General features: G+C 40.2%; 9 protein-coding genes and 1 long non-coding RNA gene across 20 annotated transcripts; 6 read left to right on the forward strand and 4 right to left on the reverse strand.

The window, feature by feature from the left end:
• Positions 1-4,690: 4,690 nt before the first annotated feature.
• Positions 4,691-12,179, reverse strand: eIF4B (eukaryotic translation initiation factor 4B). 2 transcript variants are annotated; one of them, XM_033383061.1, is made up of 5 exons: positions 11,817-11,933; positions 10,585-11,739; positions 8,973-9,027; positions 6,157-6,274; positions 4,691-4,809 (listed from the first exon to the last, which is right to left on the reverse strand). In XM_033383061.1, exons 1-5 carry the CDS (start codon positions 11,821-11,823, stop codon positions 4,756-4,758), a joined length of 1,389 nt encoding a protein of 462 aa, XP_033238952.1. In that variant the 5' UTR covers positions 11,824-11,933; the 3' UTR covers positions 4,691-4,755. The 2 variants fall into 2 exon arrangements, with proteins under 2 accessions (XP_033238952.1, XP_033238945.1); XM_033383054.1 differs by lacking the exon at positions 11,817-11,933 and adding an exon at positions 12,038-12,179 and having other exon boundaries at positions 4,692-4,809.
• Positions 12,180-12,270: 91 nt separating this feature from the next.
• LOC117184615 (uncharacterized) lies at positions 12,271-14,760 on the forward strand. Of its 2 annotated transcripts, none has more exons than XM_033383063.1 (4): positions 12,271-12,917; positions 12,980-13,379; positions 13,452-13,554; positions 13,642-14,208. In XM_033383063.1, the coding sequence occupies exons 2-4, from the start codon at positions 13,052-13,054 to the stop codon at positions 13,955-13,957; spliced, it is 747 nt and encodes a 248-aa protein (XP_033238954.1). In that variant the 5' UTR covers positions 12,271-12,917; positions 12,980-13,051; the 3' UTR covers positions 13,958-14,208. The 2 variants fall into 2 exon arrangements, with proteins under 2 accessions (XP_033238954.1, XP_033238956.1); XM_033383065.1 differs by lacking the exon at positions 13,642-14,208 and adding an exon at positions 14,679-14,760 and having other exon boundaries at positions 12,633-12,917; positions 13,452-13,509.
• LOC26534381 (uncharacterized) lies at positions 13,345-15,213 on the reverse strand. 2 transcript variants are annotated; one of them, XM_015182143.2, is made up of 4 exons: positions 14,974-15,213; positions 14,693-14,909; positions 14,501-14,628; positions 14,176-14,443 (listed from the first exon to the last, which is right to left on the reverse strand). In XM_015182143.2, exons 1-4 carry the CDS (start codon positions 15,002-15,004, stop codon positions 14,190-14,192), a joined length of 630 nt encoding a protein of 209 aa, XP_015037629.2. In that variant the 5' UTR covers positions 15,005-15,213; the 3' UTR covers positions 14,176-14,189. The 2 variants fall into 2 exon arrangements, with proteins under 2 accessions (XP_033238967.1, XP_015037629.2); XM_033383076.1 differs by lacking the exons at positions 14,176-14,443; positions 14,501-14,628 and adding an exon at positions 13,345-13,366.
• A 2,933-nt stretch (positions 15,214-18,146) lies between these two features.
• On the forward strand, positions 18,147-33,764 carry l(3)80Fj (lethal (3) 80Fj). Its single transcript, XM_033377170.1, has 4 exons — positions 18,147-18,300; positions 18,357-18,459; positions 23,161-24,128; positions 26,890-33,764. Exons 1-4 carry the CDS (start codon positions 18,286-18,288, stop codon positions 33,697-33,699), a joined length of 7,896 nt encoding a protein of 2,631 aa, XP_033233061.1. The 5' UTR covers positions 18,147-18,285; the 3' UTR covers positions 33,700-33,764.
• A 4,508-nt stretch (positions 33,765-38,272) lies between these two features.
• On the reverse strand, positions 38,273-71,304 carry side-VII (sidestep VII). 6 transcript variants are annotated; one of them, XM_001359073.4, is made up of 17 exons: positions 71,033-71,300; positions 70,594-70,745; positions 67,465-67,594; positions 61,066-61,274; positions 59,379-59,489; positions 57,926-58,132; positions 55,806-55,957; positions 54,874-55,018; positions 53,941-54,071; positions 52,414-52,573; positions 51,947-52,117; positions 50,836-50,958; positions 47,751-47,884; positions 46,377-46,551; positions 44,184-44,461; positions 41,009-41,206; positions 38,273-38,805 (listed from the first exon to the last, which is right to left on the reverse strand). In XM_001359073.4, exons 2-17 carry the CDS (start codon positions 70,670-70,672, stop codon positions 38,389-38,391), a joined length of 2,820 nt encoding a protein of 939 aa, XP_001359110.3. In that variant the 5' UTR covers positions 70,673-70,745; positions 71,033-71,300; the 3' UTR covers positions 38,273-38,388. The 6 variants fall into 6 exon arrangements, with proteins under 6 accessions (XP_001359110.3, XP_015037631.1, XP_033232775.1 ...); XM_015182145.2 differs by lacking the exon at positions 41,009-41,206 and having other exon boundaries at positions 71,033-71,302; XM_033376884.1 differs by lacking the exons at positions 38,273-38,805; positions 41,009-41,206; positions 44,184-44,461 and adding an exon at positions 44,939-45,045 and having other exon boundaries at positions 71,033-71,303.
• On the forward strand, positions 45,043-45,974 carry LOC117183331 (uncharacterized). The gene is made up of 3 exons (XR_004468488.1): positions 45,043-45,436; positions 45,499-45,738; positions 45,803-45,974. It is a non-coding gene; the product is annotated as an uncharacterized lncRNA (long non-coding RNA).
• Positions 71,305-74,679: 3,375 nt separating the features above from the next.
• On the forward strand, positions 74,680-76,131 carry Pnn (desmosome associated protein-like protein pinnin). Its single transcript, XM_001359074.4, has 3 exons — positions 74,680-74,918; positions 74,994-75,744; positions 75,809-76,131. Exons 1-2 carry the CDS (start codon positions 74,791-74,793, stop codon positions 75,733-75,735), a joined length of 870 nt encoding a protein of 289 aa, XP_001359111.2. The 5' UTR covers positions 74,680-74,790; the 3' UTR covers positions 75,736-75,744; positions 75,809-76,131.
• A 1,657-nt stretch (positions 76,132-77,788) lies between these two features.
• Positions 77,789-80,055, reverse strand: SpdS (Spermidine Synthase). Its single transcript, XM_001359075.4, has 2 exons — positions 79,780-80,055; positions 77,789-78,620 (listed from the first exon to the last, which is right to left on the reverse strand). The coding sequence occupies exons 1-2, from the start codon at positions 79,911-79,913 to the stop codon at positions 77,876-77,878; spliced, it is 879 nt and encodes a 292-aa protein (XP_001359112.3). The 5' UTR covers positions 79,914-80,055; the 3' UTR covers positions 77,789-77,875.
• Positions 80,056-81,199: 1,144 nt separating this feature from the next.
• Calr (calreticulin) lies at positions 81,200-83,001 on the forward strand. Its single transcript, XM_002137581.4, has 4 exons — positions 81,200-81,372; positions 81,444-81,548; positions 81,716-82,188; positions 82,416-83,001. The coding sequence occupies exons 1-4, from the start codon at positions 81,285-81,287 to the stop codon at positions 82,965-82,967; spliced, it is 1,218 nt and encodes a 405-aa protein (XP_002137617.4). The 5' UTR covers positions 81,200-81,284; the 3' UTR covers positions 82,968-83,001.
• A 4,746-nt stretch (positions 83,002-87,747) lies between these two features.
• ApepP (Aminopeptidase P) lies at positions 87,748-97,311 on the forward strand. 3 transcript variants are annotated; one of them, XM_002137583.3, is made up of 10 exons: positions 87,750-88,282; positions 89,689-89,892; positions 89,984-90,180; positions 90,244-90,333; positions 90,414-90,595; positions 91,276-91,425; positions 92,968-93,097; positions 94,785-94,962; positions 96,880-97,055; positions 97,119-97,311. In XM_002137583.3, the coding sequence occupies exons 1-10, from the start codon at positions 87,865-87,867 to the stop codon at positions 97,233-97,235; spliced, it is 1,842 nt and encodes a 613-aa protein (XP_002137619.3). In that variant the 5' UTR covers positions 87,750-87,864; the 3' UTR covers positions 97,236-97,311. The 3 variants fall into 3 exon arrangements, 2 of the variants coding, with proteins under 2 accessions (XP_015037633.2, XP_002137619.3); XM_015182147.2 differs by lacking the exons at positions 96,880-97,055; positions 97,119-97,311 and adding an exon at positions 95,011-95,036 and having other exon boundaries at positions 87,748-88,282; XR_004468487.1 differs by lacking the exons at positions 92,968-93,097; positions 97,119-97,311 and having other exon boundaries at positions 87,748-88,282; positions 96,880-96,932.
• The last annotated feature ends 11,622 nt before the right edge of the window (positions 97,312-108,933 follow it).

A 108,933-nucleotide genomic window follows, 5' to 3' on the forward strand; every position in this document is an offset into this window, starting at 1 on the left:
TAAGATTTCGGCTTTCGTACAGAAAATGTATGGGTCAGTAATTCCATATTTCCAGCTACATATACATATACATACATACAGATTAGTTTACTCCTATGTTGTAGAAGGGAGTCTACGGAGGGCGCTGGTGTCCCTACAACGGGGCGGCTCACGGGGTGACGGGGACGGCGTACAGCATGAGACGCTGGACTCGAAGGCGATGAGGTCGATGAGATGAGGTGGCAACGGTGCAGCCGAGGTTGGCCGATGTATCTGGCGACTGTATTCCCGTGGCTGAGCGGGCTGGACCGCGAGACGCGGGTATGTGGAGTAGCGTGTGGTGGTTCTTGCCACACACCCTGCACAGCCCGCCACTGAGGAAGTCCTTCCCGGAAAGCTGGTGCGCCAGGCAATGTGCGCAGTATTTGTTTCTCAAGACGGTTTGGAGCCTCTACTCAGGGTGCAGGCGCAGAAACACGTGGCAGGTCCGTAGCGGATGCATTCCTGAGCAGACTCGGCAACGGTAGATGGTTCTACCTTGAGGGTGCAGGTTCTCCCCGGTGCGGTTGGCGAGTTAGCGTGGGGCCATGTCTGGATGAGCTGGGGGAAGGAAGGTAGTCGAATAATTATTAGTAACGAAACTTGGAGCTTTGCAAGAAACAATCACGTTATTGTTGGACGAGACTAGGGGGTTCTGATGGAGGAAAACGACCTCCACAACAGGTATTTTGAGGACGCTGCGGGCAGTAAGGATATCTACCACACGGACTCTATCGTCAGCGCTGACGATTTGATTTGACTCTCCCGAGCCGCCATTCATTGGAGGGCAGATTGTCTTCTTTTATGTCGACCATATCGTCAATCTGGAGGTTTGGCGTCGACGTCGGCGTCTGCCACTTAGTGCGCTTGAGGAGCTCTTTGAGGTATTCCTCTTCCCAACTAACAAAACTGTTGGGTGAGGGCCTTCAGATGCTGCCATCGGTTGATGATTGATTTGAGGTCACCATTTATTTCGGGTTCGACCGTAGATGAGAAAGTAGCCGGGGGTAAGGGCCAGCAACTCAGTCGGATCTTCGGACATCGGCGAGAGCGGCGTGGAATTAAGGCATGCTTCGATCTTCGCGAGATTTCTCGGTCGTGAGATCCGTGAGAGGAGAGCGTGTGAAGTGTGAGCAAGTGCGGACGCGTTTCCTTGGTGCAGGGAAACGAAACCAGATGGGTAACTACAACAACACTGGTGTCCGTACATACCCAGGAGAATGACTAAGCATAGGAGTTGCCGCATCCACGAGCTCCAGAGGCCCTCGATGCAGAACGATGACCATGGCCAGGGGTGAGGGGTGAGAAATTTCCTCCCTGAGAGTGCCCTCTGCGCTCCCTCTATCTGTGCCTACTGTTTTCTTGTTGCATTTACAATTGGAGCTCTGCCGGCTCCACTCTCCCTGCAAATGCACTTGTCATGCCAGCTGATCCAGATATCTGTGTTAGGCAACAGTGTTAGGCAGCGGAGAAACCCTCAAGGTATCACAGCAGCAACCCGACCAACAGATGGCGCCAGCAGACAGGACAGCTCAAAACAACGGCGCCCACCGGCAAGATGTGACTAAGAAGACGACGACCAGCACGCAAAACACTGACCCAGCGCAGAAGTGGAACGAGGTCAGAGGGCAGACAGCCCGGCCGGACGCGGTACTGGTGAAGTGCACCGAGGGAAAGTCATATGCCTACATCCTGAAGGTGGTGAAGGCAGCGCCAACGATCCAGGCTCTGAAGAGCAAGGTCCAGGCAATGAGGTATTGGAAGTAATTACAGCAGCGATCGACCTGGACTTGACCCAAGCAATAAATCCGAGGATGCGGACAGCGTATGGCGCCACGGAGGTGGCTACACTAAACCTGCTGGCACAGATGCTCCTGAAGCTTGGCAAGGTGCGAATCGGCTGGGTGGTGTGCCGCATGCGACGACGGATCGCGCCAACACGCTGCTTCAAGTGTATGGCCTATGGCCAAACGGCAGCGAGGTGCAGAAGCCAGCGTACGGTGGCGACGGATACCTGCTTCAGGTGTGGTGGAGAGAGGCATGTACAAAACAAATGCACCAACCCCTCAAAGTGCCTACTGTGCGTGGGCAACAACGGAGACGCTCGCTCAACAGCCCACTCGGTCCTCAGACGCAGCTGTCCCGAGTAGCTAGATGGTTAAGCTACTTCAGCTGAACCTCAACTACTGCCAAGCTGCCCAGGACTTACTAACGCAAACGGTTCTGGAGTAGCAGATCGATGTAGCGCTGCTCAGTGAGCCCTATAAGGAAAGAAGCGAAGCGATTTGGCACCAAAGCACAGACGGCGGTGCGGCAATCTGGAGCTGCCCAAACCAGGCCAGCTCACACATAGAGCAGCTAGGGTGGGTTATGTGAGAGCCAAACATACAGGGGGATTGGGGGTGATGACACGGCTGGATCGGGATTTGATGGCCTTGGTTACCATAGTTGATACTTCTTCCGGAAAATGTAGGCAATGATCCATAGAGTTGATATTGCTAGGACTGGTGCTGCACGGTGGTGAGATGGTGTTGCAGCTCGTGATGATTGATGGCTGATAGTTGCTTGCGTAGATCATCAAGTTCTTGAAGATAGTGTGATGTCTGATTCTTCAGTTGCAACATTGGTGGCGAGGGTAATGTCTCCAGTGGGCTCACGTCACCAAACCGAGTGTAGGTCGATTTTACTTCGCGGATTGTGGTGCTGAAGGTGCTAATGATGCTTACTTCAGTATTGCGAGCAGTGCATTTAGGGGACATGGAGAGTAGACCAGTTCCTTCCAGTGTTAGTCCTAAGTGCGCTTGAGTCAGATGATCGCTTGATGATTTAAGGCTTGTTTGCGAACTGTATCACATTTATTGACTGTGACAATGCTAATGGAAGCATGAGCAACAGCACTAATAATGTTGATGTTAATGTAGGTATAAATGTTTTTGTTTGTTTTGTGGGTGGCTCATTAATCTCTTTGACGTCACTGATCACGTTGTGGGAACGTTTGATTGTCACACCGTCTGGAAATAGCGGCACTAGACGAGTGATCGGGCGCTTGTATACGCCAGATGCTGTCTTAACGGCAACCACTCGTACGTGGTTGTCCTGTCCGGAATATGTCTTAACGATGCGACCCATTGGCCACTTCAGTACTGGAAGGTTGTCTTCCTTTACCAAAGCGGTCTTCCATTTATGCCATTTTTTCCTTGATGATCAGTATTGATTTCAGGTGGCGTTGTCAATGGAGATACCGAAGCTGAATGCGCTGCAGGAGGAGCAGATATGGTCAATCGCTCCCGTCGCCTGTCGAGTGAGCACGCCCGATCGGCTCACACCGCAAAGTTTACTGGAAAGCACTCAGGCAAGCGCAGCGCGGAAACCTAGAACACCACGACGGCCAGCGCTTCCGGGTATCAATCACCGGGAACCTGGTCCACACTTCGCCGCGCCCCACCCCGTAGTTGGATGCGAGTGTGAAGGCACAACCTTCACAACTGGGCAGCGACACCATTCCCTGGAGGGACAACTTATCATTTTGACCCACAAGCAGACAAAGCCATGAATCTTTATTTACCATCCACTCTGTAGATACCGCCCCAATTAGAATAAGAAATAGATTAAGGAAGCCCAAAACGACGAGGCGTTTTACTTACTGTAGGGTAAAAAAACACGGACCAGTACCAAGAACCAACCAGAACATCACCAGCGGTGGACCTGCCGCAACACAGCACAGCACAGCGCAAAAGCACCAGAGAGGGAAACGGAGAGAGAGCCAACGATTGCTCCCACTCTCAAACCCACGCATCCGAAGCCAGAGATCCAACGGCCAACACAGAAGCAGCGCGACACGAACACCAAGAGAAATGGCAGAAAATAGAGGGAAACGGGGAGAGAGCCGACCGATAACACACCCATGCATCCGAAGACACTGAATGACCAGGCCCCGTTCGAAACACGCGTGTGCGCCCGGCCGCGCTGTAACGGCGGTCCTCACACACAAATTTTGCTCTGGGGAAGGACCGGGCCCTGGAGAGACTGAGAAGCTGTACCTCGGCCTGAGAAAACAATGCAGATGTGCATGCGAGCATGACGCGGTTACGCAAATCAAAATCGCAAGAGGCCCGAAATGAAAGAAATCAATAAAGGCAACTAGAACGGAGTGTAACGAGCAGATATATAGTCGACGGACGTAGAGGAATTGACCAACAACGCCAACAAACGTAGAGGAATTGATCAACAACGCCAACAATTTCATCGAGCATTTACATTAAATTTATTTCTTCGTCTAGCATTCCAGTATGATGTTAAATATTATGCTCATTCTAAAGTGGTTATTGGTACTTTGGAAACGGAATGCACGCATTGTCATGCATTCTAATTTAAAAATGATTTGGAAACATCATGCTTTTCAAAACTGAAAACTATATGTGGCATTTTCTAAATTGGGAAAACCATCCAGTTTGTTTGTGTTGGCTAAAGGCGGACTAACCAAGAATATTGTACACTCTATTGCGCTGAGAAATTAATCTTTATTTTTAAGTAATCTTCTAATTAATAAGTAAGTCCCCGCATACTTATAGTAGATAGTTATTTTTATTGAACTGAAAAAATGTTTCCTCGAAATAATATAGATGGCAAAACAACGTTTGCCGGGTCACCTAGTAAATAAATAAATATTAAGCTATATTTAATTTCTTTATTTGAATTCATTTAATCTTTTATAAGAAACATACATAAGTTATTTATTTATTCAGATCCCTCGTCGTCAAGTCCAGAATATTTGTTGGAAGATTGCAAAACCTACAATAAAAACATTTCATTAAACTCGTTACAGAGACATTAAATACAAACAATATATGATAGTTTATAAGGAAGTCGTTGAGTGGAAATCGTTTTAATAAAAATCAAACTTGACTACAAATGTACAATGATCTGCCTCAACTACGAACGACCACAAATAAAGCCTAAATATCATTATGATCGGGGATCGCGGGGTACGCTCTCCGGAATATATTGACATAAGTATGGGCATTTCCGCGGGTCACGAACGTACGTTTTTGATGTATAAAACAGATTTAAAACGAGGGGGAACGTTGTGAGTTACTGCTGCGACCGCAATTATACATTTATACCCGATACATAGTCAGTTTGGCTCTCCTCTGCCAGATTGAACGACACGACACAGAGTGCGTGTGAGACAGACAGAAAATCAGTTAGAGCGTGTCGTCAGGAGCTGCGTAGCCACTGCAAATTAATATGATCCAGATTCGACTATTTGGTAGATATGATGACTATTACTATTACTACTATTACTATGACTATATTACTCTACGGAGTTACCGTGTGGTGGCCTGCCCTATCAAAAAAGACAATCAGCTGGGCAAAGTTCAGCGAACTGGCGCCCTTTGCATCAGTGGGGCTCTTCGCACCACTCCATGGCGCTAAACGCCATGTTATGCCTCCAGAGCCTAGACCTGGCAGGAAAAGAGCGGGCAGAAATACCAGCAATACGTTTAGAGACACTGATCAATGGGTACCAGCAAAAAGGTCACTCATCTATACTAAATAACAACAACTCCCTTCAACACTCGAACTCGGCTACTGTGGCAAACTGTCGCGAATCTGTTCACTAGATGGCAACAATTTTCTATCAGCCTTATATGGGTCACGGGCCACCGGGACATCGAGGGCAACTGCATAGCGGACGAGCTGGCCAGATTCTTTAAGACCAGGAGGATGTCTGTATGCCATTGGCAACCTGTAAGCTTATTGCAGCAGAGACGAGGACGAGTTCCTGTCCAGCTCTCAGCAGAAGAAGGCTACAACACTTACGCTCTGCATTTCTAACCGTCATCTCGGAGATGTCTACACTATGTCCCAAAAAGGTCGCTAAAAGGTCCAAAAACAGGCAATTGCTTAGTTTCTAAATTGAAATGTGTGTAGATATCAAAAAGAATGACTATGATTCTGCATCTTCGGGTTTCACAGACTTGACTCGGCTTTTGATGCTGATCAAGAATATATTTTTTTGGGGTCGAAAACTCTTTTTTCTGGTAGATCTACACGAATTTATAATATCCCATTGTTGAGTGCCGGTGGTTGTTGGTTATTACCCTTCAAAAGTTGGAAAATAGGTAGTGAACTTACTGGTCCAGTCTGGTTAGGATTATACTTGGGCAGTTCTCGATCATTACGTGTGTTTTTGTTATCCTCTTTGTACTTTCCCTCGTCGTTTGTGCTTATTTTTCCTTTTACATTTTCAGATCTACAAAATAAATAATTTAAGAAAATGTTAGAAAAAGTTAAATAACACCATAATTAAGACTATGATGCAGCGGAACTGCATTGAACTGCTGCCAAAAGTAAATGTCATTTGCAGAGCATTTACTTTGCAAATTTGGTACCCTTCGAGCATTTTATTTCAAAATATCCTGATCATGGGTACGGGGAAAAAGGCCCAAAAAAAATTCGATTTAAAATTTCAACGTAAATTTCATTACCCTTGAATCGTAGTTTGAAGCTTTTGACCGAATCACTGTGGTAAGTCAAACCGATTTTCATCTAATCCTTACCTCTGGAACCATTCTATACCTAGCGGCCATCCCTCGCCTAATCAAGTCAATTCGCAATCAGATGCTCCAAGCTTTTTTACACATAAGAAAAATGACATCGTCAATATTTTCTCTCTACTAGCATCAACAAAACTACCATAAACTCTGGACCAATGGAAACTGGAATACCGCCGCCACAACCACCCATGACTTCGAGATTCCAACATCCGATTATGTTGCCATGCTGGCTCTGATGGTGTGGGTGTGATATTGCAAGTGATGTCCTCCCTGTTCCTCCCGGTTACCATGGTAGAAATGTGTTCGGTAAACTTTAACTTGGGGTCTAACATAACATCCAGATCATCCACCAGGGTAATTCTCTCAAGAGAACCACCAAATAGGGCATAGGGAGCCAACAAAGGGCTAGAACGATGAAATGTCATAACTTTGCATTTCGAAGCATTAGGGTGTAACAAGTTTGCACAACACCATGACTGAAAGTTAATGAGATCGGATTGCAAGCGAGAATGAAATGAAATGTCCTTTTACTGGACACAGAATTTAACATCATCCGCATACATAGTTACTCGAGAGTATGTTAATACTGAAGGCAAGTCATTAATAAAGAGTGTGAAGAGTAAGGGGCCTAGATTGCTGCCCTGGGGTACTCCCGAAGAAACATTTACTGGTAAAGAGAGGGAGTTATTGAAGAGGACTCTTTGAGACCTGGAACAAATATAGCTAGAAATCCATCTCAGGAGGTTGGGCGGAAACCCTAAAAGGTCAAGATTATGCGCTAAAAGGGAATGGTTTACAGAGTCGAATGCTTTACTAAAGTCGGTGTAAATAACATCCGTCTGTAAGTTACATTGAAAGCCTTTAATAATGATAGAGGTAAACTCTAACAAGTTCGTGGTGGTTGATCGCCGCCTTATAAATCCATGGTGAGTTGGAGATATAAGTGACTTGCAGAGATTTTGCAAGTGCGGAGTTAATACTTTCTCTATAATTTTTGCGTCAGACTTGCTACTTTTTTTATGTAGAGGAATTATAAACGATTCCTTCCAGATTGGGGGGAAGAAAGAGGAATCAATGGACAGGGTGAATAGTTTAAGCAAAGGTCCACACAGAGCCTCGGCGCAATACCTGAGTACACAAACTGGAACCCCGTCTGGACCCGGTGAAAACACCGGCTTAACTAGTCGAAGATCATGAAGTAGGGAATTTTTATTTTAAAAAAGAGTTGTTATTCTGTATTGCTTGAGTAAAAACTCTGTCCAAAAACTAGAATCTTTCGAACATTAAAACCATTAACGAACGTCTACTAAATTCAGTTTTTCACGTTTGGAATTTTTAAAATGAATAATTTTATTTTAAATAATTTATTATTAAGATCTGGGCATTGAAAAGGCCACCGCATTGGGCATTGAAAGTCAAGGATAATAAAGCCTAGAGGAGGAAGTCTGATGGTGTAGGGCTGCTCCACTTGGTAGATCGTTAGCGCATTCACATTCACAAAAATTCACGATTTACTTTTGAATACACATAAATTGGTGCTCCCGTTTTCACATTCCGCAAGATTTATTCGTTTTCAAAACGAAATCATTTTCGTTGACGAAATGAAAAACGACCCTTAATTGCAAACGGAAAAAATAGATGACTTATTGATGCATTAACATAAACTTGACACCTACATATATCAGGGTAATTTAACTTTTGATTTCTTTATGGATAATTTTATTTTAACCCAACCTAAAATTTGGCTCGGAAAAAATTGGTCATGGCAACAACAATTTTCGTTTTGGCGTAAACATGTTAAAACTGAAGAAACCTTAAAACGAAAACGAAGCGTTTTAGCTGAAAACGTAAACCGCAAAAGTAAATTGAAGTTCTCATTTTATGCAGTGGTTTGTTAAACGTCCAGATCTAAATCCCATTGTAAAGCGATAAGTTCTGCTTAAAAAAGATTGACAAAGCCTACACCAAAGGTACTGGATGAGCTTTGGAAGCGCGAGCAAATATGATCATTCTCTATCTAAAAATACATTATCGGACGTCAACAAATTTCATTGTGAGATCAGAAGAGATTGCACACAACACTCAACATCCAGCTCTAGTATCTAAGGTTTAGGACCTCAATAAGACGATGAACAGACAGATATCCATGGCATACCTTATGGTGTCGAAAACGCATCTGGCGGTAACATACATCTACACGAATCGAATATAATACATATATAATTAAAGTATGGTTTCTCGTTCTCTCTACCCGAAAATAGAATGAAGAGTGGTAGAAAAAAAACTCGTGATTCTCGGATCCAACACAATAAAGATAGCCCGATAATCTTTTCGTTCCATCCGTTTAAAGAAATGAGATGATAAAGATTTTTAACTACTAATATTTATATTCACCTGTCATGGTCACGAGATTTGTTAGATCTGTTAACATCATCACGACGTCTATCATCTATAAAAAATGGTTTTAAAATGTAAGAGGTTAAGTTTTTGTATATGTAGGTATTTTAAAAGAAATAAGTAAAAACCATTCCTTGAATTCCACTATTAACCTAAAAAAATATTTTCAAGAATACATAATCAAACAAAAAATTATAACCGATGATATTTCGATTACGTCAAACCTACCTACCTACGATCGTACGCTTTTGATGTACAAACCAAAAAGAAAACAGATAAGTTTTTTCCTTTTTGTTTCGATAGCATTTTCGATAGCATTTTGTTAGTAAAAAAAAGATGGGGTTCGTCGAGTTTAAGTTTGTATAATGTTAGCAATAAACGTGTGGTCGAAATAGAAGTCGACTTTGGCTTAATCTAGTAAAATACAAATACGGAATAATCTAAACGATTAATTTATTTTAAAAAATAATTAATTTGAGTTCCTATTGAGTATTTACACAATAAATGATTGTTTTTTTTTTTTAAATTGAACTAAGTACCGATCGTGGCTGTAGTCGCGATTATATAAATAAAAAAAAAAAAAAAAACCGAACAAGTGATCTTTTGCTTATTCTAATAGGTTTTCCGTTAAAAGTTAATAAAATTAAAGGCCAATTAGTTCAATCAGTTAGGTTTCATTTATTTAAAAAAAAAATTCGGGAATAAAGGATATGAAAACGGATTTACATTAGCTTTTAATTATTAAGTGTCGGTTGAATTTTCCAATTTGTAATTATTTAGATTTAGTCGTATGATTTTTGTTTATTAATCAGAACCGATGTGACAAAATAAAAAGGTATTAATGTACTTTGCACCGTTTATTAGACGATTTTTATGAATATTAGCTTTTTTTGTTGTGAACTAAAGGCAATAAAATATAGAAAACTAAAATAAATACCATACTATACTAAAGAATGGTAAAAAATAAAAGTTCACCTTTGACTTAACATATCTGAAGGTATTGTATGACAACTAATTCTACATATAATGAAACATTTATATTTTCAATTAATCAATGTGCGCTTGAATTTTAAACGAGGTGGATTTTTTCATTATAGGTCGGGTACCCGACCTTTATTTATACCCGATGCTGACCGAATCAGTATGGCTGGCCTACGCCAGAGAGCGCACACATTGCACGACGAAGAATATGTGAAAGAGGGACAGCTACTGCAAAATGATTTGCTCCTTCTGGCAATAATAATAATTCGATCTGATCTAGATTTGGCAATCTGGTAGATATTGTAGTTCTACACAGTTCTGCATTTTTTGTTAACTCTTATCTTTTGTGGATGCCACAGATTTTCGTCCTCTGTGGGGGCGGGGCAAAATTTTCAAATAAAATTGTAAAAATGTGATATCAGAGGAGTCTTAATACAAAATTTGTTTGCTCTAGCTCTTGTAGTTTTTGACATCTAGGCTCTCATTGGGACGGACAGACAGACATGGTTTTATTGAATCGATTGATTCTTATCAAGAATCATATAATTTATGGGATCAGAAACACTTTAAATTTAAGGTATGGTTTTGTACTTATTTTAACATATTATATATGTAGTTCCGTATTTACCTTGTGAGCACGCGTTACTTCTGTTATCGTCGCTGCTTTCCAGATTTTGGCGCCAATTGACAGCTGCATTGATACTTTCATTTTCATTTTTATCTATTTGAACTTCTGCCAATTTTTCATTTAAATGCTCGTCTTCCTGCCGAATCTTGTCTTGCCTCCGAGCTAATCGTTCTTCTATCTCTAATTCTCTCGAAGCTGTATCTACTGGCTTAGCTGAGCCAAAAACATTTAATGATGTTGTCAAGCCCGGCTTTGAAACATTTGTTTCAGTGATATCAGCATCTTCAAAATCTGGGTTTGTCTTTATATCTGGTAAAGGTAGCGTTCGAGGTTTCAAGTTCAACTTTGGCCTTTCTTCTTGTTTAGAGTCGTCATCTGTTACATAACGTTCAATATTTTTTCCACGACCATCTCGAAATCTGTCATTCATTTGATCAAAGTCTCTCCTCGGAGGCGAAGAATCATTAGATTGGGGTCTCACGCTTGTGCGCCAAGATCCAGGTGCGTTAGATTCTTCCCTTTCAGTTATAGGTTTCCTTTCTCGATTAAAGCCTCTGTCAAAATTCGCTGTATATCCACCAAAACTACTGCCATTATTTTGACTATCTCGCCTCCAATTCACAGAGTCTCTATTGTCACTGCTATTACCAAACCCTTCAAAACGACGATTCGTTTTTGGACGGTTTTGCTGGTCATTTTCATTCGATAGCTCTATACGAATGCGACGTCCTTTGATGGATGGGTCTGGCAAGCTAAGCACATGAATTAGATCGTCCCTGCTTTCCAATTCCACATAGCCGAAACCACGGGATCGTCCGTTTTCACCATCTTCCCGTGGTAGCCGCAATGATATTAAATTTATAGACCCAAAAAATTCATAAAGGTCGTCTTCGTTCGCATCAAAAGGCAAGTTATTGATGTAAGCTATAAAAGGAGGCCTGTGCGGAATGGAATTATCATCAAATATCCGATTTGCTCGAGGCGCAGTAGGAAGCTGATAAACTGAAGGTAATGTGCTACTCCCGTCGTCACTGTCATCGCCATCCAAGTTTCTAATTTTTTTCGAAACTTGCGTTGTTCCGGCTGGTGTGTCACCATTAGAAAGAAACGATTGCAGCGAAATGACTGTTCCCTTGTTCTTTTTACCCTTTTTTCCTACAGAATATAAGAAAACAATTTATTTGATTGCAAATTTAAATGAAATTTCAATACACAATACACCACTAACATACCACACATTGTTAAAATGTATTACAAGATATGTGTAATAAAATACTAAAAATATTTGCACACATATGCATGTGTTTAAATGTTTGTATTACGTGTCTAGCATAAAACCACGAGGATAGTAGACACACAACTTTCTACTAGTACTAAATAAAACAGGTCAAAACAAATCTAATAAATCATTAATCAGCGGATAGTAAAATAATGAAGCAATTGTATATCAAACCTGCGGACGCCATTTTCACAGAATATTCTAAACAAACTTAAATTTTGAGATGTTTTACGTATGCATAAATGAATATGACAATTTTCTTATATCATTATCGACCTTATATTAGCCGATTGTTATGTCAAGATAGCATTTATTGTTGGCGTTGTCTTGACATATAAAAAATGGAACACGGTACAAACAATATATAACAGAATCATATTAGTTTTGTAAAAAATTTTTGAGTACTGCACTTCTACCACGCAACATAAAATAAAGCTGGCTAACTTATAGCAAACATTTTTTAGATAACGTGGTGAATGAATGAATGAACAATAAATAAGCAGATTTTGTAAATTATCATGTTTAGTTTCGTCGATTTTTCTCATGATCCAATGCGATGGTGAATTCTAGTATCTTCAATGTTTCTTTGATTAAATCCATGTTATTCGATGTTTCAAACGAGGTCATTTGGTACCCACAATTGTATTTTTGAGTGTTCGGTCGTTTCGTCCCAAAGCAATGAATTTCCATCAATAATAGAAATTTAACTTTTCCACTAATAGGCTCTGCACACTGAGCCCATCCCGGGGGAATGGTGGGATTTTTTTACAGATGTGAAACTCCGATTCACACTACCACCATCCACCATCCGTCAAAAACAGCTGATGCCAATAACAAGTTCATTAAATTTGCGCGGAAGATTTATTAATTCTTGGTTATTATAATGGATGATGAAGATATAGCAATTATTTCGGCTGTGGTTGCACAGCAAAATATTTTCTTGCACCAACTAATAATGTTGAATAATGATGATGACTTTAACTTTGACGAAGATGAGATGCTTGACTGGGTAACTGCCATAAAAACACAAAAGCCATGAAGGTTATGGTCGTTTGTGAGTACTTCTACTAACTTCAACCAAAGTTTAAAGTACAAGGATATATTTTATGGTTTTAGAAGCGGTTCGGGACATTTTGGTAGAAAGATGTACCAGAAAACAACGAGGCGTTTTTCAAAGAGAGTTTCCGAATGGAGAGGCCCTGCTTTGATATTTTAGTGAATCGGCTTGAAGTGCTGCGAAAGAAGGACACCAACTGCCGAGCTGCAATTCCTTTGGAAAAGCGCATCGCCATTGCGCTATACACTTTGGGCTCGTCCTCTGTGTACCGAACAGTTGGCAGGCTTTTCGGTGTAGCTCCAAACAGTGTGTGTAATATCCTGCACGAGTTTTGCAGAGCACTTATCGACGAGTTTTCGAAGGAGTACATGTCGCCCAATTACCTAACTTCCGACAAAATTGATGAGTGCGTAAAGGGATTCGAGGCAATTGGGTTTCCTCAGTGCCTAGGTGCGATTGGTAGGAAATCAATAAGAACTTCAGCAATATGTTTACATATAAATTGGTTTTTAAACTTCCTTTTTATTCTAGATGGATGCCACATCGAAATAAAACCACCAGCAGCTGAGGCAGTAGACCACCATAACTATAAGGGCTGGTATTCCACAGTCTTGTTTGCCCTAGTGGATTATAGGCATGCAAATACCTTGCACAAAAATATGTATTTAGCAAGTTGGTTTAATGTCCTAAATTATTTAAATCCGATTCTTTTTAGATACAGATTTACATATATAAATATCGGCTCTGCAGGAAGGTGCAATGACTCGATGATATACCAGAAGTCAAGCCTTACAAAACATATCGAAGCATCGGCATTACTCCAAGAGAAAGCCAAGGAAATAAGCGGAGTAAACGTCCCTGTAATGTTTATCGGGGACTCGGCATATAGGTTTTCTAAAAAGCTGATGAAACCTTACCCGTTTTCCACAGTCGCCTCTTTGGAACAGCGCACGTTTAACTATAACCTTACCAAAGCTAGGCGAGTGGTGGAAAATGCATTTGGGCATTTAAAAGCCAGATTTCGAATAATCGGATAAGGACTTGGTAGCCACCACAAAAATAATAGCGCCATAATAATGAGCTGTTGTATTTTACACAATATATTGAATATGCACAACAGCGCGATTAATGAAAATTGGGAGCTTGCAACAAATGAGCAGCGCGAACAGCCCGATACCAGCAACAGTTCTGCTGACTTTAATCAGTCAGCAGAACAGATACGATCTGCAATCGCAAAATATTGTGTAGACCGTAATGAAAATTAAAAACTTATTTATTTTTATTTTTTAAAACTTCTAAAAAGTCGTTCTGGAATTTTGTTTGGTCTCTGATCAAGTCCTGCACCATCTTCTCCTGCCTAACGTGGTGGTCCTTTTGTTGTTCGAGACGCTCCTGGGCGATCTCTGCCAGCAACGAAATGTCGGTCTTTTTCTTTTTCTTTGGCGAAGGCCCAGACAAGGTGCTGGAGCTACAAGATCCGTCCAGGTCCATCTCAATAATATCCGAAAAGTACTCAACAGGATCTGCAATGAACATCTTAAATGAAATATATTTTTTTAGCAATAAATTATAAAACTTACTGTCGTTGTCCAATGTGCTCTGCTCCATGTTGTTTATCCGGTAGCACCCCAGAAATGAGTTTAATTTATCGTAATGTTGCCACCCAGAAGGAGCACCCCCGCTCGGTCCAATTTTACTTTTTTCAATCCTGCAAAGTATAAAAAAATAGTAGGTTTCACAATCTTTTATTTGGCAGAGTCAATAATATTTACCTGTATTTTTTGGTCATGTTCTCGAGCTTTGTGCTTATCTCGCCCCATCCAAGCTCAAGCCCAGCCTCCTTCATGGACTCGGCCATCTCCATGTACACATGTGAATTTTTGCGTGGTCCGCGCAAATCTTCAATTTTCTCCTGCCATATGTCAATCAGCAGGCACTCAAGCGCGGCACTCCATTTCACCCTGCCGCCTGCTGTTGTTCTCTTGTTTGCTGCATTGTGTAAAAATATTATATATTATAAACAATAAAAAACAAATATATCTATTCAACGTACCACTGGAGGAGTTTTCTGGCACAAAATCCATTTTATCAATAAGTTTTTCGAAAATTTGGTCTGCTGTCCTTCTGAGCTGTTCTGTTGTTGTTTTTGTTTTTTGTTAATTTTGTCACAACCATTGTTTACGTTTTCGCAGTGAATACCATTTTTCCATTGTGAATGACAATTATTCAGAGTTGCATTTGAAAACCATCGGCTAACTATCGCATAGAAACGTGCGGTTTAGGAACATCCAAAATGGACTAACTGGGAAATTTTCGGAACGGCAAAACCTTACGGACCATCCCCGAAATGGATGGTGGATGGAGGAGTAAACGGAGTTGAACTGCATGCCAGACTTGAGGGCATACATAAAGTCCCACAGGTGCAGGGAACTGGACACCATGATGGAGAAGGCAGACGAATTTGTCGGGAGAGCCGACAATCAAAGCCCCGGCAGCGAATCCCTTCAACAAGCCGGCCGAGACAACGGTGTGTCGACGGTGGACAAACGGCCCGGGAAACGGACCAGCGCGGGAGGAGGGGGTGTGCGATTCAACACATCGACACAAACGAATAGTAATATCAAAAACGGAAACGTAAAAAATGCGGCTCAGGTGTGGGCGTGCTCCGCGCTCCGACCACTCACATACTGTTGGAGATGAGGAAAAGTGGGCATATCGGTGTGTCAGTGCTGCAGGAAGACGGGAAACGCCCCCCTACCCATGCGGCGGAGGGCCGTGCCAGGATCGCAAGAGCCTAGTCAGTGGGTTGACCAGTGAAGAAGAGCAGCTATCCGCAATAGTGGAAGTCACGGGCATGGAGCTGCAAGCCACTGTAGGCTCGGGGACTACGAGCATTTTCGTGAACTGAGAGCTGGTGAACCGTCTGAAGGGTGAGGGTTAGCGGATGGGCATAGCTAGGAGGTCACACGTCATCGATGTAAAGGTAGCTTTGGGAGCAAGCCGATCCCAATGACTTTACTCGTGCTACCGGGCGTGATTGATGAATTGGTTGTGGGGTGGACTGTGGACAGTGGTGAACTGTACAGGGCACAGGGTAAGGAGGAGAGACTGGCCGTGGCGAACACGGCCCCAGAATTCAACACAAAGACGGAAATAACCCAGGCCGCGGCCCCGGCTGCGCCTGAGACTCTCGCGGACATACGCATTTGCAGGTCCTGGCTCGCCCATCTCCCAGTCCTCCCTAGTTGAGATTGATAACTGGAAAAGCGTCGAGAGGTGATCACTGGGGATACAATAAACTTTCTTCTCCGGTAATTGCGGGAGTATCGTAAGGATTTCCGAGTGCCGAACCCTGGACGCATTCCACAGTTTCGCTTCTCTCATTCTGAGGGCGGAAAGTGTTGCCGCCTTCTTTCCTACGAGATCTACTGGGAGGAGGTCAAGTATGGTATCCTGGACTTCCCCTGGAGTAGTGCGTAGCCCGTCAGTTATGCATATCCCTGCCATGCTTTGAACTCTACTAAGTCTGTTGAGACAAGTTCTTTTGCTTTCCTACATGTGTAAAAGGCCACTGTGGCTTTCTTTACTGTATCCTGTATGCTAAGTTTCCAATCGAGCTTTCTGTCGAGGATTACGCCAAGGGTACTTGGCATTATTGCTTAATGCTAGCGCTTCACCACAGAGTTTTGGGGGAGATAGTACGGGAACTTTGTTCTTCTTAGTAAAAGCACAACTTCCGTTTTAGACGGGTTGACCCAGTAACCACCCGCCTCCATCTCCCGGACCAGCTCGTTCACTGCCGCGTTCCAAAGGAGGGGCGAGAGGACTCCGCACTGCGTTGACGTCCCAAGTCAAACCCCAGGTACGTCAGTGCAGCCGTGATGGCGGTCGGAAGGATGTTATTAAAGGCACCTTCTATGTTGAGAAAGGCTACCATGGAGAATTCCTTAAAGTTAAGGGCCGTTTCGGTGGATTTTCCCTTCCGATAGGCATGCTGAGGTAGGCGATCAGAATGGGCGGAATACTCGCCGGGAGATGCAGCCCCAGGAGCCGTTCCATCGTCTTCAGAAGGAAAGACGATAGGATAATAGGTCTGAAAAGTTTTGGGGCAGTGTGCGAAGACTTTCCTGCCTTGGGAATAAAAACGACTTTGGTCTGAAGGAGGCGCAAAGTAGTTGGATCTGTTTTCATCGCAACCAGGGAAGTGGTGGACGTAGTCCACGATTGGTCGCTGTTCTTCAAGTAGCCCAGGGTGGGTGTTGTCTTCGAGAGAAGTCTGCGCAAGCGCGAGGCTTCTGAGTTACTCTCGATTTCGCTGCAGAGCTTACGCCAGGAGGCGCGTTTGGCTTTTCTAAGTTCTAGTTGTAAGCACCTTCACCGATTTGACCATTAACAGGAGGTGACACCTCGTTGTTTTCCAGCACATCCCCTAAAAAGTTCCGAAACTCTTCTAACTTATGTGAAACATATGTTTGTAATTTAAGTATTATTTTGACTTAGTATCAATTACCATCTTTTTGATAAAGCAAAATCTGAATTTTCCAAATTTGCCAACCCCAAATACTTTCCGATTTTCAAGCGCAATAACTATTTTATTTATCGTTATTCAATACATTTTGTGAACCCAACGTAAAATTTTGACGGAAATAAGTGGTTAGGTCTCGATTGACCACATCGATACATCGGAATATAATCTCAGCTACAGATAACAATGGATTTTCTGCCCTGAATACATACTTCTGCGCTTAACATACAACATTTTGATGTTGACAAAATATTGCGAAAACGGGAGCTCCGAAAAATTACAGCGGACCGTTTCGGTTGAAGGCGTAAAACACAAAAGCAAGTGAAAGCCGATTGTTCATGTCGACCAGGACATATACAATAAAGCTGTATCAATCTTTCTGCGGGCAGACGCTCTACCAAAGCAACAAAAGGCAATGAAGAATAGTTCCGCCTAGAAATATTTCAAATCGTAATTCGAATTGTAAGTTGTTTGAAAAATACAACAGACGCAATAGAAAATAGAGAGACTAGTAATTGGTGGGAATAAGTAAACATATGTATGTGTATCTGGAGATACAATCTGGTGATTGTTCGGAAAATGCTTGAAGTCCAGGAGGAGCAACAGAAATTACATGCAGGTTTTGACGGATTGTGGATGGTGGATGTTGCCAGTGTGAATCGGCTTTTCAAATCTGTCATTTTTTCCACCGTTCCCCTTACATTTTCTGCGTGAGAAAAATCTTGTGACCATTTATTATACTATCGTGTTAAAACATCGAAATTAGATTTAGTATCGATACATTGTTACAATAACGAGCCCTAAAAAATCATCATTAGATTGGTCCACGTTTTGGCTAAAATGGTGGATACACAGGTTATTATATTAAATATCATATTTTCCTTTTAAATCAAATTTTTTTTATGTTACAGTTGTCTAGTGCCTTGCGGGATTTGCCCAATAGGGTATTAAACGTTCACGTGGAGGAGCGGCCGCAATTGTTTCAAAATGTTTCTGCTGTTCTGAAAAATCCAGGTAAGTGTTGCAGGGTTAATATGTATATAAGTAAATTTTATGTAAGCACATAAACATATATAAAACACGATGAATCGATGCAGAAAAATATTGAAAACCAAAATCTACAAACGGAAGAAAAGCCTTACAGTTCCCCGTATCGTAAAAGCGGTGCATAAAGTGAGTTTATCCAACGATATTATCCGGCACTCCAACACCCAATTAGAATTATTTGTACATATACATCCATATGTATGTATTATTATTTGACATACTCTGCTCGTCACTAGAATGGGACAGTCACATTTTGTCTTGTAAATTATTCACCTTTATAAACCCTCACACAAGCTACGTACAAACAGTCTAGAAAAACAGAAAAACAAACAGTCAACATACAGCACCAATTTTTCAATATATCCGATTTTCGCAATCAATCCAGCAGAACATGTATGATTTTCTTTGGATCATTGTCCTGTTGTCCTGGCGGCTCCATGTAGCCGCCGATGCTTTCAAATTTTCTTCCAATATCTTATACTGGAAGCCATCCATATATCCTTCCACAAACACCAAATTGCCGACGCCATAGCGCCCGAAACCATTATACTACCGCTTCCATGCTTGACGGTGGGTATCAGATTCTTTACAGAAATCAATGGTTTCTTTAGGTGAACTTGGCTCATGAAACCATCCTTGTGCAAAAAATTGGCAATTGTTCTTGGGTGCATAATGAGTCCTGCACTTATTTTCGGGTATTTACTAACTTCCTTAAGGATGCTTCTCTCGTCGCGACTCGATAGCTTCTTTGGCCTTCCTGATCTCTTCTTATTTCCCGTGGAACTGTTGTTATTGTTGCGAAAGATGGTCTGGACGGTGGATCGACTTAATTTAACTACATCCTCGATTTCGCCATATGATTTTTTATCATGACGAAGACTAAAAATTAAATTTCGAACTAAAAACTGTATTTGCTTCCTTTTTTCCCCCAAAAAAGAGTAACAATAATACTTTTTTGGACCCAATACACCCACTTGATACGCAACGAAGCTAGGCGTCAAAATAGTCGGATATCACTTTTAATTAAAGGGAATTCCCACGCTGCATGTAAACTTTTTTTCTTGAACATTTAATGTTTTTTTCCTAGTTTAACTTTAGTATATATAATTTTTTAAAGACTTTTTTCTGAAATAAAGATATTTGTTAGTCTCCTAAATAATAGCACACCAACTTTTTTAATTTTCATTGCGAAAACCCGAAATATTGAAAAATTGGTGCTCTCAGGCGGGCGCTGCGTTTTTCACTTACTTTTGCGGTTTACCCTTTTCTCCAAAACGTTCCGTTTTAAGGTGCTCAAGTTTTCAAATATTTTTGTTATCAATATGTTTCATTTTTATTTTTTTTTTGGCAAACAAAAATATCTGACCTGGCTGCTTTTTTCAATTGCTTGTTTTGAAAACGACGGCAGTATATCATACGTCTGTGCCTAGAATTGAAGAAGGCCAAGTGCAATGTTTTCAGCCAGCGAAGTCAGCGAATGCACCAAACCTAATTTCCTCGATAATCACCTGGCCACTACACTCTCCACCACCAGATTATGTCCCGGAGTGATCGACACCGATCGTAAAAAGAAAAGAAGGATAGTGAATTAGCGGGTTTGAATATCCTTTTCGTGGTTTACTCCCATTTTCTTCCCTTTCTCGTTCTATTATCGAACGTAATAAACAGGACTTAGTTTTATCGTTACTGTTGCAGTCACAAACACCTGCGCTAATTTATGGCCGTACACCTCATCTCCGACGTTGAATTGTATGTTTCCACTCCTCAAATTGTACACCCTTGCGTTGGTTGCATGAGCCTTTGCATTGTTGACTTTTGCTGCATTCCTTGCCAACTGCAGAGCATTGGGGTAACTAACTCTAGAATCATTTGATAGAAAGTTAAGTTTCCTGAGCAATTCGTAATCATTGACAAGTAGGGAGAATATCCGGTGGTTGTGTGTAAACTGGATGGAATAGCACCGTTAATCTCATTCAGTTGTTGATCCCAGGTAGTGTGATCTTTCCCACACACGGATCGCAGCCAAAACCGATCGCTTTAAGCGCTCGCTTGCATTCGCTTCAGCCGAATAAAAACCGGTACAAATATGTTTAATTGAAAATCGAGTTAGAAAAGCTTCAAAGAACCCTGATCGAAATTGAGAACCATTGTCCGTTAAGATGGATTCCGGCACTCCAAACGTAATGAAAATAGAATTTCTCAAGTACTCGAAAATCTTTTCCGAAGTGAATCGTTTCAATGGGCAGAGGAAATGGAATTTTGTACAATGATCCGCGATTATTAATAATCCAATATTCCCTGCCTTTGAACGAGGGTACGGACCTGACAGATCCATGTAGAGTCGGTTAAACGGTCTCTCTGATTGAATTGGCTTCCCAATGGTGGTCGTACTAGTGCATTTGGACTTTTGGTCTGTTGAAAAATTATTCACATACTCTCGGATTTGAACCAACATCTCTTAAGTTTTTCCACGGTTTTACCCATTCCGGGAATGGGAACCCATAGTTTTTATGACTGGTGGTCAGATTCAGGATCTTCAATCGTTTATTTTTAAATCTGGGAGTTTTTCTTGGTTCTGCTGAATGCGTTCAATTAACTCTCAATTAATCGAACTCTAAATCGATGATCGCACCTATGTCTATAAACTCATCGACTGACGACTCATTTTTCCTTGACAGAGTGTCAAGTTCGAATTTCTTAATTCCCTTAATAACTGCTATACATTCTAGTTCCGTAACGGAATAGTTCCGTTGCGCTTTGGATAACTTAACCGACATGTATCCGATTGGCATTTCGAAGCCTTCTTCATTCTCTGAGCTAAGCCGCACCCATGGCCAAAAGAACAAGCATCGTACAATAAGATGAATTTCTTAGAAAAATCAGGAGTTCTGAGGATTGGAGCTGATGTTAATCTTCGTTTCAATTCTTCAAAAGCATTGGTTGCGGTTTCATTCCATATTAAGGAGGTATTCTGTTTCCCAAGCATCTCGGTCAATGGAAAGCTTACGGAGGCATAATTCTCGACGAAACGTCGATAGCATCCGGATAAACCGAAAAACCGCCGTAACTGCTTCACCGTTGTTGGAATTGGGAAGTCGTTGATTGCCTGAATCTTAAATTGATCGGTATTTATCTGACCATCATGAAACCGAGATATTTAATCTCTCTCATGCAGACCTTCGATTTTCGAACGTTGGTGGTGATATTCGCTTTTCTTAGGCAAAGTGCGATTTCTTGCAAAAGAATCAAGTGCGAATCAAAGTCATCCGATAGAACTAGCAAGTCGTCGAGATATACAAATACTCGATTCCGTAAACGTGAGGGTATGGCAGTGTCCATTAAGCGGCATAAGGTCTGAGGTGCATTTGTCAGACCAAATGGCATGACCTTATATTGGTACAGCGGACGATTAGGAACGGTAAACGCAGTATACGGTCGTGATGGCTCGTCCAATGGTATTTGCCAGAAAGCATGTTTCATATCATATTAGTTATATACCGCGCGGAGGTAAGCGGCTTAAGATCCCGTCAATATGTGGTAAGGGGTAAGCATCCTTCCTCGTGTATTTATTGATTTCGCGAGAGCCTACACATGTTATCTACCTCAGCAAAGGCCAGTGTCTTTGTTTGTTTAATCGCCTAATGCTAATCGCGCCTAATCGAAATAATGCTGTTTCGGCCTAACCCTTCTCATTCGTACGAAGGAAAAATTTCAATAACACCTTGCATTATTTTCTGCTCTCTACTAGAATGTTTGTGTAACTTGGGTGAGCTTTCTTCATCCTCCATGGGACCTACATCTGACTCAAGTTTAAATTTTCTAAAAAAATCAATTCCCAAGTAAACCTCTTGGGTTAAGTCTGGTATGATAAAGAAATCTATACTTTCCGTGAGTCTACGATGTGTAATAGTCACTGTGAAAATGCCCTCAACCGAGCATTTTGTTTGGCTGTTTTTACTCTAACCGACGCTCCAAAATCGAATAAGGCAATTGTCTTCAATCGTGATGGGTGTGTACATACGATTATCTCCTGTGCTGAATATACCCGATACTCAAAATGAGTATTGGGGTATATTAGATTTGTGGTAAAAGTGGATGTGTGTAACGTCCAGAAGGGATCGTTTCCGACCCCATAAAGTATATATATTCTTGATCAGCCCTGTCTGGCTGTCCGGTAATACTTCTCCACAAATCAAAACCTAGATGGACGCTGTTTATATGGACTCTTTCCAATCATTTGCAACTGTAAAGTTCTGGTCTGCTGTCATCTAGTTGTCTGGAAAAAGAAAAAAATGATCACAGAACGGATTTATTTTGAAAATTGAAATTGCGGATAAACGGTCAGAAACCTTTCGGACCGTCCTATTCAAAATGCTATTTTTTGTTACCCGGTACTCGAGGAATGTAGGGGTATATTCGGTTTCTTGTGAAAGTGGATGCTGAGTGAAAAACATTAACAAAAGAGAAGTGTAAAAACGGTCTTAGCTTGAGCGAAGAGCCAGTTGAGCGAAAACATATTTTATCGGGTCTTTTTTGTCTCATTCAATACATATGTCCATAAATGAGACTTTTTTTCGTATGTATGTATGTATGTTTGGTTCTGGGAAATATTTGGTTTTTAGATATTGTTATCAAACAACATTGTTAACTTTATTTTTATTTTTTTAGGGATTAATTCAACGATAATTCGAGGGATATGTAAAGTGATTGCTACAACAATAAACAAGTACAAGGATCTGCAATCACAACTCATCGTTCGGAGCCTCGTGGCTGATCTTGTCACTATTCATCATGATTTGACAGTAGAACATATGTTAAATGTCTTCAAAACACTTTTGTTTAAGGAATTTAACGCGGTTTCCCCACAAAAATCTTGTAAGCCGGCTGTTGTCGCATTGGGATGGATTGCTGTAATATTAAAGCTTGCAAATCGCCAATCAAATATTTATAAAACCGAAAAAGCAAGATTGATTGATTATCAAACATTGCTATATCAAATGACTTTATTGGGGCCACATCAACGCTTTGTCGATGCATCAACGAAAATAATATTTGATTTATGGTCGGATAGTAGCACTACTTATGATGAAACTCTGGCCACAATATTTCAAATGGAGTTAAATACAAATGCGACCATTATGATAATGGTTATGATCAAATTTGAAGCTAAGAGTAGCAAATCCATTATATTGAGATCACATACAGAAAAAATTGTTGAATATTTTGTCAAAAGCATGATTTCATGCAAATACAAACCCGACAAGTCGTTCATTCTGGCTTGTCGTCCATTGTTGGAATCACTTGCTGAATCCGAATTTGATTTTCATATATATCCTCCCTTAAAAAGGTCTATATTGCGAAGCCCTGAAAATACTCTAGAAAGTATTGGATTAATTTTTGACATGGTTAATATTGATTGTAGTCGGTACGCTTGCGAAATAGGAAAAGTTTTAATTAAGAACTTATACAGCAAGGGTGACAATACACGACGCGAATCGCTTGAATCGTTGAAACTTCTTTCGCAAAAATGCTCTGATGCCATTATTATTAAAGAATTATTGGAAGAAATTTTTTCTGTGTTAAACGGCGCTGATGGAAAAATAAATGTAGTCGAATACAGGCTCAATTTAATACAGGTAAATATATCTTTTCCTACTCTTATAATTATAAGAAAGCAATTTTGGGTTGTGGTTGGTCCTTTTAAAGAACGCACAATCGACAATAAAATCATTGAAGGAAGTAGGTCCATCAATAATTAAAATAATAACAAAAAATTGGTAAAAAGGTGTCTTGAGTGATTTCATAAAAAACCTCAGCTTAGGGAAGAAAACTTAGGAAAACTTACATTTTTTTAATAGCAAACAAAAATAATTATATATTTTTAACATAGAAAATGGCTATACCATTTTGGCTATAACTAATTTTCTGTGGGAAAAACAGTTCCAGGGAAAAAGTTTTAAGGAAAGTAACTATTAGTAATTATTGGAGTTGACCATATACTCCTGAAGCTTCTGCAGCCTATGGGGCATTGAACCTGACAAGTTTTGAAGAGTTTATATTTTACTATTGTCCCATTCAGCAACGATCGCTGCAAGGAAGCCCCACAGATCCACACAGACTCATTCATCAACAGTGTATTGTGGGTCTCAAAATAACCCATTGAGACCCGGGAAACATGAATTGGCGCATTATCCTGCTGAAATGTCCATTGCTGCAATTATAAAGCAGCCAAGTGCGGCAAAGGAAAGATTTGTGCTTTGAATCATTGTCCTGGTACAGCTTGTATTTTAGTTTGCTGGTGTTTTGTGGATCAACGAAGTGAAAATTCTACTCACTTTTTGTCCATTCCTTCTTTAAAATGTCCAAATAAAACTCTTTGGTCATAATTTCCGTGAAAATGCGAAGCTCTCCAACACCTTTGGAAGAAATACAGCCCGAAACCATCACTGAAAGGTTGCCAAATTTAACAGTGGGCACAATGTTCTTTGACTGGAGGGCTGTATTCGGCTTACGCCAAACTTTACCAGGCCCATCATTATAATACAGCATGATCTTGGTTAGTCACAAAAAATCACGTCGTTCCAGTACTCGAGAGGCTTGTCAACATTGAATATATCAAAGTTTAAGCGTTTCTCAATATTAGCACCGGTCAGCAAAGGCTTCTTCCTTGCCACGTGTGATGAGTATCTGTGGACATTTAAAACTTTTCGCACCGTCTCGGGGAAAACGGTCTTGTTTAGATTAATTTTTATATCATTGACCAACTCTCTGAGGCTTGTTTGTGGCTTATTTTCCACAGTTTTCAAGATTTTCGAACAATCCCGCCGAGAAAACTTCTTTGGTCTGCCGGTAAAGGTCTGCAATTCTAGACTATTTTCTTTATCCGTTCGTTTAATAATATTATAAACTGTTCTCAGCTTAATATTAAACATCTTGGCCAACTACTTCGCTGTCTTTCCTTTACCATAATTAAAATATACCAATTGTATGAAAGTACTGATTGAAAGAAGACGAAAGAAAAACAAACGGGACATCAAAATCAAAAAAAGACCAGACGCGTGCTTTTCTTAAATCTTCTTTGCAGTAACAAAGGAGCCGACTAAAATTATATGGCGAAAGCAATGTATGCTGTTGAATGTCAACGACATAGCCTTTCGAAGAGACTCTTCGCTGCCAGCTGAAATAATCATGACTCCATTAATTCGATTCAGAAATCTTGAATATGATCGTGCAGCGTGCAGCTTTAACCGACAATATAGCAAATAAGTTAAAAGTGAACACTGATGATATCCACCATTAAATCGGTATTTTGATAAATATGTCCATTTATCGCTACCCGAATCTAAAAAACTACTGCGGAAAAAACGCGTTTGGACCTATACAAACCTCCATGTCCCGAAGCAAATTCGAGGCAATTAAGCAGTACTTCTCACTGAGTGATGAAAGTGAGCGGATCAAAAAGGGGTAACCAGGCTATGATCCACTGTTCCTCACGCGCAGATTTGTCGACTGTCTCAATCAAAGGTTTGACTCCGTGCCAAAGCAAGCCCGCCTTTGAGTGGACGAACAAATGTGCAACACAAAAATTAAGCACCAATTGCGCCAGTATATGCCCAATAAGCCACACAAGTGGGGTATCAAGCTATTTGTCTTGTGCCATTATTTTGGCTATGCATACCACTTGGAGATCTATAGCGGCTATCCACTGTATCGGCGTCAATCACCAGTCAAAGCATTAGACCAAATTTTTTGAGGACCAAACAATTGACGTTTTAATGTGGCTTATTCAATTTTCCGACTTAAATCCAATCGAAAACTTGTTGGGAGATTTACGACACGAAATTAGCTTTTATTTACAAATAATCAATAATTATGGGAGGGCGTCCAAAAGTTGGGTTATGAGACACCTGCCAGACGCTTATAAATACGCTCAAATAAAAGCGGATTCATCGGATATTTAATATTAAATCCTATTTAGGAACAAAAAAAATATATAAAAATCAGTTAACAAACTTCTTTCATAACAATTCTTGAAGTGTAAATGGATCTATTTTCTATTATAACATTATCCTATAATATAATCAAGTTTATTTTTATTGAACACGAATACTTAAGGAATAATTGAGAACTAATATTAAGTTTAAAATATTGTTTTGTTATGTTATATGTGTACCCATTATTAAGATCAACTAAATCAGGAATACCCCTGATACAAATGTACCACATATCTTCGTGCCATGAACACCCTCTGTTCACCCGATCAACATTTTTGTTTCCTTAAAATTTGTGTGTCGTTTTTGTGTTTGTGTTGTGTTGTGTTTTTTCTATTCATAAATACCCATACTACGATATACTACTATAATACTTAAATATATATATTTGTATTCTTTATTTCAGGGCGCGGGCTTTTTAAGTTTTAACAACATAAGCCAGGACCAAAGTTTAACCGTTTTAGATGAGGCAGTGAACTTGTTTTGGAAGGCTTTGGAATGTGAGACACAGGAAAAAGTTATTTGCTGTACTTTAGACATGTTTGCCTTATGGACTCAAAAGCTACGAAATGAGCTTCCCAGTGTTATTATTAATATCTTTAAAACTGGAATTCATCAAAAGAACACAAATCAAATCATAAGGCAAAGTTATCTGGAATGGCTTCTTCTATCTATACAAAATACAACGGCTAACAATCATAGTTCCATTGTACCAGATCTAATCTCTTTGTATACCAAAGCCTTAGTTAATGCTTCCCAATTGTGTCACGCATCAGAAGCAGCCTGCATTGCCTGTATTCTTCTGATATTAGAGAAGCCAACCGAGAACTACAGCCACTTTTGGACAACGGTGTTTGATATGAACAAACAGTATTTCTACAATGAAAAGTTTATTGCAACAGCACCAACTGAGACGCTGTGTCATATTTCATTAATGGCAAGAACGCTGATTTTATCATATTCAGAAAAAATTAAATATCAGTTTGGCCCATTAATCCGGACGTTAGTTCATAACTTGTGTAGCAATTCACTTAAGGTGCGAAATTTTACAAAAATTCAGGTAATGAAAATTATTAGAGCCCCTAAAGGTGTCGACTTTGTTAAATTAGCGCTCAATGAGTTTAGTAAACGCATTAATACGGTGAACATTCAAAATGAAGGCGAGAATTGTATTGACCAGTTTGGAATCCCAACGCAAGCATACGTAGACACATTACAAGTTTTGACTGACTTACAGAATATTAGTTATGAAGACTCTGTCGAGGTTGCCATGCAACTACTTCTTATTTCCCACCATCCGGCTATCGTAATCAATAATCCTTTTTTTTGGGAAACCACCATATTAAATAATTTTCAGCTCAAACCAGAAAATTTAATTTCATGTAAGAAAAATAATATTGTTGTTGAATATATCGAGAATTTTATAGTTTGTGCGTCTTACGAAAATACCATATCAACATTGGTGCGCCTTAGTCCCGACCTTATTGTTCCCATCATTATATTTCATTTTAAAAAGTATCTTCTTGATTCGGACAATTATAGTATAACTAATGAGGAATTCTTAACATATATGACACCAGATGGTGAATTGTATGATAAAACTGTAATCCCACATGTAGACTCACAATATGCTACAACTCGTGTCAAACGAGAGAATAAAGTTTACAGCTATAAAGAACAGTTAGAAGAGATTGAGCTTCGTCGCGAAATTGATGAAAAACGACAAAAAGAGGGCAAATCAAAGACGACTAAGCTTACCCAAAAGCAAGAGGAACAAATTAAAAATCAAACAGAAAAAGAGCTACGTATCAAGTTACGAGTTAAAAATTTGAATGAAAGACTGCTTTGCAAAATATGCTTACTTAAAGCTTCAATTTGTGGAAATGGAAAATATGTTTCTTTATATTTTTACACATTTTTAAATGATATCTTAAAAGCCACGGGAAGCCCACTTAGCGCAGAAGCTCTGACTGAACTTTATATATCCTTGCACGCCATTTGTTTCAAAAATCACCCAAAACTTGCCCGGGATATTGCGATCGCGACAGTTAAACTTCAAAAACCTTCGTGTAATTTAAAAGATGAATATAATTCTATAGATTTACACAAAGCAATCGAAGAAATTATGTCTACTCTGGAAGACCATACCAATTCAAAACATTTGGACTCTTCATCATTTTCATATGCCTTTGAATTTCTTCGACGAGCATTATTATTTTTAAAATGCGACTCAAATAACAAACTCATCTCTATAGGCATACAAATGATCGGTATTCACGCGCAAGTTCGAGATGAAACTTCAGATTGTGAACCAAAGTTTTTGCCTAGGCTGGGTATGTTTGAAACATTATTAAATATATTTGAAAATAATAAAAATCAAGCCCAAACGGCCTGGGCAATTTTAGAAGTTGCGAAATCTTCCACCGGAGCTGCTAGCCCGGATAACCATATAATTATGGTATTTTTAGAAGCATTGCAATGTAATATAGACTCTGTAAGAAACATTGCATTGCGTGCATTAAAAATAATGATAGAAGCCATTGTTAATCATTTAAAAGTTCACAATGACCTTCAAAAAGAAGTTATTGTCAGGCTTTGGATAGCCAAATTCGATGTTGCTGGTGAAAATAGAGATCTGGCCGAAATTGTCTGGAATATGGCTAATCTACCTCTCCCAGAGTTTAGTGAAATAATATTTAATATCACACACTATGAACTATGTATCCAAAAGGCAGCTGCAGAGTCACTAATTCCACTTATAAAGACTGACGAAACGTTAGTTCAAAGTGGAATAAAGAAATTATTAGACATTTACAATGAAAAGCTTTCACTTATACCTCCTGTAGTGGATCAATTTGACCGTGAAATCGAGCCAGCAACAGACCAATGGAAAGCACGAAGAGGTGTTGCGTTTGCATTTTCCCAAATGGCCCCATACTTATCTGTTGAAGATATTAATTTCATTATGCATTTTATGGTATCCCAGGGTCTTGGAGATCGTGAGGATATCGTGCATAAGGAAATGTTAGCAGCTGCATTAAAGATCGTTGACATACATGGTAAAGAAACAATTGTAAGCTTATTACCTGTATTTGAAGAATTTCTTGATAAAGCACCGAAATCCCAGAGTTATGATAACATTCGTCAAGCTGTCGTAATTTTAATGGGATCTCTAGCTAGACATTTAGAAAAGGATGATAAACGAATTGATCCAATTGTTAAACGGTTGCTAACTGCACTGTCTACTCCGTCTCAACAAGTACAAGAAGCGGTATCAAATTGCTTACCTCATCTAATTCCTTCCGTAAGAGATGAAGCTCCAATTATGATTAAAAAACTTCTACATTCACTAGCAAAGTCAGATAAATATGGTGAGAGACGTGGTGCAGCGTATGGTATCGCAGGTATTGTGAAAGGACTTGGAATTTTATCGCTGAAGCAACTAGATATAATGTCTAAACTAACAGCTTATATTCAAGAAAAAAAAAATTACAGATCCCGAGAAGGAGCTTTGTTTGCTTTTGAAGTATTATGTACCACACTTGGTCGCTTGTTTGAACCATATATTGTCCATGTTCTACCACATTTGTTGCAATGCTTTGGCGACTCATCCCAATACGTCAGACAAGCGGCGGATGACACTGCTAAAGTAGTGATGGGAAAGCTTTCAGCTCATGGCGTTAAACTAGTACTGCCATCACTTTTAGATGCTCTTGACGAAGATTCCTGGAGAACAAAGACAGCCTCTGTAGAGTTGTTGGGTGCAATGGCATTTTGTGCTCCAAAACAGCTTTCATCTTGCCTACCTAGTATAGTCCCGAAGTTAATAGAAGTGCTCGGTGATTCCCACACAAAAGTACAAGAGTCCGGTGCGGAAGCTCTTAAAGTAATAGGATCGGTTATTAAAAATCCGGAAATTCAAGAAATTGTTCCTATTTTATTGAAAGCCTTGGAGGACCCGTCTAATAATACATCAGCATGCTTACAATGCTTACTAAAGACAAAATTTGTGCATTTCATTGACGCCCCCTCATTAGCACTTATTATGCCTGTGGTTCAAAGAGCTTTTATGGACCGATCCACAGAAACAAGAAAAATGGCAGCACAAATAATTGGAAATATGTATTCGCTTACAGATCAGAAAGATTTGGCCCCATACCTACCAAGTATAATTCCTGGCTTGAAGTCATCTTTGTTGGATCCAGTTCCGGAAGTGAGAGCTGTATCTGCTCGAGCTCTTGGGGCTATGGTTAAGGGGATGGGCGAAACCTCATTTGAAAATTTATTGCCATGGTTAATGCAAACTTTAACATCAGAGTCAAGTAGTGTGGATCGTAGTGGTGCAGCACAAGGACTCTCTGAAGTAGTTGGTGGGCTTGGAGTCGAAAAGATGCATAAACTTATGCCCGAAATAATTTCTACTGCAGAAAGAATTGATATTGCTCCACACGTAAAAGATGGCTATATAATGATGTTTATATATATGCCTGGCGCGTTTCCTGAGGAATTTACACCCTATATCGGACAAATAATCAATCCAATCCTAAAAGCGTTAGCTGATGAGAGTGAATATGTGCGTGAGACAGCTTTAAAAGCAGGTCAGCGAATTGTCAATTTGTATGCAGAAACAGCTGTGGCGCTTCTTCTCCCCGAGCTTGAAAAGGGACTATTTGATGATAACTGGCGAATAAGATATAGCTCAGTTCAATTGCTAGGCGATTTACTGTATCGCATATCTGGCGTATCTGGAAAAATGACTACTGAAACTGCTAGCGAAGATGACAATTTTGGAACTGAACATTCACACACAGCTATTATTCGTTTTTTGGGTGACGAGCGCCGAAATAGAGTATTGTCTGGACTTTATATGGGACGTAGTGATGTTTCTTTAATGGTTCGGCAAGCTGCGTTACATGTGTGGAAAATAGTTGTAACGAATACTCCGAGGACTCTTCGTGAGATTCTTCCTACATTGTTTGGTTTACTACTAGGATGTTTAGCAAGCACTAGTTATGACAAACGACAAGTAGCTGCTCGAACATTAGGGGACTTAGTAAGAAAACTTGGCGAAAGAGTACTACCTGAAATCATACCGATTCTTGAAAATGGATTAAACTCTGATCACCCGGATCAACGGCAGGGTGTATGCATTGGTTTATCGGAAATAATGGCATCCACATCAAAAGAAATGGTCCTTACATTTGTAAACAGCTTAGTCCCAACAGTACGTAAAGCTTTGTCCGATCCTCTACCAGAAGTTCGAGAAGCAGCAGCAAAAACATTTGAATCTTTACATAGCACAGTAGGATCTCGAGCTCTAGATGATATATTGCCTTTCATGCTTGAAGGTCTTTCCCATCCGGATCCTCTGATTGCGGAGAATACTTTAGATGGACTGCGACAAGTTATGTCTATTAAATCAAGAGTAGTATTACCTTACCTCGTTCCCCAATTAACTTCTCCTCCAGTTAATACCAAAGCTTTATCTATTCTGGTATCTGTAGCTGGTGATGCACTAACGAAATACTTGCCAAAAATATTATCAGCATTATTAGATGCCTTATCAGAATCGTATGGTTCTGCAAATGAACAACAGGAGTTAGATTATTGTCAAACTGTCATATTATCAGTAGTTGATGAAGTTGGTATAAGAACAATAATGGATACCTTGCTAATTTCAGCAAACTCGGATGATCTATGCACTCGAAAGTCCTCGGCAAGTTTGCTTTCTGCATTTTGCATTCACTCACCAGGTGACTACTCACAATACATTCCCCAACTCTTACGTTGCCTACTTGGGCTAATGGCTGATCACGATAAAGACATCTTAAAAAAATCATGGGAAGCTTTAAATGCTGTAATTAAGGGACTAAATTCGGCACAACAAATAGCTCACGTATCTGATGTTCGCCAAGCAGTTCGGTTTGCTGCGAGTGAATTAAAAGAGCCTGAGCTACCAGGATTTTGTTTACCCAAAGGCATAACTCCATTGCTGCCTGTTTTTCGAGAAGCAATTTTAAATGGCTTACCAGAAGAAAAGGAAAATGCTGCTCAAGGGCTGGGTGAAGTTATTTATCTCACTAGTGCACAATCCCTACAACCATCTGTAGTACATATAACCGGTCCATTGATTCGAATACTGGGGGATCGGTTTAATGCAGCGGTCAAAGCTGCCGTTTTAGAAACATTAGCCATTTTGCTTAACAAAGTCGGTGTTATATTAAAACAGTTTTTACCCCAGCTTCAGACCACTTTCCTTAAAGCATTGCATGATCAAAACAGAAACGTTAGGATGAAAGCTGGTAAAGCCCTATCGGAGCTAGTGGCAATCCACTCTAGAGCAGATCCTTTATTTAACGAAATTCACAATGGAATAAAAAATACCGATGATTCTGCTGTCAGGGAAACAATGTTGTATGCTCTTCGTAATATTGTGAGTTCTTCTGGAGACAAAATGTCCGAGTCAATAAGAAAACAAGTATTTGCCACCTTATTAACCATGGTTGGACATCAAGAAGATATTACTCGAAATGCTGTTTGCGGGTGCTTAGGAGCTTTGTTGAAGTATATGCCAGCTGCACAAATTGACGATATATTAAATAATTCAATACTTAACAACAATACAGACGATATGCTAATTAAACATGGGCACACAGTTATATTGTTTGTTGCTTTGAAGGAATGCCCTAATGAAGTTCTCACATCAAACTTAAATGAAAAAATAAAGAAGAATATATTGTGTAATATTGTATCAGAAAAAGTGCCAATTGCTAGTAATGCTATTAGAGCTGCCACCTATCTTTTGGAGCACACTCTTCTTAATAAAAGTGAGCTTCCTACTACCATTATAGTAGCACTAGCTAGAGCAATGAATCATTCTAGTAATGACGTGAAACAATTGGTTGCTAAAAGTTGTACACATCTTTCAAAGAATTTAACAGCAGAACAAATTGGGGCAGACGTTTTAAAATATTTGGTTCCTATGTTGGTAAATGGCACGAAAGAAAAGAATGGCTACGTGAAATCCAATTCAGAATTAGCCCTTATTTCCATTTTAAGACTAAGGACCGACGACTCAACGTATTCCAGAATATCAGAAGTCTTAGAATCGGGAGCTAAAGATTCATTAAGCGAAGTTGTAACAAAAGTTCTAAAACGGGCAGCAGCTCAGTCAGTAGTAAGGGAAGAAGACTTAGACGACACCTTACAAACCTAATTTCGACCTAAATCGTATACTTAGCACGATAAAATAGTAAACAAAATATATAGTCTCAAAATAGTTATAAATATTGCAATTTTTAAATACGTTTTGTAAACAGTAATAAAGATTTGTATATTATTTGGTTGCCTATTATTTAAATAATGAAATATGACCGTTTCTTCCAAAGTAACGAATATCGGTCGTAGGGGGTGGATCGACTTTGCGAATATATTAATAAATCAAGATGAAAGGTCACAGTAGACTTCGGTTTCTTGCTTATCGATTTCTAAGTTTTCAGTAAAACCACTCTACATACCGTGCAATACTACAAAGTAACCATTGTGAGCAATAGAGGTCCCGCTGCGGTGCCACGCTGACTAAGGCATATATATACTTTATATACCTTTGTTGTTCACAATGGTTAAAACAGCCAAAATTGCTTGTAAGAATTAATATCGTCGATGTTAAAAAACACATGGATGCCATTCTTTTTACTGTAATGTGTAAATCATAGAATTTGTATAGCCGATACTCAAAATGGTAAAAGTGGATGTGTGTAACGCCCAGAAGGAAGCGTTTCCAACCTCATAAAGTATATACATATATTCTTGATCAGCATCAATAGCCGAGTCGATTGAGCCCTGTCTGTCTGTCAGTCCCTATTAGCGCCTAGAGCTCAATGACTTACTCAAGATAAAAAAAAAATTTTTCGAAATTTTTTTTAAAATTTGAGGTTTGTTTGCGGCGCAAAAACAAAGGCAGCTGACCAAGTGTTTGCTTCAAAGTAAAAACAATTTGGAAATATGGAAAATAGTCGTACAGGTATGTAGATTCCACGTTGTATGTTGGTGTGTTTTGTGTTTCGAGTGTTTTTACAACTGAAATTTAGCAAATGTAGTTGTGTTCTGTGGAGTGTAACTTATTCGGCGCGCGCTCTTGCTAGCAACTATAATTGGTATGTTTTTCGTTAAAGTATTACGGTTATTAGATTACGGTGATAATAACATCTTTTGCCACTTTTTGCCCGTTTTCGAAAAAAAAGATGGCATATAGAAGCCAAGTATGAGTTTCGCCGTTTAACATTGCTAGAGGTTTGGGACAACAACGGGCGTGATGACTCTGCCGTAACAAAGTGGGTGTTGGAAAAATTTAACAAAAATCAAGTTAGCAACTCACACGTTGATGCGAACTGGACAGACAATGTTTGCCACCATCATCGACAGCCATCCGGACTTATTGGAGACGGTTCGGTCGCTAGAAAATTATGCTATGGCATTCGATTTGTTGGAAAACGGGTTCAATAATCGGCGATTGGTATTTCAGGCACACATCAATGAGATCTTGGCGCTCCAGGCTGTGGAACCTGGGTCAGTGGTCATGCTTCGGGAACTTTCGGACAGATTTAATTCTCATATGCGTGCGCTGCAGGGTTTGAGCAGATCGCAGGATCGCATCGTCGTACAGCTTCTCCGAAAACTGGATCCAGCGAGCCAAGAGAAGTGGGAGGAACGATTCAACGACCCCGCATTCGCAAACTTAATTCCGTCGTGGGAATCTATGGCCTCGTTCTTGGATCAGAGATGCAGATCATTGGAGACGATGGACTTTTCTATGGCAAGCTATGCGTCGAGCAGTCAGCTGGGCAGAAGTAGAAAGCATAATAATTTTAGGTCCACATTGGTTACAACGAAGCAAACCGTAGCACGCTGCGCGCTGTGCAACGATAGTGTTCACGAGGTCCGGTACTGTCAAAACTTTAAATCGTTGTCCCCCACAAATCGCCACAAAGAAATCAAGCGGCTCTCCTTGTGTATAAATTGTCTAAAAACAGGGCATCGATTAATTTAGTGCACCTCGAGCATCTGTCGTACCTGTGAGGGTAGGCACCATACCGTCCTGCATTTTGGTAGCCCTGAAGATACCGCAGCCCAAGGGAAATCAGCGCCGTATACTCCATCTCAGTCTGCACTGTCTGAGTCAACGCCGTCTCAGCATACCACTGAGTCCTCCACTTCAGCGTCTACCTCGACTTCCCTTATTGCCCTATATCACAGTAATGGCTTGATCGGCTTGAGGTTCTGGAAGGTAGAAAATTGCATCGAACCAATAGTAAAGTCTACCAAAGAAGAACTAGATTGTGAATCACACTTTTTCCAGCATTTCCGTTGATTACATAAAGGCGATTCTCTTGTTCGTCTGCCAGCTAAATATAATTTGGAGATCCTGGGAGAATCTTACAATCAAGCGTTTCGTAGATTCCCTTGAGAGAAAGTTTGATCGCCGCCCTGATGTTAAATACCTTGATTTGGGCCGTTATGTTTTGCCTAACCATTGCGTCATGAAGAAAGATAGTTCTACGACCAAGCTTCGCGTCGTTTTTGATGGATCCGCTTCAACTTCATCTGGATATTCCCTGAACGACGTTTTAATGGCCGATCCCGTAATCCAACCCAAACTGTTTCATATTCGCTTACGGGAGATATCTGTAAAATGAATCGGTGTGTAAGACTCTCGACCGAGGATAGCAACTTGCAGTGTATTCTGTGGAGAAACTCCAGGGAAGAGGACTTGCGTGTTTCAATTGGACACCGATACTTATGGGACGAAGCCTGCCTCCTATTTATCTGTGCGAGCGATGCATCAGTTGGCAATGGACGAGAAGATGGCGTTTCCAGTTGGAGCTGAAATCCTTCGCCGTGACTTCTACGTGGATGACTTGATATCTGGAGCCAGCTCTCAGGAAGAGGCTGTCCGAATTCGGGAGCAAACTGCTGGAATTTTGTCTATAGACCAGTTGAAATTGAGGAAATGGTGTTCGAACATCCCTGCTGTGCTGGATGCAGTTCCGGAAAAGGAGAAGGAAACATTTTTGAAGTTCGACGATGGCAGCCATGTGACTAAAACTTTAAGACTTGCTTATTTGCTGTTGCTGTTATTTTCGTTCTCGGCCCTACAATCTTCTTCGAATTCCTACAGGCGCTCTGTTTTGTCATCCATAGCGCGATTCTACGATCCTCTCGGACTAGCTGGTCCCGTAATTACTAAATCCAAAATCAGTTATGAAATATGCACCAGTTTTGGTCAGATTCATCGACTTGAATTTCCTCGGCTTTTACTCCTTCCAGACTCTACGCTGGAAATTCACAGATTTTACGAGCCTTCAAGATTTAATATATTTTTGTTGACAATATAATGGAAACGATTCAGGAAATTATCGAAAAAATGGAATGCCGTTATGTCCCCACAGCTTTAAACCCAGCCGACATTCTGTCTCGAGTGGCTCATCCGACTGAGCTGAATGAGTCACCTCTTTGGGTGGTCCAAATTGCAAATTGTACTTGCAGTTCCTTTCTTGGGCCCGCGAATAAAATATCATGTCGGTGGTCCCGCGGAGTTGCCTTTAACAGCACCAAATGAATCCGCAAGAGCAATTATTGTCGCAAGTTGCCGCTACTGCTGACTGCTGGAACTTTTTTATTCTATAAAACCTAGCACAATATTGCCAAATAATCTTACCGCAGTATGTCCTCCTTTAACCAGTGAAAAAGTGAAGCTTACAGTTATGGCGGCACCTCATGGTAGCCGAAAGTATGCGCGTTCATTTGTGGCTAGAAATTCACCTTTTATCGACATACATTAAATACTAGATCTAATACAATCTCGCCTATCGCGGTGATAGATTTTTGGTGAAAATGGATGTGTCCAGAGGGAAGCGTTTCCGAACCCATAAAATATATATATTCTTGATCAGCATCAATAGCCGAGTCGATTGAGCCATGTCTGTCTGTCCGTCCGTCCTATTAGCGCCTAGTGATCAGAGACTATAAGAGCTAGAGCAACGACATTTTGTATCCAGATTTTCTGTCACGCTAGCACGCCCTGGTTGTCGCTCAATGTTAGCGCCGTTTACCGAAGGAGAGCCATACTGACCCATACGGTTATAAATGTAGAGTTGCTGTCGCAGCAGCAACTCACAACGTTCCGCCTCGTTTTTAATAATACAGTGTTTCGATCCAGAAGCTAATATTATATCTTACTTAAAGAATAGAATTTAAAAATTTAAAATTATAAATTTAAAAATAAAAAACAATTTACTTTAGAATATGTTTTCTATTTCACCGCACAAAAACAATAAAATTACATATTCATTACTGTTCGTAATAATGCCTTAATAATGTACTTAAGAAAATTACGATTGCTGTTTGCTAGTATAATAAGTTTAGATTTATAAAGCAATAATGAACCACCTGTGTACTGCAAACGCTGAAGTTCGGCAGCGCTGCGGCGCACTTTCGTTGGAAGGGCACTATGCAGTTGCCGCTTCGGCTTTTGTTTTGATCTGCTATCATCAAAATTAGTTCTATGCTAATCTCTCACCGCATTGGTTGCATATCGATCTCGCGAATTAAGGTTTAACTGGCCGGGTAAACAAGCAAGCAATCTTCAGCTAAGCCGTCGGTATAAATAAACATTATTGCGTTCGACCCTAATCGTTTTATTCAATTTCGAAGTAAATAGTTGTCAAAAAAGCTTGGCATCTTAATAAATTACATTACATTCAACCGCAAAATAATTTAACTATGAAAAATACTGTTTCAATAATAAAGTATAAAAGTTTATTCTAAGAGTTTGAAATTCAGGATACAGAGAATATTAATAATGTAATCACAGGGGAGTGTCGACCACCCTGTGGAATTTCTATAGTCATACAGTGCTGTCGCGTTTAATCATTAATGGAGTTTGGACGGTAACCTCGTCATCGGAAAGATTTTGTTCAACTGAGTGAATTTCATCGCTGCCGAGTCCTATGCAGACTCTACCGCTTTGAGATTGGTTTATATGATGCAAGGGTATTGTTCTTCCTTGTGGCTGAGGTAAAACATTTGATGTCGAAGGAATAGAGCTATTCGAAGCTAAAGATGATGCAGTTGAATGTCCAAGCAATGATTGTGAATGGTTATGGCTATGCACTCTTGATTGTGGAAAAGAAAGTTGATGAAACGTTGATGTTGGTCTAATTCCGCTTATGTTGCAATTATACTTTGGCCAAGCATTGTGCAACGACTGGCGAGGTAGTGTACATTGGGAAATTGAGCTTGAATATACATGTGGAGTAACGTTCTGAAATAAAATAAAAAAATATGTTTTAGAATGTTTTTATTGTTTAGAGTTTTAAGATAAGAATATAATAAGTAATGAGTGCTTAATAATCTATAATAATTAGAGGATCAAGTAGGCCGAGAACGTGGAGGTCATTACAGCTCTACCTTATTCCACTAAAATAGCTAGGAGTTATTCGGAACAACACCAAAATGAATGCTTCGCCAATTATATTATATTATATAACTGCAAAAGCATTAAGATGAGATGGCATAGGAGCGTGAATCCGTACCACAAAAGAACAGTTTAACCACCACCCAGCGTCTTAACTGGGGACGATTTTATAAAACTAATAATATCGATTAAGCATACTCTTCAGAATATATATTTAGTATTTACCACCTTAGTTTTTAACTACATGATAATTTTGGATTCATTCAAGGACTGTTCGATTTGATTCATTTGGTTGACAATTCAAGCTTTAACTTAAGCCTAATTAAATCTAGCACTTCGGCATTATTTTCTACACGTATTCAAAAAAAGCAGTGTTTTTTAAGACTTTGAGTACATTTTTCTCAAAATCTTGAAATTCTAGCTTTTGGAGGTCAGATTCGTATTCAGCGATAAAAATTCCAAAAAATCCTTTAAATATGAAAAAAGTTTTTCTAAATTAAAATCACCGAAAACTTTGGGTGACTGTAATTTAATTATTTATTTGGCAGGGCGAAAATGATCTCCTTCAATATTAGCGAACAACTATATTTTCTTCACAATTCAAAACTCTTACTCTAGTTTTTGTCCGCATCCTTTGGCAACAAGTCTAGCCTTGTAACGTTCCACTCTTCCATTTGCATCGTGCATGATTGCGTACACCCAGCGACATCCAATTGCTTTTTGGCCAGACGGCAATTGCGCTCGCTCCCATGTCTCATTTCTCATCAGCGCGTTGTACTCTCTAGTATAGCTGTCCACCATTCACTGTTGTTATCACTCGCTTAATAAAACGCACATGGTGGTGGTGAATGAGGTGAATGAGTCACCTCTTTGGGTGGTCCTCCATTTCTTTGCGGCTCCTCAGATGACTGGCCACCCACCTTGCTACCTGATAAGCCAGCCCTTGAACTTCGCCGGAAGGCTCTTCTGGGTAAATCGCCCTACATATACATGGTTTCTGATTCCAAGTATGCGAATTCATTTGCTTCCTTGTAACGCGTTTTCGGATACATTCACAAGTTTTGTAACCGAATTCGGCGCCCCGGACTCACTGTCTCAGACATTGAACATGGAACCCAGGTATTGCTGCGACTAGTCCAGCGTACTCAGCTATGGGAGGACATTGAGCTCAATTGCATCATTGTCGCCATTAATGGATCACTTTGGACTTCTCAGGGTAGATGGTCAACTGAAAAACTCTTCGTTGGATCTCGATCCAATCTTGATCTTTCGACTGAAGCCCAGGATATTGGAGCATTTTATTGCAGATCTTCCAAAGGAGCGGCTCGACGGCTCTCATACCTTTGAGATCACAGGCGTGGACTTTTGTGGGCCGTTTTTCTACAAACCGGAGGAATTCTCTTTATATTGCCTCTATCATATTATATCCACCACTAATTCTCTTCCTCTTATTAAATTGCTAATCCTCACTCACCTTTCTAGTAATTAGTAATTGTAGTCGTATTCGTAAATGTATTTTGAATGCATGTTTAGTTTCTTAACATACGCATTTTGTTCGGCTACGCACCGCGCGTCATGCGGCAGCGCTTCTCGGTCGGTTGGGCGGGAGGAGGGCTGCGTTTTGCTACTTGACGGTGCAATAATTGCATCGCCTCTTGTAAGATGCAAACATTGCATGTCAACGTCCATATAAATCTGTCGTACTCTGCTTAGCAGCAGTCCCGAGCAGCTCTAACGCTCTCGGGCTATCCTACTCTCTCGTCGCGTCTAAGCTTGCTCCATAGGGCCCAAACATTTGGCCCGTCAGCCCTGGCTTTTTTCGGTCGTGAGCTAATCGTCGCAGTTATTAGATTAACATCCTCGCATCAATCGTTCGCCCAATTACCTACATATGTACATACGCGATAAGTCGCTTTACATATGCTAATAAATTGTGAATTACATGCGAACTCTCGACTTTCATTAAATACAGAACTCGCTTTTATTAAAAGCGCTTAATAGCTTAACAGAGATGATTTGTTCTACTTGCTTACAAAAAATATGTACTTACAATTGAGATTTCTCCAGCCATAGCCTGTACCGGGCTATGCACTCCACTGCGTAAAGTACAATAGCCCATGCCGTGGGAAGTGCGTAATGTCATTTCAGCAGCTGTTATATGTTGCGGCTCATTTAAAGAAATTCCTCTACTAGGACTGTGGTCAGTATGGATTGTTGAAATCTGTTGTCTGTTCCTTGTACTGTCGGGCTAGAATGATTGTGATGATTAAATATTTCCTTATGTTCCCGATATATTAAATAATTAATTTAAATATCTTTCCAGTCTGTAGTAATAGCACTATTAGCACTATGCGACAAAATGTAAACTTTTCATAACTAGTAGCTGGTCTTGAAAAAGGGCCTTTGCAACGGCAATACAATAGTAAGATGAGCAACGCTCATACATTTGTTAACCACTTTATATGTATACTCATTTTTGTTAAAGATATTATAAAGAATAATATAGAGTACATATACGATTATAATGATCAGATATACATAAGTAAATACATAATATATTTCAGACATGACTTGACAGTCGAATAATTGTCATTAGGGTATTCAGCGTGCAATGTGTAAATCAGCAAACAATTTTTAAATACGTTTGCATGCATTAAAAAGTAAAAATGTACGTGTGCGTACATTTCTGAACGATTTAATTCCGCTTTCATTACTGCTGTTGTCACTGTCGATCTCGCTATATAGGGCTCGGGCGTTGATGAGGGTTAAAGTCTCCTCTGGAAAAATACGATCTTCTTTGTTTTCATATTACGGGATCGGAGCCTATTTCAAACTATGGGAGGCAAATCGTTCGTTCTCTTTCGTAGTGACTAGACATATTGTTGTTTTGAGCTACGCCGGTGTTTTGCCGAATTCATCTTTTAATTAAACATAATTTAATTATATATTTCGTACGTCGGTTAGTAGTGTGTTTGTTTTGTTGTTTTTTGTAACTACGCTCTCAATTAACATATATCCCGCTCTCTTGTCGTAGCTCTTCGTGTTTATCGTTCTCTCCCTATTACTCAAACCTCGCTCACGAAACTTTTTGGGCAGTAGCTTTCTCTTTTATTAGCTCTCGTTTTAACCGCTGTCATATCAGTCTTACTAATCTGTGGTACTGTGGTAATCTAGTGGTACGGTTAAACGTTTATTTGAGAGTTAAGTGGTATATACATTATTAGCACGAAAAAAAGGGTTGCCAGATAATTGTTGCTTATTCAAACAATAGTATCGATTAAATTTTTAACAAACGCCATGGTCTGTGTCAAAAAATAATGTAAAAAGGATATAACTTATGATCCCTTGCTGGCTCTGCAATAGCGCAGTGCACTAAAAATCAGGCCCGAAAACCCTCGTGTGTGTGATGCTATCGCGCAACGAAATGGTTTGACCGACATGGTCAAATTCATGAGGCAGACGCGTAAGGGCTGCAAAGAGCTGACCGTTGTCAGAAAGACAGCTTCCTTTAAGTGTAGGTACACAATATTTAGAAAGCACCGTTCGTCTCGATGTGCAGGTGTTGTTCTCATTGCAGTGGACTTAAACTTCACGTCTGAACATTTAAAAGTCTAGGTTCAAAATGACCTGGAGTTCCTGTGTGTACAATTGACTTCATTACTTGCTTGTATATTCCAACTTCTTCGGATATCTCCTCGCTACCAGATAGGGATCATATGTTCCATAGTTCCAGACCATAGTTCTTGTTTGGTCTTCGGTAAACGACTCTAATAACTAGTGCCCATTCCACTACATGATTTTTTTGACTGCTTACTGGACCTGTTCCTAACCTTGGGTAGATTGATTGATCTTTGCTTTTTATCGGATCCGAACCAATAGTTGTTAGCCCGAGCCCTTTCGCTCACTATACCTGAAGACGCCTACCATCCTACTTTCGAAGTGTCGCTAGATATAGGACCAACTGTATTGGATCGGTCGAGTAGGCCACCTGAACGTGTTCGTTGCTTAATAATCTAATTAGGAATTTTGATTGGTCCGGTATGTACTTGTGCACTGATGTTATAAAAGGCACAAACATTTTTTACAATGCTCTTGGCACATTTTTTGATTCTTGTGTCCCGCTTTCTTGTGCGATTAGATCTGGAAAAACACCTTGGTTTACCAAAGAGTTATCCAGCCGAAAAAACTTAAAATAAAGACTTTATACCAAATTTCAGGATATTCGTTCTCCTACTTCTCACTCTCGCTATGTAATAAGCTCGGTCAAACTTTTCAGTTCTTAATGCAAAATGCTATAAGGATAGCAGGATACGTTTTTCTCAGGGCCTTAAACAGTTTTACTGCTTCGTAAAAAGTAAGCGTAGAACGTCCGCACACTCATCCGACCTACACCGACTTTAGTAAAGCATTCGACTCTGTAAACCATTCCTTTATCGCATAAACTTGACCCTTTACGGTTTCCGCCCAACCTCCTGAGATGGATTTCTAGCTATCTTTGTGCCAGTTATCAAAGAGTTATCTTCAAAAACTCCCTCTCTTCACCAGTAAAGGTTTCTTCGAGAGTACCACAGGCCCCTTACTCTTCACACTCTTTATTAATGACCTGCCTTCGGTATTAACATGCTCTCGAGTACTTATGTATGCGGTCGATGTTAAACTATGTATCCAGTATAAGGACATTTCATTTCATTCTCGCTTGCAATCCCATCTCAATAACTTTCATTCATGGTGTTGTGCTAACTTGTTACACCTTAATGCCTCGACAAAATTATGACATTTCATCGTTCTAGCACCTTGTTGGCTCCCTATACCCTATTTGGTGGTTCTCTTGAGAGAATTACCCTGGTGGATGATCTTGGTGTCTTATTAGACGCAAAGTTAAAGTTTACCGAACACATTTCAACCATGGTAAATAAGGCCATGGACGTGCTTGGGTTTATAAAGAGGTGGTCAAAGGAATTTGACGACCCCTATATAACAAAGACTCTCTATACCTCGCTAGTTCATCCGATCTTAGAATACGGCTCCTGTGTATGGTGCCCTCCGTACAAAGTACAAAAACTTCTTACTCTTTGCTCTGCGGGCCTTGACTGGGATGCGGGTGTGCGACTCCCATCGCTGTGCAACATGTTCGTTGAATGAACTGCCACATCTATATACTGTATGGTTAGTGATCGAACCGATTTCTCTAGATATAATTAATACTTAAATGACTCGACTCTTACCTGATCATCTGAATCAATAGTTTCCGGTACAACATCGGGATTTTTTTCATCATAATCCTCTAGATCCTTACTTGCAGAACTTTTATCGCTTGGTCCTGGAGATTCACCTCTTGATATATTCTCATTAGACAGTTCTTTCTGACGCCTTCTGGATGAAGCTGTGCATGGTATTCGTAGAGCGAGTATAATCGCTAGTATGGCGACCAGTACAGCTAAGGTTAATCCAATTGTTAGCGATACAACTGGCGAGAATAAAAGCTCCGCACGAAGATTATTAGCTTAAAGTTTAAAAAAGCATGAAATTGTTCGATTTGTTATTTAGAGTGTATTACTATTGGGTTGATAAAATTACTTATTTACTTATATATTTACTTGAATAATTACTTAATAAAATATTTAATAATATTAATCAAATATAATAAGTATATTCCCCTCAGGCTGATTTAATGGCATCAATTAGGGTCTCAGAGTCTTGAAATTGCCTTCCGCCCTAATATACTTTTCGAGACAATAACCCCCAACCGTTTCTATAATATTAAGGTCCGGGAAGTACGGCGGCCAGTCTAGCAATTCCACATTTTGTTGATTTATCCACTTTTTTACCACTCTAGCACTATGAATGGGGGCATTGTCGTGATGGTAAAGCCATGATTTCGATCCAAAAAAACTAGTTATGATTTTTATTTCATTCTCATTGTAGCCCAAAATTCTCTTTAGCTGTACATCGCATTTGACTGTTGCCACGCGGCCCACTCCGCTTCGTTTTTTTGTCAATCCCTAGGGCAGAATAATTCTACAACGAACACACAGTTTTTGACAGGGCGTATGGCCAGTCCCAGTCTCGGAGAAAATATGCCTTCACCTGCCCAAGACATACAATTTTATCCGTGATTTTGCATGGAATAGTTGAATATTTTTTAAATTGTTAATCCTTGAAATCGTAGTTATGAAGTCTAGTGTAATTTTGGCTAGGGTAAAGCGGGAGCGCAATAAAAGCTCGCTCTCTCGCTCCTAGCGAAATCTGCCCGCTTTGCCACCGAAGGTTAGCTACACATTTTTTCGTCCCGCCCAATAAATTTCAAACTACAGGCACCAAAAGTTTTCTGTTCTTCATTTTAGAAAAACTCTTCTGATTTTGAAACCTTCTACAGTTCTGCTACGTATATAGACGCACGCTCCAGTGACTCTCATGGAGGCGTCTGCAAAGGCATGTACTTGAATCGGTGACATGGGATCAGTATGCATAAATCGAGGTATGGTAATCTTCTCCAACTGACCCAAGGATTTTTTTAATTAGTTCCATGCTGTTCCCAAGTTCATTGGAATTGACTCATCCCAAAATAGCATGTTTAGCCAAAGCTCCTGCATTAAGACCTTTGCCTTAATTACTAAAGGACTAGACTAGGGGGGCAAACAGCTTTGATGTCACCGATAATATGTTCCATTTTGTCGCTCTGAGTCCGACATAGTCCTCATTCAGGAGCCCTGGGTCCTCGGAAACAGGGTCTCTGGTCGAGTACTCCTGACTATAAGCTATACGTAGCTGACACCGCAGGTAAAACCCGCACCTGCATTCTTGCAAAAAGAGATTTGCACTTATTTTTGCTCCCAAATTTCAGCAATGAAGACCAAACAGCAGTGTGCCTCGAAGGCCAGGGGTGCTCACAGGCGCTCAGGGCGCTAATAACAGACTGCGAGGCAAAGGACAACGGCCTAACCGTAGGATGCTACGCCAATGCACACCACTGCCAGTGGGGAAGCCCTGACACCAACGAAAGGGGTGAGTACCTTTTCAACTATTTACTGACCACTCAGATGGTCCTATTAAATAGGGGGAGTGATGCCACCTTCATTATTAAAAACCGCAAGGAGGTCCTGGACCTCGCACTTGCCTCTCATGAGTTACATGGCAACATCGTATCCTGGAGGGTCCTGGAAGAGCACTTCTTCTCGGACCACAGGTACGTGGATACCGTATTCTCTTTTTCACTACTTTCAACTTAATCTAAACTAACCTAAGATTATTAAAATTATATTATTTTTGGGTATATGAAATTAAAGAACTTTAATGTCTGTTTAAAAATTTGAAAGATCTTTTTGATAAACAATATTCGGGTAGTAAGCAAGCAAAATAGAGGACTGTAATATATCAAAGGTAAGCCAAGCTTAAGTAAAAAAAAAAATTTTGCTCACTCTGTTCTGATGTTAGCTGCTTTTCTGGCATTCGGAGCATAGCCGCATTAAGTATTTCAGGATCAGATCGGCCTTTTGTATTAAAGGAAAATATAGATAGCTTATACAGGGCACCTGGAGTAAGACCCGAAACCGTAAATCTTGGATTCGTTGATGTAATATTTGCTTTCATTTCCTGAAATAAACAAATTAACATAGCTCGTAAAAAATGTTTTGAATCAATTATTGCTATAAATATATTGAGTTAAATTACGCCAAATTAATTGATTAAAAATGTGGTCTGTTTCAAAATTTGGAAACGTTTGCATTTAAGAAGGACGTATCTAAATTTTTTCACATTTTTATGCGTAATTTCTGCATATCTAACATCTAAAACAAAGGTATTTTTACTACTTAACCAAGTGCCGACCAAAAAAGAATCGCCGACATTTATTCATCCTTCGGTGATATCAGCATATTGTACAACTGAAACTCGATACTCAAATAGGATAGGGGTATTGTGAAAGAAGTAAATGTCTAACATCCAGAAAGAAACGTTTATAACCTCAGTTGTAAGTTTGCCAGTTTATTTCAATATTTTACCCCGTCCTCTTCCGACCCACAAAGTACGAAAATCTGGGCATCTAACCAAAAACGCAGAATCATTAAAAATAGGCATATTTAGCAGATTTCTTAATGTGGATCAGGTCGGATCATAATTATGTTTTATTTCTATGTTTTGGGCCTGTGCTATTACGACGGTAATTATGAGGTAGATTTTAATGGTGTTGAAGTTCGCCGAAAAAAAGGTGTTGAGTGGGGATATGTGTGAGAGCTCGGATTGTGGTAATAAAGTACAATTGTAGGCTGGTTTTCCTCAATTGTACAACACTAAGAATTGATTTTTATATTTTTCTTTAACAAAAAGTTGCAGCATGACCAGTTTTTGTTGACCACTTTCCGAACTAACGAACGACCAGTTGATTTGAAAAGGTTTGTTGCGAAGACTTTTCTGGCATTTGGTACGCTTTAAAACACTCATAATGTCGATTGATTCTTCACCTCTGTATGTATATATTAAAAAAGCTTTTGAAGCTAATTTTCTTATGCCATTCGACACGTGCTTCTTTTTCACCGGTTTTTTAAATAAACACGATGTGATCGTGTGCAATTTTATTGATGGACGTCCTACTAATGTCTAAGGACTCACTGAAACTGGAGCCCGAGACTCCTATATTTTCTTATTTTGCAAAGTCAGATCTCATACGGCGGTTCTGGGTTTTTTTTGCAAGCGATCTTCTCTCCCCTCTCAGTTTATATAATATTAATACGAGTATGTATGACGGGTGAGTAATAAAGTTGAACATAAAATATTTTTAATCTAGTGTATCTTACATGTGTATTAGTGTCCGTCAGCTCCATAAGAAAATGTTGCGGTAGGCCGCCATTGAAACCATCACTACAAGTAACCGTTAATGATGACACAGATATATTGATTAGAGTACAATTGTGCACTTTTTCCGGTCGACCTTAAAATATATAAGAACAATTTTTTATAGACAATAAAATAATTACATTCAAAACAATTCTGGTATTGCGAGTGATAAAAAGGAAGGGTATATCAGAAGCTGATCATATTAGATAAAACTATAAAAAAGCCTCATGTATATCTTTATTTATATATATATAGTGACATATCCATAATTCTCCACCTCCCATACACATTATGTTTATGTCCAATTCATCCACCCCATCCACACTAGTACCCCATCCACACAAGTAACAGGACACCACTGAAGAATCAATAACTGATTCTTCCCACACTACAAGCTAGGGCCCTATTATATAAACAATGGACTCCATTGATTCATCAAGCCAGAATCACGCCACTCTCGGTGTCGGGTCAAGCAGCTTAAATATTGTAAATTATTGCCAGTGGTGCGGCCCAAAGGAAATGCATTTTGTTGTTGTCATTTCCAATGCCCCCACTGGAAAGATCATTTGCTACCGCATATGCACATGCAGCGGAATTCTTTCGTCTCTTTATATCGCAATCTCTCGCACTCGGCTTAACAGCGGCCCCGAGCAGCTCTAACGCTCTCGGGCTATCCTACGCTCTCGCTCGCGTCTAAGCTTGCTGCATAGGACCCGGCAATTTGGCCCGTCAGCCCTTGCATGGGCAGTCTTGAGCTAATCGTCGCAGCTATTAGATTAACATCCTCGCATCAATCGTTCACCCAATCATCCCCATATGTACCTACGCGTTAAGTTGGTTTACGGTTTACGATTTGCAAAACTAATTTAAGTGAACTGAAGTGAGCGGAGATAGTGAATCACCAAGGACAGTGAAACACTAAATACAAAATCAAAAAAACTTACAAGTGAACCAAAATAAAGTTAAAAACTACAACAAAACAAAACCAATCAACACCAACAAATACAACATGGCGTTACCACCACTGACATTGAGCGAAATCCACTTGAACCAGGCATTGCTGTCGATCCGACAAATCCGACAAATCCTGCCTTTGATGGTTCATCTGGACAGTTGAGTTCGTTCATCAACCGAATCGAATATGTATGCAGTTTATATCCAACTGAAGATCTTCGACAACAAAGGATCCTATTTGGAGTGACCGAGATCCAACTGACAGGAGAGGCACAACGCATATCGCAGATGATACAACCCAACACATGGCACGAACTGAAGACGGCGCTAATCAAGGAGTTCAAAAATCACACACCGTATGAAGAACTCTTGCGACAACTATACACCACCAGATTCAACGGCAGTCTTCGTATGTTTATAGAAGAATTAGAGATAAAAGCATTATTAATAAACAATAAGCTAAAATTAGAAAATATACCAGAAAATAATGTCATTTATACAAATTTTCTGAATAACACAATTAAAGATGTCATTACTCGAAAACTTCCTGACAGAATGTGCATGACCTTGCGCTCGAAGTTTTCTTTGCTTGAAAATATCCCAAGGACTCTAATCTTTGCTTTATAGGCAAGCGAACAGAGTATTCCCCTGAGGGTAAGCTAGTGTGATGGTTGACGAAGTGTTCCTCCTCTGTTGCCCTTGCGATTGGTTCAAAGAGGTTTGTGCACTTCCCAAAATTGACGAACCAAGTCATCGAGCCAAATGCTGTGATTGGTGTCATCCGAAGATTGGGTTTCGATAACCGACGAAGAGTTAGGGGCCGAGTGGCCGACACCAGATAGAATTCATCCGAGATGTGTCTTCTGCAGCAAAGGTAATCCAGGCGCCAGCTAAATTTGTCTTACACACAGCAACTCAAAGAAAAGTCCGGCTCCGATGAGCAGATCAATGCGCTGCGGCTTATGGCACAAAAGGCCAGCAAGCTGGATATTCAAAGGTATAGGCCAATTAGCAGTGCTAATTGAGACGCAAGGTTGACTATTCGTAATCTTCTGGGCAACGACGGCAGTGATGCTAGTGGTGAAATCTGAAATCCGCGATTTCAAAACGAGATCCACCGAGATACCTTCAGTTGAGAAGCTAGCATCTCCTATGCCAGAGACTGCAGTAAGGGACTAAGTTTTACGCAGTTGATGCTGATTAGCTAGACGAGCTGTTACGAAATGCAATTGCGAGCCCGAGTCCAACGACGACGGTGGCTAATAGAACAGGCTCAGACGAATGCTGGGATATATGAGCATGCGGCGAGGAGGGCGAGACGGCGAGACAATGCAACCATGGCGGTATGAATATCGAGTCTACCTATTCATAGTTGATTAAAACCAAAGCATAAATTCCTGTGGAATATAATTTTCAAATGAACCGTTAAACACCGGTCGGTACTTCTGGCACTGTGTCGTTTTTACTTTCTTCGGAATAGGACCATTTTTTTTTTAACAATACCAACATTTTTTATTTGCAACAGTATTTAACGGTAATGTGGCATTTGGGAAGGTACTCTTCTAGGGACGGGTTTCAAAAATGTTTTTTTTTTCAGTCAGATTTCCATATCACATGACTTCGGCATATCGTTTGCAAAAGCGCTATGAAGCCATTTGACCAATTATCCTAAAATCACATTTTATCATTACTTAATGGTACATTACAATACAGGCCTAAAATATCAAGATATATAATAATTTCAAACTTACATCCAAATAAATATATTAAAAAAATATTTTTTAATTAAAATTTTTCATTTAAAAAATAACAAAAATATTTGTCTCATTCTTAGTATAATTTTTTCTCAAACGTTGATTTTTTTAACTTTTTCAACTTGATCAGTTGTTACCGCATATGTACATCGAGCAAAACTCATTGAACATATCTGATAGCTTTAGTTTTTGGTTCATTATTCAACATTAAAAAGGTCAACTTTTTTCATAAGTCTATTTAATATTAATTTAATTTAACAGGAATAGGTTCTAAGTCACTAGAGTTTTATAAAGAGAATTATAGAATTGTTATTGATTATTAAAAAGTAAAATTTACCTGCAGCAATAATGTGAAATACGCAGGGTACTCGCTGCTTTCCGATTTTATTCGTAGCTATACATAAAAGGGTACCATAGTCCAGTTCAGTTATTGGAGTGTATGTTACAACGGAAGATGTGCCTAAAAAGATGTAATATATGATATCTAGCTGATTTCAAATAATTTTGAAATATTAAAATTCTCTCATTGTACTGAAATTTACTTTTACTTTTACTTTTACTTTTACTTTACTTTTATTTCTTTCAACTTAGTCTGCTTAAGGTTTCTCTCAACACTTTATCCTACGATGGTGCACAGTTCCCATATTATGTATTAAGGTTCTCCTTGGCTTGAGTGATGTTTTTTTTTTTTCAAAAAAAAAAAACCTTAATAGCGGTTGTTCTTTTGCATATCCTCATTAAATTGACCCAATAAGCTGTAATAATATTCACCATTGATTTTTTTAGCTTTTTGAAGAAGTCAATGTAGATAATACCGCGTGCATCCCAAAAAATGACTTAATTGGCTGGAAAGCCCAACTTACTCTTCTTTGGTGCAGAATCACATTGAGAAACCGAATTTTTTGACTGCTGTCCGCTCTCTGCTGTTTTGTGGTGGACCCATGTTTTATCCACGGTTAAGAAACGGCCTTATTGTGGTTAAGCAACGTCAAACACTCTTGTGAAATTGTCAAACGTGTCCGTTTGTGGTACACATCTTGAGGAAAGTTTTGTCATACCCAAGTGATCACTCAAAATGAAAACTTCTGAGTCCATTCGTATGCCACTGACTTCCATAATGTCTCGCACTTTCAAACTCCGAACAAATTGTGAATTTTTGCAGAGAGAGAGAATTTTTGGTGTAGAGACCAGACAAACCGAAATTGTGCAAACCATTTTTTATACCGGATACTCAAAATGAGGATTTCCGACCCTATAAAGTATATATATTCTTGGTCAGCATCAATAGTCCTCCGTCCGTCCATCCGTCTTGTTGCATAAGTTGCTTCAAAAGTAACAACATACAACATCCGACCATTCGTCTTGAATCGATCATCTTACTACGAGCCACTGAACAGGAGCAGTTCTTATAATTTATCGGCTGGCATGTGTGGTTAGGCAGAACTTACCCGATTGAATAATGTGATTTTTAGCAACGTCAATACTTTCCGCCGAATTATTAAATGTCCAACTAAATTCGACTTCATGTGGGTTTGCATCGACAACACACCTTATTTTAGCATCTTCGTGTTTTGCTATCCCGTAGATTTTCTTCTGGTTCTGCAAACATGTGGGAGAATCTAAAAAATGAAATAAGACAAAGTTCAACTTTAAAAGATTGTAAATAAATACTGTTAAGGCAAATCAGTTGCCTGCCTATATATGACGTAGACTATTTATATTATGATGCTCGGATTGGGATTCGGATTCGGAGGCGTTGGCTTCGGCGTTTATATTGCCGGCTATCGGCTGTGAAAACGATTTTACTTTTTCTATAAATGTTATACTTAATAATGTAGCTTTCTCGCACGGAAGTTAGCTTTTTTGTTTGACTAAAAATAAATATCTATAAAAACATCGTACGAGAAAAACTTACACAAAATATTCAAGGCAAACGGGGCACTTATTCCTTCTCCTTCTGCATTAAATCCAACGCATGAATAGTTACCAGCAGTTGATCTTGTCACACCTTGCAGAACCAAAGAGTGGTTACTAATTATTATCCCTTGAGAAATGTTATGAAACAATGGTTGATCCTATAAAAAAAAGAAAAAAAATGTATAATAGTTTTTCTTAATATGTGCGAAACCAAAAGCAAAAGTAATATACTAAATTCTGCTCATTAAGATCGGTAAAGACAGCTATTTCCCGACATATTTAATTCAATTATTTTCAATATGAATGCTGATACTCACAGCTTGTCAGACATTTTAAAATACACAGATGCTGCATCTAAAATGACTTGATCTTCTTAAAATGAAAGAAAGGTCAGAAAGTTCCGTCGTTTTGCTTTAATTTAACAAATTAAGGTATTTTATCACGATTTATATTTTCGAAACAACCAAGTCCGTCAGAAAATGAAACTTATTGTAGTATGCAACGTAATGAAGTGGTGGAGGGTGAAAAGCTTCTGCGCTTAATCTAGTCTTATTTCAGTCGAGAGGTGGCATGAGTAAGAGGAAGGAGACGCTGCTCTATTTGCTCGCTTTTTACATAACGTAAAAATGGATAAAACGAAGGGGGAACGTTGTGAGTTGCTGCGGCGACCGCAACTCTACATTCATACCCGATACATAGTCAGTATGGCTACATTGAGCGACAATGTGTGCATGCGGGAGAGACAGAAAACGTGTCTGAACATATCGTCGGGCGCTGCGTAGCCACTGCAAATTAATTTGTTCCTTTTGGCTATAAAAATGATCCGATCTGATCCAGATTCAGCAATCTCATAGATACAGTCATTCTCTATGATTGTGAGTATTTTTAGTTTTCTCGTATCTTCAAAATTGTGCATGCCACAGACTTTCGTCCTTTGTGGGGTCGGAAGTGGGCGGGGCAACATTTCTAGAAACGACGATAACGTCACATTTGGATCGTCGAATCCGGAGCACTTGTCGTTGCCAATCGATCAGTTGTTGAACTTCATGGAAGACACTTTCTATCCCAAGGAAAGCAAACTGTTGCTCTTCCCGTTCATGGGCACTTGAATGCATTGAGCTCTGAATGTATTTCAATGCCAAAATGTCGCTAGTCAATGACGACGAGGAATTTATTGACAGAGTCATCGAAGGTATACCAGATGGAGGCTTGCGTAGAGAAGCCCACAGGCAGTGCTTCGGTGCTCCGTATCAACTACGCCGTGGGGCTAGCCGTGGCCTAGGCTATACTCTTTGGGTATCGCGTATAAAAATACAATACTATTAGTATACTAAATAAAAAAAAAAAAATGGTTTGTAATCTCAAGACTAGTAAATTTTATCATACATTTTGAATAGTCTTATGCTTCCAACGCGTTGCAACGCCCCAAATATCTTCACGCCTGGGGCGGGTGCTGCTCTTGCCCCCACAAAGATCTTTTTTAAAAAGTCTCCAAACCCGTTTTCTCCCCTTTTTTAATACTTACGTTGTGACGCCATTCAATTCGAAAAACATTTGGATGAGCTATCACTAGACAATCAAAGTAAACATCTGAGCCCTCACGTAAAGTATTTGCATCTAAAGACGTTCCCAATCGAACATATGCCTCCGGAACATCTGAAAAAAATGTAATAAAATTATAAATCATAAGAAGCACAACGTGTTGATAAGTTCAGATTGGCAGTCTGAATGTGCAAACCACTGTCGCGAAGCCATAGTAAGAATAGGGTGTCCCAAAAATATTGTAATTCAGTTTAAAGATGTTCTTGCAGTTAAGAACACGGGCTTTATCCGTAATAAAAACTCAAAATGTTGGATTTAATAATTGTTGAGAAATGAGCCTCGTAGTTTTAGTTCGATGTTCATGTATATTACAATCGCCCTATTCATACGCTCATGATTGTATTGCACATCTTAAGTAACTATTTTTATGCGTATAACTGTGCTGCTATTGCTTGTGTCCAAAACATAGCTGTAATGTTCTCACGTATAGCTAAAGCCCGCAGCTGCATACGCATGCAACGATGTGTACCGTTTTGCATTGGACCGTTGCACTGCCTGATCTTTCAATTCCCTTTTGTCTCGACTTCTTTTGTGGAGTGGAAGTTAGTAGAAATCTCTAGATGAAACCAACCGCACGCATAGTTTATACCGCTGCATCAATAGTGCAGCCAATAGTGTGGGTAGGCTAGTTAAAATACCTCTTAGTAATTAGATCCGTTAAGTCCAGATAGTCGAAGACTGGAAAAATGAGTATAGAGATAACTCCTCCTCAATTTCTAAAGGAGTCTTTTAGGCTTCAATTTATAATGAAATCCCTGTCAAACCATGATCAAACACTGTCAAACACTGATCAATTGACTGGAGCGCCAAAAAAATTCGATGTATTTTGTTATAAATAAATAATTTGCACACTTACATTGAATGTCAAGCTTCCATCCATCTTCTAGAGGCTCCGATGGGACAGCATGGTTGTAAGCTTTGCACGATAAAAACTTCCCCGCATCGGCTTTACTTAGGCTGATGGAAAGAGTACTTGTTGTCTGGTTACCATCACTTGACGTCTAAAAAAAATCATAAATAGTCAGTATAAACAATTGGCGTACGTTAACTAGGTATCTTGATCTAGGTATATTTGATTTGTATTTTAAAAGTAACAAATAAGCATTATTGCGTTAGAAATAAATGTTAAGATAAAAGTCACTGACGGTTTTCTTTCGTAGTGATCAGAAGCGTTTTTGTTTTGCACTCCGCATTTTTTTCTTTTGTTTTGAATAAGCAGCCGGTGTTTTCGTAAATTCTACAATATGGAATTCTATTCTATTCCCCGTACACTATGCATTTTGATTTGTGTTAAAACATTATTTAACTTTTTATATTTGTGCTGTTGCTTGTAAGTAAGCATTGCATTGCATTACAGTCCGCTCTTGTCTTGCAGCTTTTGATGTGTTATCACTCTCTCCCTATCACTTAAACTTAAACTTCCCCGCTATGGGGATAAGATTATCTTTGCCTTAAGCCTAGCGTGTGGAATTGTCCCCACTGCCAGTATCTTCCTGAAGATGCTACTGCGCAGCTTCCCTTTAAGAAGGATGTGCGCCATCGAGGCTAGTGAACCTTCTCTTGGAATCTGTGCCGGCTTGATGGTTGTGTAACCAGGGAGATGAGATATTTTGAATATGTATGGAATCATTATATATTTCTATACTTTTTGAGTATCTTGCATAAAAAGTCGTGTTCATTCCAGATGGGCAAACTATTTTATCTTAAATGACATAAGTGCAAACACATAATAAACATAAGAAAACTGATTGTATATCTAGCATTGTATAGCAATTAATTTTTACTTACAGTTTCCGTTGTTTTTTCAAGTCGTATTCCATTTTGCCACCAAGTAATTACTGCAGGCGGTCTGGATCCAGCACTTTGACATAAAAGATCATATCGTCGTCCAGCAGAGAGAGGCTGATGAGCCCCTAACAATCGGATGTTTAAGGGCGAAACTACAAAGATATATAAATATAACTTTAGTTTTGTTTATTAGGTTACCGTTAATCTGGTCTAATGAGATCATGAGGTGGTTCAAAATGAGGCCTAGCTGGGGCCACCACACGGATCTGCGTATAGTGGCATCCCTTACGTACCGAAACAATCAGTCTTGGACAGCCAGCGGGTGTTCGCGAAGACGCAACACTGACGATGCGCTTGTGGTGCCGCCTCATATAAGGAGCTCACACACTCCCGTCCCTACAAGCTACCTACACACATCCCATCCCATCCCAACCCCCACACCCACCTCACACCGGGCCGGACTAAGTGTGTTACTCGACCCGTGCCGAGAGTCAGGCTGGCCGGTGGTCCCGTATAAAAACTAGCGCAGTCGCTAACGGAGGGCTCAGGGACTTTGTAGGGACTTCTCGTGGGAAGAAGATGTATAAAAAGCAAATAAATAACAAAATAAACAAAATAACTGCGGCACGTACCCAAACGACAACTTGGAGCCTGGTAACCAGGTAATACCTGTACGGTGGAACCCGAAGGGGTCCCATCCCGAATCTGGATGGTAAGGAAACTCCCGAGGCTGACAGCTTAGAGAGGCAGCTAAGCAATACTGCGGCTACCCGACCTACTGGTAAAGCGGAGGGGATGACTTGCCGTCGACATGCGCACAAGCCAAGTGCTACACCTAAGCCGAAAAGAGGAGGTCATGCGAGCACGAAGGCCAGCCCATCAGCCGACTGGCTGAAAAAGGTGGAGTGGGCCCCGGATGAGTTTCCAGAGTTTACCTCGGAGCAAAAGAAGGCTCCTCAAGCAAAATGGCAGCGCTCGCAGGAGACGCCTGTACCGGTTACAAAGCGCTCCAGAGTCATGCCTAACGTCTCCTTTGCGCTGATTGCCAAGGAGAAAACGCTGATCGGCGTCTTCGACAAAGGCAGCGTAGTGGGGAGAATACCTCATATGGATACCTCAATGAAAGTGGGTGGAAGGCCGATCGCTGCTTTGAGATCCTTGACTCCTTGAATCCTGAGATTCAAGACGGTGACATCATCTATGGGATCGTCCGCCCAGTAAAGGTATGTCAACAGAGGCACCCCGCAAGGTGGTGTTCTGTCTCATCTTCTGTGTAACATAGCAGTCAACAAGGTTCTATGTGACCTGGACGACGTTGCAATTATCTTCTCGGTAAAATACCCCCAAACACTGTGCGACTTAATATCCGCAAAGCTCGCGCAACTGTCGGAATGGACAGTATTTCGCGGCCTGGGAGTAAATCCGTCAAAAACGGAACTCGTATTATTCACGAATAAATACAAGCACCGCCCTCAACCCACCAATATTATATGGATGCAGGCTCTCCTTTAGCGACGGTGCCAGTTATTTAGGGTTGGTAATTGACAAGCAGCTTAACTGGAACCTGAATGTCAACGAGAGAGTGAAAAAGGCAACGACTGCACTCTACACATGTAAAAAAGCTATCGGGCTAAGATGGGGTATGAATCCAAGCATAGTCCAATGGATATATCTAGCTATACTTAGACCAAGACTACTATACGGAGTTACGGTGGGCCGGCCGGTCCTATCAAAAAGGGCGATCACCAAGCAACTGGGCAAAGTTCAGCGAACTCCCGCCCTATGCATCAGCGAAGCTCTTCGCACTACCCCAAATTATGCGCTAAATACCTTCCAATGCCTCCAGAGCGTTGACCTGGAAGGAAAGGAACGGGCAGAAGCGCAGCAATACGTCTAGAGACTCAAGTCAATAGGTGACCCAGTGCATAGGTCACTCAGCCATATTAAACAATAGCAATATCGTCCCTTCAAGAACGGAATATTAAACTTAATTCACTTAAAACAAAGTGGAGCCCCGATTCTATAAGGAAAAGTAAGGTTCGTACCGTATGAAGAAAAAATTCGACTTTTTCCATAGTGTACTTATCGCAATCGAAAAAATATATTTTGAAAAAACTTACAGTTCATATCAATTTGAACAACAGCTTCAACGATTGGTGCACGAGGATGGCTCACTGCTCTGCATGTAAGTCGAGAGTTAAGGTCTTTTCTTCCAAGCGATGTCAAAGATATTACACATTCGATCATTTTTCCTCCTTCTGAATGAAAAACATCGCAAGGCATTTCCACACCATCTCGATACCAACTAATTGTAGGAACTGGGTAGCCTAAAATATTAAAATTGTGTTAGCAAGTGCTTTTTTTATATTTCTCGAGTCTGTGTAATTTTAATATATTTTATTACTAAGGTGATTTTAATTATCAACAAATCTTATAACATTTCCAAATTTGTCGTACAAGAAATACAGGAGCTTACATAAATACGAACAGAGCATTAATTTGTTAGTTTTGGCTGAGATCAAATGCAATAACGAGCTTTCAACTTATGAGCATATAATTAGTTAAAATGTCGGAGTTAGATAATGAGTTTAAAAGGTAATCAAATATCAAATCAATCAAGTGAGTGTACAAGCTGTATTTAATAATTCGAGTTGAGTTTTCCAATTAAAATACTATTATCATTATTCTCGCTCGAAAATATCATGAATTATCTATTCCCCCTTATTACAATTTTCTATATTTTTATATTTTATAGATAGATTTATAGATCTATTTTTTTATAATAATCCTTGTTGTTTGAAATGAATTGCTTGTGGAATTTTATTTAGAAGCCATGCATAGATCGATGTGGGGCAATATACCATGACAAAATCATGGGATGGGAATTTGGGTGATCCTGGTTGGGTTGGAAATGGCTGTTGCCAAAAAGTCAGCACAGCTGAGAGTTAGCTCTGATAGACATGCGGATGCTAGTTTCTCTTTTCCTTGCTAAATTTTGCCGTCACCTCGTTCTTTTTGGTCCAATCGTCAAGAGCAAAGATATCATTGTGCGAACAAAATTAATAAGAGTCTGCATCGAAGCGAACACGTAACGGGCACACCTACTACTACTTCGCTGGAGCCAGCGAATGGACCCTTTCTATCGTAAGATCTACCAAAAGATCTACGGAATCCTAGGCGTCTGAACGTAAAACCCGATTCCCTATCTGGAGTTAGATGGGAGGCACGGGCAACCAGTTATACCAGTTGATAGTTATCCTATCAACACTTGTGACGAAAATGAGAATTTTTTCAGCCAATTAAGTTCAACTTTTACCGTGGCATCCAGATATTCTACAACATAGACTTCGCTAATTCCAAAGCAAAATCACATCTTGTCAATCAAATCAATGTCACTATTCATACAATTAGTTCACTAATTAGTAATTAGTAATAAGTCAATGAAAGGTTTGACGATTTTCGAATGGTGTATCTATACATTTGTGTATGATTCAATTCAAACTTTGATTTTTAAATTTAGTCATTCTAGGTCAGTAGAATCGGCGTCGTTTGTCTCTTAAGATTAGTTCTTACCTCCAACTACTTGACATTTTAAGATCACGATGTCGCCTTCACTATATGGGCCTACCACTGTAGATCGCTCAACGTTGTCATTATCTCGAATAATTACTTGCTTAGGCGGAGCTAATAAAAAAAGAGTAGAAAATATTAAAATATGATTAATGACACTTTGAAAAGGGTATCGAACAGCTAATATTTATAAATATAATGGCTATCGCTGTAGGCTGGAGTAGAGGGAGGGGACTCGCACGGCCTGGTATGTTTGGTCAACGTTCGTGTGAGAGGCGTTGTAGCGAACGCTTTTAGGTTCGTTACAATATTATAAGCAGTGTTACAGCGGTATAGTAAATCCATACTATTGTTCGTCATTTGTATTGCCCATTGTAACAGGTAGTCTTGTTTTAATAATTTTGGATTAAATATACCGAGCCTGGTTAATTGCATACCTAGTTCCATATCTTCGATATATTCTGTGAAATGTTGTATATTGAATATCAAAATTTCTATTTGTTGATTCCTGTCTTTTTCTTCATTTAGTTTGTTTATGACGTTTATTCCGCTATTTACTGCATCTATTACTAAATTTATAATATTACTAAATATATAATTATAATTTATAATGCGCTCTTTTTGGTGCATAGATATTCCTTTATTAAATCCTTCCCTAAGGTGTTAGTCATTTCTTTATACGTAATCTTGATGATTAGCTTGTGAAAGTAACGAATTGTTTCTACCTTATCTTCAGTGCCTTTTATTAACTCGATTTGCCCATTGTAATAGTTAATCGGTCTTTCCGTGATGGCAATGTGATTGAGATTGTCTTCCAAGGAGATTTTCATTAATCTTTACCCTTGATAAGGCATCCGCTACATGATTTTCTTTGCCTGGTAGATATTTTATTTTAAAGTCGAACTCATTCAGTTTTATTTTCCATCTTTGTAATTTCATATTTGGCTCCTTGAGGTTGTTCAACCAAATCAAGGGTTTATGATCGCTTTGTGTCTCGAATGTTCTACCGAACAGGTATGAACGGAAATACTTGGTTGCCCATACGATCGCCAATAATTCCTTTTCGATGGCTGAATAGTTTATTTCGTGTTCGTTTAGGGTTCTGCTAGCGTAGCAGATCGGTTTGTGTTCTTGTGACAAAACCGCTCCCAATGCTGTATTACTAGCGTCGGTTGTTGCCACTCGAGTGGCGTGATTCTGGCTTTATGAATCAATGGGGTCCATTGTTTAAAAAATTTGCGGCCCTAGCTTGGAGTGTGGGAAGAATCAGTTATTGATTCTTCAGTGGTGTCCTGTTACTTGTGTGGCTGGAGTACTTGTGTGGATGAGAGAATTATGGAATTATGAATATGTCACTATATATATCCATTGTGAAATATAAATCACTTAGTTTAATAAAACTATAATGGACTATATTTGAATATTCAACATCATACAAAACATGCAATCATCAGATCAGAGATATATATGGTATTGCTGCAATACCATTGACCAAATATCGCATTTTTCATCTTTGACCTCAATTCGGCACCTCTAAGTGTCATTGAATCGGGCTAAAACTTTAGATTTTACTGTTTTATACCAAATGTAATATTTTTAATTGATTTAGACATTGATTTTCGCTCAAACGTAATATTGTGTTTAATACAAAATACTACTTACTAAATATTTTAACAACAAGATTACTTACATATGACGTTTAGCCTTACACGGCTGTTTACTGTTTGTGCCTTCAAGAAATCTACCCGGCATCTAAATGTTCCTGAGTCGGATGGTTGGGTGTTTTGGATTGAAAGTTTTCCAGGCTCCTTGTCAAAAATAAAATAAGCTCTATCTCCAAAGACAGCATCATCAGACCATCTTTTTGGTGCTTTGGAAACACCTGCGCGTATGTCAATACTTAAAAATATTAAAGAGTTGAACTGTTAGAGATAAACATAATGCATTTTATATGTGGATAAATAAAAACAATGATTTCATTTTAAAAATATTTACGTACAAGTAAAATTTGGTACAGTTGTCGTATGATTTACAGTCAAGGAATCACTTTATCGATAATAGATAATTCTTTAATACTTTAATGAAGGCAAGGCAAGTACAAAGTTGTTACTGCCACTCTGCGGATCTCTAAAAACCATCTTACGATACCCAAACTCCCGATCTCGAGCCCGCACTCGTCACAACGAAACTCGTGAAGGAACTTCTGCTCCAACCTGCCTGAAACCGCAACGGTTGGAAGCAGTCCACCATGCACAGTTAACTCAAGCTTTTTGACGGACATCGGACAGAGGACAGTGAAGAAGCCCTTACAGCACTAATGAAAGCTCACTTCCCAGGATGCACTGAGGTCACTGATACTAGAGGTCACTCAGGGTAGAGTCGTGTCGCCCTTGTTGTGGAGCATGGTGGTCGATGACCACATCAAGATATTTGACAGCAAGGACCCAAAAAAAACATATTATGCAAATGACATAAGCGTACTTATTAAGGGTTTATGTCCATCTACCCTCATCTTCTTCACCAAGGTACCGATAAGGACCCACCGAAATCGACCAAACTAGGGTAATCCCAAAAACGCAAATCAAACAACCTCGGCACAGTACTGGACAGCAAGCTGGCATGGAAACCCAATGTAGTGGAAAGGGTGAAGACGGCCACTATTACGCTTTATGCATCCAAGAAGATGCTCAGCAGCACATGGGGCTTGTCACCAGCTCTATTACACTGGATTGACATCTTGGAGCTGCGACGATCTCTAATTAATGGGGCCTTAGTATGGTGCCACACTACGGAAAAGAAGACATACAATAAGCTTATAGACAAGATTCAGCGACAGGCTATGATCTGTATTACAGGGGCGCTGAGGTCAAGCTCAACAAAAGCACTCGAACTGTACTTGGAATAGACCCCCTGGACATTTACGCTCGTCTGATTGCGGGAAAGGCAGCACAGCGCCTAATCGCATCAGAAAACATGTCGCCACAATGATACGTGCATAGTTTAATCGGCAGGGACATGGAAAGATCTACTGAATGGTGGATGCCACAGATTTTCGCCCTTTGTGGAGGCGGAAGTGGGCGTGGCAAAGTTTTGAAATATTCTTGTAACAGTGACATATCACAGAAATCCGGATATAAAATGTCGTTGCTCTAGTTCTTATAGTCTTTAGCACTAGGCGCTGATAGGGACGGACAGACGGACGGACAGACAGACAGGGCTCAATCGACTCGGCTATTGATGCTGATCAGGAATATATATACTTTATAGGGTCGGAAACGATTCCTTCTGGACGTTACACACATCCACTTTTACGACAAATCTAATATACCCCAATAGTCATTTTGAGTATCGGGTATAAAACTGGGTATAGGCAGATACCGATGGCCCGCTGTAAAGGAACTTCGACAATATGTAGGCATGGCCTGTTGGTACCGCAGATTTGTCCCCAACTTCGCAGCCGTAGTCCAACCTGGGAGAAGGAAAAGAGCGGGTCATCGCATACGGCAGACGAAAACTACTCCGCCATCGACAAGGAATGCCTAAACAGAGACTCCAACAGGTCCACGACGGTCCAGAAATCTCCGGACTATAAGAACGGGCACCATTACCGCAATCTAGGACACGGTGCTAACGACTATAGTATAACGACTATGTATAGTAGAACAAGGGTACTCCGCGAGTGCCACGACGAACCGACAGCAGGCCATCACGGCGTCCAGAAGCCATCCTGAGGACAGCTTAAGCTGCCAGAACTACAAAGCTACACAACACAAGCCCGGGGGCAGGATGCTCACACGCAAGGCCGAAGAACCGTTCGCAACAATATGTGCCGATTTCGTAGATTTTGTAGCCTTGCAATACGGTTATTGGTTATTATTATCCCCTTCGACGGCCCCCAAATCAAGAGCTTTCCGTCACCAAATTGCGATTAGCAACGACCTGAAGGAATTCCACGAAAACGAGCTCGCCGAACCCACCGACCCGGCACAGAACGCTGACACCACGGAAGGCACGGCCAACAATGACCCAGATACGAAAGGAACAACGTAACACCAACATGAGACCCCGACCACACGCCCCCCGAACTCCGTTGACGAGGCCAAGAACGCGGAGCGGCGCCACAATAATAAGACGAGGGCGACGCCGGCGAAGCACGAGTCCGGTGGCGCAAAATCCCCGAGACCATACGGACGGCACCGCCCACGATCACGAATTGAACAAATCCGTTGACAAGGCGAGACACAAGTGACGGCAGTCTGCAGAAGAAACACGATACCTAGATAAGGAGACCGCAACGCGGAGAAGGACGCAAAATAAGAACACGAAACGACGCACCGCCGAAAAGAAGTCCCGCCCTCTATCCAAAGCAAGAAAAGATTTAGTGGAAGCTCCAAAACACACCCATGATGCGTCACAGAAAGAAGAAAGGGAGGAAGAAAAGCTTACTTCGTAAGTATGGACCCCGATAGACAATATAAATAGCCCAAGCCCCAGCCCTTATCGATCAGTACGCTTCCACCAAAGGAACGAAAGCTAGAACCCAGACAACTCGGCGTAACCATCACACAAAGATAACCTCCGCCTGGACAAAGGAACGCAACGGTCACATTGAGCAACTATACCAACGCTAACTACATCCTGATCATCGATGGAAATGACCTCATCTGGGACAACCCCGGCTATCTGAGCCACACTACGAACATAAAGTTCTACGAAAAATTCGTCGACAAAATCGAACACGCCACCGTAACTCAAGGTAAGCCGAATGGCCCACGTCCCTTCGCCATCATAAGCCTAGTGGAACTCTTCGTGGTGTCGAACGTCAGTGGGTCTCAAAACTCTACGTCCTACTAAGCTTCTTGATAAGATTCCCTCAACCCAAGCTCGACTACAAGAAGCTGCTGATATATACAACATGCCAACAGGATTTCAGTGACGGAGATGTAGAAGCGGAATGCGGAACTCGGGCCCTCAACATGTGGAATTTCGAATCCAGCGTTAGCGCAACATTCTGCGAAGAACAACGAACGACCATCTGCGCGCAACAGCTTGGATACCTGAACCCGATAACCATAGTCGATAACGGCATACTCATCACCAACGACGCCAACATAATCATCGTCGATGGCACAGCGGCCACCCAGAACGTCGTGGGAAAGTACCTCGTCACACATTCCAATCAGGTCTCGCTCAATGGGACCACTTGGGCGACTCCAAGAGGATGGCACAGGTGCCTGTCATAACGTCAACGTCAACGTCACAAGTCAACGTAATGGACCACAGAGAGAAACTAAGTGAACCATTCCTGCGATAACTGAGCCTGGAGAATTGGAACCACATCAGGCTGTCGACGAATTGCTTACGGTAGAAAGCACCTCATCGTCCGTACTCACGCTCACCACCAACCTCGCTCACTTGTGCCCACGACAAGCTGACCGTAGCAGCGGGCCCGACCCCAAATTCGCTAAATTCGTGGACCGACTACACACGCCTCCATTCCGACCAAGGCCGACGACGAGCACGGACAACAACGTCCGAGCGAACAAACAACTCCTTCTCGTGACACGAGAAAAAGAAAAGGAGAGAGGAAAACGAAAAAAAAAAAGTAAAAAACAAAAACATAATCTGCACGACCGTGCATTTTTCACTTTAATAAGCAGGGCCGAACCCGTTCGAGAATAGACAGAGTATCCGATTACGCTCCGAGAAACCGCTGATGGAGACCCGGCGAGCAAGACCGCTGTGCGACGCCATCGCACCAGAAGCATCCTTCCGCCATCTCAGCAAAAAATCCCGATAAATAGCGCCACTTAAGACGAAAGAGATCATTACAGACGCCCCCGATACCGAGAGCTCGAGTTCACAATGGATTCAGAAGACGAGACTTCACCCGAACCCAGAAGGTTTGAAGATTCGCGGGACAGCCCCTCGCCTTTCTCTCCCCTATGACCGCGAGACAGACCGCCGTTGCCCGCACGTCACCAATCGTGGGAGAACCCACCACCGTTCTATCGCGGCCCAGCCAAGTTCTGGCGAGAGAACCTGTGGTCGCCAACGCCACGGACTTCGCCAAAGCCCACAACCCTATGGTACTCTTCGACCTCCCAGGGTACGCAGAGTAACCAGACGAGGTCACGAAATCCGATGAATACTCATAGACTCGCCTCCCGAGGCGACCGGAAAGAGTCCCCTCACCAACGAACATGCTGGATATTAGATTGGATAATAGCCCGACTAAATGGCAACCAACACTGCTGGCCGCATCATACCGAACACAATTGTATGTATATCTCTCGTAGCCAAGAATGTATCCTATTATTATTACATACATATATTACTCAAAGAGCATCTGGTCTGATGGGCTGGTGAGGTGGCTCAAAGGCCACCGGACGGGTGGCAGGTTGTGATAGCGAACGACCTACCTACGCAGATAAGTCAGCTGCGAATAAGAGGGAAGAGAATAATCCCTAAGCAGAGGGTGTTCGTGAAGTAGCAATACTGACGAAGCGCTTGGGGTCCCGCCTCTTATAAATAGCTCACACACTCCTCTATCCCTACACATTACCTACCCACATGGCACCTACCCACACTCACCTCACACTGGGACGGACTAAGTGTGTTATTCGACCCGCGCCGAGAGTCAGTCTGGCTGGGGGCCCGATATTAAAACTAGCCCAGTCGCCGTCACTACCTATTTCCTGAAACTGATTAGTACTGCATGCGTTTTGTGCTCGGCCAGTTCGAGCACTTTCCATCTCCCAGGAAAACAAGCTGTATGTGAGTATTAAAGAGCCCGATCGGGAATGTCGTTAGGTCCGGGTGCTTTGCTGTATGTCACTTTTTGGGCTATTTTTTCTACCTCTTGTGGAGTCACTGATGGTACTCGATGACCTGTGTCGGCGGTTCTATCTACCTGTATATCTTGGTCTGGGAATAGGTGCCTGACTATCGCCTTTCGTTTTGAGCATCCTGTTGGCGCCGAGTGTTTAAATGTTCGTTTCTTTCTTGTCAAATCTTTGTAGGCGTTACCCTAGAAGTCGTTTTCTGCTTCTTCAGAGTTCATAGTTGTGAGCCTTCCCCTTTTGTCCCCAAGGACCTGGATCTACGGTGTGCCCTTCTAGCACTAGTAATTTGCAACAGTTTTTAGGACTCAGCGGATACTTCAGGAAATTTATTGCTGGATATGCCATTATGTCGGAGCCCTTGCGTACCCTATTGCGCAAAGACCAGAAATTTAGGTGGGAACTGCCCCAGCAGGATGCTTTTGCGGAGTTAAAAAGATGCTTGATAAGGAATCCTGTTGTCGTCAGCTACCGCCTAGATGCTGATCATGAACTACATACGGATGCCAATGCCGTTGGTTTAGCCGGGGTGTTGCTGCAAAAGGAGGCGGATGAAATGAAGCCAATTGCTTAGTATAGTGAGCAGTGAACAGTGAGTTCTGCAGTGAAAAAATACAAATAGTTTTGTAACAGTGAGAGCGCCAGTCAGTTCTAATAATCCCTGAGATCTTTTTCCGTCCTTTGCGTGGGCGGAAAGGGGTGCGGCAAAGTTTTTAACTAAACTTGTGCAGGTTCGATATCATAGAATATGAGAAAAAATTAAATTGTTTTCTTGATGCTGGCTATAATAATGATACGATCCAATTCAGATTCTGCTGTCTAAAAGATATGGTCTCTCGTGCTTTGTGGGAGCGGAAGTGGGCGGGGCGAAGTTTTGAAATATTTTTGTAGCAGTGACATATCACAGAAGTCTGGATCCAAAACATCGTTGCTCTAGTTCCTATAGTCTTTAAGTACTAGGCGCTAGTAGGGACGGACAGACGGACGGACGGACAGACAGACAGGGCTCAATCGACTCGGCTCTTGATGCTGATCAAGAATATATCTACTTTATGGGGTCGGAAACGATTCCTTCTGGACGTTACACACATCCACTTTTACCAAAAATCTAATATACCGGAATACTCATTTTGAGTATCGGATATAAAAAGGCCATTTGGAAAATTTCATGAAGATTACTTCAAAACTGACTAGAGCGACTATAAATATGGTATTTATGCTATAGGTTATATATACGATTTATTTACCTGTAAATGGGTGTTCCCTTATCATCTCTGTACCATAAAACCAACACAGGCTCATCTCCGTCATAAGTAGTTATATTGCATGGAAGGAATATATTTTCTCCAACCAAAGATTCGATTTGGTGAACTGGTACTAGAAGTATACGAGGTGGTAATTGTATAGAATTCAAATGTGTTGGAAATCTAATTTTGTTATTATTGTTTACTAGCTGTTATAAAATTTTTAAATGAATAAAACCTTTTTTGTTTTAGTTTATTTACAAGTATATTTTTTTGTTATATAATATTGCATAGTATAGTGGCCGAACAATTTACAAAGGTTCGAGAAATGTTCTGAACAAAGGGCTGTATCATTCTTTACTCGAATCTTGTAGTTAATTTCGTCAATTTGTCATTATCGGCATATTCACCATAATACGCCAAACAGTTAAGCGGTGCCTTTATTATATTCATTCACGTGTAACTATCTGGATTTCAAAACGGACGAGGACTAAAATTTGTGTGGCACTAATGGAGGACGATGCACGAACCAGGCCCTAGAGTCGTCATATTTGAATAAGATGCGGGGATAACTGAATTTTCATGCAGTTTTCACAAAAATAAATCCAAAATGCTAAAAAATTATAAAAACCGGAAAAAGAAAAGAAAAAACCTCATTTGCATTTACTTGTAACAATATAGAATAATTTAATTACTACCTAGCCACACAAGATATTTTTTAAATGTTTTGTTATTTTCAGTTCGTAACATTTTTAGTAAAAACTGATTTTGATTTTATATTTATTTTTGATATATATTCGTGATTTTTGATATTTTTTGCGTTCCGTTTAAATGTTATTATTCGGTTGTTATGTATGTGCAGGTTTAGCTAATAACTTTGCTAGCCCCGGTGAATATACCGGCTTAACTAGTCGAAGATCATGAAGTAAAGAACATTCATTTAACAAGGGACTGAAAATGCCGTTGACCTCGGTAAACCGTATGGGTACGGATGACCAGAGTAGCTTTCCTCAGAATAGGTGGTTTGGAAAAATTGGGCAAAAAGATCGGGAATGGCCTGATCATTATTTGCCGACGTATTACAAAATGATAGCGAGTATGCGGACGTTATACGCTTACTGTTTACGAAGCAGTAAAACTGTTTAGGGCCCTGAGAAAAAAGTATCCTGCATCGAGATAGCATTGTGCATTAAGAACTGAAAAGTTTGACCGAGCTATTACATAGCGAGAGTGAGTAGTAGGAGAACCAACTTGAAATTTTTCATAAAGCCTTGATTTTAAGTTTTTTAGACTGGATAACTCTTTGATAAACCAAGAGGGTTTTCCATATCTAATCGGACAAGAAATCGGGACACAAGAATCAAAAAATGTGCCAAGAGCATTGAAGCAAATGTTTGTGGCTTTTGACATCAGTGCACAAGTACGTAGCGGACCAATCAAAATCCCTAATGAGGTTATTAAGCTTCGCAAATTCGGCTTTACGAAAGGAGCGGAAACGTTCAGGTAGTCTACTCGACCGATCCAATACAGTTGGTATTATATCTACCGACACTTCGACAGTAGGATGGTAGGCGTCTTCAGGTATAGTGAGCGAAAGGGCTCGGCTTAACAACACTATGGTCGGATCCGATACAAAGCACAGATCAAGCAATCGACCCAAGGAATTTTTCACATGATTGACTTCAGACAGGGACAGGTCAAGCAAGCCGTCAACAAAGTCATGTCGTGACCTGGGCACTAGGATACTAGATTCCTTTACCGAAGACCAAACAGTTCCTGGCAAGTTGAAGTCACCAAGAACTATCACACGATCTTTATCTGAGATTGAAATATACGAGCAAGTAATGAATAGCGAAAGCGGGAAGAATCAGTTTTACACACAGGAATTCCAGTTCCTGTTGAAATTAGATTGTAAAGTGTACCGACGTGAAATTAGACTCCACTGCAATCAGAACCTCTCCTGCACGTCGAGACGAACGGTCCTTTCTAAAAGTTGTGTACCGACCGCCAAGACCTCGAAACTAAGAATTTCCGGCTTTAATCAGTTTTCGGTAAACACAATAACGTGGGAAGCAAATGCAACACTATCCTGGAAAATAATGCTAACATTCTGATTGGTTACAAAAAGAGGAGTTAGTTTTTTAGAAGGGTGAAAGCCGGAACAGGAAGATGACCATGGCACATTGGGATGATTTGTAAGAGTTGGAGGGGACCTACAGCATAATACAAAATTCTATAATTTTTTCAACAGCTTGTTCTGAAATTAAAACGACTTCAGAAAGTGCGCGATTTAAGATCACGACATCTTAGATGACACATGTGTGGTTTTAAAATGTCTGAGCATGTTTATTGAAATTTAAATTGCTGTCTTTTAAATTTTAACAGCTGTCTTTACCCAGATGTTCTGTTACGAGCATGTTACGAGCAGAAGCCGATCTTTTACGCTCAACTTTGTGCTAATGCGATAACCGAATCGAGCTGCGTAGCTGTTAGCACGAAAACGAAAAGTGCTGTTGCCCTAAAAAATAGTTGGTTGGGCTAAAAAATAAATATTTATATATAAGCTTGAGAATCATAATTTGGCTGGTTTAAAACATCTGTACGTGTTGGTGAACATCGCTTATAGCTCTTTGACATTGGACTTCGCTAACTTTGCTGCGAAGAACGAGATAGCATGAGAGACAAAACGCAAAATTAATTTTCGTATCCGTCTCCAGACGCGTCTGCCGCTTATCAGTCGAATAACGGAGGCGCTTTTTGTGACAAAATCTGGAATGGACTTGAATCTGATGGGATATGTATATTATTCTCGATCAGCGGTGGCTTTTTATTTCAGAGCAGTCGAATAGTAGTAATAGTGTCAGTCTATGTATACATATATGTATGTATGTACACATGTATGTAATCTTATGATTTATGTAACTTATTCAATATATTCCTGCAGTCCGTCTATACTCTTTCCACACATTCCGTTATATACATGCATACATACATGTATGTACATGAATCAAAAATTGTACGATATCCTTTTCGAATGTTTAAAATAAGCAGTCTCACATTTTAGCACCATTTAATCTATATGTATGTATATGTATTTATATTCTACAATATACATTTTTATCTCAGACTTACCATCTTTGCTTCCAATGTTGTATCTTATTTGTTGAAATGTTAATATTAACAGTAGTAATAGATCCATTTTGTATACCATTCTGGGTACTTTGGATTAAACATTTATATTTGTAGCTTTAGGTCTTTTGTTGTTTATTAATCCTACACTAGAACTTTAAATAAATTCCATTTACATGATTTATTCCACTGTTATCAACATCTTTTTTTTACAGATAAGGACACTTATATACACGTAAAGAAACATACATATGGATGTACACATGTACATTTATATTTATACGTGAACAACTAGTTTAGATGCACGGAATGTATGTATGTACATAAGTAAATGCTTATGTAGATAAACTACACAGTTAAAATATTTATTTTACTTAATACATGTATGTATGTACATACATACATAAATAAGTGCATATCGTTTCACACTGAAAATTATTACCTCTTGAGCTATTTGGTTATTTTGAGTTTTGTATGCATTCTTTTTGAAATTGTTCCCAATTTTAATGTCTGGAAAACATTTCGCCTTTTTTAATATAAACTTTTACATAAAAGTGTATATAGCACGAGAATAGTTCAAATAAATAAAATACATATAATTATATTATTTTAACTGACACTAAAGCTGAAACTATATTCCAATGTCAGAAAGTTATTTTAGTTCTTTTCAAACCGCGAAGGGAAACTAAACATGTAAATTCTCAATAGCATTACACCTGCAAGCGAGGACCAAAAAGCTTGCAAGTTGGCGCACGCGCCAAAGTTGAGCTTTTGATGTAAGCGTTGCAACATGACCCTTGTACTATGTACATATATACATCGGTATATGTACATACATATGTATGCTTATGATATGTTCACTGAAAATATTGTTTGAATAGAAATAGTAGTCATCATTGGATATCGAGATATCAAGATACACATATGTATGTATATATGCATATACATACATGTACATATGTACATACATTTTCTTGATCGGCGTCAATAAACAAGTCGATATACATATGTACATACATACATACACATAGCCATCTTATCCACCTTTTTGTCAATCTGTTTGTCTGTATAAACTTCTCTATAAGAGCTAGAGCAAACTAATTTGGTGTGCAGACTTTTCTGATATCACACTGTTGCAAGAGTATTTAAAAAAAATATGTGTATAATAATTTGGATAAATTACATCAAACATAAGATAACATACATGAATATATACATGAAGCAATTTATGCTTTCGGTTGGGCCAAATAAAATAGAAGTAACGAATTTATTTGGTCAATGTGAAATTTATTGTTCCTTGATCGGAAGTTTTACAGAATCTATGTACATATGCATACATACCTACAAAAAAGTAAATCTTGATATTAACCCAAGGGCAGACGATTAAACAATCTGCTGCCGCGGCTTATGCGCGGGCGGTATATTGCGCAGCAGCCCCGAGTTTCTGGGCTAGCGGAACGTTACCCGCAGCCGCACCCGCACTTACCACTTCGAATTAACTACGAAGTCTTATTGGCTTTGCACACTGAGCACATCTCTGGGGTAACGGTGGTATTTTTTTGAAAGATGTGAAACCCCGATTTACTCTAGCACCGACCACCATTTACCAACCGACAAAAAGCAGCTTATGAGTATAAAATTTGGTCTGAATTGTGAAATTCTCACAATTTTAGATTAGTAAATTGTGAAATATAAATATATAAAATAGGCGTTACTCTTTGGACTACCTTAAAAATTGCAGCAGCTCTGATTGGAAGTTGGTTTTGCCAACTTGCTTCGTTTTGCCAACGAAATTTGCTCGAGTATCCCTCGCTTTGTTTCCATTTGCTCATCCTGTAATTTTTGCTGCTCCTTCTGGACTTCAAGCATTTTCCGAGAAATCTCTTCCAGATCTCTTTCCAGTTTAATCCGCTTTGGTGCGGTGCCTTGTTTGCAGAAATAATACTAGAGCCGTAGTTGGATCTCTACCGGTCGTCATTAACGGAATTATTTGGGGGCCCCCGCCAATCCACAGTACTATCATGCCAAAAGTTTATAGCGAGATATTCTATATATGCAGTCCATTTCGACTTTTGTGTATTTTTATTTATTTAATACTAATAATAAATGTATATAGGTTTACTTATTACAACCAATTTCAGTTCTCTCCATTCTTTATTGTGTCTGTTGTAATTTTTCTTGTTTATTCCGTCGACGATTTAAAATTCAAATTAAGATTTGAAATATGCCTAGGCGCGAACTATTTTTTATTGCCATTCATTGCTTTTTATGGTTGCATTTGAAAACCATTGGCTGACTATTGCATAGAAACGTGCGGTTTAGGAACATCGAAAATGGACGGTGGACTAACTGGGAAATTTTTGGAAGGGCAAAACCTTACTGGACGTTCTTCAATGTGAAGTCTCTGAGCACTATGTGCTCATAGGGACGGATGGACAGACAGTGTTCTATCAACTCGGCTATTGAGCTGATCAAAAATATATGTATGTATATACTTTATGGGATAGGAAACGCTTCCTTCTGGACGTTACACACATCTTCTTTCACCAAAAATAAAATACTCATTTTGAGCATCGGTTATAAAAATAGGCAGAGTGGCAATCTCTCGTTTTAAAAAATAAACAAACAACCAGAAAGGTAATCTTTCGTCGAAAAGAAGTATTTGTTCAAGTATTTGTTGAAACGTGAGATAACAAAATAAAATAATACTAGTTTGTGGTAGAGATATCTAAAATTAAAATTAAAGTATATTTTAAAAGAAAAATAAATGATATGTTTCTTTGTGAATTACGAATTCTGTTCCTCAGTCAACAATTGGTACAATTAAGAACCAGACTTTAAAAATATTACTAATGGGCTATAGCTCATAAAATTCCATTAGTAACCTCAAGTCCTTTAAACAGTCCGATAGTTGCCTGAAGTAGCTAAAGCAAAGGCTACGGGATAAGAGCGGGCTTATCTCAGCTTGAGCGTACTTAAAGCAACACAATCACACGATTAACCAACGCACAGAATTAACATCAAAAATTAAGTTTTTATGAAAACAATAGGCATGCACTCGCGTTAAAGAACAGATTTTTTACTGTTGGTTAAGTGGGGATTTTATTTTGGTTTATTTTGAAAAACACTGTATTTGTATAATAATAAATGGAAAAGATGGAGAGGGCAAAACAAAACACGTCTGGTCACTACGAAAGAGAACGAGGTTTCTACCCCTTTCTACCCCATGGTATTACTCCATGATTGACATGGAGGGTTGCTTCTTGGTTGGTTGGTTTCTTGTCATCATACGCAAAATTAGCCTAGCTCGCGGAAGTTTATTGCATTTGTTGACAAATGGCAGTACGGCATCGGCTGATCCCATTACTTTACTCGTTATTATTATACCTTGAGAAAGAAGTGAGCTGCGATCGTAATTTTCAAAAATCTTGTATGCGGCGCGTGACGCTTTTCGCCAAGCCACATCATTTCGCACAGAGTTGACAAACTCCAGAAAGAACTCTATCGTATCTATCTGCTCATTACAGTTAACGTTTTTGTAAATTTTGTTTGCCTGAAGTCCAGAAGAAGCAGCAGAAATTACAGGATAAGCAAATGGAAACAAAGCGAGGGATACTCCAGCAAATTTCGAACAGCCAAGGCCAAACTAACTTCCTAACTTAACTAATTACAGAGCTGCTGTAATTTTTAAGGTAGTCCAAAGAGTAACGCCTATTTAATATATTTGGATTTTTATTATTATAAGCAATTTAATAATCTAAAATTGTGAAAATTTCACAATACAGACCAAATTTTATGCTTATCAGCTGCTTTTTGACGGATGGTAGATGGTCATATGTATGACAATCCCACCGGTCCCCCTGGATGTGTTCAGTGTGCAGAGCCAATTAAAATTGTGGATGTTTCCCAATTCAAGCAAAAACTTTGTAATTTTATGATCATCAGATGCTTTTTGAGGAAGATATGTAGATGGTAGATAGTACCAGTGTGAATCGGGATTTTAAATCTGTAACAAAATCAATATATTTTGCGATTTTTCCACTGTTCCAAATGGATGGAAAAACTTCGCTTAGTTATGTCTTTAAGTTAAATGATTATCGATATTGCATATCGACTAACTACAGAAACAGCTCAACAAACATCTCTAACCATTATAGATACTTTTAACTTTTTTTTTAAATATTCAACTATTTAAGAACAATGGTAAATGATTGCTGTTTATCATCTGTTGATGATGTAGAGAAGAAACTTATCCTAGCTAAGCAGTCCCTTATTGTATTAAATGATAATATTCGTCGATTTGTTGGTCGAGTACCAAAGGAGTTGAGGTATATGTATATATGGCTATTATATTGTTGATTTGTGTATAAAACAAATATTTTTCTCTTTTTATATACTTTTAGAATTGAGAAATACAAACATGCCGATGAAGCCAAAAAGAGTGATCATAACGAAAGATCATTTAAAGATAAGCGTCGTATGTTTGATTCGAATTATGCAGATGGTCGTTTCTCTGTAGACGAGAGCGAAACTCGGTCGCCAAGGATTAACTCTCGTGTAATTCGGGAATTACCATCTAGAAAAGAAGTTGTTGAAGCTCAAGGAACAGATTCCGAGTCAATAGCTCGAAATCGTCGCATGTTTGGATCTCTTCTTGGAACATTACAAAAATTCTGCCAAGAGGAGTCGCGTCTAAAGATCAAAGAAGATAAAAAAGCTGAAATAGAAAAGAAACTGGAGAGGCAAGAACTTCAGGAAAGGGCCATGCTAAGAAAAGAAAGAGAAACTTTGTTTTTAAATAAAAAACGAAAGCAATTTGAAATTAGAGCATTGGAATATAAAATGGCTAGACTAAAGGATTTTAAATCATGGGAATCATCCATCACTTATCAAAAACATCAAATTAGAACAAAAACTAAACCGCACTTATTTTTTCGCCCACAAACGCACACCGCGCGTACTGAAAAACTCTTACTTGAATGTAAAAATTATGTAGAGTGTTTTATTCAAAGCAGACGTGAAGAACTACACGCAGAGCTACGGGACTTGGAACGTATAAATTACATAAAAATGCATGAAGATAACGAAATTGACGAAAGCATCTATGAAGAACAATATGATGAGATGGGAAGTGAATTTACATAATTAGAAAATGTAAGTTCAATAAAAATTAACATTGATCAGCCTCATTTTGAACAAAATTGTTTTTTTCTTGTAGCTCTCAGTTCTTCAAATAACCATTATTGTGGAATTTAGTAAATCGTCTGAACATGTACATATGTTAGTTCGGAGTTGGGATTTACCCATTTTTCCATTTAAGACCTCAAATATGTCCGACTAATATGTGGTTAAAATAGGGCTCTATCAGCTTAACAAACTATGTTATTTCTAACCAATCTATTGATTCAATTGAGGATACATTTAGACAAAGACATTATTTTTAATTCAATAATTACCAGGAGGAATTTGGTTGGTGTCAATAAAGTGGAATCTTTTATTATTTGTTTTGATCCCCAAAACAAAAGTTTTTCTCGGAACAAATCGTATTTTAACTGATTGTTCCTGAGGCTGATTTATGATATGTAATGTAGACATAATTTACTCAAACCCAAAAAATGATTTTTTAACATAACAGAAATATGTTGTAATTAAACTCAGAAAATAGTTGAATTGAAACAGACTGTCGTATAGCTATCAGATCAGATGATGCTTGCTTAAAAGAGCTCAGATGTAAATATTGAAAGATTCTTTAGTTCATCTCCACTTTCGGCTCTTCTTTCGGTTAAAGTTTCGGGATGCCATAAAGCTCGGCTTATTTCAGCATTTACAGGCAGGCTCCGGTTTTCACTTTCCCAAACATTTTCCGACTTACTTCTTACAACACATACATTGGTTCTCCCGTTTTCACAAAGCGGAAGATTTATCTTTTTTCAAAAAGGAAACTTTTTTCCCCCAAAATGAAAAGTAGGCGGCTTTTTATAAAACAAAACTAATCTTAATTGGAAAAAAAACATGATTTATTGATGCATTAACATTAATTTGACACCATAACCAGGGCTATTTAGAATGTGCCTTCTTTATAAATAGTTTTTTTATCCCAATGTCAAATTTGGCTCTGAAATAATTGATCAGGGCAACAAACTTCGTTTTCGTGCTATCTGCTGACGCTGTCCGATTTGGTTAGAAATAAAATTTTGCGCAGAACAGCGAAAATGTTCGTAACATGCGCTTATCAGAATTCAGCATTTGAAATCAAAATGTAGGTGCAACATGGCATGCACAGATATTGTAGCCTTCTTCTGTTGAGAGCCGGGCAGGCGCCGAACAAGTGTTCCACCGTCTTTTCCTCTCTTCGTCTCTGTGTGATCACACCTACTGGTCAATGTCCTATAAGGGGACGTGTCAATGGATTGTTACGGGGATCGCGACCACACTGAGATACCGACAGGTATCACCGAGATTACTTAAGCAATCGCCGGATAGCACCTTCGAGATCATACCCAAATATAGATCCACCGAGAGGGCTTAGGCAATCGCCGGATAGCACCTTCGGGATCCTATGGTACTACGTATTACGGGGATCATCGCGGACACCGACAGGCATCATCGAGAGCGCTTAGGTAATCGCCGGATTGCACCTTCGGGTTCCTATTCAGAATGCGAATCACAACGGAGACTACTCAGGCAAGTAGTGTAAGGTTAAGGAGAAGAGACAAGTCGCCTGATACCCGGTTTCCCCAGCCAATGAATACGGACAGTTGGCGGCGAGATTGTTTGTTCATTGTGTTCTTTACTTGTTTTTTTTTCTTAAATCCCTACCTATAGTACCGTTCAGCAGCTTCCGTGCATTCAGCATTCCTTTCTGCTGCTGCCGTGTGGCTTTGTGGCTGCGTTCTGCTCTCTCTTGATCCCCTGCTGGCATGGCGTTGCTGTGGCTGGCTTGTCTTATCGCTTACAGTTCTTTCTGGGCCTCGCCTCTTCCCTTCTTTCGGTTACTGGTGCTTCTCTGTTGTTGCTGGACTTCGTCTTCCTCTCTTGCGGTTGTCACTGCTTCGTTGTTGTCGCTGGGCTGGCTGCTTTCGCTGGGATAAACAACCACGAAAATCAATTGGCGTCTGCCGTGATCATGATAAGAGACTACTCTGGTAGTTAGAGACCCCTCAGGCCGTATAGTACGGATATGAAAGAACTTGGGCTCTCGTGGTTGAAATATTTCAACTTTTATTTATACATAACATTATCAATAAGGAAGTACATATTGACATTTTGGCTATAAGTTTCAAATTTAAATTATGTCCGACATTAAGCTTTTCTGTACCCATCGTGGCAATGCAAAAGCTGCATCATGTACTTCCGGTGTATAGTATTTTAAATTTAGCGCTTCGATATCAAAATTTTTTATTTTATTTACAGAATTAATGAACTTTTGATTTTGGTTCAAAGAACCTATAACAAAACCTATATGACCACAAGGATAAGAGGGAACTGAAGTTATGGCATAGGAAACTTTTGGGAAGTGCTCTTTGCAACCAGACATTGTTTTTTTTATGTAACTCAAGTCTAACCAAAAACTACCTCCTTGAGAGCACACGATTCCATCTTCTTTTAAAGCATGTTTCATTAATTTATAATAGCTTTCATTGAACAAGCTTACTGCTGGACCAATTGGATCCGAGCTATCCGTTATAATCACATCAAATTCATTTTTATGTTTTTTCATGTACTCAAAACCATCGCCAATAGTTAGCTTTAATTTTTCGCTCTTAAACCCGCATGCCATTTCAGGTAAATGTTGTTTTGAAAGTTCCACAACGCGTTCGTCTATTTCTATTTGATGTACTTCTTCAACCAAGGGATGTTTTACAACTTCACGCGCCACGCCACCATCGCCGCCACCAACAATCAAGACTTTTTTTGGATTCGGATGCGAAAAAAGAGGTAGAAATGCTATCATTTCCTGGTACGAAAATTCATCTCTTGACGTGCATTGTATTATTCCATCCAATATTAAGCACTTTCCATATGTTTCACTGAAAACGGAAACAAAAATATAATTTAAAAATCAGATAGAACAGAATATAAATGAAAACGAGGCTAAAAGTGGCCGCTGCTCTATGTGAAGCAGCGGCATACGCCAAAATTCGCACACATTGCACGACGAAGATTGTGTGAGAGAGAGAGAGAGACAGAAAATGTGTTCGCGTAAGGCTATAATAATTATCCGATCGGATGTAGATTCGGCGATCTGCTAGATATGGCCCATGTGAACTCCATGTGACTAGCGCATTAACAAAGAGTAGAAATACTGTCGCGTTAAGAATATATATATGTATATATAAAATGTATGTACTCATCTTACTATTTATGTATATTTTCTTTGGCCAACCGATGCACAGTGCAAAGGAAGGTATTGCGCTGCCGCTCACGTGCAAGTGTGCAAGTTGTTGGCACTAATGCAATAATATATGTATGATGTTCTCGATGTTCCTTACGGCCAGGAGATGAAGATCTTTCACCGCTCAGTCCTTGGCCCTGGGTTGATTTTTATTTAAATATTCATTTACATTATAGTTTACACCCAATAAGTCACCCATGAATTTGATTAAAAATTCACCCGAATATTTAAATAAATAGTCGCTATATAATTTATTGATCTGATCAGAAAAGCACCTTTGTACCTTACGAAACGACGTATAGCGTCATGATGGGACTTTACCTACTTATGCCAGCAGGAAATCATTAAGCATTAAGGAAAACATTAAACCAAACATATATGTACATAAATAAGTTTGAGGTAAATGGTTAGAAATTTGGATTTTACGATGATGGTAAATAACACCAGATCAGTTGAATATTTGATATACAATTGCAAAACTTAATATTCATATTTACATATTTCAATAAGTGGAAGATTTGTTCCAAATATTGGAACTGGAAAACAACCAGGCTGCCAAATTACCACATTAATCAAATTGATACCGTGATTTATTATCTTTTAGTTAAGTTTTTCTTATTGTCAGTTATCCACCTAACTTGTTTCGTACATTCTTTCTTTTAATAAAATTAATAAACTGCCAAAATTATGATACAATCTATTTGACTATTCGATACTGTTTCGTCTATGCGACAGCATCTTATAAGACTGGTGACCCTGCATATTTTACACATGCATACATATGTATAACTCACGTTTCAATTATTTGAATATCTTGGTATTTTGACTTTTCTTTATGAATGACATTTTTTACTTTCAAGGAAAAAGCCTGTCCAGGCCATAGCTCGGCCTGAATTTCACTAAACCAGCCGCAAGATATCGTATCCATTTTATATTAGAAAAACAAAATGAAATTGTACTATTATTGTACTTTATTCAAGTCCCGCCTTTAATAAGAACCAGCTCAACACGTGGCTTGATGTTCAAAGATCTGCATTCTGACTGGATTCTTGACTCTAAATATATTTGAAAAAAAATACTAATACTTTTCCGGTATTTCATGTTTGCTTTGAAAGCATGGAAACACCCAGGCTCAGAACACCTTTTTCAACATTTCAAAAAAAATTTCTTCGTAACATTTGCACACATAGCACATCTTGGGGAACCATTGGAAATTTCGAAAGATGTGAAAAACCGGTTCAAAAGTATTCATAAAAAAACAGGTGATCAAAATAACATAAACAACTCCGTTGAAAATTGAATCAGCTCTATTTATAAGTGTGCTAGCAATATGCTCGAGAAATCCTCGCTTAGTTTTCAGATGCTCATCTCATCTGTCAAAAATTCCAGCCTTTTCCCTCTATGGGAAATCCTTTTTAAAGAAATTATATTAGTTCAATGATTAAAATACCTATTAATGCCAGAAAAAGAACTGATGAAGAGTACGTTCATAAATTAAGTGAAGTGAACACTAGCAAATTTGGATAATATGCCTTGGAAATTACAGAGCTGTTAATGAAAGAAGTTTGCCGCATTGTCAAATTTCAATTCTTCATCTACCATTGTAACGACGGCAGAAGAAACTCAGGGAACGAGTTACATGTATTACATGAATTAATACGACCTTTATTTGAACGGTAAAATGGCAAATGGGAAGTCACCGAACGATATCTGACGTTAAAATAAGGCATTTGTTCTGCACCTTAGCTGTTTATGCATAGGTTTTTACAGACAATTCTTATTTATTAATGTACCTATAAAAAAAAACAAAAATATATAGAAAATCGTTTGCTTCCATTTTTCCTGCCTTATTAAAGAAATTTAAGAAACAATTTGTCGAAAATGATTAATTTTGACTTTGAATGCTCCCAGACGGTAAGATAAAAAATTAATAGAATTTTATAAAAATGAACGAAACCCACGACATGAAAAAAAAAACAAATGAGGAAAAGTCGGTTTGGGTAGAAGCTGCAGAGTGTTATAAGGCTGCAACTTTTACAGGAATACCCCAGCTACTATTTATAAAATGCATATCAAAAGCAACACTGGAAAATTATTTAGAATTAAGACATACGTTGACCAATGCTATTGGTCTAATCGTACCCAATCAAAACGCTCCAGCGAAAATTTGAAGTGTCTTATATCCATCTCTTTTTAACACTCTCAAAGATAAATGCTCTGTTTCAGTTATATCTAGCTTGCCGGCATTTAGTAAATCTGCTGGACAAACTTATTTCAGTTGAGTGAGAACATTAACGCGATGTGTTATAGAATTACAATTCTTGCCTTATTGGCAATAGTCGGATTGATAAATGCACACATATATTTAGAGGAAAAATTTGATAATGGTATATAAATCGGCGGTTTTACTTATTTCGCCTGTGAATTGTTTTTCATTCTTTTCATTACTTTATGACAGGAAATTGGGATGATACGTGGATTTATAGCAAGCATCCTGGTAAGGAATTTGGAAAATTTGCCCACTCTTCCGGCTCATTCTTTAACGATGCTGAAGCGGACAAAGGTATGTACCATTTTACAAACATATACATACATATCAATATGATGGTATTTTTAAAATAACACGTAGGCAAATTCTCACCAAATGTGTTTTTATGAATACGCACATAAATATACATATATACAAATATATTTAACTACATAGTTGTGTCCGTTTACATATTCCAATAGGCATTCAAACTTCGCAGGATGCACGTTTCTACGCTGTTTCCCGGAAATTCGATGCGTTTTCGAATGAAGATAAGCCTCTTGTTGTTCAATTTTCTGTAAAACATGAACAAAATATTGACTGTGGGGGTGGTTACGTTAAACTGTTCGACTGCTCCCTAGACCAAACCGACATGCACGGCGAGTCACCCTACGAAATTATGTTTGGGCCAGATATTTGTGGACCCGGTACAAAGAAAGTCCACGTCATTTTTAGCTACAAAGGAAAGAATCACTTGATTAACAAAGATGTAAGATGTAAGGATGACGTGTACACTCATTTTTACACGCTTATTGTAAAGCCTGACAACACCTATGAAGTCTTAATTGATAACGAAAAAGTGGAATCCGGTAACTTGGAGGATGATTGGGACTTTTTAGCACCAAAAAAAATTAAAGATCCTAATGCGAAGAAGCCGGAGGATTGGGATGATAAGGTATGCATATACAAATATAAAACTCCATATAAACCAAAAACTTATCACACCCATCTGCCATTTAAATCACGTTAGTGTTGTTTTTATTCATATGAACATGTTTCCATTAAACAAAACAGTCTATTAAAGTACATATGAATTCCTAGCTCATAGCTCCTAACGTACGCCTTACATTCCAATATGTATTAATATAGTTTTCAAACTTATTTTAATTTATTACAAATCAGCCTACAATTGCTGATCCCGACGATAAGAAACCTGAGGATTGGGATAAATCGGAACATATACCAGACCCAGATGCTACAAAACCAGAAGATTGGGATGATGAAATGGATGGTGAATGGGAGCCGCCTATGGTAGATAACCCTGAGTATAAGGGGGAGTGGCAACCAAAACAATTGGATAATCCCAACTATAAAGGTGCTTGGGAGCATCCTGAAATCGATAATCCTGAATATATACCGGATAATAAGCTTTATTTACGCAAGGAAGTATGCAAATTAGGATTCGATTTATGGCAAGTAAAATCGGGAACCATATTTGATAACGTCCTCATTACCGATGACATTGAGTTGGCATTTAACGCAGCAGCTAATGTAAAAAACACTCAAGCTGGGGAAAAAAAAATGAAAGAGATTCAAGATGAAGTCCAGAGAAAAAAAGATGAAGAGGAGGCGAAAAAGGCCTCTGATAAGGATGACGAGGAGGAAGATGATGATGAAGATGAGAAGGATGAATCTAAGCCAGACAAAGATCAGAGTGAACATGATGAATTGTAAAAGCATTCTAATAAAATAATTCAAATCTTATGTATATTTTGTGTGTAATTGCTTCAGATTTAAAAAAAAATACAAAATCCACAATTACAATCTGTAAGACTTATATTATAGTCATAAAAACAACGTGTATTTTTTTATTATACCCGATATTCAAAATGAGTATGGGGGTATATTAGATTTGTGGTGAAAATGGATGTGTGCAACGTCCATATATATTCGTATATAAATTCGTATATATATTCTTGATCAGCATCAATAGCCGAGTCGATTGAGACATGTCTGTCTGTCCATCCGCAGGGAGGAAAATCTGGTATCCACAAATCTCAGAGACTATTAACGTTAGAGTAACCAAAAATGGTATCCACACTCCGGTTAGATCTCACTATAAAACGTATATCTCAAAATTTCGCCCCACCAGCTTCCGCATACACAATATTGAAGATACAAAAATAAAAACGCACAATCATAGAGAATGACCGTATCTATGAGATTGCTGAATCTGGATCAGATCGGATCATTTTTAAAACCAAAAGGAACAAATCAATTTGCAGCGCCCGACATGTTCAGACACGTTTTCTGTCTCTGCCACACGCACATATTGTCGCTCAATGTAGCCATACTGACTATGTATTTGGTATACATGTAGAGTTGCGGTCGCCGCAGCAACTCACAACGTTCCCCCTCGTTTATAAGTAATGTGATGGACCTATTTCAGGCTGGGGTAAGCTCAGTCACGTCCAGGGATCAATCAACAAGAAATGTGTAGAAGTAGATGGAACTTTGAGGGAAACGTCGGGGTTGGCTTACCTTAGTGAGTGTGGATCAGGGGTGGAGTGGGCGCTGCTCGTCGTGTATGTTAAACGGTGTGCGTGGATTTGGGGTGGAGTAGTGTCGGTGCCTCGGCTAGTTGGAATGAACTTACGCAATTGGATATTATTCTGATAATTAGATACTTCATTACGAATATCATAGCAATTTAAATTGGACTAGTATGATAGCTCTACTGATCGCCGGTATCTTTCGTAAGAGTCTAGTACAACGTCTGTACTCAGAGCCGGGTTTCTGCGTAAGCTGTCTTCTGGTTCTGGCCGGCGTCTATTTATAAGCCTGTTGTTGCTGCGTTAGGGGGGGTCACAAAAAAGTACCGTGAACCGGTGTGTTTGGTCAGCGATGTTGGAGTCGGCGCGTGTCGAGAAGTTATGTGTGGAGGGGGCTTCGGTTTATCATACGTTGGTCATACATTCTGGGGTCTGGCGAATACTTCTTTCAGCCTAGTTGCTTTGCTGGTGGTCGTCTCTGGAGGGCTTCCTGTCCCGGGCGTGACTTCGTCGTATGGGGCGCCGTCGAGCCGGGGTTCCCTTCCTTGCAGGAGGAACGCGGGGCTGAATCCGGTAGTCTAGGAGACGCTTGATTTGATTGCCAGTGACATCTCGGGTAGGAGTTCGTCCCATGTAGCTCATGGGCAGCTTAACGCCCGCGGTCCGTAGGAATGTTTTGAATGATCGGCTGGTGAACTGGGTCCCGTCGTCGCATGCGAATAGTTTGGCCACGCCGAAACTGCTTAGTATCCGTTCTCTGAGGAAAACCAGCAGGATGGTGTTCCCGTGCTTGGACCGTGGTAATGGTCCCACCAGGTCGCATGGTCTTCCTCATCGATGCGTGAAGGGTTTCCAATGGTTGTCTCGATAGCGCGTTTGCGACTACGTTCTGATAGTCGGCCCGACAATGTACGTCGTACTGATATTGTTGCAGCTCGAGCGTCCACCTACTGCTACTGTACCATACGGGCTCTCGAGGGTATTCAGCCACTTTTGTGGGAGGTAGTCGGTGATCACGTTGTATCGGTAGCCTTCGAGGTAGCATAGCAGTTTTCTGATCGGTTTTTTTGGTGGCGGAGTAGCTTTCCTCAGCTTTGTTGAGGCTCGATCTCTTGGGTGAGGACTGCACCCACTCAAAGGTGGCTCGCGTCCGTCTGCAGGGAGAATTTGACATTGAAGTCTGGGCAGGCGAGTATTGTGCGTCTTGTTGCTCTTGGCCCCATGTCCATGCTTTCCCTTTCTTCAGCAGTAGTGACATTGGTTGGACCACGGTGGTAAAGTTTGGGACAAATTTGCGGTACCAACCGGCCATGCCGACGCATTGTCGTAGTTCCATTAGGTTGGTCGGTAGCCTCAGGTTTTTACGGCCGCGATTTTGTCGGGGTCCGTGTGGATTCAGGTATTTTATCCGGTGCTGGAAGAAGGCGCACTTGACCGTGTTGATCAGTAAGTTCGCCTTGCGTAGTCTTGCGAAAACTTCCTTCACGTTGTTCAGCTGTTCCGTGAATTTTTTCCCGACGTTGACGATGTCGTCGAGGTATGCGAGCGCGAATGGCTCCATGTCCGCGCCGATGACGGCGTCAAGGGTCCGCTGAAACGTGGCTCCCGCGGAGTTTAGACCGAAAGCCAACACTTTCCATTGGTATAGTCCTCTGCGGGGTATCGTGAATGCCGTGACTTCCCGGCTGTCTCGGGCCATGCCTATCTGCCAGTATCCGTTTTTCAGCTTCAGGGTCGTCATGAAAGGCGCGTTTCGGAGTCGTTCTAGTATTTAGCTAATCCTGGGAAGCGGGTATGCTCACGTACATTGAGCTGTCGATAATCTACGCACATGCGCCATCAATTGAACAATTGGAGCGCTGTGGGGGCTCCGAGATGGTTCGATTAGATCTTCGGCTATCAGCTGGTCGACCTGTTCGTCGATGATCATGACGTCCCTTGGAGGCCTGCGAGTGTTGGCAGTTCCTCGTCTGGAAACTCCTGTATTTTCGGCGCAATGTCGGGAGGCCATGGGTCGGAGATTCGTTCTGAATCGTCCTCGGACGGATCTTCGATTCCTGGGTCGCAAGTGTGGTCGGTGTTTTCGGGGAGAATCGTTGTGTCGAATGTGCTTGTTGACTCGATTTCGCGCGTTTATTCGCTTATGTGGGAGGCTACCGCGGGGTGTCGACCATAGGAGGGGTGTCCGAGTGGGTCTCGGTGGCGATCTTAGCGTTGGATTGACAGCTAGTTCGGGCAGCGCAGTTTTCCGACATTGCTCCAGGCGTGGTGCTGGGCCACATGCCGGCACTGTGCGAGGGGTTGCCTGGGTGGCGTGTGCCCGGCTTCTCCGCAACGGCGGCAGGCCGCGTGTGGGTGGGGCATAGGGTTGGTGATCGATTACTCGATGCGTAGCTTTCCGGGCTGGAGCGCCGGTTTGTTGTGACCTCCTTGCGGGTTCCGGGGTGTTCCAGTGAGGTTTTCGGAACTGGACCCGATTCATCTCGCCTTCGTTTTTGCGCTCGTTGTGCCGTCGGCCGTGTGTACCTTGGTGGTTGTCCAGGGGGAATGGACGTTACCAGGATATTCCTCTCCTGTATACTTTCGTATTCTGTGGCAAACATCGTGAGTTGTGCCAGGCTTCGCACAATCATAGAGAATGGATCAGATCGGATAATTTGTATAGCCAAAATCAACAAATCAATCTTCGGCTACGCAGCGCCCGACGTCACGCTCAGACTGATTTTCTGTCTCTCTCGCAATCACTCTTTGTCGTTCTGACTAAGCATCGGATGTTAATGTAGAGTTACAGTCGCAGACGTAACTCCCAACATTCCCCCTCGTTTTGTGATTACTAATGTACAGCTATTAAATATATAAACAATACACACAAGTCGAAATTGCATTGATGAAAATCTCGCTATAAACATTTGGCTTGATAGTACTGCGGATATGCGGAGGTTACGAAATAATTATTTTATTATCGACCGGGACAGATCGAAATGGTGCTCTAGTATTATATCTGCAAGTAAAGCGGATCAAACTGAAAAATCTTCTAGAGATTGTTCGGAAAATGCTTGAACAAACCAACTTCCAAACAGAGCTGCTACATTTTTTAAGAAGTCCAAAGAGTAATGTTTATTGTACATTTATGGATTGTTTTATTATAGCCAATAATATAGTATATTTAAAATTGTGAAAATTTCACAGTTCACACCAAAACGTAACTTTATGCTTCTCATCTCATATTCTCATTCCCAATCTCATATTTTTGTCAAAACATATATTGTGTGTACTAACCCATCAAAGATGTTCTGCGATTGTTTAATGTTGACCCGGCGGTAGCCGAACGCCAGATCCGATCCCCATGGGACGGGATATTCTGTGTTCGACGTGCCACATTTTCGTTCTATGGCTGGCACATCTATACATACAGTCTATGGTTAGAGCTTTAAGTGAATCCGTTGATAATAGAAAATTTGTTCGGCCATATTGGATCCGATATTTCAAGTTTTTAAAATCTGAATTCAAATTCGTAATTAGCGACTCCTAAAACCCTTGAGTAAAGAGTTTTAAGTGTGTCCGACATAATGGTTTTTTAGGTTGTTTAAAAATAGATCAGAGCTCCATACAAAACCAAAATTTTTTAGTAGTTTATATATTCATAGACATTCTCACTCATATACATTACCCATAAGGTATCAATCTCAATCTCATTATCTCATGGTCTCAATCTTGTCTATTAACAGCTGTTTAGCTTAAAAGTTTGTTGCTACAACTATATCAACTGGCAAAACTTATACAAGGAAGATAAAACGATAAAAACGGAAATAAAACTATTGCACATGCGGCTTTATGATTGCCTTCTTGAAGAAAATAAGCCTGGTGAGTAGAGCTCCAATATCAGAGAACTAGAGAAGTGAACAGTGAACTGAACTAGTTCACTTTGAACATCCCTAATGGATTTACGAACAAATATATAAATATCTATTGACATACATATGTTTGGACCTGTATGTGCGATAGAGATTTACAACAGAGTTATCTTATCGTAATACGCAGAACTGTCGATAATTTTTTCATTTAGTTGATTCTTGGTGATGATGAAGGACACAACAATAATTTTGACAAAATTACGAGAGCTAATGCAACTAGTTCGAGTTCGAGACATCAGTTGCATTTCGGCTTATATTGTTCCTTCCGATGACGCTCATCAGAGTGAATATCAATGTCAGCATGACGAAAGACGCGCATTTATATCAGGGTTCGACGGCTCAGCTGGAACAGCTGTTATCACACGTAATAGTGCTCTATTATGGACAGATGGTCGATATTATCAACAAGCTGAAAAACAACTCGACTCAAATTGGATACTGATGAAAGATGGTTTGACAACAACTCCTTCATTAGGCGTATGGCTCGCCCAAAATCTTCCAAGAGGCAGTGCTGTTGGCGTGGATCCCCGTTTATTTTCTTTCCGGTTATGGAAGCCTATAGAAAACGAATTGAATTCATCAGGTTGGTAAACAGAAGTAGTAATATTTGTTATACCCGGTACTCGAACACCGGTACTGATGACAGTGAATGTCCAGAAGGAAGTGTTTCCGGCCCCATAAAGTATATACAACTTCAAACGCGAATTAAAGGGACTTATAATAAGGAAGGAATAATTCTACAAAGTGGAAGGAACAACCGTATACAATTTCTAGTGACTCTAATAGGAATCGTGAAGTTTATGCGGCTTAAAAGATCAGTGCTGTCTATGTCACCCGTGATCAAGTAGTGCACAAAAATCACACCAAGCATTTTTCTACGGTTAACGAAGGATGGAAGGTTTACTAATAGCAGTGCTTTATAAACCCAAGCACGCCCATGGCCTTATTTACCATGGTAGAAGTGTGTTCTTTAAACTTTAGCTTAGCGTCTAATATAACACCAAGATCATCCACCAGGGTAAATATCTTAAGAGAACCACCGCAAAGGGTATAGGGTGCCAGCAAGGGGCTAGAACGATGAAATGTCATAACTTTGCATTTCGAGGCATTAAGGTGTTCGAGGTATTAAGGTGTATATTATTTCTAGAACACATTTTTCAGTTTAATAAAAATAACTACTATAAGTATGTATGTATCTACTATAAGTACGCGGGGACTTACTTATCAAGTATAAGATTACTTAACAATAAAGATTAATCTCTCAGCACAATAGAGTGAACAATATTCTTAGTTAGTCCGTCTTTAGCCAACACATATAGTTAGCTACATATAGTTGTCCGTGGGAAAAGTATGGTGTTTAAAAATCTAAGCCACATACAGACAGTGTCTGCTCTGTTACGGGATCTCGTTGTTTATTGTTTACACAATATCCGTCTTGTCCCTTCCAGAAAATTTGTGGATATTGGAGAGCGTCATATGAACTATCACTAATAAACTGAAGATCATTATTTCTTCTTCGAATCACGACTTGTATATATTCTCTCCAGCTGGTGTTCTATCAGGATTGATGACAATAGCGTGATTGTCACTTTGTAGTTTAAGCATGTGTGATTTGAATTATTTCAATAATTCATTGTGCTTAATTCACTTAACAGAGCGGCCAGCTCGCTTACAATACGCCTGGCAAAATATGAATTGAGATTATGATAGTCGCAACGTGCATCCACTCGATTGGCGAGTGCACGGTCGGAGTCCTCAACAAATCTAATGTACTATAAAAAATGTCCCAAACGGTTCGAACGATTTTTATGAAAATGTTATCAAAAACAGCAAACAGCGATACCAAACGACATAAATTTCATTAATCATAACCTCACATTCATACGAAAATATACTAAGTACCGGGCATAAAATAGGGCCGCGGCCCTTGCCGTGGCTCACAACGTATCCGCTCGATTTTTAATTTAAATTTTGTAATTTTATTTGTAGATTGTCATTTGGTCCCAATTGAAAATAATTTAATTGATGAAATCTGGGGAGAGAATCAGCCACCACAAACCTTTAATCCTATAAAAACTTTAAAATTGGAGTATGCCGGAGTCACAGTTGCGAAAAAATGGGATCTCGTTCGTGAAAAAATGCAGGAAAAAAAAGCGGATGCTCTTATTGTTAGTGCTCTTGATGAAATTGCTTGTAAGTTAAAATTGTATTTTAATTTAATCTATTCGATTAAAATTCCCATCTATAAAATATTAACAAAGCAATATCTTTATACAATACACAGGGTTCTTAAACATGCGGGGCTCGGATATAGACTTTAATCCAGTTTTCTTTGCATATATGATTATAACAAAGGATCAGTTGTTAGCGTTCGTCGATTCTGAAAAATTGCCCACAGACTTTTCTAGCCATCAAACCGAAAACGAAGTACAAATAAAAGTTCTTCCCTATTCGTCAATAGGCCTGGAAATAAGTCGCATTGTAAGATTAAATCCACTTAAAATATGTTATTTTAAACAAAAATAAATATTGGTGTATCTTCAGGTGTCGACTAAGGGTAGAAAAATTTGGATTTCTCCTACAAGCTCCTACTATTTAACAGCGCTTATTCCAAAATCGCAACGTCTACAGGAGGTGAAAATTACAGACATATCTATATAACTACAAAACTTTTGCAGATAAGATTTATATTTTTTTATTTCAAATTTACATAGGTTACACCAATTTGTTTATTAAAATCAATTAAAAATGATGTGGAGATTAAAGGATTTGTGAATAGCCACGTGCGGGATGGTATTGCATTATGTCAATACTTTGCTTGGCTTGAAAACCAATTAGACCATGGTGAAAAAATTGATGAAATATCTGGAGCTGATAAGCTAGAGTCTTTCCGCCGGTAAGTTCTTTAGACAGTAAACTTTTTAAAATACTTAATTGGTGAAGAAGGAAAAGAATTTAGAATGCTCTAATCAACACAATGCTAACAGCGGCTTCTCGGACTAGGCTCTTGTGTACTAATTAGGAAACAATATTGATCTAATTCAACACGCCGCAAGTAATTGAAAGAAATCTCTAAAAATTAAAATATCTTGTGAATAAACACAAATTTTTAAGATGTACAGTTAAAAGGCAATAGTTATTTGAAACTAAATACTTCAATAAGTTCCGACTGCTTAAGTACACTATGCAACACTATATTTACGCTTCAAACCAAACTGACTTACTGATAGATTTGGGCCTTAAAATTTTTGAATGAATTAGGATTTTTGCCCATGGTGTGATTGGTATTTTTAAAATGTTTTTTCAGAGATTTAACATAACTTAAGGTTCTTACTTTTGGTGGTATTGAACTCAGCTTTTCAGAATTGCAAAGTTCTGTGTGATCTGCTCTGTGGTCGGATTAACGTAGAGCACCTCCGGGGTGGTCTGGGGGCTGAAACACTCAATATAAACCGCTTCCTTAAAAAGATTAAGAGTTTTATACCAATAGGTACATAGACATATGTTTTTATGATATTAATATTATATTGTTGAAATATTTCGTGAATTTACGTATTATTTTTTTTTTTTATTTAGAACACAGGATAAATATGTTGGCTTGAGCTTTCCGACAATTAGTTCATCAGGTCCCAATGGCTCTATTATTCATTATCATCCGACGAGTGAAACAAAGAGAAATATAACCCTTACTGATATATACTTATGTGATTCAGGCGCTCAATACTTGTAAGTACAAATAATAAATAAAACAATGATTTATTACCTGTCACAATAATTAATTTCGAAATTACACTACTCGAAATTAAATAGGACATAATCTGGACTTATCTGAAACTGCCACGCCGAAGTAGTTTTCATTGCAAGGTTTCGGTTTCTTCTTTCCAAATTTTTTATAGCGTCGGTCGCAGCTGATTTCACTAAATAAATTAAAATTATTTTAAATATTTTTGGCGAGACGTGAAAGACTAAGTATACAATTTTAATAAATCAAATAAAGAAGTTCGTTCTCTTTCGTAGTGACCAGATGTGTTTTTGTTTTGCGCTTCGCATTTTTTCTTCAATTTTGTTTAACAAAAGCAAAAACTCTTTAATTAAACATTAAATCATTAATCTATTTTTAACCGCGAGTGAAAGCTTTTTAAATATGTAAAAATATAATTTAAATATTTAATCGTGCGTCGGTTTATCGTGTGTTTTGTGTTGTTGCTTTTCGTGAGAACAAAAGAACATTGCACTTAGCCTTCTTGTCGTAGCTAAATAACTGTTTTTTCTTTCTCGCTCACGAAACTTTCTGTGCAGCAGTGCCGTCTTATTAGCTTTTGATGCAACCGCTCTCCTCTCAGTTTTTACTGACTTTGCTTTAAGAATTTCTCTGGCTGTGGCTGTAACACTATGCAACCAAACCCAAACCGATAGATTTGGGGCTTTAAAAATGTTTAGTGATCAAATTTTGGTTGTTGGTGTCGTTTTCTTTCAATTTTTTTAAGTCTTATTTTTTTTACTGGTTTTTAGGGTTGCCCTGTTTTTTTTTACCAAAATTAAAGAATAATACAACTGGATGCATTAAAATTTTACAAAAAAGTTTTAAACATTTTTGGAAGTACAAAATTGTGTTATTTTTTGAAAAAAAACCGTTGTATTTCGAATAACAGAATTTAAAGGAGAATTAAACGCCCAATTAATAAACATATCAAAGAACAAAAAGAAAGCACAATATATTACATTTTATTAACTTTTCCTGAGTTTTAAAGTAAAAATATAACAAAAAAATACACCATAAAATTTTCAATGTTTTTCCGGTAAAGACAAATATTTTTGTAAGCCTCGTTAATAAAAAGCACACATTTTTTTTATTTTAAAAATCTAAAATTTTGTTCAATATGTTCAGTTAAAAAAAAAATATTCTTCACTTGTAGGTCTCACGCAGTAAGCTCAGCGACCCTGTGCCGCATTTTCATCCAACGTTATGGTGTTTACCGAGATCTGGTTAAAACCAGACATTCTTAGTCTGTAGTTTTGGCAGTTCGGTACACCAACTTTTAGAAATGATTCTCATTGCAGTGGACTTAAAGTTCACAGTCTAGGTTTTTTTAATTAAATTTCAAAGTTTTTGCTGTTTAGAGACGAAGGATAGACAAAAACAGGCATGAAGTAACCCGTACGGTTGTACCATTATTGATATTATTCAACCATTTTGATTTACTTAATTATTTTTTAAATCAATATAAATTATTTTATTCTAATTTTTTCATTTACAAATTATTGTAGGGATGGTACAACGGATGTGACAAGAACTTTTCATTTTGGCATACCAACTGAGTTTCAAAAAGAAGTATATACCCGTGTCCTCAAAGGCCAATTAACGTTTGGGTCTACAATTTTTCCAGCAAAAGTTAAGGTACACCCATATACAAATATAATCGGTAAAGTTAAGAGTTTCAACATAGTCGTGCCGCTCAGAAAATGGTGCTACATATGTACATATATGCCGCGGCTCTACTTTTATACCCGGTACTCAGTCAGTATACAACTAATTTTTGTAAATTTTGTTACCTGTACATTATATTCAATCAGAATTTGTATTGGAACCCAAGACTGCCGCAGTTTTTTGGATCGAAAAGGGACGAGTTGATTTATTGATTAATGAAAGAATGGGGAAATCCATTCCAGGACGCGATCTCAATTTTGCTCGCACTTGTCATACGAAAAACATATAAGCATTTCCGCGGTCACTCACACGACTTTCGGAAGCAAAATAAAACTTTAAATGTTAAATAAATCAAACAAAATTAAATTTTGTACACTTCACCACTAATTTTTTTTTTGTAGTATTTTGAGAGTACTATCCATGGTAAAAATAATTGAGAGCCTCCGGTTTTTTTCTTTTGAGGTAAAAGCCACAAAAGAGCGGTCACTCACGCGACTTCAAATAGAAATGGCTTTAGACATCAATGCTAATAATCGGCAAACTCTGCGAATTGTGTGCAAATTTTGAACTTGAATTATTTTTGACATAAATACGAAATATGAAGCTTTATTAGTAGTTATATGAATTTTCAAAATTTGGCCTGCCCTTTTTTTGCGAAGGATTCTTCTGGGTCACTCACGCGACGTCACTCACGCGACATTTTTTCCAATGCAGTTTTGTGTGCAATTATATTTATAATAATAGTCATTACATTAATATATAAGCTAAGAAGAGGAAGAAAAAATAAAAAAACGATATCCACGAGCTGCAAACGACTAAAAAAAAATCGATGTTACAGAAGAAAAAAAATTTATTTATTTTAAATTCGTTTTTGCTTAACATAATATAACATTTTTGAGAATAAGCGGTGTGTTTTTTTTTTGTTTTCATTGAAAGAAGCTAACAATAACTAGGCAAAAATAATTTTTTTTGAAGGGATTGCACTTACGGTCACTCACACGACAAACTTTCGCAATGAATAAAAAAACCACTATTGGAAAAAATCGTTATTTAAATTTGTTTTACTGAATGTTGAACCAACTTCATTCAAGATAGGTGTCTTATTTTGACACCATTTGCTCTTCCAAAATTTGGCCAGATCATTTGGTGGTTCAAAGCTAAGAAGAAGAATAGGCCCCATAACTCTTACAAATCATCCCAATGTGCCATCCTCATCTTCCCGTTTTGTTTCCACCTTTCCAAAAAACTTCTCTTAGTAACCTATCAGAATGTTAGAGGCTTACGTAGTAAGCTCAGTTTTAATTTTAATTTAATTTTTTATTTTAATACTCTAAATCAGGAAAAAAATTCAATCCGATCAATATTATAGCTGCTATAGAAACCATTGGCCAAATATCGGCCAAAGTCGGCACCTCTAAACGATGTCGAATGGGGCTGAAACTTTATATTTTTTGTACTTTTTTGTACTTTACACGCGACAAAAAAATTCGGTTGTAAAGCTGTAGATGCCGTGTGAAAATTTTTTCACAGTAAGAAGTTAGAAGAATGATCTACTCAACCAAGCGTACAACCTAATTTTTGACTCGTGTAAAGTACATTTAACATTAACTTTAATATATTTTTTTAAATTTAATAATTATATTTATCAATTTTTCAGGGGCAAGTTCTTGATACCCTTGCTAGGAAAGCTCTTTGGGATATTGGCTTAGACTATAGTCATGGCACTGGTCACGGCGTGGGGCACTTCTTGAATGTACATGAAGGTCCTATAGGCGTTGGGATACGTCATATGCCTGATGATCCCGGTCTTCAAGAAAATATGTTTATTTCGAATGGTAAGTGGTTACGACTTAGTGGACTGTATTATTGTTTATTCTTTACAGTTTATAGTTAAACTATGATAAGTTTAACTGTATAAAAAGAATAATTTACATATCAACTAGAAATTTCGAATAACTCCACGAGAAGAACTCGAGCAAAAGAAAGAAAGATTCCGCGAATTACTGGTCCCAGTGCAAAAACGGAAGGCATCGTGTATGCGTGGGCGTGTGCGAGAAGCGGGCTTGGCTATGAGTGCGAGAGCGATTCAGTTAGGTTTTGGACATAAGTAATAACAACACAACTATGCTCATAAAACTAGGTGCTTAAGCGGGAAAATACAATGATGAGCATATGAATAGAGAAAGATATATTATGAATGAAATTAAACTAAAGAAAACTCAAATAAGCCAATTTCTCAACATACCAGCCCCCCTGAACGACAAGGGAATCACAGCAATTTTCGTGATGGGTCACTGGTACAATCCCCGAGCAGTTTTTACATTAACCACTCGAACCCTAACGCTTTGGCCAGGATGAACTTTGGTGATTCGTCCTAGCAGCCACTTGCTATCCGGTTGATTCGGCTCCTTCAGCACCAAAAGCGTATCTACTGTAAGGTTGTTGCATTGCAAACCATTTCCTGCATTGCAAAGAAGCAAGGTAGCCTTAACGTTTCCAGAAGCCTTGAACCCTGGCTTGCAGCTATCTTCAATGCTGCAGTCTGTTGATATTGAAACGCGGCTCTGGCACCGACATGTGAGGTTGACCTGTAAGAATCGTTAAATCGCTGACGAGGTCTATATGAATTGCTATATGACACACAAAAATAAGCAAAACCAAGCTTTGCCAAACTTTGGTGCCCGACCTTCTGATGTCTTGATGGTAAGATCAGCCATGAGTTGTGGGATAGTACTTTTGCGCTGGGTGAAAAAAATTTTGCACTACAATACAATTTTCCGGACTATGTTTCGGGCGCCAAAAATTCAAGTTTGAAACATAAATTCCACTCCAGCGTAACCTACAGTAAAAAATCTGTTTTTTAACGCGAGTGTATGCCTATTGTTTTCATAAAAACTTAATTATACCCGATACTCAAAATGAGTATTGGGGTATATTAGATTTTTGGTAAAAGTGGATGTGTGTAACGTCCAGAAGGAATCGTTTCCGACCCCATAAAGTATATATATTCTTGATCAGCATCAATAGCCGAGTCGATTGAGCCATGTCTGTCTGTCCGTCCCTATCAGAGCCTAGTGGTCAAAGACTATAAGAGCTAGAGCACTGACATTTTATATCCGGACTTCTGTGATATGTCACTGTTACAAGTATATTTAAAAACTTTGTGGCATCCACAATTTCAAAGATACAATCGTAGAGGATGACTATATGTTCTAGAGTGCAAAATCTGAACCAGATCGTATAATTATTACAGCCAGAATCAAGAAAACAATTTTATTCTTTTTCGCTCTGTATATCTCCAACACACAGGTTTCGTGGTCGGCTTTGCCGATTACAAAATGTGAGTTAAAGGATCTCAGAATCTATAAGAGCTAGAGCAACCACATTTGGTATCCACACTCCTGTGATATTGGACCTTGACCATTTCGTGTCAAAATTTTGCCCCACCGGCTCCACAATGGACAAAAATCAGTTGCATTTACAATATTGCAGATTCGAGAAAACTAAAAACGCACAATCATAGAGAATGCCCAGATCTATCCGGTTTCTGAACCTGGATCAGATCGGTGGATATATTTTTTTCTCCCACGTAAAAATGATAAGCAGACACTAATTTTTCACGTAGGCAGACCTGTGAGACAATCGTCGCGAGTTAATCGATTTCTCTGAATATGTTTAATTTGGGTCTTGTAGCTTTATAAAGTCGAAAATATAACAAAAAAACATTTTTTTTTTTTTTTTTTTTTTTTCAGAGCCAGGGTTCTATAAGGATGGGGAATTTGGAATACGCATTGAAGACATTGTGCAAATTGTTCCAGCACAATCAACCTATAATTTTTCAGACCGTGGAGCCCTAACTTTTAAAACCATTACTATGTGCCCAAAACAAACTAAAATGATTATTAAAGAACTCTTAACTGATCTTGAGGTAAGGTTTCAAAATCAATGTTTTCGTTTTTTTTTTAATATGCTGCTAATGGTTTTTTTTTAGATCCATTTGATAAACAGATATCATCAACAAGTTTGGGATAACCTTTCGCCGATATTGTCCCAACAAGGCGACTCTTTTACTTTATCTTGGCTAAAAAAAGAAACGCAGCCAATTTAATATTATTTTATATATTTAAATATATTTACCTCACTTCTTATCCGAGCTATATAATAAAAAGCTTTTTTATACTTCATTTTCTGATTGAATCTTATTTTCTTAGGGACGAGTAATAAGTTTTCACTTCTTAATCGAATCCTATTTGATTGAGGTGACAAACGTTCTTAAAATTAACTACAACAGTAAGAACAGCATAACAGTCAAGCCAATCAACGCCTTGAAAAGCTTGAAAAATAGTTTCTGAATTGGCCAACACGATTAACTAATGGGATGGATCTAATCTTTAGTCCCAGAACAACGTTTCAGACTCTCAATGCATCCACTAAATGTTCTTATCTGGAATGCTAGCGGCATTGCAGGGAAAGCAAAAGAAATTGAGCTTTTCGCGCACAACAACAGCGTTGACCGAGATCAGAATCAAAAGAGGGGTAGCTAAAAAATACAAAAATACGCCTTCTATTCAGCCTTCAAACCTTCGCGGAATAATAATAGCGTTGGTGGAGTGGCGATTTTAATGAGGACCTCGCCTCGCCATTTTCCACAAAGGGTCATTGAGACACGCAGCATGCAAATGTCAGCAGTAAAAGTAGCCACAGGACTGGGCGATGCTGAGTTCAGCGCCATTTACTGCCCTTCCAGAGTCAGGAGGAAAGACATTACTTCGACGCACTTCGTGCTTGCGGGCAAAGGTATTTGGTTGGTGGTGACTGAAATGCCCGACACTGGCTGTGGGGAGACACTTACAATTCCCTTAGGGGGCGAGAGCTAGCGTAAGCCATCTCTGCCACTGGCGCGAAGATCCTTGCAACTGGATCACCAACCAGGTATCCATATGTACTCAATCACACGACATCCTGCATAGACTTCGCAGTGCATCATGGTATTCCGGATTCAAGAGCAACAATAAGTCGGAGCTGGGATCTGGACTCCGACCATCTGGCCCTAGTCATCAGCATTGACACAGATGGCATTATAGAAAATCCAACCCCTCGTCTAGTCACCAAGCACACTGATCTGCTCGCCTTTAGGCAACATTTGGAAAGGTCGATCCAACTGAACGTCACGCTAAACGCTGCGGAAGATATCGAGATGGCTGTGGATAACATCACAGAGAGTATATACGTGGCTGCAGCTCCCTCAACGCCTTCGCATCAACGGACAACGGACATGGGACCGAATTCTATGGAACCGGGCTGCCAAGCAACTTCGAAACACACTAAGAGAACTTCGAAGCAACTTCTTTGAACGAAAGCTTGCTTCAATGGATTACACCGTGGATGCTGGATATTCGCTTTGGAAGACCACTAAATCTCTTAAGAGACAACCGTTCAGATAGACCATCTGGTTCAGACAAGTTCAATTCACATATTCGCGCGCTCCATGGTTTGGGCACCACTGAGCAGATCGCAGGATTCATCGTCGTGCAGGAGCTTCTCCGAAAACTGGATCCAGCGAGCCAAGAGAAGTGGGAGGAACGATTCAACGACCCCGCATTCGCAAACTGAATTCCGCCGTGGGAATCTATGGCCTCGTTCTTGGATCAGCGATGCAGACCATTGGAGACGATGGACTTTTCTATGGCAAGCTATGCGCTGAGCAGTTAGGTGGGCAGAAGTAGAAAGCATAATAATTCCACATATAAATCCACATCGATTACTTCAGTGCACCTCGAGCAACTGTCATACCTGCGGGGGTAGACACCATACCCTCCTACCGCAGTCCAAGGGAAATCAGCGCCGTATACTCCATCTCAGTCTGCGCTGTCTGAGTCTACGCCGCGGCCAAAGAAAGGCGAGGAAAACACCGAGAACCGAAATCCAATGGCACCGACGCAGCAACGGCAGAAGAGAAACGCCGAGAACAGCGAGCCGACCGCATCAACGCAGCAGCGGCAGAGGAAAAGCGCCGAAACGGCAAACCAACAGCAGCAACGGCAGAATAGAAACGCCGAAAACCAAAACCAAGCAACGACGCGCCAGCAGCGAAAAAGAGAGACACCGGCGCTGCGTAGACGCCGATAGAGAGCGGGAACGACGGCGGCAGCCCTCTGCCGCAGCGAGAATGACGACGCTGGCCGCCCACGCTGACGCTGTATCGGCAGAGTTCTGAGCTGGGAAAACGAGGAGATAGAGAAAAAGTCGATTGGAAAAGCCCAGAGGAGCCAGACGTGCCCGCGGAAAGTTCGAGTGGTTCGCGAAAAGTTAAAATACGTGGCGTACGAGATCCACGCCGACGCGATCAGTGGTACGAAAAAGATCCTGCTCCGACGCCGCACTTACGGAGGAGAACAAGCTTTCGACGATGGATGTAACAAAAATATAGCCTGGCCACCAACAATCTATACACTAGTGAAACTGGATGTCCGGGGCTTCGCCTTCTCTGCACATCCTTACGCCTCTGACCCGAGTCTCCTCTTGGCCCGCCCACGTATGCGTATTCGTATCCGTATTCGTTACAGATGTCCGTCGGTACCCCGCGTGGCTCCCTCCAGTAGTTCGTAGCCCGGCAGAATCCCGAGGCCGCTGTCCGGCGATTGCCTAGGCGTTCGCGGCGACACCTGTTGGCGCTCCCGCGTGATCCCCCTTCCGTAGTTTGTAGCCCAGCAGGATCCCGAGGCCGCTGTCCGGCGATCGCCTAGGCGCTCTCGGTGACACCTGTTGGCGCCCTGTATGATCCCAGTAGACCGACAGGGTCCCGTAAGTAATGTCCGGCGATAGCCTAGGCACTCTCGGTGATACTTGTCGGTATTTCCGCATAGCAAAGCCCCCTGCCGCTTCGTAGTAATTCTTAGGCCGAAAGGGTCCCGTAAGTGTTGTCCGGCGATAGCCTAGGCACTCTCGGTGATACCTGCCGGTATTATCGCATAGCAAAGCCCCCTTCCGCTTCGTAGTAATTCTTAGGTCTACAGGGTCCCGTAAGTACTGTCCGACGATAGCCTAGGTACTCTCGGCGATACTTGTCGGTATCTCCGCATAGCAAAGCCCCCTTCCGCTTCGTAGTAATTCTTAGGCCTACAGGGTCCCGTAAGTACTGTCCGGCGATAGCCTAGGTACTCTCGGCGATACCTGTCGGCCCTGTCGGCTCGCACAACTGTAAACTCGGAATTGAGGCGCAGCAACTCCGGTTAGAAATACCCGTTGCGGCTTGCGTCCCACACCCGCCGCAACTGTACACACCGGTGGAAGTGCGACTATACTCTCCCCGTGAGGGCGGCTGGAAACAGGTCCTGGCACGGTCATGTTTTTGCCAGGAGGATGGCGAATGGTAGTCGGGCGGAGAGATGAAAACATCAAGGCAAGGTGAAAGCCATCGAGTGCCAAGACACTCGCTCTGCGGCCCTATACATGAAGTCGGTGGCTGCTCTAAAAGAGGTCTATCCAGTCGCCCGAGAGCCAGAGCATGGGTCTCGGCGAAACGTGGAGAACCTGAGATAATACTCAGTCTACTGCAGGTCCGCAACCCCCACCTTCCCCCAGCCATTGGAAGGTGGCCAAGGTAGAGGATATCCAGGGGCAGAGGCGCCAGATAAAGGTGACCATATCCAGGCAAGCAGAGGTCGAGCCAAATCCGGAGCTGCCGGAGATCCCGAAAGAGGGAGCCTCGTGTGAGGAGGCCAACAAATAACAGCTTTTATTTTACTTCCCGCTCCCTAGTGTACCATACACAGAAATTAGCATCATCATCAATTAAAAAAGAAGCATAGTCCAACAATGTATAATTTTAACGTCAAAAATAGATAAATATGCAGACTAATTTAAATTTTCCAATCCGTGTTTTGCACACCGTAATCATCTGCTTAATCAGTTTGTATTTATTTTGATAAGGAAAAATTGTAAATGGCTAACAGATATGATGATAGGGAAGCAACATGCAAAAATCGCAAAGAAACGTGTGGTCTTGGAACATCCAAAATGGATGGTGGACTAACTGGGAAATTTTCGCAACGCAAAACCTTACGGACCATCCCCGACATGAATGGAGGATGGCCGTCAGTGTGAATAGCCTATTAGGACACATTTTGTCAGCACCCTTGAATCGTTCCGTGTAATTTTGGCTGGAAAACATTTGACGCAAGCGCAGTAGTTTTTAAATATGGACTGTGTAAAATGTTAAACATATATTAGTATACAAAATACAGTCAGCAATGCAAATGCTAAAACGGGTGTTCCCAAACGTGCTGTACATATTGTATTACAAAATCTTGACGAAATAAAACTAAACAACAAAAAATGTTCTTTTAATTGTATAAATATATCTAAATAAATATAGGAATATACAACATTGCACGCACAAAGTTTACAGACATATACATACATAGGCCTATTTTCATAGATATAAATGATAAAAATGGTTTTACACAAACGGAATTCATTGATTTGTCGATTGAGTTAAAATGTGTATAAAGTATAAATAAGTGTAGAAAAATTCATATATATATGCATATATATATATATACATATTAATATATGTATGTATTTATATATGCATATGTATACTATACTTTTGGCCGGAGCTTCAAGATTATAGGAGTAATTAGATTCGATTAGATGTAAATACGTACATATGTGCATATGTATGTACATATATAACAGTTAGAAGGAAGCAGATTGCAGTCTGACAATTGAATATGATTGTATTATTATTAGAGACAATCGTTCCTCTGTCTCACACACACTTACCCTCGTCCAGAGAGAGAAAGTAAAATATGACTTAGTACGTACCATGATGCAATTATACTAGGTGGTCTCGAGTGAAAGGCACATTATATAGTAAGTGTGAGTGAGACGGCATATGTTGATGTTGATAAAACCTTAACAGGCCCGTGGGGTTTAACTTCTAATTCTGTGATATTTTTATACCCGATACTCAAAATGAGTATTAGGGTATATTAGATTTGTGGTAAAAGTGGATGTGTGTAACGTCCAGAAGGAATCGTTTCCGACCCCATAAAGTATATATATTCTTGATCAGCATCAATAGCCGAGTCGATTGAGCCATGTCTGTCTGTCCGTCCGTCCGTCTGTCCGTTTGTCCGTCCCCTTCAGCGCCTAGTGCTCAAAGACTATAAGAGCTAAAGCAACGATGTTTTGGATCCAGACTTCTGTGATATGTCACTGCTACAAGAATATTTAAAAACTCTGCCCCGCCCACTTCCGCCCCACAAAGAGCGAAAGTCTGTGGCATCCACAATATTGCAGATTCGAGAAAACTAAAAACGCAGAATCATAGATAACGGCCATTGCTGAATCCATTGCTGAATCTGGATCAGATCAGATCATTTTTATAGCCAAAAGGAACAAATCAATTTGCACTGGCTACGCAGCGCCCGACGTCGCGCTCAGACTGATTTTCTGTCTCTCTCGCACGCACTATTTGTCGTACAATAACAATTACAATGCTTAAATTTACTTCCTAATTCATTCTTCGGCGGCTGGCCCGAACATACTCCCCCTGTTGGGAGCTAGTTTTCCAACAGATTCCTTAAGGGGCAGCAAACAAAGCCAAGTGACGGGCCTCCTGATGTTTCCTGAGGAAAGCTTCGTTAGGTCAGGCTCGAGAATTTGTTCATGGGGGCCCGCCTAGAAGCAGGTGAGCGGGAGTCGACACGTCTAAATCATCAGGACTTTCTAAAAGCGAGAGAAAAGGGCGAGATTTAACAATTGCAGTGATCTGACAGATCAGAGTGCGCAGCTCGTTGAAGCTAAGCACAGATGGTCCAACTGAGCGTTACAGGTGATATTTTCCGGTCTTCACGGCCGCTTCCTACAACACGCCAAAATGCGGAGAATCATATGCGGTTCGCTCAGACAAAGCTTCTTTAGCTCCAGAAGCTCGTTCTTGGCCCCAAACGAAGTTTGTCGCATGGTCCCACCAAATTTGACTTGGCCTTCCTCGAGTGGAAGTAAAACGTCCTAGGGCGCCGAGAAACGATGCGGTGGTCAAATCCTTAACGAGCTCCATGTGTATAGCCTTGGAAGCAGATGAATACGCTAGTGTAACACTTGATCGGAGGCCTCGTGCGGATTTCTGATCGGTAGAAAAAAGGTCCACAGTAATCTACTCCAGTGACTTCAAAAACTCGAGATGCTTCCAAACGTTCCTTAGGTAGGTCTCCCATGATGTGGGAGGCCATGCGCGGCCTAGTCCTGAAGCATCTCATACACTTGCTGACGACCCTTGTCACTGCTTTAATATACCTCCAATGCCAATGGGCCAATATTCCAGCCGAATTTTGGATAGCAGGGCGCGAGGTCCGGCATGGAGGTTCCTTTCGTTCCTTTAGCGATGAGTTGCCAAGAAGACTTCCAACTCTAAGTAGTCCAGAATGATCTATGAACGTGTTGAGCTAACTAATAGAACTGGTTTTCATGACTTGACGATTGCGTCGAATCTTTTTTATGTCCATCCACAAAATTCAGCCAGTTGAATGTGTCGAATCAGAAGATGCGTTCCTTGCCGAATATCAGAAACGGTCAGTCCTAGATGCCTAAAACGATGTATAAATTTGGGCGAATGTGCGCTGCATGCGAAAGAACGAATTTGCCAATTTGCATCCGGACGTGAGATCGGCATGTGGAGACGTGATCAGCAATACTCGCTTGCAAAGCTCCAAAGTCGCTATGTCGGTAGCTGGAGGTACAGGCCACTTATCCTTGGAGCCTAGTATATAAAATATGGGCCTTGAAACCATAGCTCTGACTGGATAAGATGGCCGGAAGGCGAGCCTCTGCATATTCATTCATAAAAAACAACATAATAGAGGTAGCGCGAAATGGAAAATTATTCTAATATTGAGTGTTTTTTTCGCGAGATTTTTTTTGCTATATGTTCTTTGAACTATTTATTACCTAAGTCTAAAAGTCCTTTCTGCGCTTCGGAGCCGTTTGGTTTCAATACCGATTTACCTGTCAAATCCTCGCACGAAAAACGGTCAAAATATGATTTTGTATGAGATTTAAGAGATGTGATAGCCGTTTCTGACCGTGCAAGGTTGGGACAGGTAAATCGGTATAGAGGGCCCCGCGTCGATTGTGAGAGGTAGCATGTGTGGATCCAAAGAGTCGGTTTTATGACAGGCTTTCATTAGCTGTTGTATAGTGTTATTGAAAAGTGCTTAATTAACTACAGTATCATAAACTTGGAATTTGTATCAGAGATTATACTTAAAATATGCATGCATACTATTAAAAATTGCCCGAGCAATTAGTTACTTCATATTCATGTTTTTATACCGTTGTCGAAGTTTTTATGATTTTTATCATATGTAAGCGACGAACAAATAGAAGAATCTTTAACCTCATAATTCATACATAATACACAGGCCACCAAAAGCAATCATTAAATATAGTGTTACATTTTTAATTTTATAATATATCTGCTGTACCGTATTTCTTAAGATTTGATCTGGAATTTGCGCATTGTATTAAAGTAAACGTACGGCCTTACCCAAATTGTCTCAAAAACATATGCTGCCTTTTATATTCGTATATTAGTAGTGAATTGTATTGACCAACAAAATAACATTGAAAATGTTTTTTATTGCTTATAAAAATATTACCCAAGAAGATCAAAACCCATTTTCAAACGTTATAACCTATTATCACAGTATTTTGGCATTGGGAAGGATGTTTTTATACCAAATGAGTATAGGGGTATATTCGATTTGTGGTGAAAGTGGATTTGTGTAACGCAAAGAAGGAAGCGTTTCCGACCCCATAAAGTATTTTTCTTGATCAGCATCAATAGCCGAGTCGAATGAGCCCTGTCTGTCTGTCCCGTCTGCCCGTCTATATGAGCGCCTAGTGCTCAGAGACTATAAGAGCTAGAGCAACAATATCCGCACTCCTGTTAGATCTCACTGTTACATGTGTATTTTAGGCCTCAGTCCGCTCGCAGTCCCATTTCTCGGGGCGCTGTGTGGGCTTCTGGATGTCTCGATCCTCCTGCTCTGTAGCCAAGATCGCGTTCTCGTAGTCATCCTGGTCGGCAGTGCGTTCCGAACGGACCCGTTCCGTGTTCCGTTCCCACGCTATCTCGGCGTCGGCTAATGGCTCTAGTTTGTAGTCCATGGTGGAGATCTTGGTGTTTTCGTCCTGCGGTGTCGGGGTCCTTGGCTTACGGGATGTTTCGTCTCGCCTGGTCTCGCCTGGTCTTGGCGGTCACGGTGGACGCGGGGCGAGTCGGTTCCGGTCTTCGAGTCGCGCTGTTGTGGGTCGTGTCGGTTGTGCGTGTTGGTTCTGCTGGGTTGCCATGTGGCGACTCCCGGTTCGATGAGCTGGCCCTGGATGGTTGCAGCGAAGCCGCAGATATCTCTGCCGTCCGACCGGTGACTTACTGTGTCCGGTGGCATTGGGGTCTGGGTCACGATCAACTAAAGATTCTTTTCCCCTCCCTTTTTGGCTCAATTTCCTGACCCGGGGGGACGTGGCTGGGCTCCGGTGGTTTCTGGGGCTCGGGATTTTTCCAAAGTGCGTGGCCAATTCCTCCAGCCTTGCTTGCACTGCTCCTTGGTGTCCAGGGCGCACGATGAAGGCGGTGAGCCGGCTTCAAAAGTCCTCTATTGTGCCAGTCTGTCCTAGTCGTTCCATATTAAGAACCGGAGATCCTAGTTGAGTATTTGTAGCCCCTAGCCAGGAGTTGTGATGCTCTGGAGGGATACACGGTAGTGCACGGCACTGGGGCTGGTTATCCGTTCGAGGCATACACGACACGGTACTGTGGACGGGTGATCCTGGGTGAGGATACTAGGTATGGTACTATGGACTGGTTATTATCGATGGATATGCGGCACGGTACTGGGGACGGGTGATCCTGGATCAGGATACGAGGTGTGGTACTAGGGACTGGTTATCCTTTTTGAAGGATACGCGTCACGACACTGTGTGAGGTATCTTGATCGATTGAAGGCTCGAACTTGTGTTGTAGGCTTTGTAGGAACTGCTCGGATGCTCGGTGGTAACTGCTCGGAAGCTCTGCGGTAGCTGCCCGTATGCTCGATGGCAACTGCTCGGAAGCTCTGTAGGAACTGCCTGGATCCTGGATCAGGATACGAGGTGTGGTACTAGGGACTGGTTATCCTTTTTGAAGGATACGCGTCACGACACTGTGTGAGGTATCCTGATCGATTGAAGGCTCGAACTTGTGTTGTAGGCTTTGTAGGAACTGCTCGGATGCTCGGTGGTAACTGCTCGGAAGCTCTGCGGTAGCTGCCCGTATGCTCGATGGCAACTGCTCGGAAGCTCTGTAGGAACTGCCTGGAGGATCGGTGGGGACAGCCTGGACGCTTGGTGGTGACTGTCTCGGTGGGAACTACACATAGGGGCTACACATACTCAACTAGGATCTCCGATTCTTAATATCACCGCACACGTCCCTTAGTCGTGTTCCCACGACCTCGCAGAAGGTCCCCGGAGGTCTGTCGTGCTTTGGCGCTCTCACGCCTAACTACAACCCCACCCCCCCACACAACCTCCAGTGCCTTAATTTTGGCCGCTTCAAAATCCAACAGAAGGAATCGAGAGCTAGGGTGACACGTGTCGTAGACAACATGTGATCATCGAGTCGTGAGTACGAACATACCCGCGAAATAACAGGGTATAGCAGCGGTGCAGCGCAATGAAAGGGAGAGCGTGATAACTCACACGCCAAGAGTGAGCTTTTGTTGCTTTGCCTTTGTCTTATTCTTTTCTTTTGCTTGCATTCTTTTGGTTGCACTTCCATTTATTTAGACTTAAAATGTAAAATCATATAGACATATGTATGTATATATATTAAGGAAGATCGTTTCTATAGAATTCATTTCTTTATCATATTATATATTAAGCTAATTTCCTAATCAGGCTCGGTGTAAGTGCACTTAATTTTTATAATATGTCGAGCACAAGGAAGGCAATTGCAAAAGGTGTGGACACAGTTTCACCAGACGCTCGGGTTGAAGGTGACAACATGAAAGTACTTGTCACTTAGCGTCTGTGGAAATCTACGAGAGAATGCTATTGAAACATCATCACGCCACCTTGCAACAAGCACCCCCTCTATATCCTGCAGCAGTTCGTTCATTGATACGTTCCGAGGAGGTGCGAGAGGACCCCGTCTGCGGTTTACCTTTGCTGACAAACCTAAGGGAAGTTGACGTCCCTGAAGCGGTACTGCATTGTTGCATCTGTGTGTGCGAGGGCTTGCTTGCTTTTAGGAATGAAAACGACTTTGGTCTGAAGCCAGGTGTCAGGGATGTGCCTGTGGGAGAAGACTCCCTCGTAGATCCTTTTGTCCCAGTTAATGTCTTTTTGTCCAGCGTGAATCAGTTTGGCAGGGATGAATCCATCTGTTTCTTCAGACTTTAAGGGCTTAAAGCATTTAATTGCACGGAAACTGTTCTCCTGGCCTAAAAGGTTAAGGAAAGCACTTAAGGTAACAGAAGAGGTGCAGTAATTAGGTCTGTTTTCATCGCAGCCAGGGAAATGCGTTGTCCAAGACTGTCTTTGAGAGAACTGTGAATCTTTTGAATAACTCAAGCCCAGTTATGATCGACATTTAAACATGTAGTTGTGTTGTAGGCGTTCTTAAATGTTTAACCAAGACGACTCGTGCCCTCTCTTGAAATTTCGTCCTCAGGGGGAGACTCAGGAAGAATACGGCCCAGTTGATCTGAATTTCGAGTCCTTATTGTCCGCCTGAGGTTCCGGAATTTACCTCGGCTCGGTAGGGAGAAACTGAATAAAATTTCATTATCTATGATCAAAAGGCTTACCCAGGATTTCTGGGTTTCATTTCTCTTAACCTGGGTTGCCACCAATTCGTTAAACATCGAGGGACGTTGTGAGTTGCTGCGGAGACCGCAACTCTACATTTATACCCGATACTTGGACAGTATAGCTCTCCTCCGGCAGACGAAGCTAATATTAAAGGACACGACAAAGACTGCGTGCGAGAGAGACAGAAAATCAGTCTGACCGTGACATCGGATGCTGCGTAGCCACTGCACATTGATTCGTTCCTTTTGGCTATAAAAATGATCTGATCTGATCCAGATTCAGCAATCTGATAGATATGGTCATTATCTATGATTTTGCGTTTTTAGTTTTCTCAGATCTGCAATATTATGGATGCAACAGATTTACGTTCTTTGCGGGAGGCGGAAGGGGGTGGGGCGAAATTCTGAGATATACGTTTTATAGTGAGATCTAACAGGAGTAGGGATACCAAATTTAGTTACTCTAGCCTTCATAGTCTCTGAGATGTGTGGATTCTGCAGATTTTCGTCCTTTGCGGGGGCGGAAGGGGGTGGTGCGAAATTTTGACACAAAACAATCAAGGTCCGATTTCACAGGAGTGTGTATACCAAATTTGGTTGCTCTGGCTCTTATAGGTTCTGAGATCTTTGAACTCATATTTTGCAATTGGCAAAACCGTCCATGAAACCTGTGTGTTAGAGAGAGACACAGAGCGAGAAAGAATGAAATTGTTTTCTTGATTCTGGCTATAATAATTATACGATCTGATTCAGATTTTGCACTCTAGAAGGTATAGTCATCTACTACGATTCTGCGTTTTCTGTTTTCTCGTATCTTTGAAATTGTGGATGACACAGATTTTCGCCATTTGGGGAGGCGCAAGTGGGCGGGGCAAAGTTTTGAAATATTCTTGTAACAGTGACATATCACAGAAGTCCGGATACAAAACGTCGGTGCTCTAGCTC

Source organism: Drosophila pseudoobscura, chromosome 2 (genome assembly GCF_009870125.1).
Source record: "Drosophila pseudoobscura strain MV-25-SWS-2005 chromosome 2, UCI_Dpse_MV25, whole genome shotgun sequence".
Lineage (NCBI taxonomy): Eukaryota > Metazoa > Arthropoda > Insecta > Diptera > Drosophilidae > Drosophila > Drosophila pseudoobscura.

Coding starts and splice junctions, on each gene's coding strand:
- Pnn (XM_001359074.4), top strand. CDS start 74,791: ATGGTAAATGATTGCTGTTTATCATCTGTTGATGATGTAGAGAAGAAA. Junction 74,919..74,993: donor CGAGTACCAAAGGAGTTGAG/GTATATGTATAT, acceptor ATATACTTTTAG/AATTGAGAAATACAAACATG.
- eIF4B (XM_033383054.1), bottom strand. Junction 9,028..10,584: donor AAGTAACGCGTGCTCACAAG/GTAAATACGGAA, acceptor CATTTTTTATAG/ATGATAGACGTCGTGATGAT. Junction 6,275..8,972: donor AAATCTCGTGACCATGACAG/GTGAATATAAAT, acceptor TTTATTTTGTAG/ATCTGAAAATGTAAAAGGAA.
- ApepP (XM_002137583.3), top strand. CDS start 87,865: ATGATGAAGGACACAACAATAATTTTGACAAAATTACGAGAGCTAATG. Junction 89,893..89,983: donor TGCTCTTGATGAAATTGCTT/GTAAGTTAAAAT, acceptor TACAATACACAG/GGTTCTTAAACATGCGGGGC. Junction 90,596..91,275: donor AAGCTAGAGTCTTTCCGCCG/GTAAGTTCTTTA, acceptor TTTTTTATTTAG/AACACAGGATAAATATGTTG.
- Calr (XM_002137581.4), top strand. CDS start 81,285: ATGTGTTATAGAATTACAATTCTTGCCTTATTGGCAATAGTCGGATTG. Junction 81,373..81,443: donor AGAGGAAAAATTTGATAATG/GTATATAAATCG, acceptor ACTTTATGACAG/GAAATTGGGATGATACGTGG. Junction 82,189..82,415: donor CGGAGGATTGGGATGATAAG/GTATGCATATAC, acceptor ATTACAAATCAG/CCTACAATTGCTGATCCCGA.
- LOC26534381 (XM_015182143.2), bottom strand. CDS start 15,004: ATGGATTTTGTGCCAGAAAACTCCTCCAGTG. Junction 14,910..14,973: donor GCCAGAAAACTCCTCCAGTG/GTACGTTGAATA, acceptor TACACAATGCAG/CAAACAAGAGAACAACAGCA. Junction 14,444..14,500: donor GAGCACATTGGACAACGACA/GTAAGTTTTATA, acceptor TGTTCATTGCAG/ATCCTGTTGAGTACTTTTCG.
- LOC117184615 (XM_033383063.1), top strand. CDS start 13,052: ATGGAGAGGCCCTGCTTTGATATTTTAGTGAATCGGCTTGAAGTGCTG. Junction 13,380..13,451: donor TCAGTGCCTAGGTGCGATTG/GTAGGAAATCAA, acceptor TTTTTATTCTAG/ATGGATGCCACATCGAAATA. Junction 13,555..13,641: donor TTTGCCCTAGTGGATTATAG/GCATGCAAATAC, acceptor TTTTAGATACAG/ATTTACATATATAAATATCG.
- SpdS (XM_001359075.4), bottom strand. CDS start 79,913: ATGGATACGATATCTTGCGGCTGGTTTAGTGAAATTCAGGCCGAGCTA. Junction 78,621..79,779: donor GATATTCAAATAATTGAAAC/GTGAGTTATACA, acceptor TTCCGTTTTCAG/TGAAACATATGGAAAGTGCT.
- side-VII (XM_001359073.4), bottom strand. CDS start 70,672: ATGGTATACAAAATGGATCTATTACTACTGTTAATATTAACATTTCAA. Junction 59,490..61,065: donor TGTAAGGCTAAACGTCATAT/GTAAGTAATCTT, acceptor TTTTTTTATTAG/CTCCGCCTAAGCAAGTAATT. Junction 50,959..51,946: donor AAATCACATTATTCAATCGG/GTAAGTTCTGCC, acceptor ACATCTTTTTAG/GCACATCTTCCGTTGTAACA.